Here is a 144,179-nt window from a genome sequence, read left to right on the forward strand (position 1 = left end):
GAATGGGGTCGATAAATGAGGTCACCGAAAGTGTGTCACCGTGAAAACTACAGTCAAAGTTTTGTGAGGTGACTTTAGAATTTTGGGGCTTTTTTTAAAATAAAGAATCATACAGAAAATATCAAATCCCAAATATTTGATCAGACGCAGACATTTTCCAATCTCGAGCTGTGCAGCCAACGGTTGCTCCTCTGGCTCTGATGAAGTACACAGCCGCAGATCACCCTCGTCATTTTGTGGGGGAGGATTTGGGCCTCTCATCTGCTCTGCGTGCGGTGGTAAACACTGCATGATTTATCAAAGTCTGGAAACAGCTTGTATGACTGCGGCAGGTTCCCCGCTGAGCAGGACAGCAGCTAATGCTGGATGGCGCGGTCTCCGTCTGCACGGGTGAGGTCACATCTGCGTGCCGGGAAGCCGCAGTGAAGTCACGTCTGGCTAGCTGGAAGAGACAGCAGTCTGGGAGAGACGCATCCTCACCCTCTGCTCCCCTGACTTACCATTTTCTCAATTTCTTTCGCTGTTCTGCTTCCCGCCACTGCCGAAGTGCAATAGCCCGCCCCCGACTCCTCGTTCTCATTCCTGGCGCCCGTGATGTGGCACAGAGGTGATGTAATGCAGGTCTGCTCTCATGAATGTTTGAGCTGAAATTTCACACTCTACTTCAGTCATGTGAAAGGCCAGCGTGGAGCCGAGATTGACCGAGCGTAACGAACAACAGAGGAGCGTTTGTTTGTGTGTAAAAGGCATCACGTGCGGGTGTCTCTTCCGTGTGCTGCCAGCCAAACCAGTAAAATAATATATGAAGGTGTGGAAGGCTGCAAATTCACTCGCACCGAGGAGCAATTTAGGTTCTCCCATCAACCAGAAGTGTGTGTTTTTGTCTCTCCTGAGAGGGAAACCTGGAGAAAACCAATAGGAAGAACATGTGAACTACACATGGCAAGAGAAGCTCCAGGAAGAATCAGACCAGCAGCCTTCTGGCTACTGAACCACAGCGCGCCCCCAACACAGTTCTGTATTTTTGTTTATTTGTATTATTATGATTTATTTATATATCAGTTACAATTATGGAATATGGGTGAGTGAGTGTTTCTGGAAAGGGATTAATCTAAATGAATTCTCTCGTGATGGATTAATATGTCGTATATATTAGTCAGCTGCCCTTGACACACTTTCTTACATACTAAAGTATTAATTACAGTGATGAAATCGGGTGTTTTAAAAGCAAAGCCCAACATTGCGGAGTATACAGGCAGCATGTCATTAAATTACCATAGTCGTAGTTTAAAAGGGGGGGTACGGAGCCCCAATATCCCAGAGAGAGAGATGATAATCAAGCTGATTTTGCCAGATGTGCAGGATCTCATGGAGGGGGGGGGGGGGGGGTCCCTGGCAGCGCCGTGCTTCAGGATTAATCCTTTTCATAAAACAAAATGTAATTAAAACCCTCCCCTATGCCCATTTGAAGAGAGGGAGAGAGAGCAGCGGGGTAGTGAGGCAGTTTTGATGAACAACCAGGTCCTGCCGCCACACGTGCACACGCCTTCAGCAGAGACGAGAATACTGTAGCCGGATTCAGGGAGCACGATTGATGGCTCCTGTCTCTAAAATGCAGACGGTGTGGCCGTGAGGCAGATTGGCAGCCGAGGTTCGGAGTGTCACACAGATCAGAGTCGGCGGAGATGTCCCCCCCCCCCCTTCACCGCTATTGCCGCGTTGTTTATTAGATCCCCCCCTGACAACAAACTGGCTGGTACAAATATGCTGTTGTATTGATTTCAGACAATCTCGGGGAACGCTCGGTGTATTGTGTGGCTGTTTTTTTTTGAGCCATTTTCTTTTCCTCTGATTTGAAGAGCGTGTCAGACAGAATGGAATTGCAAGGGAAGCGATAAAATGTCAAAACACAGACTGGAAGTCACATCATGACAAATTTAGCACGTCTTGCTTTAAATCATACCTTCATTTGCAGAGTTTGGGGAGTCTGAATATTCAGAGCTGTTCCGGGTTGCACTTCTGGGCATGCTTCCTGAAATCATGCCTTGCACGGCCGTGCACGAGGCTGCAGGGGCGCCCCTGGAGGGACAGCTGCTCGCTCAGGTCATGTGAACCCAAATCTCTGTTTGGAAAGAGACCAGCTTGTCTCCAGTCGCACCTCCTCAGGCCATGGGGGAGCTCCCGCTCCGGCTCCTGCCTGAGGAGGTGGCACTGTAGGACTCTGGCACCAAAGCTCTCTAACGTGCCACTAGAAAGACAAGCCTGCAGCCTCTGGAACCCTTTTCACCTTTGTTACTCACAGACGAGTGAGACTGTGCTGAGCCTCCATTCTGCTGCTATATTTAACATCAATATCAATAAGGATAAAAGGAAGTCAGTCTACAACCAGCCGTAAAACACGTGTGAGGGGACAGGAGGAGACCGTCCTGAGGACTTCAGCGCTTCCACCCATTTATCCAGCACAGCAGAGCTTTTGCACGTGCTCATATCGTCTGCTCGTAACTCCTTTAATGTAGATTTGTTGCGTTCATTGCCTTTGAAAATGCCGATGCATGTTTCTTGAACAAAAGGCAACGCATGCACACATGGACGTGGACATGCATTAACATATCAAAGCACCGGCGGAGCATCCGAGGCTTTGAAGCGTTCGGGTCAGCCCCTTTTCTCAACGTTTACCAAAGTGCTGCCGTCGCCTGAATCGAGCCGCCCTCGTTTAACTGAGCACACAATGCAAAATGTATTCTTGCAGCCAATCGATATGGATATCTCTGGACTGAACCAAGCTTTTTAGTTAGGGGGGGGGAAGGGTGTTGTAACAATTGGATGATTTTTGTGGCGGTGAGTTCAATCGATTTCATACAGGTTTGGACTTGTAGACATTCTGTCATCCTCGGGCCATCCTTGGACTGCTGCAGGTTCAGCAGGTAGAGACCATCTGTTCACTGCTGCCTTATTGATCCCTGAATACCATTAAGGCTTTTCTTTAAGGATTCCACCGCATCAGCATCCTGAAGCTGCAGCACCTTCCTTCACCCTCGCTGTCCTCTTGGACATCTACACCAGCCCTGCCACTGTGATTTATGACTTGCTGCTCATTAGGAACCAGCTTTTAATATTAATGAATAAACCCCCCCGAATTCTGAGAGTTTAAACGTGTTGCAGCTGCATCAGTGCATGAATAATAACTGTATGTACGGGGCTTCAGAGCTCGTCTGCTGTTGCCATAAAAGTGCATGTTGAGGCCATCACTGCTGTATTGTTTTTGGCTAAATGCTATCTGATACTTCTGTAGCAGCCAAAGTGGCCTAACATGCATTAGTGAAGAGATAGTTCACGATTCCTCAGACTCTATTTTTATCCCTTACTAACCTTCAGTTATCTAATTACTGTTCAGGTACAATTTGTGTTGCTCCAGCCAGCATGTTGCAGTATAATTTTGTGTCAGTTTCACGTTTTGGTTGCAGAGACGAGCTGGCATGAGAAAGGAGAGAGTAATTAACACAATCAACACTTGATTCATGCCAGAGCCGGGGCCGCCGCCGTCCCATCCAAGTCACACATTTGCACCATTAACGGCATTCAGAGCACAATTGATCTCTTACAGTCAAGTGGAATTCCATGCATTCACATTCGGTGGCTAGCTTAGTCATCCTCTGGCGCACAGTCAGGGCTTTCTGGTGTATATGTGTAAATTGGTGTCTCGGAAATAGGATCTAAGATGATATTTCTCAGTCTAATTTACACCTCAGAAACAGCAACACGTGTTTTTATACGTGTCACTGTATTTCCTATGCAGCGCCGGGTTTTTTTCCTTTTGTTTAAATCACATGTGAGACACATCGTAAGAATTTGCATGTGTTTGAGTTTTTGTGTCCTGTAATTGGTCTCCAGGGACACGTCCTGCCACCGGAGACATGTCCATAGACAGCATGGACAGCAATATTTCTATATTTAGATTATTTTTTTAAACTCTCCAAAGATAAACTGGTGTATTTCTGCTCCGTGCTGGGAGCGCCCTACTTCAATTTTTGGAATTTCAAAGTAATTTGAAAAATTTACAAGACGATTAATAATCCACTGCGCTGCCCGTGCTGGGTGTTAAATGAGTAATACATTCATTTAAAAGGCGGCGCAAAGATCCACACAGACAGATGAGCTGTTCAGAATCAGTCAAAACCTAAAACGAATGTGACCTCCAAAATTGATTTGGCCCATAAATAATTGAAACAAATGGGACAAACTACTGCCATTGATTTTTAGGATGAATGGTTTCTCACGCCCTGTTTTCTGATTCCCACACTGGCACCCCCCAAGGCTCTGTTCTCAGTCCTCTACTGCTTTTTTTTTTTTAACAATTTAACTCCCTCTGAGACATCCTCTGCTGTCTACACCTTCAGGATGATATTTGAGCCTAAATTAGAATATGTGCACCTGTGTCTCACTCATAAACCAATATTGTTCCTTTTATTAATTTATTCATTTCAACATAATTTGATAAATGTATTTCTCTCTCTTTACAGTCCATTATCAATGATCTAAAGGATCGCTAACTTTTTTTTGGTGAAATATGTGATCCAGAGCAAAGTGAAATGAAGGCTTAACGGGCGGGGGGGTGAAAAAACCACAGAGAGGTAAAGGGAGACAAGAAGTGAAACAGATCAGGTTTAAAAAAAGAGCAAGGTAGAGATAAAGCCTGGCAGGGCAGGGAATTAAGACAGGGGAGCGACGAGGAAGAAAAAAAACCATCAGACAGCAGCGGCTGGTTCAGATAGAGTCCAAAGGTAAAGCAGAGGGACACAGAGCTGATAAAAACACCAGCGAGTCCAGCTCCTATTATAATCTTACTCATCCTCTGAGATTAAGAGCAAGAGCGTTGAAATGAAAGACTCTTTTTTTCCACCCCTTTTGGTTTGGATCAAGTCATTATGTTTTCGAGCAGCAACTTCTTTGCTCATCTCAATATGGAGGAGACGACCTGAAAAGGCATCTTTTCTGCTGCAGCCGCATCTGATGCGGCTGATATTATCTCCCATCCTTGTGTGTCAGGCTAAGAGACAGTAATGATTCATATTCTTGTGTGTGAGTGAGTGTGTGTGTGTGTGTGTGTGTGTGTGTGTGTGTGTGTGTGTGTGTGTGTGTGTGTGTGTGCCTTTCACTGCGGGTTGCTCTAAATTAATATCTGTGCCTGCCTCTGTGCCTCTTCCATCATTCTTAAGGGCTTTGCTCCTTTCTGCCTCTTATATCAGGAGATGTCCAATTGGCCGGGAGCAGCGTGTGTGACCGTGTAAGCCTTGCCAGCTGCTGATTTTTATTGGCTGTTTAATGGTGCAAAACCTAAACATTCATCAGGGTCAATTAAGCGTGTGTAGTACACCGCGCCGGGATGCAGGAGAGGCATTTCGACCGAGCAGAAGGTTGTCAGAATGAACCGAGAGTTGACCCAAACCCACTTTGTTATCTGGCGATAAAGTGGACCGACATATTTTGGTGAGGGGTGCTGAGCAGTTTGTCCTCGTCCAGGTGCTGGCTGTCCCAGTGTGATCCTCTGGTTGACAAATCGGTGTATAATCCCCTAATGTTCTTAATCCTGGGGTCATATTAAAAAACTAGATGAGAAATTAATCTGCTGTCAGGTCCGTCAGGTATTTTTTTTTGTCGTTGCCAATGCTTATTTTTCAACCCAATCCTTTTGTGCAGACCAGTCGGCTCAACAATCAACCAAACACTTTGACCAAATCCCCACAGACAGACAGACAGACAGACAGGCAGGCAGGCAGGCAGGCAGGCAGACAGACAGACAGACAGACAGACAGACAGACAGACAGACAGGCAGACAGACAGACTGACTGTGTCTGCCCTTTTGTCCTTGCACTAGGGAGATTTTATTAAAGTGTGGGAGTTCAAACCCAACTACCTCTATTCTGACCTGTAATGCTTGAAAATCTAGGTGCATGCAGGCAAAGATTATACTTCATACTAATAAACAGTAAATATAAACAGTAAACAAAGACATAATCAAACTTCAGCTGTTCAGTAAGACAGTGAAAGTAACACCTGTCGTTAGGAGGGTTACCTGAAAGAAGACCCGTCAAAGGCCACACATCTATTATCAGCTGACCCCAGTCCAGGTTCTAGCCACTGGTGTAACTTCATATCCTGTCTCCATGGATACCAAGTGTGTCACTGGTGGACAGAAGTAGATGTTTTAACTTGATGGAGAAACTCGGAGGAAGAGATTTGTGGCAGGAGAGAAGCTAAAGGATAGTGACGGGAGGCCCTGCTGTCTTTGATTACTCATTGATTCACCTGTTCACCTGGAGTTCACCTGCTCACACTCACTTTCTCTGTGGTTGTGCGTGACGGTGACACAAACAAGCAGAAACTTGCAGAACACATGAAGCATGCATCGTAGGAGAGCCCGCTGGAGTCAACCTTACAAGGAGAGCTAGGAAGATGCCTTTGGTCCTCTGGTGGACTGGAAACTTGGGCACGCTCTGCAAATGTGCTCCTGCTTCCTCCCCCGCACGTGTGAAAACATCAAATGTGTTTTGTTTCAGCGTCTGCCATATCTGCCTGTGCCATGCTATGCCGTGCATGTGTGCCACTGGAACCAGGCTATTTTCATTGCTTCTGGCTGAGTGGATCTTAAAGACCCAGATTCACTGTTTCCCCTCTGTTTGTGCTCCCACTTTCATGTAGTAACAGGCACAAAAGGCAGAATTAAAGCAGCACTGCCCCTAAAACCAGACTCTTTTCTGCTGTCCTCGTCACATTTTCCAAAAGGCTACGCGGAGGAGAATCGGCTGTTTGGTTCCGTGTGTTTTTGATCATTTCCTCTAAACAACAAAGGAACTGCGTTGAGACCAATCAAGAGGAGTCACCATTTTAACCACGGGGCTACGACAGTCTTGCTTCTTCAGCTGTCCCGGTCTAACGCCGTGTGTCTAGACATCTGTCGGCCTGATGGACGGCGTATCGCTGCCACGGTTGTTAATAAAGGTGTCAGCGCTCCAATCGCTCACCTCCACCATGCCGACCTTGCCCCGCACATAAAAACATAATCTGGCGGCTGTATGTTTCAATTCTGGACAGAAAGCAACGGCAAAATAACTCCCCATACCGCCCATGTTACTGCATGTTATATAACATGCAACCGTCACTTTGGTGTGGCCACGGGAGCAAATGTTAAGTTAGCTTGAATCAGTTTTGATTATTGTTCCTCGGGGCTCTCCATTTAATATTCAGTAGTTCCTGTTTGTTTTCTCCAGCATCTGCATTTAATTACATAAATGTCTCACATTTGCATGGAATATGAGTGTAGGTATGATTTTACATGGAACTGAAGGTGTTCCTGCAGCTTTTTGAAGTGTTTCTCCACGTTTTAAAATAACTCCAACGCAGCCTTGACGCGTTGGACTGTAGCCGTCAGACCGAGGAAGGCCGAGGCGATCAATGGTTATAGATGCTTGAAATCATTTTTCTCTCGTCAGGCTCTTGGCTGACATGTTGTCCTGAAGATGCCTGATTAGATCAGCATCCTTTGAATGTGTGTACGTGTGCATGGAGGCACGAGCAAAGCTCTGCAGAAAACTGCAGGTGTAACAGTGTGACATCAAACTGGGGGACATCCTGACTTCCATTTGAAGGATTCACGCGTTTCTTCAGCAGTTTCAGCGAGTAAACGCCGGCGTATTAAGCATTTTGTAGTCAGCCATTTAAGGAGCTGATGTTTAAAAACATGAGCTCAGGGAAGACACAGCACAGTAAAGCTGACAAATGGCCCCTGTTTCTGCGGGTTTTTCTTTGCGCTTTAAATTCCGTGACTCGGGGAGAAACCCGAGTCCCCGCTGAGCTGGAGATGGATGCAATAATGCGGCTGCACGGCCAGACTCATCCAGGCAGGGGACTCGTGAGAAGACAAAGCTCATCCAAGATCACCTCCAAATATCTCATTTGACTGTGTAATTCTCTCTGGTTTTTATTCACTCTTCCCCCTTTTTAGCTTTTAATTCTGACCTCGGGAGAGGCGCCGTTTGTGAGTGCAACAACCCACAGAGGAAAGTTCACAGGGAGAAGGAGCTCGCCATCAGAGCTGAGGACACTGTGGAACCTGATGAATGCCATACAGAATGAAAATTTCCCTCGAGGCCCCTCTCACAAAGAACAAAACCCACCAATCTGCCGCATGGAAGCAGACGCAATGAGCTCCCGCAAAAGGTGTGTCCTGCAGTGTTGGAGGGTGGGTGTGGTTATCTTCCCTGCACCAAGACACTTATATATCTATACGTCTGTGCCAGGGTCAGCTGAGAAGAGCTGGAGCAGAAGCAAGTACTGCACCACACACGTTTCTGGTGTACATGAATCCCACTTTTATTTTCCACAAAAAAAAAAAAAAGAAATGTTATTTTTTCCTCCCCTGGTCCGACTAGGTTACATTTCAGTGAAAGTATAGTATAGACCGTATAGCACCAGAGCAGATCCTGATTTCTTGCCCTTTGACCAAAAAATATATATGTATGTCAATTTGTGCTATTTTCCAGTTGTGATCAGCCTTGATTGAGGGAAATTTCTTATGTCTTGTGTAGATTACAAAAAAGCTAGCATCATGTCATTTCTTTTTGTTCAGTCATTTGGAGAAAAAATATACTTTTGCCATTTAAATCACAAATACAGCAAATTAGCATAAAATAAAATAGGCAGCATTTAGCATAATCCAAGCAGGGAGTCGGCGTTCATGATGATTGTTATATATATATTTTATATTTATATGTATACATATATGTATAGATATATATATATCATGTTTATATACAAGTATGGCACTTGATTACACAAAAGCAAGAGAACACTACACAAATTAAAGCAGTGGGCGCTTTGGTGTGTCATCATAAATTAAGGAAGTCACAGACGTTAGCGTTTGCAGCAAAGTCACCAGACACTGTTCTGCAGCTATAAAGCAATGGAATGGTTACACATGTTAAGGTCAGTGGTGCAACACAGGCAACGAAAAAAAGACCATAGTAAGGATTTTGATCGATTCATATGTCCCCCTCTCTCTGATTTATATATAAATCTGGGTGTTATTCCTTTTTTGCCATATGGTGCCATTTATTTAAGATGATGCCTAAAAACAGGTGGAAAGAATGTCCTTAAAATGCCGACAGGCCAGTACATTTCAGATAAGGTTCCGGGCCTCGGGTGTTCACCTCGTAGTGCAATATATATATATATTTTTTTTACATTTTTACTCTCTTCAAGTACAGCAGCTCAGCCCACAAAGAGTAAATATGGGAACACGTTGCCATGGTCGTAATTTAGCATCTTATACACAGAGTATAAACGTCGCTCAAACGTTGCATCGTTGCATAATGAATAAGTGTGATCCAGGCTTGCGCGTTAGTCCTTCACAGACAAATAATTAAAAAAAAAAAATCTGCCCACTTTTTAAAATCATGACACGAATTAGGCGTGCGTAAAAGTCCACCACTCTGGCATCGATGTTCATTTTCTCTCTTTTTTTTTTTTTTACATGGTTAAATTCCTCACACGCGTGCGTTTCGTGCGCGCTACACGTACGCAGAGTCACTGGACTGAGTGCGCCCGAAATTGGGCACGCTCATCCTCGGCAAGTCCTTGTTTCTGATCTCATAGATGGACTTCCGCCGAGCCTGCACGCCCCGCACGGCCGTCTTGATTTTCCTCCAGCCCAGGTGATTGAGCTCCGCCAGGTTCAGCACCACGCAAAAGCCGCTGACGGCGAACATGAACACCAGGAACACTGTCTTCTCCGTGGGTCTTGAGACGTAGCACTCGACGTCTTTTATGCAGGGGTAGCGGTCGCACTCGTACACCGACGGGACGTTGAATCCGTACAGAAAGTACTGGCCCACCAAAAAGCCGATTTCCAACGCGTTTCTGAAAACCACCTGGATGATGTAAAACCTGGAGATGCCTTCCTGGCGCCTCATTTTGGACTTTGCAGTTCTCATGGCCGAATTGGGGATCTCTTTCACTTCTAAACAGTCCGGTTCGGCTTCTTTGGTGGAGTTCTCCGTGTTCTGAAGGACTCCGTTGACGATGGTGTTCTTTATCTTTTTGCTCTCATCTCGTTTGAGTGAATCTTGATCCTTATCTAGTGTCAGATAGACTGTGGAGTAGCGCCGCTCCTTCTGCTTGGCCGACTGGTGCACCGAGTACGTGATGAAACAAAGGCTCGGCGTGCACACCATGATAATCTGAAAAACCCAATATCTAATGTGTGAAATGGGGAATGCTTTGTCGTAGCACGCTTGGTTGCAGCCCGGCTGTAAGGTGTTACAAACAAACATGGTCTGCTCATCATCATAGACAGTCTCTCCAACTATCGCCACGATTAGAATCCGGAAGATGACCACCACTGTTAGTAGGATCCTAAAAAGCAAGCAAAGAAAATAAAATGTGATGTGAATGTGTTGGTAATCGGCACAAAGGTGGCGCTGATTGTGCGCTAAAGCGCAGAGTCCAATTGTGGTGATTGGTTAGATCTCGGGAGCTGTCCAGTGCTGAAACTGGACGCTGCTGAGGATGATGTCAGGGAGTTTTCTTTCATTTTCTTTCTCTTCTTGTATTGGTTTAATGGCTGAAATGGCATGTTTAAGTTCTGTCAATGGAAATATGAGATGATCCTTTGTTTTGGAGGGGGGGGGGGGATTTCTGTCTAAGCTGTTAGCGCACACGCCACCGCTCAAAACTCACCCACAGACAAGAAGTGCACAAGAGAATGAATGAAGACATGAAATGAGACGTGGCTTTTTTTTGGAGTTTACGCTGTTTTCGGAACCATCCTGGGTTGTAATGGAGGCAGCTGTCAGCTCATTTACTGACGCTGTCTCAGTAAAAGGAAAAATCTGTGAAACGACACGGGAAGAAAAATCCACAACACAGACACCAAGGACTAGGCACCATGCTACGGAAGATCCTTGAGGCACAAGACAGAAACGGGGGACTGGGCACCATGCTAAAGACGATCCTGGAGGCTGCTGAGGTTCTCCTGTTGTTCTTTTTTTGGTGATCTTACCTTCCTATCATAGTAGAGTGCTGCTGGACAGCAGCCTCCAGGAGCCTCTCTAGTATAGTCCATTCCCCCATTTCTGAGCATCCGGAGAAGACAAGACCACAATGGCACTCTGTTCAAAATCCCTCCAAAAAGAAAAAGGCGCGTTAGTTCCAGTCCCACTTCTCTCGGACTTTCACCGTTTTTCAGTGTCCAAAACGTCCGGTGTTTGGCAAAAAACGCATCCGCTGCGGGTTGCTGCCGCCGCCTCCTCTTCTCTCCGCCCGTCTACTCGCGGTCTGCTCGGTGTTGTGCTGAGCGCGCAGAGTCAGCGAGAGTCCTGCTGCGTGTGCTGAGCGCTCCCCCGGCGGTGCCACACTTTTCCTTGTCATGGGAGTCTGAAGGGCTGATTACTGTAAGCCCTCCTATTTTCGATCTTCAGATCAGGTTGATGGGTTGCGCAGTGTGCCTGGATGGAGGGAGGTTGGATTTAATGTCTTGCCAGAGTTAATCCGCCTTTAAGTAGTCCCCCCCCCCCCCCCCCCCGCGCGCTCCCTCCCTCCCTCCCCTCCCCTGCGTCACGTCCGAGCAGACAGGTCGGTGGAGCGCAGCCAGGACTACCGGGGCTTCTGATTTCTAATAGTTTTGGATCTACTTGACAGTGATGCGGACATCCGCGTCAGATTTTAACGCCCTAGCTCATTTGTTTCCGCGCTAGAAGAAAAGCCCGAACTCCTGAAAATGTCCCAGAGCGCCACAATGTCCACCCTTTTTTAACTTTTCACCAATGTGCATGATGTGAAAGGCGTGCGGGCAACACACTGAACTGTATGTGAAACGTGTTAATCCCCCCCCCCCGTCCCGTGAGCGGCGCTCCTCGCCGCAGCTGCCCGCACGGTGAGAGCTGCTGTCTCCACCTCGGGCAAAGATGATGCTCCGGGTGCGGTGGCAGATTTAAGGTAGCATCGAGGTTGCTAATCGCTTTACGAGGCCACCGGCCTGCCTGCCTGTCTGTCTGTTACTGTCTGTGTGGAGGGTTTAAAAATAGAAGCAACATATGTGACTCCGCCCTCTATATGGCTTTGAGATTTGATCAATTTATAACGCGCCATTGTGTGTCCGATAATAGATCACTGCCGCGTGACACTGTTTACGCCACCCAATAAGGTATTGTTATTGTTGTTATTATTATTATTAATTCGATCATGTGTAAAAGGTGTTTTTACTGAAAGTTTGTGCCGCTAATTCCTCCTGGGAGAAATCTTTTTCGAATTGGAATCTTTAATAATATTTATTTAAAGATCACGTGACCAAGATTAATCTGGTGGTTTCGAGACACACATGGGCCGCATTTCGGTGAAATGCTGCCGTCCACACTAAGTGGAGAGGCAGTACATTTTCAATCCATTTGCACTGGAGAAATAAAGCGAAACGATCTTCTGTAAGTTCCGAGTCTCCTTTATTTAAAAACCTATACACATCCACGTATAAATTGCACTTGAGGGTAAACAAAGACAAGAATTCGTGCTTTTGAGCCACCTCTGGGCGGAAGGGGCTTAGAAGCACTTCCTGTGGACGATGGAAGGTCCAGCCTCATCGTACTCTTGCTTGCTGATCCACATCTGTTGGAAGGTGGAGAGAGAGGCGAGGATGGAGCCGCCGATCCACACAGAGTACTTCCTCTCTGGAGGAGCGATGATCTGGGGGGGAGAGGGGAGGGGGGGCGGCACTCGTTAACGCTGACAGAAACGTTTCAGATTTACCCAGAAGGTCTCAAACATTTACCTTAATCTTCATGGTGCTGGGGGCCAGTGCGGTGATCTCCTTCTGCATCCGGTCGGCGATACCGGGGTACATGGTGGTGCCGCCCGACAGCACGTTGTTCGCGTACAGGTCTTTGCGGATGTCGATGTCGCACTTCATGATGCTGTTGTACGTGGTTTCGTGGATGCCAGCAGATTCCATGCCTGCGCAAACATGGAGCACAAGTGAGTGACACGGGCGACCCCCACGTGTCGGAACACAAACGTGACGCCGCGGTCAGCTGCTGGAACAGGTGCTGACGCGGACAGTTCCGCCGACAGCTGCGCACTCCGAGGCGCAAACGGGAACAACAAGTCCCAGTAAAGCAGGAGGTGGGAAAAATCTGGCCTCCAGTTAAAGACTGGTAAAAAAAAAACCCAAACAAACAAAAAACAACCACCCGTAATTAAGTTACTGGTTTTAAACTTAACGCAGTTTAGCGCATACGTGATTAAAAACGTGCTCACATGTGGTATTGGATCCTTAAACAGCATTTTTTAACAGTATCATCGGAGCGAAGGTGGGTGTTTTACGCACCGATAAAGGAGGGCTGGAAGAGCGTCTCTGGGCAGCGGAAACGCTCATTGCCGATGGTGATGACCTGGCCGTCAGGCAACTCGTAGCTCTTCTCCAGAGAGGAGGAGGAGGCGGCGGTGGCCATCTCGTTCTCGAAGTCCAGAGCCACGTAGCACAGCTTCTCTTTAATGTCGCGCACGATCTCACGCTCGGCTGGAGGGAGTCACAGTTCGTGCGTTATTACGCGGAACGCGGCGAGATTAAAGATTGGAAAGTATGTTGTGTTTTGTGTGAATGTTATTATGACGGCACCAGCACACCATACCGGTGGTGACGAAAGAGTATCCACGCTCAGTCAGGATCTTCATCAGGTAATCCGTGAGGTCACGACCAGCCAAGTCCAGACGCATGATGGCGTGAGGAAGAGCGTAACCCTCATAGATGGGCACGTTATGGGTCACACCGTCGCCGGAGTCCAACACAATACCTGGTGGAAAATTCACACTTTAATGAACTCATTACTCGCTGTTTATTCTTTATCAGGAGTCCGTCATACCGGTGGTACGGCCGGAAGCGTACAGCGAGAGCACGGCCTGGATGGCCACATACATGGCGGGGACATTGAAGGTCTCAAACATGATCTGGGTCATCTTCTCTCTGTTGGCCTTGGGGTTGAGGGGGGCCTCTGTCAGCAGGGTGGGGTGCTCCTCTGGCGCAACACGCAGCTCGTTGTAAAAGCTGTGGTGCCAGATCTTCTCCATGTCGTCCCAGTTGGTGATGATGCCGTGCTCGATGGGGTATTTCAGGGTCAGGATGCCTCTTTTGCTCTGGGCCTCGTCCCCGACGTAAGAGTCCTTCTGACCCATGCCAACCATGACGCCCTGATGACGGCAGTTCCCGAGGAATTAAGCAAAAGATGAAAAAGAGGGGAGGTTTACCACTAGAAGTAGACGCGCTGGTGCGGAGTTACGCGTCAACGGAGTGACTGTTTTCAGTTACTCTCTGATGTGAACAGATATTCTACCTGCCCTCAACTGAATTCAAACTCTAAAAACTGTTTACCTGGTGACGGGGGCGACCGACGATAGAGGGGAACACAGCGCGCGGCGCGTCATCGCCGGCGAAGCCAGCCTTCACCAGGCCGGAGCCGTTGTCGCACACCAGGGCGGTAGTCTCGTCGTCGTCGCACATGATGTCAGCTCTGAAAGACGGGGCAGGGGGGGCGCGTAAAGAGGTAAACCAAGTCACTTAGTGTGGATAATTAGATTCCTCCTTTGTTTGGATCGACTGATCGGAGGTATTGATTTCCCATGACGCACAAACACACACGAAGGCGCAAACACGGGAAATTATGGTTAGTGTATTGTGACGGAAGCCTTTGTAATACAGCAGGGTTAGAAGACGGGTCGTCCTTGGACAGAGACAGTGTTAGTAGTTTAAAAAAGTCTATAATCATTAACCTATCAAGACAAAAGTGACGCTCAAGCAGTCAGAAGTTATTTGCTTAGACTAAAGTCACAGTCATTCGGGTTTTATCCATCCTTTGGTGAATAATCCTTTGCTCGCCCTCTTTCAGTCATCCCTCGGTACTCACCAGATCGCCACCAGGCTCCGGAACTCGAGTGCGTAAAACCGGGGGGTGCAGAAGCGCGACGCAGGAGCAATTTATAATCCTCGGAGCGTCTGTGAGAAGGGGGCGAGCAGTGCGACCCCTCTCTCCATATTTGGTAGCCCTTTGCCCTATTGACAACAGCCACTCCATGAATGGCGTGACAAGGAACTCCGCACGGGCATTTGTGTGTGCCGCCCTTGTATGGAGGACAGGAGCGACGGACAATGACGGAGGTCCTTTTTAATCTTTACCCAAATTATCAATTAATATTGAAAAACAATGTGAGTTCTCCCCGATCTGCTTGGATTTTACAGAATTGTGATGTAAAATACAACTATTTTACTAGGATTTAAATAAGATCAAACACCCCACAGAAGGATAAAATGGAAGGGAAATTAATCTGATGGTTTCAAGACGTATAAACCACTAATCTTTCGAAATCATATAGATGTTGGACTGTTTCCTTCCGGAGGCATGTCCCAGCAGTGGACATGTCCAGCTCCACCACACCAAACGGTGACGCCACTTGTGCCACACAGCTGGTGCGGAGCAGCCGCTTTACTCCATCTCAGGTTCCGAGAGCCACATTTCACAGGGGAGAGGAACCATCGCTGCAGCCCCACCAGCCCCGTATCCCGGAGTGTAATTCATCAAAATGTTTCTTTCAGAGAAAACCTTCACATATTCATCAATCAAGATTTAAAAAACAGCAACAACAGCGCTGCTGGATTTTCCACAAAGGCTACATGCTCAGATCCCATCTGCATAAAAGCAATATTTCCATAGCTGCAATGAGCAGCATGAAGTGTCGGAGGAGCTGGATTATAGCTGGATAATATTCTGATAAATATCAGTTGTGTTTACAGAACAACACGAGTTCCCAGCAGTCTCCATATATTAGCCAGGAGTGAGAATCAGACATTTCCCTGGACAGTAATTCACTTTTGATTTCATCTGATGGCATAAAGTGGCTTTCTTAACAGAGCCAATGGTGAAAGGGTTACCCAGGGTTACCCAGGGTTACCCAGGGTTACCCAGGGTTACCCAGGGTTACCCAGGATTACCCAGGGTTACCCAGGTTACCCAGGGTTACCAGGGTTACCCAGGGTTACCCAGGATTACCCAGGGTTACCCAGGGTTACCCAGGGTTACCCAGGGTTACGCTGGAGTTATTCTCCTTGGCATGTTTCTCTTCCTCAGACACCAAACGCTGCTATAATTATCATTTTATGTAACAAAAGTCGGGCCAGCCTATTACTACAAGTATCAGAACCCGTTATAGGGAAGTGTTTCTGCTGTTGGGTGTTCAGTTCAGAAGGACAGGGAGCAGCGGGGACTCTGGTTGTGACACATGCCACATTCTTGCTTTACTCCTGCGTGGAGGAAAGAAAACGACGGAGGGAATGACATTGCCTGTTCACTGGAAGCAGAAAGGCGGCGAGCGAGCTCCGAAGGCTGGGAAATAACATTTGCTGAGAGCGGTGGATGGTCCCACCACGAGGAGGACAAGACAAAAGGGCACAGCGAGCCATGAATCATATGCTGCTGTCACCGGACCCCGAGCCATAACCCTTCACTGGGTGACTCTTTGTTTTGCTCTTATGTAATGGTCGTGGCTGTGGTCTGCTTTAAGCATCCTTCTGCCCCAGTATTCAAATCATGCTAATATTTTGTGCCCCCCCCCCCCCCCCCCCCCAATCTTGGCCTGATCGGAGACCACTGAGAGGGAAGTGTGGTGGTCAGCCATTGGTGTGAAAGGCTGGAGCGGTGATGCTGGTTTTCATTTCTGCCATCTCTCGCGGGGCTAAATCACAGCAGGCCTGGTGTCCTCCTCCTACCTGCCCCCCTGGGACGTGGTCCTCATTAGGCAACAGCAGAGGTGGGATAATAAGGACAAAAGCACCCAGAACAACACGGACATCGATTTCTGTGGGGATTTCACATCATGAAAGGAGCGCCGCCCTCTCAGTGGACCCCTGGGGGGGGGGGGGGGTCATTTGCCTGATGCAGGTTTTGCACCTGAATCAATAATGTCGGACATACATAGTGCCCTCATGTTGCACCGCTGCGTTTGAACTGGACAACAGTTACTCAATAAAAATGCTCTAAAAGCACTTTGTTCGACACGTGGCACATGTGTCCGCGCGCAGCTTCAGGGGGCTTTTACAAAGGTCAAAGCAGAAAGAAAACCTGGCTTCCTGAGATTGTTCTGCCCTCTGGTTGGTCAGAGCAACGAAGGCCGTTGGCTCATGTGAAGGTCTTCCTTTAGATGGTTAAAGCTCTGACAGCTGTGAGCGGCTCTGCAGCTCCGCTCATCAGACACTGGGTCTGTAGGTCGAGGTTCAGGGGACGTTGAGGGGTCGTTTCCAGGCTAGTCTGCACACAGAATGATCCTGCAGATGAAAAAGTGCAGTTCAGACAGATTAATTGATGCTGTAATTGCAGATTCTGATTCTTCGTCTGCTCATTAGGCCTTTTCAAATCCCATTAAAGGAATTTTACGGATTTTTAAAAAGATACTGAGAGCTTTCTCTGTGGATGAGGATGAGATATAGCTAAAGTGCTTTATTCCGATGATGGCGTTTCAAATTCTTTTTGTAAAGTCTTAGAAAACACATTGTCCATTTAGGGCTGGGAGCTCAGCAGCACCTGGTCGGATCACCGTGGTTACGGAGGAAGTTATTGCAGATGCCAATCTGGAATCTTGATGCTTGCAAACACATGTCCTGTCGGTTCCTGTAATTATTACAGGAACTGTGATTTTTGGAGTCATAACAGGCAAAACCTGTTCTGACCTTTCACCCCCCCCCCTCCCTTCTATCCAGGTCTGATTGCAGCTGGCAGGAAGAGGCCGTTTCCGTCCTCGGCCTCAGATGAAATATTCCCCAGCTCCTGTCCTGCAGCTTCCAGGCCTGTTGCGTACATTCTGCTGAGACTTATGGGAGGAAAAGCGAGACGGCTGAAATCCTCTGTCCCCAGGACGTGGGGGGGGCAGCATTCTAGTCTCATTCGACACTCCTGAATATTTCAGTGCGCCGCGCATCACTGTTTGTTTCAGATTAGAATCAGCCCCGTAAAGAGTGAGTAAAGTTCTGGCAGTCGACGGCGAAGGACAGAGGGTTAAAAAGTGCTTCGGATGGGGAAATGAAATATTTATGAAGGTGATTTGAATAATCTCCAAAATATTCGGCTCTCCAGATTTGTTGGCATGCGTGGCTCACCGAGCTTTTTGGAACATCTCCCTAAGTATTGGATCCTGAGCTATTTTGGGATGCTGACGGTGTCAAAACCTGATGGGAAAGGTTTCCCGCAAGCTTCAAAAGAGAAAACTAAAAGGTTCAGCTAAGGCTTTAGAGCCGTCGGACAGGTTTGCATATATTCCAACAGTGATTTTTGTAATTACAATGCGAAGCCCCCCCCCCCGCCCCCACCTGTCTGCTGCAGGGATACCATTTCCAGGCTAAATCTGTTCCTGGCTGAAAGGAAAATCCTCCCTTTGGGATCACGGCGCTGCTGGGAAGCGCTGCACAGTTTGCCCCCCTGCGTAAATAAAGCAAAAGCAGTTCAGTTACACGCCGGTTCCCCCTCTGCTGCCCGCCTGCGTGACCTTGTCAGTCCTCTGCATCGCACCTTTTTAATGTTCCTCAACCGTGCGATTATCCTGATGTCATCTGAGGATTTAAGAGAGATTAAAATAATAATAATCCAGCAATCGTTCATTCATGTGCACCTCTTTTCTTTCCCGAGCAGAGGTTTGAGTTCCCGTCCCTTCGTTTCATTAGACTTCTTAGCAAATATTTGCAACTTTCCCAACAAAACTTTAAAAGTTTCACTTTAAATCTTTAGGTTCAATGTCTATTTTGATGGGGATTTTGTTTAAACTCAAGTTTCTTGATGAAATCTCCAGTGTTAGTCATTTTAATTGGCCACCGTGTTGAGGAGCAAGAAGCCTTTTGAATCTTTGAGCCACTGGAGTCGCAGCAGCTCTCACATTAAACACGTTTTCATCTTTAGCCGAGTCGCCAGCCTTTAGTCAATAATCTGATTTTAGTTAAATCTGCGGTCGTGACCTGTAATTTCTAATTTTACCATGTTTATCTTTAGCTTGGATCTTTAGCTAAAAATCAAGGAGCCCATAACACATTAGCCAGAAGCTCCAGCAGGGCTCCTTTACATTGTGATGACTGTAGAGGTTTTTTTTATTATTACTTTTCTTTCTTTCTTGAGGGAAGTTTCCAAAGACCTCAGCATCCATTATTCATTCAATCGAGACTCCGAATCTTATTTCTTTGCGCATCGAATTTCAATGACAGACTGAGAGCTGCTGTCTTATTGGTGGAGACGTCTGACTTTGGCTTTGATGCTTTGATGGGTTCTCACCCGTTTCCACCTGTGAATGAGCAGCTGAACAAAATAATGAAAGGGAACCCGGAAAGTTCCCTCCGCCGTCTGCCTGCTCCTCATTACTAAAACATGAATTTTGCCGTCTGACGCGGCGCACAATAAATCAGTCCACAAGCACAGAGGGCGAGTTCAAAGCAGTTTTAATCGCATTAAGTTTCTGCACTGTCATTTACAAGTCTAAGCGTTTCTATTGTTAAATTTGCCGTTTTCACTCTTATCTTGTCTTTGCAGCGTCATCGTGGTTTGACAAACAGCCTGAGGAGGAAAGCTCATTTCCTTCCTGGAAAGCACCCCAACACATTTGAATTCCACGTCCACTGAACTAAAGGGATCCGCTTTCCAGCCTTTCCTGACCTTTGGCGTCAGCGGTTGGTCAGACGTTGCTGCTGTTGACAGATCTCAGCACAGAGGTTTGCAGTGTCTCATGTTGTTGGCGCAGGTTCGGCCCACGTTTGCACCCTCCAGGAGCAGGTCAGAGAGACGGTCCAAGCCCAGGCAGGTGGTGAGGGGGCTGAGGAGGCCGTACAGCCCCCCCAAGGTGATGCTGAGGGGCCAGCCGATGAACAGCAGGACCACCAGCCAGATGATGCACCAGAAACAGGAACCACAACTGGCCATTCTGGACTGGGAGAGAGAGAGAGACTTTAGGGATGCGAGCAACAGAGTCCACATGAGAGGTTTCTGAAGTGCCGGTGAGTTCCAGCGAGAGGTCGGGCTTCTTCAGGTGGGGGGGTGGGGGGGTCATGAGACAGCCCTTGATGGTTTGCGAGCGGCTGCCAGGATCAGGAGCTGGCGTTTATGAAGAATGAAAAACTCAAGTAGCCACTTCTGCTCGTCCAGGTCAAGAGTCGGCCTACGTGCACGGCGTTGGAGACTGAAAGTTTATCCTCACCCGCTAACGAGGCACCGTGACCTAGCGGGCAGGAATTTATCTGCCGGGTGAAGGGGAGCGGCAGAAATGCTGTGCTGCCATTCTGAGCTATAAAAGAAGCGTTTGAACTATTGTGTAAATCATAAAACTGGATCTGAGAAATGTGGGAGTGTCACCTCCTAGAGATTCCTTTAATTAGCAAAGAGCTTCAGGTTTTCTGAGAATGTGAATAGTAAAGAAAAATATATAGACACAATAAATGGTTTTCTTTGGGACTTTAGTCTAAGTCATGTGATGTAGCCTTAAAGCTCGGCTCTGTGTGTCTCCACATCTGCCTGACCATATTTCCTGTTGTGACACCACAGTGCTGGGTGGGGCAGTAGAATGCACAGTCTGCACGAGCGTGCCCCATGGTGTGTCCCGTGATTGATTAAAGGAGAAATAATACCCGACGCTTTTCCCATCATATCACCAATTCTCAAGAAGCTTAAGCTGCCTCAAACTCATCTAAGACCCTTCCAATACACAATCTGCCCCATTTAACAACAAGAAAGCTGCTGCAGCAGCTCAACATTAGAGTCACACTCAGGACCACATATTACTGCACGCCGTTAGTCTGACATGATGAGACCGTACTGTGGCAAAAGGTTAGAAGGAAGCGCTCTGCAAAGTAGCTATTAACCTAATGAGTACCTGTCGTGCCACTATAAAAGACATGTTCACCTTCAGCCGAGGAACGTCGTGGAGGAAAGGCGCTCCTGATCTCCTCCTGTGCTGCAGCTACTGCTCCCAGTGTAGCGGATTCCTGCCTGTGTGAGAGCCGGAGCCACTTCCCACCAATTAGCACCAAATTCTCTGCAACTGAATTCTGGTGAAAACTGGAGTTAACAGGAAAGCGTTGGGGGAGGGAGGACAATTGCACAATGTGGATGTTCATGTGACTCTACTTACTGTCACGGGTTGGGGAGGCCCTCATGTGTGTCACTGCTTGTAGAAGTCTTGTCCTGATTGGAGTACAAATCAGAATTCCCCACATTGTTCCAGGTAATTCTCTTGTCTCTGGAGCTTTTAGCCGCGACCCTGGTAAGTTTAGGAGCAGCTCTCACTTCTCTGACCTCACATTCCGATCCCATCCGCAGCTGGGGCACAGACACCCCTCCAGCCCCCTCAGCTCTGAACTTCACTTTGACCCGTGCTGCCCTCCTCTCAGGGGACAGAAAATGGCTGCACACTTGGCTGAACACAGAAACTGTGTCTCCTAACATCCATCATGGTTCCGGCCCTGGCATGAAGCTGCCCACCCCACCCCACCCCACCCCAACCAGCTTGAGAAGTGATATAACCACCTCCAACCTCTGGTGCACAACGAGTTCCTGGTGATCCCACAGGAGTGTTAAAAGCTTGGAACATTTAAAGTTCTGGTTTAGGGCTCTGGACCTGGCTGGTATTGCTGGTGAAAGAGCAGCGTGAGGCCGGGACGAAGCCATGAATGGTGGAGGATTTCAGCGTTTGCTGGTTGAGCGATTACTGTGTACATCCACAGGGTAAACTGAAATCCCCCAGCATGCACGCCGGCCTCTGGGCGAAGCCACTGACCTACAAATGCAGCTTAGTCCCAGCTCGTCTTGCTGGTATAGGCTGAACCAATCAGATTTCAGCTGTGCTTAAAGCAGTGGAGGGATGCAGATGAATGGACGGGAGCATCGGGACAGGGAGCTAACCAGGCTTAGCGCGTTGAGACTATTTTTATTGTGTCTGGACAGCTCGGGGTCATGCGGCCCTCGCTGGGCGTCGACAGAAGCACAAACGGTTAGAAAAACATTTGTTTATTGAAAACAGGAAAGATCAGTACAAAAAGTGGAAATCTACTTCCAAAATTGAACACATAACATTCCACTCGGTCCCCACGGTACCAGAACGGTGGGTCTCGTGTGTGGACACTACTGCTCCTGCTCGGCGCCGCTCCCCTCGCTGTCGCCGTCTTTGCCCGGGTGCTCTGGCATCTGGGTGCTTTCTGCTGCACCTTCTTCTTTTGTGCTGCCCTCAGACTCTGGCGCTCCTCCTGAAGGTTCCTGCTCCATCGGAGTTCCTTCCCCAGCATCCTCAGAGTGGGCCGGCGTCGTCTCGGCCGAGGCGTTGGCCGTGGACTGGTGCGGCGGTGGAGCCAGGTTCTGCTTTTGCTGGTAAATTTAAAAAAAAAGAGTGATTTTTGATTTCATTGTGAGGTTTTTCACTCTGATGACAGCTGAAATGTATCTATCCTTCTTAAACATATGCGGATGATACACCGTCAGTACCTGTCGGTGCTTCTGTGAGGTCTGGATCATGTGCATGTACATGTTGTACACCAGGTTGGCCATCTCAGGCATGGTCTTGATGACGTGGTCGGGCTGCGCTGCGGTGTCTCTCTGAGGAAGAGGGTAAAGTATAGAAAGCAACTTTATTTCACCGGCAGAAATATTGATCTGCTGCAGATAAACAGGATGATTGCAGTTTAGAACGACCGCCTGCTTCCTAAATGAAAGCAAATTTCTCGCTTGCTGCCTCAGTCGGCCCCTCTGAGTCGACAAAAAGGGCTGAGGAAGCGGCTTTTGTAATGCGATGATCTATGTATGCAGACAGTCTAGCGGGGGAAACTGAGAAGAGCCGGAGATTCACTCTGCTGGGCTGCTTCCGTCTAAATAGAGGGGCAGGGATCACACTTTGGCGCCTCATCAAAGTGAACGACTGCATTTATACTCTAAAACTTAACTGCGTGTGGTTTATTGCTTTAAAACACCGACTGTGAGACTGGGCGTGAAGCTTTGCGGCGAGCGTTTTCAACCAAATCTCCATTTCAGTTAATCTGCATTTGCGTGGCAGCGGCAGGGCTTTGCTGACTGACTCCTGATAAGCAGGCCCGGTCGAGGCCACATGTGCGTGCCTGAAAGAGCTGTCCCCTGCGGGGCCCTGGGCTCCAGAGTCAGAGGAAGTGTCGGAAGCTCTGGGGTATTTTTGACACCCCTGTTGCCACACACCAGTCAGTGAGACACAATGACCAGACAACTGTCGTCTCATGTTGGCCTGGTGGGATTAGGGAGATTGGCTCTGCCCTTTAACCTTTCGACGTTAATTATAGTCAGGCCTGCCTACAGACTCCTGATAACTGAACCGAGATGGTGGTCAAAGCTAAAGAAAGATCGGGGACCGTGAAGAAGTGTTTTAATCGGAAGCATTATCGCACGCGTGTGTGTGCGCTTACAGGTTTTTCCTGGCCGAAGTATTCGTGCGGTCTGATGTGCAGCTGCAGCGGTCGGGCGGTGAGCTGGTTGAAGGCGGGAGTGAGCTCGAAGCAGTTCTGAAAGAGCGAGACCCGTGCGAAGATGTACAGGCCCAGTCTTGCTCTTGACATGGCTACCACCAAACGCCTCACATCCCTGGGAAGCGGGGAGGAGACAAAAAAAAAGATCAGTTGAAAATTGGTTCACACAAAGAAGGGATTAAAAGAGTGTAGGGGAGGAAGTGTAAAATCGCAAGAAAGATGGAATTGTATGGCGGGGGGGAACAAAAAAGTGAAGAGAATGGATCAAAGAGTCAAGATTTTAAAGGAAGAAAGGCAGCGCGGTGTAGGAGGAGAGGGCTTTAGTCAAGGATTTGGTGGGGAAGCAAAAGGTGAGACACACACATGTGGAGAAATGAAAGAAAAATGAAACTGATAATCAAGGGAGAGGTGGGCGGTGGGAGACAAGTTCATTCCGCGTGAAATTCAGTGGATTTGAGGGACTGAAGCAGAAGCAGTTATTCCAGAGAGGATGGATGAGGGCTGCTGGGCTCGTTTACCTGGCGTGAAGGCCAGCCGACACTCGCGCACAGGCTCAACGACGAGTGTGATCACAGCCGGTGACCCTGAGCTCAGGACACCATCACCTATTCGTATCCACATTTACCCTCATCCAGCTGCTCAAAGCTGCCAAAAACACTAATTTGCAAAGTGGATACGAAGTGAGGTGGCAAAATCAAAGCGTTACAAGCTCTGTTTTCATCAGTGGAGCCACGCAGTCCCGCTTAAAGGGAGCAAAAAAAGGGGGGGAATAAGTCCACCTCCCCTCGTGAGCTGTTCGTGAGTATAAGAGGATTAGCCGTTGCAATATGCATGATGAGTTTCATGAATATGTAGAAGGGAGCAAAAAAAAGTGGGCTTATGGAAACTATTATGCAAGGCTATGGTAGATTTGTGCAAAATTAAGGCAAATTTAAAGCGTGATGCAAAACTCGAACCCACATTTCCACAGAGACAAACTACATGAGCTTCCACCCAATGAGCGCGGAGTCAGAGAAGAGACCGACCAATGGTGAGGCGCGCTGGCCTGAGGACATGGCACTACTGAGAGATGCCCACCTGCGCTATTCTGTGACATGGCAGGGCAACGTGGATGAGTAGCGCGCGTGTGCGTGTGTGTGTGTGTGTGTGTGTGTCTACATGTCAGAGTGTGTCTGGATCTGCGCTCCTGCATGTGACTGTCTGTGCGAATCAGCAGGGGAGCTCTCACTCGTCAGAGTGAGGGTCAACTCGTCATATGGTCAGATGCCTCCCCCGTTGTTGTCACGGCAGCGGGCTGCCTCAAAATGAGACGGGAACCGAGATAGGACGCCGCATCCCGGGTTAAGCAAAAATAGCAACTGTGTGCCCCTCCTGATGAAAAAATGCAGCGCAATATGTGCAGCTTCAGAATCAAGGCCTTCAGGGGTTGTTTTTCAGACTGCCAGAGGATGGTTGAACAAAGTTTTAAATAAATTAACAAGGCCTTATTGATCAAATAACCTCTTAGTATGGACTAGAATGATAATAAGTGCTTAAATGTGTGGAACATATGTCAGCGCCTCTAGATGGCACAACAGGCGTCACCACATGCACACTCCAGAAACTGCTCAGGTCAAAAAGGGAGAACAACAGCACATGTGCCTGTTTTCCCTCTCTGATCCTGGAGTTGATCTTTTTAACCAGTGGAAATCGGTGTCTACTCGGTTTGAGAGGACCGTTTCTGAGATGCAATGATAAAAATATCCATTGTGCGCATCTACTGCATGATGTAAAAAAAATAAACAAACAAGAAAACCAAGCAAAACATGCTATTCCAGAAGGAATTCCCACATCAATAATAGTGGACACGGTCCTCAGCACCATGTGTCACCAAAAGTGTTCTGTTTGGCTGTGGGAGTTTGCCGGGAGTCACAACACACAAAAAAGTGAAAGAAACTTCATTACTAATCAATTCGGCCAAATGAGGATGTAAAGGAGGCAAAGAGGGAGCGGAAAGATAAGGAAAGGGTTGGGGGGAGGACGTACAGTGAGTGAGCAGATAGTAATAGGACAGAGAGTGAAGAGACACTGAATGTATCATTACAATTTGGTTAAATGGCCTCTTAATGACTGTTCTAAGGCTTTTGATCAGCATGGAGCTCTATATAAGCCAGAGACACAATATCCTCTCTTAAACTAGAGACAGCTCTTTAAACTCTTCTTCAAATGCTCTTTATGCTCGCAGCGTCTTCAACTTCATTACAGGGACACGTGACAAAGAGAAAACGCGCCTCAAGAGAGTCCGGCGCCCACGTTTGTTGCGTTTGCTCACTGGAGGAAGAAAAGCTAAAGTATCTGTTGTAGAAGTATTGTTTGTATGGAAAGAAGACCTGCGGCAGGCATGTTGTGGTGGAGAGACAAGCTGTCCCGTTGTCTTTCATTCAAGTCATTACCTCAGGTGTCCCACGGCTTTGGTGCGGACCAGTGAGAGGATGATGTAATCGTTCTGTTGACCCTGGAACCTGTCGACTGTTGTCACCTGCAAAGAAGCACAAATAGGCGCGGAAACATGAAAGACATGCTGGCTAAGCTTTGGCAGGCTGGATCGGTCTCAAAGTAAACAGGCTCGTGCATTTTATACAAGTGGAGGATTTGGCTGAAATATATTTCTGCGTCTCACATGTCCCTTCTTTCTTTCTCCTAAAATGTGCTTTGAGGATGATGAATGATGGGGCCAGTGTTGTCTTGTTGTTGCCGTTATCTCTGCGGGCCACATGAGCAGCAGGGCTAATAAGGCTTAGAGGGCATTTACCGTCAGTAGCCTCTCGAGACTTACAGCAAAGGTACCGCGGAGGGGGCACCCGGCTGGAATGCTTCAGAGATTACAGTCTTTTGGGGGAGAGGGAACGTTTTCCACCAGCAGAAGGATACTCATGTATCATTTATTTTAATACCCTGCTAATCCCGTCTTGCCTAAAAGCGCTCTCGCCACCAAAGAACAGTCGTGTTCAGACAATATTGGTGCATCCCAAAGTCGGGAACATTGCGCAGTTTTAACCGAAACCTACCTGAAGGTGAAGAAATGAAGACGAGACAGAAAAGGTCAAACGCCACGTGCAAATCAAGTGCTAAAATCGCCAGATTTTGCACTGTTATGGAGGCCAACAATCATTAATGGGGCTAGAATTCTGAAAGGTCTGTTCTTGACACGCGTTACCAACATGCCACGACCCTTCAGGATTCCCCATAAACCAGCTCAACACACCGTTCTGGATCTGTCCAGCGCTCGCGTCTCCCTGTTGCTGAGCAGAACAGGTGCAGCACCAGAGGCAACAACATGGCAGTGCAGCAGCGGCACGAGCTGAAAGGAGGTTCACTTCAATGTTGGATGCACAAGTCAGATGACGGTGGTTCACACGCGTGCACAAATGTGATGAGGACATGTGATGCATAGCTCAGGGTGATCTAGTGGGCTGACTGCAGTCAAAGGGCTGATTGGACTAAGTAGAATCGATGGAACTGAGCTTCTGAAGACAGAATCCTTTTTGAAAACGGGGACTGAGACAGTGTAGGACAGGAGTGTTAAACAGGATTTTAAAAAAAAATTAACTCAATCTAGATCAATCAGGGTTTTATTAATGTTAAGTCAACCAAGAATCTGTCAGATTACTGCAAATAGCTGCCAATTTTGCCATCAAATTGCAAGTTTTGCTCTCTTTAAACAGGTGCTAGGAGCCCTGGGAGAGGACAACAGTCGGGACTCCTCTGGGACTCTTCTCATGCCTGGATACACAACAATCATTTACCCGCGAATGTTGTTGCACCCAGCTTACTGGAGACTGACCACTACTGAAGATATGTAGCTAATGAGCAACACTCCCACTTCCAATCAAAACACCTATGAAAATATCAACATTTTAATATGACCACAGCAGGTCCCCATTTAATGTGCAAATAGCTTTCCCTGATTTTCCTCAATAGTCGATGCAAATTACTTTAATTTCAATTCATCAAGCCTTAAGTACCATTTGAACATTTTTGAACAAACCTCCCGATGACATCAGGATTCTTTTTGAAATACAAAACCTTAAAGTGGGCAGTGTCCAAACATTTAATAGGTTGTAAAGAACTGGAAAAGGTCAACTGACAGCACGAGGTCATATCTACTGAAATCAAAAGCTCTTTCAATCATCTTCTCATCGGAGCCCTTATTCAACAGCAGCTCCACTCCTTCATCCATGAACTTGGGAGTGTTCGAGTTTCTGCTCGAGTTTCTTTGTGGGATGTCAGAAGCCTCCCAGAACTGCTGCTTGGATGTGAACTTCCCCCGCCCTCCGAGATCTTTTGCCCTCAGATGCACCAATGGTTCTCAGTAGGACGGAGGGCAGGGGAGGATGGGGACCACACCATAAGTTCTCTCCTTTTATGCCCACAGCAGCCAATGAGGCAGAGGAGTTCCTCGCAGCACGAGACGTTGCTTTGTCATGCATGAAGATGGTTTTGTTATGGGAAGCAAGACTCTTTTCTCTACTGCGGACAAAAATAATCAGAAACTCCTCACACCTACAGGGACCCTAAATGTGCTGACCAGCTCCCTCCCCATGAATTCAACCCAAAACGTGACTGCCACCTTCTTGCCGACGCCTCTGTCTTGTTGGGACATCCATCCACAACCCCCCCAAACCGGCAGCTTCAAATACCCGTTTGCTGCTTTGCATTAGCATGTTAGCAGCTGCTCTCTTGAACCGATGTTTGTCCGGTAGAATGGGTTTCATTGAAAACTAAAAAAAAGTAGTCTTAATGGCAGGTAAATACAATTTGCATAGTAATTTGGAACGCGGCGTATGGTGTAATTGTCCCGACCATTAAAAGCCGCATATCTTTAGCTGGTGTCGTGTTTATTCCTGAATGCGCTGCTTGCAGTCTCATTACTCAGGAAAGCTCTTGACATCTCTGCGGTTTGAGCAGCCGTGTCATGTTGTCACACACAATGCTCTCGGCTGTGGACTCGGGGCCGAGCGCCACGACCTTTCAGCTGCTCAGCATTTACCCCACAACTACCCTCTTTCTTTTTCACCCTCGTCCCTCTGCGAGTAGACTTCCTCAGCACATTTGAGCAGGCCGTCACTGCACCCACGCTGGCTGAGAATGATGTTCCGCGTCTTCACACGGCCGGACAGTTAACATGACCAAGCACATTTTTGGCAAGCTGTCGGAACATATCGGACACTTGACAAAAAAGATACGAATAGCAAAAATGCAAACTGCAGACTGCCAGTGGTGACAGCACACAGCATTGTCCATGTACACATGAGACAAACTGTGAATTATGCTGAGGCCGGTGGCTAGAAACATTTAGTGGTGCACACAGAAAACAAGTTGGAAATCTGTGCCGACTTTACAGCGTAGAAGAGACAGAGAAAAGATGAGCTAGATGGGGAAAAGCCATAGAATGAAACAGAATCCCCAATAGATCAACTCAGGACAGAGTTCCCACCCTGTTCTGCACATTCTCCCAGTAAAAACCACGAGGACTCTCATTTACGGAGGCACGCAGGGAGCAATGAGGAGACAGAGCCTGACATCCTCTCTGGGTCTCATGATCCCCTCGTAATACGATGGAGCAAAAACCCACCGTGAAGAGGAAGGAGGAAAACATGTGAAAAGATCAGCATCATGACTTTTAGTGGATGTTTCACGCTGCCAATCTGTTGTCATGGGGAGATTTTAGAATTCCTGGGCTAAAACATGCAGGTCCTGGTTTCAATGCCTGAGCGAATTATTCCCTTAACACAACCGACGTGTTATGACTAAACAACAGGAATAAAACACATATATGATATTTCTGTGGATATCTTAGGTTGGTAGTGTGTTTAAATCCATTATGTGTGCTGTCAGAGGTGAACATTTTTTTAAGTCTTCACAAACAAACTGGAGACGAGCTTTGGGAAAAGGAAAAACTGAGTCCTAATAAGTGTCAAAATCTAGATTTTATGCCTGCCATGGGACAAGATGATGCATTTTTGCACACTGCTGAGTGTACTGACCTTGTTGGGCATGTCGAACACAGGGTTGCCAGCGCAACGCTGGTTGAGGACGTCTCTGATCAGATGTTTCTGTCCGTTGTAGGTGGTGAGGATGCTGATGCGCTCCGCAGGGTAGCCCAACAGGCGCATGTACATGAACAAGGCTACAGCGTACTCTGCTTCTCCCAGGTTCTTTACAGGAATGAGAAGAAAAGAGGGTCCGATGTTATTATTCTACCCCGATATGGACAATAAAAACACGAGAGAATGGAAATCAAAAGGCTGAGTTACACTCATTCACACAGTCCTGCCTCATCTGTCTGACACCTCTGGGTCTCGCTCAATTGAATGACTAGCCAGACAAAAGGCCACTCATTAACGCACGAGTAGCGATATGATTTGGGTTGGAATAATTACTTTGGATGGAGCTCAACACCACCACCACATACCAAGCCAGTAAAAGAACAGTCCCAATCCAGCATCTGACAATTTAAATGTGTTACAAATGCTACATAACAAAAGAGTTCTTCTTCTGACTAAGTGTTAAAATACAGCAGAATAATTAATGTTATCCTTCTCCATTTTCTACAGTTACTGATCCAACAGAGTGACGACTGCACTCAAAGTCAAATCATATGAGAACAGAAATGCCTGCACTGTTTTACACCACTGTGATCAAGGCAGTCTTCAGCATGTCGGCCGTGGCAAAGACTCCGTCAAAACATATGACAAAAAAGAGCAGGGTTATGCATTATTCATGCAGGCTCAATTAGGCCTGGGTGGAGGCTTCACATCTTTGATAATCATATGGATGTGCAGCTTCATCGACCTGATCCAGCTGCACTGTAGTCAACACATCAAAAACAGGACAGCCTTTGTTCCTTTTCCCTTGTAACCTGCCTACAAATTGCATAAATTCATATTTTAACCAGAGAATCTTGGTTGGAACATTAAGTGTGGCCTACGCTACGCTTCTCTCTTATGCACATATTTAAAAGTATTTTTTTATTTACCGGTAAGCTGTTATTATTATTAATATTACTACATGAAGTAACATGGGAAATGAACAAAACACAAACAGCTTTAGTATAGGTATGAGATAAATCATGATGTTTTAGCTTTTACATCATTTAAAATGTAGTCTGTGGAGCAAAAAGCTTTAGACTAGTTGCTGTGCTGCTTGGAGTGTTTACTCTGACACACTTCCCTGTTGCCCCCCACACACACAGTCTCGTCTCAGACATGATGAAAGGCAATCTGCCTCCTGGTGTGAAGGACAAACTCAGTGGTCTGTGCTGGGCAGCCACTGCTAGCTACTGAGCAAGCAGGGTTATGAATATATCATATGGACTAGTAGCTAAATCATTAAAATGTAATACAATTTAAAAATGTATGAAGTAGTACACAACAGTGAGTTTAATGGGAGTGGAGACTAGAAAGGGATACTGTTTTCTGCTCTGGTGGAACTAAAGCGCGCCCGTGTAAACTAGTGTATAACTGTCACCGTGCACGCTTGTGTCCTGTAGTGGACGCGACGACTCACCTGGTAGAAGTAAGGGTTGGGCTCGGATTCACCCACCCCGTTAAAGTCCTCCACATTAATTAGTTGGTAGTCAAATGTCAGACCAGGATTGGGCACCTGGAACTCGGGCAGTTCCTGCACGTGAGGCAGGTTCCCCAGCTGTTTGTAGCGCCAGTTATACAGGTTACACAAGCTGAGAGAGAGAATGGTGGGAGAACAAACGGTCATTTCAGTTCATAGACAGACCATTTACAGCCTGAGTGTGGTGCTACTTCCTGCTGGGCTGACTAACCTTGCACGTGCACGGCCCTGTGCATCAAGGTCAACGGTGGGTACTCCCAGCCGAACAAACCGAGTGAACAGGGACTGCTCCATGTTGGAGTACTTCTGGAAGGCCATGTTTTTGATAACGGGCGGCAACTGGTGATGGTCGCCGATCATGATCCAACGTTTCAGCCTGCTGAAACCGTCCTCTGGATTCTGAAAAAAAAAGTTTCCCAGTAAATCCAAGAGTTGAATGTTATAAATGTGATAAACAACCTTTGCTAGGCTCATCAGCTTTGACAGTCTATTGGTCATAATGAAGGACAGGGGATGTGGAAAAATAAACAGTCCTCCATGACGTACACCTGCTGGAACACTCTGTTTTACGCCACTAGAGATGGAGGAAAAGCTCTGGCAGGGCTTGTAGATGGCACTTAATGTCCTCATTAGCACTATCACGGACAATTAGGCACAACTACCAATGACAGGCCCCATTAATATTAGTGAAGTGAGACCCATCGGTCAGCTCAACCGAGGGTCAGTTGACCCATGAGAAGGCTGACGTCAATAACTGACGCAACATTTTCAGGGTTATTCATAAAGAGGACACATCATACATGTTTACCTGGAGCAGCAGAGGAATGAACGTCTCGATCTCAAGAATCTGGGCGGCCTCTTCCATCAGGATGTTGTCGTACTAATAAAATAATAAACAAGTTCAATTCAGTTCATCTTTATTTAAACAGAATCTGATATCATCTAAATTGTCTCTAGGGCTTTTACAGAAACCTAAAGCTCGACTCCCAACAAGCAATAAGGAAAAGCTCCCTTTTAACAGGAAGAACCCTTGAGCAGGACCACAATCATATGTGGGGGACCCTCCTTCTGATGACCAGCTCGGTAAAGAGGGAGGAAAATGGTGGGAAGAATAGATAGAGGAGAGAATAGACATACAATATCCAAATATACTAATTACACAGAGGAATCAAAGCTAGAGCCGAGTGGATCAGTGGGGTCAGAGGTCAATGGACAGCTATGGGGTCAGAGATAGCTGTAGATGGATACAGAAAGAAGCAAAGTGGGAAAGAGAGAACTATACAAGAAAATGTGTTAAAGACACCATGACTGACCTACAAAATATGGGAGGGAAGTACAAAGACTTGACTGAAAGGTATATATACACCGTATTTTCGCGACTATAAGGTGCAGCGTATTAAAGGGCGCAGTCTCAGTTCAGGGTGCTGTTTCTGTATTGAACACATACATGAGATGTACTGGATTATAGGGCGCTGGCAAGGTAAAACATACCGCTACGCTAGCTTAAAACATGCACGCTAGCGTGTATTTAGTAACATACTCAAGTACATCATCTTCTGTATCCAAAATGAACGAAATGAATCCGAAATGGTTTTTGCAAAAGCCGAAAACATTTGCAGATTTTGGAACTCGGTGCACACATGAGGTGCACCGCATTATAAGGCGCCCCGTCCATTTTGGAGAAAATTTAAGACTTTAAAATGCGCCTTATGGTCGCGAAAATACGGTAACTAGTATCTTTCCTCCAACCGCGGTCATTTCACCTTAAATGCCAGCTCCACCAGGTCGTGACGTTTAAGTGCAGCGTGTGTGCACGTCATAGCGATGATTTTGGCTTCCTTCACCAGGAGATACTTGGAACGGTCAAGGCCGCTCCTCAGCAGCTCAAAGGCCCTGAACTCCTTTTAACACAAGAGATAGGGTAAAGGTCAGGAAACAGAACATGGAGCACTTATTTAGTGCAATTCTACCTTCATGCTTGACACAGTGGCTGTTAGAAAACAACGTAAATAACAAATGTACAAGATGAAATAACTGTGACGGAGGGTAGAGTCTGATCAAGAGATAAGCAACTGATACATCCATGCATGCACCCGCAGTTCAAAATGCAATTTGGTTTTCAAACTCTGTGTTGTGAAGACTTTTAATAGCTTCAAACGCCTCTTCTGTCAAATCCCCTGACAGGCATCATAACTTCAAACTACAAGACAGACATAAAAAGAGTGATTGGGACCGTACCTCCCTTTTTAATTAAATTTAATATAATAACATAATCCCTCTGCTTTTTATTCCTAACATGAAAAGCTGTCTGCTATTTCTTTAATGATATGGAGATACAGTTTGTTGTTCAAAAACTGTAGGTTGACTTGTTTAGTTTCAGCTAGAAAAGAAACTTTAAAGGCCACTTTTCCCAAATTTAATCAGTCCACTTGAGAGCACTGATATCCTGGCATGGAGTGTGTGTGTGTGTGTGTGTGTGTGTTATGGGTAAACAGGCGTTCTATTTTTAAGGTTACACAAGCTGTGTAGGGGTTAGTGAACGGAGGGGGGTGGGAGGACAGAGAGGCAGACTTGGACAGCACTGGGGTTTAAATATTTGATGTGTTACTATTTCAGCATTAATATTAACCTGATCGGGACATGCAGTATTGATGAGCTCTATTTTTAACCCCATGGCTCCAGTGGTTAAGGGGCCAAATTAAAATGGTAAGACTCGCAGACAGAAAGAAGAGAAGGAAGCCGGGTAAAGGAGGAGTAATGAGTGGCACTGCGGAGGAGCAGAGATGAGCCATTTATTATTTACTAGAATATTAATATGACAGGTCAATCCTAACTTATTTTGCATTCGAAAATGCACCCGTATGAGCAAGTTCAGCAGAGCGCTGCTGTCTGGCCTGTGCCGCAGACGGCCGTCCTTAATGGGTGTGCAGGTTTTACTGCAGCATGGGTGAGGCCGAGGGAGGAGGGAGAGGTGCTGGTGATGCAGAGATACAGAGGCCAGAGAGATAAATCAAGGTCACCACATGTGTTGCGATATTACCTCCAGCCAATAACTACTATATTGCTTTTTCCAAGATGTTCTTGGTGTTCCCATAAATCTGGAACGTTATTACTATTCTGACAGAAGATAAAGTCGATCTGTTTGAGGGAAGACCATGCATTTAGGGGTGTTATATCACTAGAGGAACATTAAAAGAGTAATCTATACGGCATAAAAGGTGCAATTAAAATATATGTAGTACCAAACATCACGAAGAATTATTGACGCAATGTAAACAATGTTTACAGCATATCAAATGCATGTGACAGAGAAATGAGCACTAACTATAGTGGTGATGGGAGTCTGATAGCCAGCTGTAATTAATCCAAAAAATTTAACACGTGCAACACTGGCAAAATCTGAGAAAACAAAAGACTGTGGAAAAAAAAAGATTCTTGCCCTCGTGGGGCTTATATTATTGAAGAGGACGTGGTTTCTGTGAGCTGCTGCATGTGCTATGTGCTGCTATGTAAACATTGATGTAAACCCCTTGAATCCAACTGTAGTGACATGAGGTCTATAAATAAAAATGCCTCGCCTTCCTCACTGGAGTAACCTCGTTACGTCTGCCGAGTGTTGCCTGGCCAGCGAGGGATCTACTGCAATGTGTGCGTGTGTCGAACATTCTCACCTCTAGCTGGGTGAATATTTTCTTAATGTGGCGGTAACAGCCCTCTGCTATGTCTATGTCCTCTTCATATGATCGGCCCTTGAAGACAGGCTGAGGGGCGTTGGAGAAGTACTTGTGGAAGGGAAAGTGCTCAGCCACAGCTTGGACCTCCACCTTCTTGCCTTGTTTAGGCCGGACTTTGCTCATATACTCTTCCCATCGAGATATGACCTGTTGAAAGAGGGTGAGAGCACAGAAAGTCAAATCTGTTTCTATGGGAGACCAATAATAATTAAATCTGCTTCCTACACAAATTACTTGTTGAGTATCTGTCTATTTGATTATTAAGACTCCCCCAGTGCAACCTTAAATACTTCACGTCTGTGTGTTGATCAGTAAGCTCACACTGTCATCACCATGGCAACAACTTCTTGGAATTTACATCTTCAAATGTCACACGACCATCACAAAACGGGCCTGGGAACATTATGACCCCCAAGTGACACAACGAGGCCTGGGTACTCTAAAATGGGGCTGAGCATGTATCTCCACATCAAATCAAGTTAACAAGATACAAAAGGTGGTGTGTGGGTGCGAGAGGGAGGAGGAGGGATAAATAAAGAAAGTAAGTAAGGCAAAGGTACAAAAACAGCCACATGAGCATCTCTGGATATGAATGCAGATTCTACAGATCAGGTAACAAACAAGTGGCGCTCAGGGGTGTTCTCTGAGTTTGACTCAGCAGTCAAGTATCTGCAACAGGATACAATACCGCCTGATGACTCCTATTATAAACTATCAGCACTTTACAACATCTCTAATTATTGAGGCATCATAGATCACTGACAGAAGAGGAAATTACCTACAGAAGCACACATGTGCAGCTGCAAAAATATGTTCTTACTTGGTAGAGGTAGAAGTGTCCAGCAGTCTCACAGGTGTAGGAAACATCTCCTGGCACATCCAAGCTCTCCTGTAATCTCCCAACCTCTTTGAGCAGCTCAAGTCTTCTGGCCAGGACGTAGTTCACCCTTCCATATCTGGAAAGACACGACACAAGATGTAGAATATCACAGAATATAGTACCGGTACGTACTACGCAAAATCCGACAAAAGAATGGGAAAAATGAATTATTGCTCTAAATAACAGAATAGAGAAGCTCTAACAGACATAATGTTATTATTTTTAGGATTGCTGACTTAATTCTGTGGAAACTACTGTTTTATTTAGTCCCCTGGCAGAGGAACAATAACTGTCCTTGACTGGACTGTATTTAAGTTCCAGCATGCATCCTGTTGTGCACTGAACAATACTGCTTAAAAGTAATTATCAAGCAGAAAAGAGGAGGATGGGAAATATGTGCGTGGGTGTGTCGAGGGGGGGTCCTGGGGTTACAGCAGAGGGGAGCACTATTTTTAGAGCCTTCACAAAAGAGCCCCAGCCGGCAGACGGCTTAAGGTAATCACAGTTCATGCTGAATAGAAGCATTTATCAAGAGGACACCGACAAGACCCCTATTTGTGGGGGTAAAATGCACTAGAATAAATAAAAAAAAAAATCCTTAGACCTGCTGCACCTGAAGGTATAGGAGGATAGCAAACTTATTCTTCCACATGAACAAAAGCTCCTTCTTTATTATATCCCACACAATACTGAATCGCAACAGAAAGCATATTGTGAAATGCAGATACGTGTTGTTAATTGATGACGCTGTAGTGTTCCGGCAGAACAGCCACCTTCCACTTTGCCATCTCCTATATGGTGTTAATTAAAATTCTCTGGCTGGTGTCAGCAGGGTGGAGGTAGTGTGGAGTCTGCATGTTGTTAAGAGGCAGGCGGGTACATATTAAATGCTGCTAGCTGGAGCACTTTTTATACCCAACTTGCTTCATAATTCAGAGCGGCCCCAAATTCGACACGCAGACCCCCCATTCGTACTGGAGTCATTCATTAAACTACCCAGCAGAGTCCTAATCAGGTCCAGTTTTAGACACACCGATACTCATTAATATTAAAGCCTTGACCCGACCCATGAAACGCCATTACGTCAAAGTCAAACCTGCGCCTGCCCGTACACATGAATATTAGAGATGCGACCCCATCTGTGAAGAGTCACACACACAAACACGCAAATCCACACATGAACAGTCAGTCAATTGAGCTGGGATACTGTTCGAGACCTCACAGGTTCCCAGGAATACCCAGCCTGCTGCATGACTGTAATACATTTCCTATAGCAGGAAGAAGGCGCTCTGTCAACAATCGGAGCCATAGAGGAATAATAATCAAAGCAGATTATAAAAATGGTTCAAACACAACAGGAAAAAACTAATATTCAAAAACACTACTCCATCAAAGGCTAAAATAAGAAGTGTCTGGTTATTTTTCACAGCAACAGTGGTGTATCTGTATCTGTGAATGTCTTGGGTGAGATAATCTCTCTTTTAGCCTCTCATGGGTGCTGTGAGTTTGCTCTTATCTTTTCCCATTTCACTACGTCTCAGTAGTAAGGACTGAGTCACTGCCTTCAGGGCATCTCACACGCACACACAATGTGGGAATGGGAATTACTCAAGCTTCCTTAACTGAATTCTGCTAGTTCCTGTCTCACTGAATTTATTTTGTGACTCGCCACCAGTGAAAAAATGGCAGCACGGTGATTTTCTCTAGCTATAATCCATTACTCTGAGGTTTGATAAATGTTACTTAATCATTTTAAAATACATCATACGACACCACAAATAAACCTAAACAGTAGTTTGGAAAAATGATAAGATCAATATTTCACTTACTGTAAATACAAGTGTTTATGGTCAAATTATAACAGAGGTAAAGGGTTTTTGAACTGAAGATGCTTCTTTATAAAAGCCTCCTGCTCCACTGCTTTTGGGAATTATTCCTAAAGTTATTCCTGTGAATAGGTATGATGTCAGCTTCTCTGGTGCACAGAGCTGGTGAGAGGGTTAATGAGACAGGAACTGCTTGAGAGTGCACAGGGCTGCAGGGAGGGATCCCTTTCACTGGTGCAAAGGCCAGAGAGGCCAACGATGCCGAGCTAAGATAAACTAGGTCCATGACTTGTCATGTGGAAATATCAAGTGCCCCCGTCACTGTGTTGGCTCATACCAACTATGCATGTGGGCAGCTTCGTGTGTCTGCGTGTGTGTTTCCTGCTTTGATCAGATTTCAGCTTCAGAGAGGTCTTCACCCATTTGTTGAGTGCTCGTCCACTCTCGCATGTGTGAATCTCAGTTTACACAGCTCACTGCTGTTTGTTTGGATTAATCCCATGGTGCATCTGTTCCCTCTCCACCTGTCCCCGGCTGTCCTCACCTGCTGAAGTCCTTCTCCGTCTCCAGCTCCTCTTCACCGTGGCCCAGACGCAGGAGGTGACGCTCATCTATGTCAAGAGCCATGATTTTCTCAAACAGCTGGTTGAGAGCCTGGTACAAACGGAAAGTGGAGTGATTAGACAGGGAAGGGCCTGGAACAAATCTGTCGGTTTTTGTCATATTTTATCTAACATTTTCTCTGTCTTTCATTTTCGTAACAGCATTTCTGTGTGTTGGATTCACCTGATTGGAGTGTGTGACTATGAGCGTCCTTTGCTCGGGAAAATTGTGATAGACGTTCGAGATGATCTGAACTGCGACGTCTGTCTTTCCTGTCCCTGGTGGTCCAACAACCTTTAGAGAGAGAACACAATGGGTCACAATCACACCCGTTATTATAGAGATAGATATAGAGTATATACTCATCACCACGCGTGTCGAGTTGCCTGACAAATAGCAGCCTTCTGATAGGATATCAAAAGGCATATACATCACTCAAAGGTCTCATTTGCAGCTGCCAACTAAATACCAGTATTATTTCCACTTTGTGAACAAGTTAGGATACTAACAAGCTTTATATTTATGGAAGAGAATATTTATTACTAGATAAATATTCATGAAACAAGTTAGTGTATCTCAGGTGAGTGCTTGCAGATAAAACTGTAAACACAACAATTATTCTTGCATAAATTAGTTCATAATCTCCTTAGTTGCCTACATGAAAGCTGAGCAGTGGAGGAGGAGGAGGCAGTGTGTGTTTGGTATGCCTGCTAATGACTGTGACCCCCCCACCCCTAAAAGAAAAGTTAGCTGGTGTGAAGAGAGGAACATAGAAAGACATGTATGCAGGGATGTTTTATCATGCTGCTGCGGCTCACTGGCTATATTTACCTCCGCTGGCTGCATAATGAATAACGCAGAGCCTGCTGGCAGCCGACGCGCCGCAACAACATGGTCTTATCGTAGTTTGAGAATGTACTTTCGCTTCTCACTTCTTCAATGTTACATAAGAAACATTAAACAAGTTCTTACCATGGTCAGTCCTGGCTGCATCCCGGCTCGGATGGCTTCAATCTGAGTCGGGGTAAACTGAATTGTGTTCCTGTAAAAAAGAATGAAAATCAATAAGTCTGCTTAACTTAGCTGCAACAACTTGACATGTGTGTAAATGTTTGTCGTCATCTTAGTTTTTAAAAGGTTCATTATAGCGTGCACTGTAGTTGCACGGATGCGGCACAAGTTTTTCAACCTTTTCTTAAAGGGCAATTATTCTGATGAAGTTCTTTTTGGTTTAATAAAAATCAAAGTGTAGACATAACGGCAGCGCAACCCTCCATGAAACTTAAATCAGACCATGGCGACACAAACAAACATATCAAATTAACGAGGCCAGAGTCAGGTATCTATAATAAGCATTTGACTGGGGTCTTCGAGTCATTTCTAGAACGGTGTTATATCATTTGGAAACTTTGGAAACACTCTGGACGTAAAACACTTGCAACATAAATTCAATGTTGCTTTTCAGCTCCAAATACTGTTTGTATTAGTCATTTTATGCTGAACACTTCACTCTCTAAGGTTCACTGAGGTCAATAGTTATAATCGTAATTTTAGCACTAGCGGGTTGAAATTCTGCTGCACATGCACATCACCTGACACTTTAATCCCAGGATATTTGCCATCATGCCTTTGCTTCAACCAGTGCTGCTTGTTTATGGGTTCTGCTCCCTCAAAATTTGCCTACGGTAACAAGAATCCTGCTCTATTGGCTGATTAGAGTCTCTATTCTAACTACACACTCAACCGGGTTTTGGACTCTGTAATCTTGTTCAGTTCTACATATTACCCACCGTTTGGGCTGGTTGTAGGGATAAGGCCCACGGTTGGGGGTGACATAAGGCTCAACAATCAAAGTCTTCTCTTCGTCTTTGGCTGAATCTCCATCATCAGCCTTTCTCTTCTTTCCTTTGTCCGTTTGGTTTGAGATTGGAAAAGTGATCCTGGTAAAAAATAGTAAATGAGGTATAAATAATGCATGTGTGCAATGACATAATGACACAACACGTTTTGAGTCTCACCTGAAAGGGGACACCTGCAGTTCAGGGTTTTCTTCTGTGACTTTAATGGTGTGATCTGGGAAACATAAACGCAGGTGGTCCAGTGACAGGAAGGTGTCGTTGAAGTCCAAAGTCGAGATCTGGTTGGGCATTTTGGAGTAGTGGGCACTACCCGGGTCACCGTAGCCGAGGATAATGTCATGCAGCCAGTCAGGGACAACACACTCGGTGTTCATCAGATTTCTGATAGTCTCTAACACAGCCTGAAACACACAGACACGTGTGGGATTTATATAAATGGAAGCCCTAAAAAACTGACTGAATGGGGCCTGTCAGGCAACAATCCCAAAAGACGAGATTCAGACGGATGAGAATAGCTTTGTGGTGGGCTGATGGGACAGCAGGTAATTTGTATATCTGTCAATTACATTTTAATGAGCTGCAACCTGTCTAATACCCAGAGAACCAAACACAGAGGAGGCAAACTTGTTAGTTTCATTTGTGTCAGATATCAAAGACGGAGAAGGATGTTTCTGAAATACCCATTAGTTCCTGCTCTTCCCAAATCCATGCTAAAAACACTACGGATCATTTGTTCTGGCAGTGAAAGACATAAATGGGTGGGCAGACTTTGAAACACAAGAACTTCAAAACTATAATACTCTCCAAACAGCAAAATAGTTGGTAGATGGTAAAATAAAGGAGGACAGACCAGATTTACTGCAGAAAACAAGTAATAAAGATCAGTTTTAAGCCAGTTACAGCAGCAGAAATCACCGATTAATGGGTTCACATTAGTGGATCTGGTCAGGACACTGTCAAAATAGGGTAATTGTCTCAGAGAACACAGCAAAAGTGCAATACTGCCATGCTGCCACTAGGACATTGTTAAAGGTGAAAGGTGGAGGAGCCATATCACATGAATATCTAGTGAGAAGAGACTCTCATTGGGATGATTTGAAAGGCCTTGTGTGGGTGGTAATTTCAGAGCTGCCCTGGCCCCAACCTTCCAGCTTCAATACCCAAGAGAGTGTAATATGTGCAATACATCAGGCTGGGGTTGTGTTGGGAACACCTGAGCTCAAGGTCTGAAGATAAAACACTCAGATACAATGTACAGGGAGAGCTGGTCTGATGTTCTGCGAGGACTGCAAACCTTGAAATTGTTCTCCTTGGGTTTACGTCTCATGATGATGTTGAACGTCTCGTACGGGTCTTCGGTGCCACTCTGAATACTGCTGGTCATGTCCTGCTGATACTGATTGGGGTCCAGCCACACACGGAATGTTCTGTTATCTCCTTTCAGCTTGGGCTTCGGTTCAGGACCTATATCAGGAGGACAAAAAAGGCCATTGTTTCTTTAACTGATAAATACAGAAGAAGCAGGTGTAATCACCTTTGAAATAAAGTCTGACACGAGGAAGGCTTGAGTATAGCTCCCATAGGATTCACGAGGAGAGCAGCGTGTGCAGTTTTCAGATACCTTGACAGATTTTTTTAAGCAGGGCACAGAGCGCGAGGTGAAAGTCAATCCCATTGGCCTCTGCCGAGAGCGTTTATCCGATGCCTGCGTGGGCGTCTGCCATTGTGCACGTGTGTATGTGGGGACTCTCAAATCCCCTTACTAAAATGAGTGTGGCGGTAAAGATACACTCTCAATACCACAGGGGCAACAATGTGAACGACTGGGCCAAGGATTTTGGAGCGCAAGCCTTTGTAGAAAAGTCAAAGGTGAAAACAAGCATTTCAAATGTAAGCGGCTTCTGACAGGACATGCTCCATAGCAGCATGTTGAGTTAGAAACCGCTGTCCTCTGCATATTTAATCCAAAGCGATGAGGAAGGATATGGAAAGGGTCAGGTGAGTACATGGAAAGATGTTTTAAAAGGGAAATGTGTCTTAGATGGGAAGGGTTGCTTTGGATGGCGGCTGAGAATATGACAGTAAACAGAGGAGGCTGCGCTGCTAAATAATAATTTGTTACTTTCAAGGAAAAGGTCAGAAATCTGACTTTGGTTTGAGAGCATTTCTTTTTTGGAACTAAACTGCAAGAATTTTACAGATTGAATTTTCATATTCTGCTCACATTTTTAAAAATTCCTATCAAAGTCCAAAGACATTCTCCTCTGTATCACTTTTACCCACACGCAGCTGATACGGCTCCTTAAGAAGGTAAGGGAAGAATAGCCAAGCCTGCTGCTGTGAAGGCCTAAGACATTGTTGATGACCTCAGGTTAATGGAATGTTTCATGAGCAGATCAGGTCTCTCCTGATCCCCTCGTGACAATACCAGTCTGACCCACTCCTGAGAATCTAATAGAAGAAAGGATGCCCCGCATGTGTGTATGTGTGTGTGTGCAGGGGTTGACGTGAGCGCACCTTCTTCAATGACGCGTCCTTTTTCATCTAGCATACCCTGCACCTCGCAGCCTCTCACGTACGCCACACCTGTCTGCTCTAAGAAGGGCTGGCGGCGGTCAAAGCGCGTGCCATAGACCAGGTTGGGCCTCACCGTGATCAGAAAGCAAACATCGTGCTTTCGCAGCCCTGCAGGCAAAAAAGGACAAGTTAGAAAGACATCTAGACACACAACACAACATGTTTTATTCTCAGAATCTCTGATAACAGGAAAATCAAGAGTCAACAGCCTCAGTGCTGGGATATAAAGTGTTTACCTTCCCACTCATGCTTGATGTGATCTTTGACATTGAGGTTAACAGTGACATCAGCTCGTACGCGGGCAGGCCAGCTCTCTCCGATGTTAGGCTTGGCGACCTCCACGATGGAAAAAGAGCTAATGTGCTGAGCCATCCTGGCCCACCCCCCAAACACGACACCGCCATACTCTGACTGCCTGCGCGTGGGGACGGACAGGAGTTAGACAAGCGCTGTGGGCTGTTGTCAAGCCTGAAATCAGCTGGATTTAGGGCAGCACGCAGCGTCACGGCTTACTTATTTACTTTGGCTGGAACAACAAACAAGTTTCAACGCTAGTTGACATAATGGGAACACTTATTGTTTCCAAATGTGGTGTACCAAATGTCACAAACTTGAATAAAATATTGTTGTGTCATACCACCAAGAGAGTAACAGATGGGGACAAGGAACTTTATTCACTGAGTTGAAGGGACAGTTTATGCTACCAGAGAAGCTTTTGAGCATGTTAGAATCCCATTTAAAGTCAAAATATGCAGATATCACGTACTGCGGTATTTAAACTTATATCTGGGTTTACCGGTCCCTTTCAAATGTAAACAAATTTTTGGCGCATATTTAGAATATGCATGAACAGATTGAGTTTTAATGCCTCTAGCTTATAAGTGGCTTTTAATTCCAGTTTGGGAATTTTAAAGACTTCAAGGGCAACAACAGACAGTAACACACGAGCATTTAAACTACCGTACAACTAAATAAATAAAAAATAAAAGACAGGATTTCGAGTGGAGGGGTGGGGTCATATCTCACCATGGTTTCATGCGGAACACAACGTCTTCGATGTCCTGTCTGATCTCGTAGGTGGACTCCAGTCGGAACAGGTTGAAGTTCCTCAGCAGGTAATCGTGGAGGGTCAGAAACTGGAGGTTCAGCTTTGCCAGTGCGAGACAGCCTGAGGAGACAGAGAAAAAGGGGGAGAAATGAATAACTGAGGATGAGGTTTTGCACTGTAGCTTCTCCAAGAATGGGAGTTTGAGAAAGGATGTGCCAACTGCCAGTAATCCGAGCGTTGCTGAGGGCGCCCCTTCACACATAAGAGGACTGTCTAAGACAGTCGCTTCAGTTCCGGACGAGTGCGAGCATGACAAGGGATAACACTGAAACCGTCTTAAATGCTCTAGTGCACATTAAGTCCCGCAGACATGGTGAGGAGTCAACATTCACACCCACCTTCGCCTGAGTAGTATTCTGTTGGGACGATGTTCTCATCCCAGATGATCTTCTCTGTTGGATAAAGAGGCATCTGATTAAGCTGTTCAATCTGTGAAATGCGGCGCTCGTGGTGGGTCACCTGTGAGTTTGGGCGAGACAGAAACAAAGAGGAGCAAGTGAGTTAATGACCGTTCTCATTACTAATGAATCAGACTATTACTGACACCGGAAATGTTGTGAGAATTGAGTTCTAATATGTCAGATCCTACTACGCTGCTGTCAGCTGCCTGATATTTTACGTAACTGTAGTAAACCTACGGCCTTTGCAGTTAGGTTGCAGACATAAATACTGAATTTGCTACAGCCCTTCTGTAATAAAGAAACTATAATTAAAATTCACAGTGTGGTCGGGCCGAGGGAATGAGAGCGGCCTCAGAATACAAATGAGCTCATGAGTTCCACCAGAGGGAGCAAAGAGTCTGAACTAGCCCAACATTAGCACGGGTGGAACAGCAGCGCTTCCCTTATGAAGAAAAATGCTTCCCCCTCACTCAGAATGTTAATGAGTGTGTTCTCAGCGGCTAGCCCAACTGTTTTGCTTCTCTGTGGAGTTCTAGTCCTGTGGCCCCATCCCATTAAACCCACACTGTCAGAGATGTTGGTTGTTGGGGGCAACCTCGGGCGCTCACAAATGAGTCTCCTGACATTGTCTCCTACAACAAACTAATCAGATAATTATGTAGCGGCTCTTCTCTACCCCTTCTCAGAGAGGAATTGGGAGGGTCGTAGTGGTTAATTATGAATAACCGCTGGGCAGCCTTGGAACCACCCACTTTGATGAAAGGGTCTGAAGCGCATGTGTGAGTGTGTATTGGGGAAACTAGTAGGACCAGGGTCCTCTAATATCCTGGAGGGCTTTTAAAATCAAAATTAGGAGGGTGAAGGAAAAGGAGCAGAGTTCACAATCAAAGTCACTTTAAGAGGTGTATTTAAAAAAAGAATGTCACTCTGTTACATGAACACATCATGCTGGTAATTGGATTAAGAGGGAAAATCAAGAGGGATGGACAGTGAAGAGGGAATACAATACGTATTCCAAGGTCAAGAGCCTCAGTTAATGAGAAACAAAACCTATTGAATGTATTACTTTTCTATAGAATTACCAGTAACCGTTTAGGAATAATCTTCCAAGTGACAATGGACTCAATTAAAAAGTCTAATGTGAGTTAATACTGTCAAGACATCTAAAAAATTGGATGAACAAAAAAACAGGAGGTGTATAGCCACAAAAAATAATCAAAATATAATTTCTAAAAGAAGCTGCGGTTGTGGAAGCTATTAAATGACAAGAGAGCATCAATTGTTTGATATTAATAATTAATGATGCAGCCTTCCACATCAATTATTAAATCACTGGAAACAAGTGAGCGCAAATCCCCACATGGCAAATTCATAAAAACCAAGATGGAACTTACCAGCAGCTCAAGGAGAAACTCATTCTCATAGGTAGTGTCCTGCCCTTCAGGCAGATCTGGCAGCAGACACAGGTAGGATGCCACCTTGTGGAGAGAATTGGGACTGCAGAGGAAGACGACAAAAGGTTAATCAAGGGGAATCTGCATGGGCAAACAATAATTTGGCCATAACTGTTATCCAGATCAAGGAAGGATGGATGACTTTCAGACCGACAAAGAGTCTTTTATGGTTTTATTTGGCAATCAAGGTTTAAAAATATCCTTTGGGGATTTTATGATATCAAATATAACATGTTTACATTCAGTCTTCTCTTTTAAATAGCAACTGCATGTGTGAAAATCTGAGAATCCTTTCACCTCATCATTGCAGCGGCACAAGGCAGTACGTCGGGGCACTCCTGCCCAGTCAGCGCTTGTGTTAATGGGCTGTGACGCACTGATGCGACAGGGTTACGAAAATCAAAGTCCATCTCTGTGTCGGAAAGCTGAGGCATACAGGCCCGTTTTAATCAGGCTGACACAATGTGGCAATAGCAGGGGTCTGGTACATGCAGAAGGGCAGAACCCGGACACATTGTGACAATTCTTGACGGCAACATGTGGCACCGACTGACTGGGAGCGTGCACACACACACACACACACACACAACACACACACACACACACACCACACACACACACACACACACACACACACACACACACACACACACAACACACACACACACACACACACACACACCACACACACACACACAACACACACACACACACACACAGATGCTTGGGCAGCGGGGGGTGGTGTTTCTGCCAAGGAGACAGTCTTTGAGGTCAGGGGATGACCTGGCATAGGTCATGTGGACATTCCTTCCTTCAGCAATAAGAGCAGAGCAACGCTCACTCTGAGTGATGGGGAGGACTGGGGCAGCTCATGACTGACAGGATTGGGTCGTACATGTACCTGGTCCACACTCGGCTCAGACTTTATGACCCTTGTTCGGCTTATGAGTAATATCAGCATTTCTGCCCACCCAAACATAACAAACCTCTTTAGGTTATCATATTAACAAATTAATGAAGCTGATGAACCTGTGAAACATGCATCCTTTCTAATGTCCGGCCCTAGCGCACGACCCCACCCTACTAATGACAGCAAATGTGACATTTGCAGAAGTGCATATTTGAACTGAGAGTGGGCTTAATTCTTGGCCTGAAATGACACCTAACATATTTTACGTAACTGAAGCGTGTGGGTGTGTTTGCATATACGTGGCGGGCTATGCAATAATGCTGTGCTTGTGTATTCGGGGGACTTAGCGGATAAATTCAGAGTGGCGGGTGACTGGGAGCTTAGCCTGTGGGTAGGGGAGCTGGAATAAACTGGCATTACCAAGACTTCTTTGGATGAAAAGTGCCTCGTTAAATCTGATCGGCATATTTGGGAGTTACCCAGGAGCTGCTATGGCGACAGCTCTGGAGCGGCGAACAATGCTGCTCCTGCTCTACTCAAAACCCTAATATTGGGAGAAAGAGCAGAGCTTCCAGAAATACACGGAGCAGTTCAGCTAAGTCGTTACCTGATTCAGCTCAGCTCGGCTCAAAAAGCGTCTGGCTGACTTAAAGAGTTTGGCAATGTGGGATTTAAGCATTTCTAATCCAGTGCAGAAGTGACGGGCATACAAACACTGATGAATGAAGAGCATTTCTGATGCTTCAACGTAGCACCAGTGTGTTGCACTGCTCTGGTGCTGTGTTGCAACAGGAACTATTTAAAGCTGAAACATTTAAAGCTGAAAAAAGTGATAAATGACCAGTGAAACGATGTTTTTGGATTTGTCTTCACATATACCCAAATTTTAAACACATGTGCATGCACACTTGCACACAGGCCCGCACGAACTGAGGATGCTTTATTTGGCTCTTTGGCCAGCTAATAGGATCTGACAAACACAGCTGTTCAAAGAGTTTATTCTCAAGCCAGTGCAAATCGATTAAATTAATGAGCCGTGCTGTACTCTCTGGCTGGTAACAGCTGCCTGTTCGAGGGCTCACTAGCTGCCATTTAGCGGGGAAGTCAGGCATTAACAGCCGTGCTGATGCCGTGCTAAAACGTGAACTCCAGTTAAAGTACAGACACGCACCCTGCACCAATTCTGCAAGTTCTGATGGTCGGAAAAAACTGAACATGAACAAGTTGTGAATGTTCGACCGTTGACGTCCTGTTTGTGCGCCTCAGAATTTCGTGATTGATTCTAAATGCTTTGAATTACCTGAGATTGCCGAAGATTTTGTTCAAGGATTCTCTGGTGTCGACGGCTGCGACATTAGAGAGGGCGAAGTCTTGCAGGTCTGGGAAATGAACAAAAGCAGCTCTCTGCAAAACAGTGAGGGCAGCAATCAGTGATGGCTGTTGTGAAGAGAGGTGCAGTGACATATACGCCATATTGAGTGCTGTGGTCCTATAATATGATTATAAATGACACTGGGATGAGGGCTGCACTGCAACCAATCCATACATATTAAGAGGCTCACTTCCACCACAGCAGAGATGTGCTAGTCTGATTCTTCGTACCTGCAGCGAGGTGATCTTCTCATAGTGTATGGTGGTCATCTCTTTCTGTGTCAGGGCATTTCCTGTCTGGTCATTGATTTCAAATCCTGTGTAGAACTTCAGCATATCCAGCAACTACAAACGAGGAGTTTTAGATCTCATAAATGACCTTCTAGTATCCGCAGAGTGCAGGCTTCCAGCCCTTATAAATGAACATTTTCTGGACCGTACCTGGCAGAAGAGATGCCCCTCCTCCTCCTCTCTGTGGACCAGGCCGGAGAGATGGCATCTGACCACCATGTGAGAGTCATCCAACATGGTGTTGAACCAGCGCCTGGTGGGCAACAGAGCCTGGAAACCAATAAGACAGCAAAGGGTTCAACAGCCAGCTTACAAATGTGTTCAGTGAAGAATATGAGGTGGGAAAATGACAAATTCTGAAGCTGAAGCCTTTAATGTCGTGTTATCTCACAAACAGGAAACCAAACAAAGACCTATTACGCCATTCAGCAAAAACTCTTCAGTGCTACGGGAGATACCATGACAGTGGGAGAGCAGGTATCTCTCCAACATCTGCCATCTTTGGTCCAAATACAACCCTGACAGTCAGTGCAGAGTAGGCATGAACACAGGGGATCTGTTTTCTCTGCATTCATTTTCAGCCTGTCATTAGAAGGAGGAAGTATGGATTTCAGGCAACTGAGGTTTTGTAAAAGGATAGTGCTGGAGGACAAAAGATGTCTCTGGAGACTCTCAGCTGGCCGGCGAGAAGCCGCTGCCAGGAACTGCAAGGCCGGCCTGTCAGCAAACAGCCAGACGAAATCTATTGAGTTCAGCTGCTCGTAACAGGAGATGTGCACAGGCAGCAGGAGCAGCAACCTAATGTGGAACAGTGTCTTTGCAGTCGAATGTTACATCCCTAAAGCACGCAATTTTTATATTCAGTAATGAAATATTTTAACTAAGATAAATGTTCATAAAAACCTTATTTGCAATACACTTTATAATCACTCTGAAAATGCCAAGTGTTGCACTAAAAAGGAGAAACTGAAAGGACTCATCCAGTTCAGAGTAATACAGCTCAATCTTATGCTACATTTCAAAGAAAGGACTATAATGTCGATAGAAAATCCCAGTTCACGTGGCTTACCTCCAGATCGATCACAAGTTCAATGAATCTCTCACAATAATGCACTTGCTCCATGTTTACGGGCCCTGTGCAAATAAAAGGAGATCATTGGAGTTCAAACATCACTTCCTGGCCCACAAATACCCATTGATGGTTCACTGAGAAGGTGGTTATGAAGTCATCAACCCGCTCCTGACGACAGCAAACGCTAGTGGACAACTCTGAGGTGGCACACTGAGCGGCACGACCAGATGCTGCGCTGCCACAGAAGCATGCTGGGATGCGTCCATGCGCTTGTGTGCGGCCTACTTAAAGCCGAGGCATGCAGCAGGCCATAAGAGTGATGTGGATCCTGCTGTGGTTCAGGCTGTAATCTACTCTGTCAGGTTTGAATCCCACCTTAGCACAAATACACATGTTCTGTTTTTAGCATTCAGGTGGGGGGCTCCATGTCAGCCTGCATTACAGCACAGCCGGTGCCTGTGGCTGTATGGCAGCTGGAGTGCACGCTCCTTTGGCTACTGCACCACTTACACAGAAAGGGGGGAACCATCACTATAGTGTGTGTATAAAAGACCGAAGTCTAACGGACGTTTCTGCTCAAAGATCTCCTTGTTGAGGTTTACACAAAAATGTGTGGTTTTCTTATTTACCTGATGGAGGAATGGACACGAGAACCCCGAAAAACTTTTTAATGAGCGATGACAGGAAGGTTCTTTCTTTTCTTGCCCTGCAAGAGACATAAAGGTAAAACATAGGATACAATAGTTTAGAGATGAGCTCAGGTTTGGGCAGGCAAGCAAAAGTTGGGAAGAAAAAAGAATTACGTCTCAGCTGTTTCAGCATCCATTTTATCATATTTCTTCTTGATTAGATTCCAAAACTTCTGCAGCTTTGGAACCTTTTTCAGCTCTTGTTGAAGTCTTGACTGCAAATAACACAGAAACAGATAAGTAAATGACAGATTTCACAGCAGATTTTCCATCATAGAGACAAAGACTGGCTCTCCTCTGACACTAAACCCCATCCCTCATTATGCACCAATCTAAAAGCAATGAATTGATATCTTACTGGTAGAAGGCACATCCACATAGGCAGAGAGATGAGCTGCTGCACCTGCTCTCTTATTAGATCTACCTCCTGGGAGGACAAAGAGTGAGACAAAGACAGCAGTTTAAAAATGTACTGTAGATGACAGGTTTTGATTAAATATCAGATCAAATTAAAGTTATGAAACGTCAAAGTTCGGAGATTATTAGACAATGCAGTGGGCTATCACAGCAGATTTTAAAAGGGACAGCTGCTGTGATCCCCTGTGGGTTTATGCAGCAGTAAAGGATCTCAAGTTTATGGGAGGTAACGCAGGCTCCAGTTGAAAGCCTAACACTGACATCTAGTGGACATTGCTGGTATTGTAAACATTTTGGTTTATTACAGTTTTGTAGTTTTGACTTGTCTTTAGACATACGTCAGAATCCGTTACTTTAACTGTTTGCATAAAATCATTTTTCTTTTCCCAAGCTACATTTGATCTGAACACAATAACGCTTACATTTGTAATATAGTATAAATGTTAAGTTTACATTAGACTTGATAGTTTTTATTATATACACAGATTCCTAGATTTCTAGAGTGACATCTTTACAATGGAACATACCAAACTGTTGAAGCAATGATCCAGGAAAACCAGCAGGACAGTTTGCTCTTTTAAGGTGAAGCCAGCTTCACTGTCTGCTAATACAGCTTCCCTCACACATTTGAAGAAGAACGGGAAATGGTCAGGCTCTTTCTTGAACACCTGAATCCCATCAAAGAAACAAAACAACGATGATGGTGGTGGTGGTGACAGCATGGCCGTAAAAAAAGCACTTGATCTAAAGTTAAGAGCTTTACCTCCCAAGCTGGGACATTCTCTCTGAACTTTTCATTGACGATGCAACAAATGGACATTAAGAAGGCGTGACTGGACACTTCAGGAGTATAGTTCACCCACAGGTAGTTCTCAAGGTACTGGCTGAAAGATGAAAAGAAAAAGACAGATTACAGCTATGAAAAAGCTCTACGTCAGTTCACTTCCATCTACCTTTGATATTGTATAGTTTTTAAAGCATAACAGCCTGTGGGTGAAACTGCGTGGTCAATGTTCAAATTCTATTCTTGTACAAAAACACACATTTCCCCATTACATTAAAACCATGCTTAATGTAGAAGTAAGAAGATGAAAAATACTGTTAAACAACCCACCTGAATTCAAGCAGCATAATTTTTCTGATGGAAAATCTGAAAAAATACAGATAAAATAGATAATAGATTGAAATAAACTAAATAAACTTTAAATGAAAGTGAAATTGCTACTTTAACTCTAAAATTGTTCGGACACAAATGTCTTACTTGGACTGCACAATCTCTGTTTCGTAAATATCTCCCATCACCTAAAAGACCAAGGAAGGAAAAATCAAAAACAAAACAAACCAGCAAATGGTGTTAAAATATTTTAAGATTCATGCAAATGCAGTTTAATACGGTTTAATACTCTCAACAGCTAATTTTGCACTTTATAGCATCCCATATCTCATATGAGGTTGGGATTGAACGTTATCCTTATAACGTTCTAATCGTATTTGTATTTATTTATTCTGTTTCTATACTTTGTAAATACAAAACCTTGTCTACAGTTATATTAAACCACGTTAGGCTGCTACTACAATTCCATTTCCCTACGGGGATGAATAAAGTACATCTTGAATCTTGATTGACTCCAGCACCTTCCCTGTGTGAAGGGCTAAGGAGGTAAAAAAAACAAACCAACAAATATTTGAGCCACTACTTACATGTAAAACATTGAACTCACCTTAAGATCGAATGGTAGCTTATTTGTTGCATGAGGAGCCCAGTATTTATTAGCCAACTACAAGATGAACAAAAATACATTAGTTGTGTATATATTACAGATAATCTTTCAATCTATCTAAATACAAATGGCCATTAAATATATGGCACAGCTGGTCATAACAGGGTGATTAACACAAGATGCAAGGATCACACTGTTTTGAAAGGTAATAAAGACAAACATAAATAATATAAGTAATGTGGTAGTGGATTACCTGTGTGACATATTCTGCATTAATCTGCGCCACAGATGGAGCCGCAACCTTTTTAGTGGGGGTTTCTTTCTCCGTGTTCATCATCTTTCACCTTCAGTCAATACACCGGAGGCCTTGAAAATAACGATATCATTTATTGTAGGAAAGCAAATATAGAGTAGGTCAAGTTAGCTAGTTCCGAGTTGTTGGCCCAAAGTAACGGAAAGAAAAGACAGCTGAATTTGAAAGATCAAAAGGTTGGGTGGCAAAAAGTAAAATATATACGACCACAATGTACATAAATACAAATATAAAAGTGTATTAGCTGTAAAATATAACATTACTCCAAGCCTCATGGACGCTACGCCAACAGCAGCAGCAGTGTTAGCCTTGCGGCTAAGATACTTCGTAGCCGCCAACATAGAACTATATTGTTATCAATACATTATAACAACGTTCTCATATTATATGTAAGTAAAAATAAGGAAAAAACCTTTTAAAAAGTATTTCAGCTTGTTTGAAGAATAGATCATCCATACACACGAACAAACGCGCTGTTTTCGAGCAACTTCCTGAGTGGGTCCGTCCTCTATATCGTTCCCAAGCCGAAAAAGCAGACTTTTTAGTTCCTACCAGGAACATTACGAAGAAAGTGGAAATAATTGTAAATAATTTATAATGGTATTACTGTTAGTTACATGTGATTAAAATGCATCATTGACATGTTTTAACATGTGATACAAAATTACCGTTTTTTCCCGAAACATTTTAAACATGCGCCTTTATCACAGGCATTGTTGATATGTCAAGAGTTTTTGTTCTATTCTTATAACTATCATGAAAAAGGGCTGTCACAAAATCTAAAAAGGTAAATTAATTTCTTTGACAAAATGCAATAATCAATAAAAACACAAGCCATTTTAGTCAATGAAGTGATTTTATTAATTGTGATTGCATTTTTTGTAAAAAAAAAAATATTTCTGAAGAACAGGCGCCATATATTTATGACGACAGTTCCCATACAGTTGCTTTGGGAAAAAAAAGATTACAGCAAAAGCGGTTGAAGCATTCTCAGGTTTTAAATTAACCCCTATTTCTAAGATTGTTTAAAAAAAACATGATAATGATGTGACCGCAATATTTTATTGGATCGCTCCCAAATTGCGCTGATTGAAACGATATTTCCCAACCACAAGAGGGCAGCAAACACCGTTACATAAACCTCATGGAGGCTGGTGAAGAATAAACACCAAGTTTCCATAAACCAGTGATATGATCACAAAGACGCGCTTCAACAACACATGAAAGGAAATAGGAAATAGAATAGTAGATATCCAAAAAATATTCAATACAAATATATTCAAATATAAAATTAAAAGATATTCAAAAAAAAGAACACAAAACAACGCTGAGTCAACTCTCTTGTAGCTGGAATGGGTTGAAACTCACTCACTCTCTCTCTCTCTCTCTCTCTCTCACACACACACACACACACACACACACACACTCAGTCTGTTTAGCCTGAAGGAAGAAACTCGCAGTAAAAGTCCACGTGCAAGGCCACAATGACAAGGGCCGCAGGCTGGTACACTGTGCACAAAGGACAATGTTAGCCACAACAGACAGTTAGTTTGCAATGTGGTCACAAGTCAGCTTTGTAAAATAAAAAAAATGTACATTTGACAAAACACATGAGAACTAAATGTCACCCTGTCCGGACTCATTTTGTGAGGAAGTGCAGGGAAGACGGGAGGAAAGTTCTCCGCCACAGGCCACCACTTTGACAATGTTGAGGGTGCAGTCATATCCTTACATCTCCGTCAGTGGCTGCATGAACAGGCCCGGCTCAGACAGTTTGTTATGATTACAGTGAAGAGCTACAAGTCTATAATGTAAAATGAAATTTGGGGACACAAGTGCCTGTTTTTATTAAACATGACTCCCTGTCAAGAGAGGAAAAACACACGTGTGGATTGAATTTAAGATTTAAGTTTAATACATTTCATTCTTTCATGATCCGTTGATACTGCCGTTGATCATACTGACTTTTTTGTTTGTTTTTTAAAAAAAAGGAAATTTACTATTGCTTTCTTAATCAAGTCAAAGACACACTGCTTTGCCCTTTAGAACACCCAATGCGGTAAATTCAGGTAACTTTGCTATTCAGACGTTCATAAATAATTTCTTGTTTGTGTTCTTGAACCCCCCCCCACTAAAAATCCTCAGGCTCCATTGTCTGTGCTGTTTTTGATAGCAACTATCTAAACAATGCTGGCACGGGTGCAGATCAATAGCCCCTCAGCTCCTCCCTCCATAGAAACTACCATGAGGAGCTCGTTCCAGCCCCCATCAGCAGTATGGTTCATAATCTTTGAGAAGAGGAATGTTCCAGGAGTAGTGGTTAATAGTGTTATTATCTTCACCACATCATCCCAGTGTGTCCGCTCACACACACACACACACACACACACGCTTGCCCTGCAGCTGTGTGTTGTAGCGTCCCTCTCCTATTAACCAGACTGCCTTCCAATCAATAGAAAACATAAAAAGGCTTAATCTTTTCAGGTGCTCTGTGCTGATTGCCTATTACACAATAATAACATGCGCAGCGTGCGTCCCGCGGAGTGTGAGGTGCTGAGACATCCAGAGGATGGTAAATCTACGGTTTTACAGCTGAGCAGATGGTCTCAGTGGTGGCAGCGGGGGCCTTTGTGAGGGGTCTTATCTGGGGGGCTAAGAGAAATTCCATCAGAAGTAGTGGGGCATCAGGGGATACCACATGGCACGAGATGCTCCGCTGGGGAGGCCGCGGTCACCCGTCTTCTGGTATGTGGCCTTGGTTCCATGAGAAAAACCAGCAACTGCTGAAGTAACAAGAGCGCGAGTGAGTCATCGCCTCGACGTCCAAGATAGGACATGAAAACTGTTTATTGGTTTAAAACAATAATGAGCACTTTTACAGTTTTCTTTAATTTAAACCATTGATACGTCTTTGCAAATGGGGGCTGTGACGAGTGCGTTCCTGAAAATTCCAGAGAAGATGTCCTGATTCCTGTTGTCCACGCTGGCTGTCCTACAAACTGAGCCAGCAGGACAGGTGGAGGATCTGAGAGTCCGGCAAATCCAGGACTGGGACCAGGGCCACGGCAGGACAGGACTCTCCCAAAGTGCTTTTTAAACTGGCTTCAAGTCCTGGAAAGAGGAGATAGGGGAGGGAGAGGGGAGGGAGATTGTACAAATGATTGGAATTCTCAAAATCTTGGCAGATTGAGACTGCAGTCCTTCCCCGTGGTGCAGACAATATGGTGATCAGGACTGAATCCAGATCTCTTCCAAACAGACAGATTCAGACTGGATCCACAGTTTAGATTTGAAAAAACCAAGGTGTGATATTGTGTGAGTGTGTGGTCAAAGACAGCCGCGGGGCGGCCGACACGTGAGAGCCGGCCGAGCATCTCAGCCCAGTCCTGATGACAGCCTGTCTGCTGAGCAGCGGCCCTCTGGGATGCTGCCCCTTCCCTTCCCAGCTCTGTGCACTAATTGGTCACAAGTGTTCCTGCCTCATGTTGCTGTCTTGCCTCGTTTCTCTGATGCTGAGTGTGACGTGGGCGTGGTCACTGGGATCTGGAAGGGTTGTAATGAAATCATACATCTGGGGAGGTGCATTGTTTCCTGTCTGGAATATCATGTCAGGGTCAGGTATATTTGCTGCAAATCCCCATTCCTGCTCTCCTGGGAGGAACCGAGGCTGGCCTGACAAAAATGAAGAAGAAGAGCTCTACACGAGACAGACTACAATAGGATGTTGAATGAGAGGTGGCGCCCTCTGGTGGAAGACGTGCGTAACTTCCATGCTATTAGCAGTAGATAAAAGCCACAAATTCATTTTCAGACATAAAATGAGCCTAAATTAATCTAATACTTTATGTCCTTTAAATAACATCTACTAGTTGCAAACCATCATTATTAGTTATGTGAACTTCTAAAAGAAAAATAGGGACAAGGTTAGACAATCGGCTCTATTTAATCAGTCGCTTTCCCTTACAGTGCACTCAGCATGCTAAAAAGTCTTAAAAAGAACTCAAACCCTTTAATTAGCAATATGCACTAGGGCTTAAAATGCCCCCACTGGCTTTTTGGAGACCATTAAAAGACTAAATATGTGCTATCAGAGCACATGGGGCACCTTGGGATGCAGAATCCTCTAGAGATGGTTAGCTGACAACCGAACAAGCTAAAGAGATCACAGATAAGGGAGGCTTTCATTTAAAGGAGAAATATAGCCTTCATCCTGCCTTACACACTGGTCGGCTCCATGTCGATACGTTTTAATCTTTTTTCTAACACGAACCACAGGCGCAATGTGTCTTTGAGAAAGTCAGTGTGTGTTTCAGCGCTCAGAAACATAAATGATAGATGTGAGGTGGTGGAAGTCACATCATCAAGTTCCAACCATGGTTTTTGCCATTTAGACATCCATGGGCCGATGCAAACGGCCGTCACGTTATCAATGGAGTGGAAGTAAACCACATACCCAGGAGGAACAGCCGCTCCTACAATTCACAGAGGAGAAGCAGCTGGGCTGCTGTCGAAGGACAACCGAAGCACGCTAACGTGCTAAACACCATTTTTATTTACAACTGGCACGTAGACATAAGTGAGTCTGTGAAAGATGGTGAGGAGGAGTCTCAGAGCTGTTACTCGTGCGTGTTTGTTTGCTGCACTGTCAAAATGGTCATATTATACAGTAAATGAGATGCTAATTAGCAAATGTTGTCTCGAGAAAATTGTTCACTTAGTCCAAGGAGACCAAACAAAGCTGCTGCAGGAAAAAACAACAGAGCTTAAAGGAGAGCGAGACAACTTTCATTAGACTCATCTTCATCCTCATCATCATCACCACCATAAAGACACCTTAAAGCTAATGCTAATAATTCCTCAAATCTGCCTCTAAACTGGGGATAATTTTCTAATGCAAAGCATATTTATTGGCCCAGAGACAAACGTTCATGCAGTTCAAAAGGCTCTCTCAATTGATTTGGTTTTTAAAAAATTCCAAAACCACCTTACTTTGTTTCTACCTGTGTTTGTCTCTGTTGCCCCCCCAGTTAGCGGCGCAGGGGCCCGGCCTTGTGGGGATCTCTCGATCGTAACTAACAAGTTTAGACAAGATGTTTAAAGGTTTCATTTGGAGCATATGTCCCGTCTATCAGCTGTGAATCCTAACGCGAGTAACCGAAGGGAAGGGGAAGGGCGGCGGGTGTGGGGGGGTCGAGGAGTCCCATTTTTCTCCAGTGTTGTCTGTCTGCTCATTGACAGCAGCGCTTGCGAGGCTGCGACTGCTAGCGCCAGAGGTGTTACTTTTCCTCCTTTGACTTTTTGGATTCATCATCCAATGAGCGCAGGATGTGACCCATAAAAACACCGGCGGGCGAGCCTGCAGCGGCGCGCTCCGCGTGGGGAGGGAGGCAAGGAATCTCAGCCCAGCGATGAGTCAGTAAATGGTTTAAGGGGACCAGTCGGCAGCCTGTAATCAAAGAAACAGGCTGTGGAGTTTTAAGGGTGAAGCAGCCGACCGTGCTGCAGCAGCTTCGCAATGAGATCTTTCCAGGCATTCGTTTTTTTAATCAAGTTTTCATCGCTTCGCTTTTCCGCTGCGGATGACGACAGAAGGAATAAATGACACGCATCATATATCAGGGGGGATTGTTGAATACCAATTATATAAACAAACAGCGCCGGTCGGGCTCGCGTGTATCCGAAACAGATCGACTTATTTCCCATCCATCACTGGTACCAGTCATCTCAAACCCTCAGAAAAGGATGATTTATGTCAGAGCTAAAAATGACAGGAAGATGGCCGCTTTGGCGCCCGTTCAAAAATGTTAATTGACTGCTTCGGCGATGAGTTGACAAGTGAGCCGGCGTGATCGATGTGCTCGTCGCCCTTTTCCCTCGGAGGGAACGTCTCCCAGGATAAAACAAATCCCGCTCTGCGTTTGCCTTGGCGAGGGCCCCGGAATCCCGGGAGCGGCAGACGGTGTCGTATGAAAGTGTAATGATGACAAAAGAGGCGGCGGCAGCCCGAGTTACTGTACACACTGCAGACACAACAAATGACTTCCAATAATTAAACACAGGAAGGAGGCGCGCGGCTCCGGAGAGGCTGCTTCCTCCAGAAGACCGTACGCCGTTTACTTAACGTCAGCTCAAACTTCGAGAAGAGCGCGCGAGAGAGATGAGCTGTCACTTTGTTTCCATTAGGACGGCGATGGAGAGCTGAGCCTGTGAGCGTGCTGAATCTCCCAACAGCTTATTTGGGATAAATCCCCATTAATGACTGGGAAATGTAATCAATAAAGGCCCCTATCTGCTGTGTTAAGTGGCATTCTGCCCCTGACGTACCTGCGACGACCAGCCGGGCCGCTGCGTGCGTGCACTTATAGAACGCCCTGGCGCACAGCGGCACCAACGCTCCGTTCATCGTCCCCGTGGCTTTCTTGAATGTGGCGGCGATGGCCTCGGTTGCATCCCTCGCGGTGGCGAGCTCCAGGCCGTCGACAGGCCGAGCCAGGGAGAGCGAGAGCGAGGCGCCGCAAGCGCCGGCGGACGTCACGCTGTGCCAGTCTATAGATCCGCACGGCACCTCCGTGGTCAGGTGACAGGAAGTGCTTCTGGAGTCGTCCTGAACAGCAGTCACGTGAAACTCCACAGCAGCACCTTTGGGTAACGCGGGTACCACAACCACCAGTAGGGGCGCCGGTCCGCTCCGGGGCTCCCATGACGGCCCCTGGAACGCAGACAAAGGGCACTGGTCAACAAATAATACACAATTAAAGGAACCCCTCCCCCCGCCCTGTTGAGAGACGCGCCGCGCTGTGCTTATTGCGACGCACGTCGCAACGTTCTGCAAAATAGCACCAAGACGAGCTTTTTGAGGCCCGACAGGGCGTCAAATGGGAGGACGTTGGGAGTAATGATAGTTTACACGCTACCCAGAAGAGGGGAAAAAATCCATACTGCTTTAAGTCTCCATAACGTGCAAATGCGTCTGCTAACATGACGGCTCCCGCTGATGACTCCTCACCTCTCCGGGAAGATCGCTCCTGACCCGTAATGGTGGCGCCGCCGCCGCACGCATTTTGGTGGAATAAAGCGGCCTCAATTGTAGAAAGAGACGCGGGAGCCTCTGTGTTTTTATTCTCCTCTGGTCCAAAGGCCATTAGCACTAGCAAAATGTCTTTGGGCAGTGCTACAACGTGGCCCTCTAATCATACTTGGCTGTGGCTTCATCTGCTAATGGGGGAGAAATGAGTGTTTTATACAACCGCCATTTCAGCTGGAGTCGATAGGGCAAAAACACTTAACCCCCTTTTCAATTTGCTGGATCAATTTTCATCCACTTACACCCCACTCCGTAAGTGCAGAATAATAACGGGTTACTCACATTTTATTTTGATATTCCCTCACAAAAAAGAGAGAAATCATCGACGAGGGCCGACTATGGCCTCTTTGTCCCTTCAACAGATGAGCTGTCATGACCCAATCAGCCAGATTCACTGAAGCGGCACTTACCTCCAGATTAAACTTCAGCAAACACTTAATTGTACATCAACAGCTAGCCTCACGCTGCGGCGAGTGTCCTGAATGGGCAGATGTGCACTAAAAAGGGGGGGGGGGGGGGGGGGGGAGCTTAAGATCTCTCCACTCGGTAAATTCTGAAGCGAGCCGCGCCTGCGGTGGTCGACAATAAGAATCAGAAGAGCGGAGAACAACAGCCGCGTCAGCACGCGAGCTGTTAGCGTGTCAGACAAAGTGACAACACACATACGTGTCCCGCGCTTTGATAAATGTTATATTAGCACTTCTGGCGCTGGGATAGGTATTCTCGGGGGGGGGGGGGGGGGGGGGGGCTTCTGCATGTGTCAATAGTGATTGAACGTGGGAGGGAAAGCAGGGGGCGAGCAGAGAAGTGACAGGAGGAGGGAGGCCTGCTCAGCCAGGCTTAAAGGCCACCCTGAAGGCCCTGGGTGCTGGGGGGTGCTGCACCCTACTGGCTGCCTGCGAGGACATGAGGGGGTCTTCGGCGCCGCTGCTCCAGCCTCTGGCAGGACTTTCAAGTCGCGGTGCAGTGGCTGACTTTTTGTCAGAGCTGTCGGAGTGGGTTACATCAAGGCCCGATTCGTTCTCTATCACCAGAATCTGCACCGGCCGGAGAGCTAACGCAGGGGTTGTGTGTGTGTGTGTGCACGCCGCCGGAGCCTCAGCGCCTCCGCTCGCTGGGTAGGTCGTAGTTAAACACATCCAGAAGTCTGCCCGGCTCTCTAGACTGTGTGAATGCGTGTGTGTGTGTGTGTGTGTGTGTGTGTGTGGGGGAGACCTGCTTCTTCATGTGTTTGTTTTCCTTCCACTCCCTAGCCCCCATCCCTGTGCCTGGAGCGTGCGCCAGGGGTCGGAGGGCCGAGAGGCGTGAAAGTTGAACGGTAAACACGGTAATAAGGAAGTGGTGTAAAGGCGGCGAGCAGCGGGGAGCTGATGGGACTGCGCCGCTTAGCCAGTTCCCCTACATTTCCTGCCCAGCGGGTCGCCTTCAGCATGTGGCTCCGTGTTTCAGCACTCGCTGTCAGCTCGCCGCGGTATCGCCTCCCTCGCGCCGCTTTTCCGATGCATTCACCCCCAGAAGGCATCGGACTGCTGTGCTAATGAATCGCAGCCTGTAGTTTGAAGGTTTGTGCCTCTTAAGTTGATACAAATGGACAATTCTTGACTTGAATATCTCCCTCAAAGCCCTCAAAGCTCGCACAGCCCCCCTCACCTGCTGCGCTCTGATGTGCGGGAGAACCGTTTCACACTGGCGGCGACTCGAGCCTGCTTCCAATTAACCCTCGGAGCTCCTTCACACGCCCAATTAGATAAATTACCAATAAGGAAAACACAGCAATGCAGCCTGGTGGCTAACAGGCACACAGGTGTCCTCAGGCCTGCCGGTCGGAAATAAGCTCCAAAACTCCAGATTAAGAACAGCATGCAAACTAATTGGGATGCGATGCAATAGGAATGAAACATTGAGGTTTTCCCAAATTGATTTATCACCTTTTTTAATGCTGTTTAGCATCAAGCACTTTATTAATCCGTTTTTATGAAACAAGACCTTTCTGCAGGGTTAAATTAGGACCTCTCCGAGGCATTTTCTCCTCCACCGGAGGTCTCGCTGGCTCCCGGATCTGCACTCCGATTCAAATTTTTTAATCATGTGACGATTAAGACAGATGGGATGTGTCAAAGGAAGAGCCAGGGGATCTCCCAGCAGAGTTTCCCATCGCTGTGATTCCCCCCACTCGCCTCGTTGTGGCTGCTTGGCGTATAAATACATTTGACGTGAACTGGAGGGGAAAGACTGACCAGGCGGCGGAGGTCGCGGCGATAAGAACGCCCTCGCAGGAAATGAGGGAGCACGGGGTCAGGGCAGTGACCCAGAGCTCTGTCCTGGGGGGGATCATTTATTCACAGATTTAACCTGGGCGTCCTTAGAAATTAACATAAAACACAGCCTTGATATCAGAAAAGACCTAAAACACTCCTCAAAGATTCCTGGACAGATTGTGTTTACCGCTTTTAAGCTGACGTCTCCGTCAGAGTCAAGCCACATGTTGGAGGTGGGCCGCCTGACGCTCTCCCCCAGGCCCAATTCCCAGGGTCCCGCAGATTACTGTGGGAGGAGAGGGGCTGCCAGGGGAGCCCGCTGCCCCTCTTTAGCAGCGCGGAGCGAGAGGTTGTAAGCTGCAAGTGCTGGAATGGCAGGAGGGATGGAGGGAGCTGGCAGAGAGGTGGTGGTGACGGGGGGGGGGATAAGCTGCTCTGAGAGTTGAACCGAGCTCCAAAATGGTGCGTGGGGGCAAAGGATTAGGGAAGCTCTGAGGAAGACATCTGCTTCTGTGCCAGGCTCCGTGTTATCAAAGACGCCGGCGTTTCCCACATCATCAACATTTCATGAGCGCGCACGCTGGTAAATATCAGTCGCAGCGGCTCAGGTCTCGGGGGGGCAGGGCAGGGAGGGGCAAGGAACTTTCCCTTATTTCACGACTGTAGAACTAAATTCTGAAAGGCCTCTCTGCAAAAGTTAAAGGCTCCCGTTTCCTTTTTTCACTTATTAATCAGCCGCTGGTTCTGGCTGTCTTCTGATCCATTAATGATGCGTTCACTCTATGTAGGACTAGGCACGAACGATCAATATTTCCCCTGCATCTATAATAAAACAAGCCACCACAGCCAGCGTATATCTTATACTTTTAGAAACACAAAGAGGCTGACCTTCTCCTCTTCCTCGGCCCTCAGCGCGCTCTCCAGGCCTCCCTGATGACGCCGATGTCCCGCTTCCTGGTGGCGTAGCAGTGGGCCTGGACAACGTTCGCTAGGGTGGAGCTAGCGATCACGGCCTGCAGGACCTTCCTCACATGGCTGAGGGTCAAAAGAGTCTGGGTCCTGGCGCCGGCCTCCACCAGCTGCATGGTGCAGGGAACCAGGCCGATCTGGCCCGAGCAGAAAACAGACTGATCCACCTGGAGAAAAGGACGGGGAGAAACAAGCGGACGTCAGCGCCGACCCACCGATGCTGCGGGGATGTGTGTATTCCACCACCCTCTATCGTTAGCATGTCAAGATTAGCTTGTTTAAAATGAACCAAAACAGCTGCCCCACAATCAGCTGAATAAGAAGGTTTCATTAGAAGATCCTTGACCTGAAGGCGTCTCTATTCAGCGTCTCTATTCGCGCTATCAGACATTAGGTCGGTTTCATAAACAAGGCACGAGTTCAAAACCCACCTACGATGTTCAGAAATCAAATTAACGTTCATTCTAAACGTGTGCTGCATTAATTAACACGGCACAACATCCCCCCCCCCAGCATCTTATCGCCAAAATTCACTTCACAAGCAGATATTATGTGAAAATACTGTGACAGCAGCTTTATTTATAAGCACGTTTAACCATGTGATAATAAGCTCAATTCTCCGTTAAACACCCAAGATGGAGTTAAGCTTCATGTATAATGAAACAGAGGGAAAAATCTATCCTTTTAATGCAGAGAGATGAGTGCGGATGAGAGGCGGCATTAAAGGGGTCGTGTCTTCGGAGACCTTCCCCGTTAGTTCACCGGTGTTTGGGCTTTAATGTCATTACTGCGGGATATTAGCTGCTGGTCAATGCAAATAGCCGCGGATGTCTTGTTGATAATTGCTGGTCTTTGCAGGGACTTTGGGGCGCGTGCAGCTCCCCAGGGAGGATCAACAAAACCTCAATCAATAGATACACGCTCTGAAACTAAAGGCCCAGTCCCATTTCTCTTTTTTCAGTCCTGCCCACTCACCTACTCCTTGGCCTTGCAACACGGGGTAGAGGTTTGAAATCTACCCCTACGTAACGGGACACCCTATTGCAGCGCCCCCAGGGCTCGACGTAAACAGGAACCACATGCTTTTGCTAAAGAATCCGATTTGCAAAATTAACTGCTACAATAACAGGCAAGAGCCTCTTACATTGCTGTTATTTTTAAGAAAACCTACCAGGGTGGGAAAAGGTATTAGTTTCTCAATCTAAACCAGCTGAACTGAGCTCCTTCTTCTGTCCGTTGGCTCGGATTGATGGCGGTGACACAAATTCTCCAAAGGATGAAAACCGAGAGCGAAATATTTCAGCCCCGCAGAAAGATGCGTGTCTTTCTTGCCGCACAATGAGATGCTAGCCGCGGCGCTGTTTAGCTAGAGGGCAAACACGGCCACGGTTATTTCCATAATCAGATGGGTCTGCCATGATCTCCTGCTTCTAGGTTCACTTGTCAGCTGTGATGAATCTTCGGCCTCCCTCTCCGTGGCTCCAAATTACTGGGATGGTCCCGGAGACAGGAGACGGGCGGAGGACTGGGAGAAGTGGGGTGCATGCAAGTGAGAAGGAAGGAAAAGGAGGAGGAGACGAGGCCCTCCGCGCTGGATTGAGAAGCCGGGATTCCCACATATGAACAACAAATTTCCACTGGCATTCCATTTATCATCCATCACACCCAGGCCGACAGTGAAGGGCTGCATCAGGTTGGATGTGCGGCCAGTGCTTCCTGACAGGCCCGTCTCACCGAAAGAGCACGTTCCATTTTAAATTCATAAAGGCCGCTTCCCATTTGTCTATTTGAATATCAAAAGGGGCCGGCATGGGACCCCTAGTCTGTTAAATCGCCTCCACCAGGCAGGTGTGTGGTGATCAATTATTAAGCAGCTCGCGCTGGTTATTCTTGGTGGGAGGTGAAATTGGGGAATTTGGGGGTTTTGCGATGTGGCGGTGGTGGTTGGGGGGGGGGCAGATTTTTTTCCTGTGACGAACCTGGTTGGGGTGGTGGTGGTGTGTGTGTGGGGTGGGGGGCTAGACAGAGAGGGAATACGATTTACATAAAATTAACAGTTCAAAAGAGTGAGTTCACACACCAATCAAACTTGTTAATTGACTGTCAATGGCGTGTCCCTGAATATACAACACAGCTACATAATTCATCTTAGGCCTTGACAGCAAAGACAGTCCAATTTGCATGGGCGTTCTAAACGTGATCAACAACCACAATGCCGCATGCATTTTTAATAGACCGGAGATGGGAAGCTTTAATATTTATGAGGGTCAAACAATTGCGTACGACATTAAACTTTCTATAACAAGCTAGGTATTTTTCTAATGCTCACCTCTTGCTCTGCCAACGGGAGGAAAAGCTGCAAACGAACACTTCTTGATCAGGTTTTCCTGTTAAATACGCATCTCATCCGTTCACACGACCTGTGGGAAACACACCCTGGTCCGGGCCGATGATCCCGCGTGAACGTTCGCTGTGGCCCAATCGATGGCCCCGACGAGTTCAGCGCCACATGAAAAAGGTCAGCATCCCCAGAGAAACGCGGTGTTGTATCATATATGTAAATGCTGCCTTCGATTTGATCCCTCAAGGTGTCTCCTTTCCAGTTAGAGTGTCTGAGGTGTTTCTGCAGAGGTCTGGCAGGGATGACCAGACAGCGCCGCTCTGTAAGCACATGTGCTGGAGCCCTCTGGGCCCCCGTCGTGTAAAAAAAAAAGCACGCTTGTGTGTTATTAGCAGGGCGCATGGACGGTATAGATGAACTGGGCTGGTGTGGATAAAATGACCCGGTATTGACGAACAGTCAGGTTTCCCCCTCCTGGTTCCAAGGACGGAGAGGAGGAAAAGCGCTCTCGCGCTCCTATCAGATATGCTAATGGTCACATTTCCCCCCATTGAGACCTCATGCATAATTTAAGAAGGAAAATGATAATACAAAATGTGTAAAATAGGCCAGATTAGTATGGTGTAACTTTTCCATTGTGCGAGGACACGTGTAACCAAAATAAAAGGGTAATGGCGGCGCCGTAGGAGCTACAGGGCGGATAATTAGATACACACTCTATTATTAGCGATATGTTGTTAATTGTCTTCATCCGTGCCGCCTGAACACGGTATAACGGAGCCACTGTGCAAACTTAGTGTGAAACTCTGTCAGGAGTAGTTTCTTAAAGTTTTCGCATGCGTTTACAGCAGATTTCAGCGGATGCGCTTGCAAAATAATTCCAATTTATAGTGCAGCTGCTCCACATTTAAAACTTCAAGGAACCTTTTCAATATATGTGACAAATTCCTAAAATTCCGTCCCTCGCTCCTCTTTGCTAACGCTCTCCCTTTCGTGAATATTTTAAGGGCGGAAAATAGCTCAAAACATGAGGATCAAGACGCCGAGGTTGAAGTTATGTTGGATGTATTTAAGTGCATACATTATGTCTGCTTTTTTTTTGGGGGGGGGGGGGGGGGGGTTGATATGCAGCGACTGTTTAATCCTTGCGTGGTGGATGGCAGTTTGTCAGGGATGTGTGCCGTGATTTCATCTCCGACTGGCTTCAAGTCTGTGGGGCTCTTTCAGCATTAGCGCATTCAAAGCGAATCACGTCTGGGAGTGGGAAATGATAAGAGATGGGCTCATGTTGTGCTGCGCCCCGAGGAAATCCTGCCTCTTCTGACACCTCATTTCTACAAATACGAACCTTTCAGGAGAACCGCAGCCGGCCTGCCCTCCGCTGAATCTTTTCCTCGCGTTAGGATTCTCATTTAAGGCTACACAGGGAGGGAGGGGGGGAGGGAGGGAGATATTTGCCTTCTCTCTCTCCCCCCATCCCACCATTTCTTTTTTGTGCTTCCTGTTTGTGCTCCAGTTTGAGTCTAACCCCTGTACGCTCAACTGTCACACAACATCAGTGTTACTTACACGGCGACATAAATAGCGGGATGAAAAGCACAAAGAGAGGAAAGTGGACGGAATTTCTGAATATAAGGCGTTTATTTTCAACGTAAAAAAAAGGGAAAGTGTGTGTAAATGGCAGAGTTGGGTAAAAAACGCACGGCTGTAATTAGCCGTTGTTGTCGCCGTGTGTTGGTCCAGTCTGAACTGGGGACTCTGGCCTCCCCCCTCCCCCCACCTTCTGCGTATTTTTTCTCTCCCCCTGTTGTTTCTCCACGTCAGCCCTCGACATGCCCACGCCGCAGACACTGAACCGTGTGGAAGTGTAACACTGTCACGTCAGCTCCGGTCAGCTTTATTGTGGTCAGGAGCCGCGGCGCGCTACTATAACCAAGGTCAGGGGGGGCCTGACTGCTGGATGCTGAGGGAGACACATCTGAATGCCAACGTGCATGAGCGTCCAAACAAATGAATAAATAAATAAGCACTTCCTTTCCGGACGACAAATGTCTGAAGCATTTTTCCAGCAGAAGCCTCCTCAGCTCTCGGGTGACGCGACGGTCCCAGTAATGGTGTTAAAACAATGGAAACGGATCCCAGCAAATAAAACCCCACTCAGAGCTGATGTGAATCAAAGTGTCTGCTGCTGGAGAGCCCTCTGCCACACCAGAGCTCGCCCGTGGACGGAGAGTGATGGAAGGGCACGCGTTTTCACCGCGTTAGGCAAAATGCCCCGCTGCCTTCAACTGTCCCGACCTCGCGGTTTTTGACAAATTGGTTGTGAGGCTTTTACGACTGATGCACATATCGCAAAAATCATTTCTGCCAAGCTTCCTCTGTGACCTGCCCGTGGGACATGACAAGCCCCCTTCCACGCATCGCTCTATCAAACCAAATATTTCCAGGACAATGCAAATTATGACAAATTCCATCATCCTGCATTATGCGCTTTCCTGCTAATCTCCCTAATTCGAGGGAATCGGGGAGGGTCTCATGGTTTCAGCTGAGGGGCATGTTGTCTGATTGAATGATGCTGAAACCGCAACCCTCAACCTCCCTCATTTCTCCCTTCCCAGCTGCGACCACCTCGTCTCTTCTGTCTTTTCATATTTTGACTAAGTCTCTTGGTCTGGTGAGTACAGGAGCACTAACAACCTGGACCACAAAACAAGTATGTCAGAGCAGAATGCTGCAGAGAAATCCTCCTGTAACTGTCAAAAATGAAGAAGATCCATGTGTGGACGACAGCGTGCCATTGCAATATGCAGGAAAATGTAAAATGTCTCCACTACACGAGGGGAAGCAACTCTAACAGTGACCCAGAGACGAGACGCTGCAGGTTCACGGAGAGGAAAAAAGAAGAAAAAAAAAATCTTCCTGCATCTGCAAACTGTCTGCACGATCTTGCTGCTTATCTGTTGCTTGTGGCTCAGCATTCACAACAAGAAGCTGAAAGAGAGACCCGAGAGAGAGAGAAAAATGTGATTTAAGGATGAGATCGAACACGTGCAGTTCCTCCTCCCGTCAACAGATGGCAGTATGGCTGCATTAAAAGGAAAGCGCGCATCAACGCAGCCATTCACGCAAACTCCAGTCAGTCCGGGGCCAGAGCAGCTTAAGAGCATCCGAGGCTCCTTAGAATCACCGATTTTACTTTTTCTTGGCCAAATATCTGCATGAACCTAAATTAGTTCTCCCAGTGGACAGACCGCTGGAAAAATGCGGAAATATGGAAGCTAGAAAACAAAATTCTTTAAATTACAATATATGCCGTGAGTAAATAAATTGGAATTAGTATCAGTGAATGCAGAATATGTTGTTGTAATATGTGTATTATGTGTCAAAAATCTCTAGTGAATACATAAACTTCATGCTTTTTTTTGGCTACTGTAAATGGTTCCACAATAATAAAATGAAATAAATTGCTAAGAAATTGCACCAAAAATTGAGCTCCGTAATTTGGAAGTGTATGTAGTCTGTTTAATAGTGAATGCAGTTTTATCCTGAGCATCTGGGCTATAACACACTGGCTACACCTGTGGGGCTCCATCTCTACTTACCTAATAAATCTATAATATTAATATAATAAATGTGTTGTACAAGTGCTGATATGTCCTGGGGGGGGAGAGTGTTATTCCCACGCGGCCAGTTTTACCTTAGCGAATCTCGCATTGACGGTGATGCCGTTTGAAAATGAACGACGGGTCCAGAGTTACCACTTGCAAGAATTGCACCATATGTAATTAATGTCAAAAGCAGCAGCCCGAAAGGAGACTGGAACCCTAACGGGCCCTTTCAGACATGTTTGAGGAGTGATCGCTTCATAAATAGCTGTCAATTGAGAGGGGATAGAATGACACAGAATAATATATACACATAGAAACAAATGTTAGGTATAAATAAGCCAATAAAAGACTAAAAGGCTAAATCTAGGTTAGCTTTCTAAAGCTGTATCAAACAGATTTATTGCTGCTTAGGATGATTTTTAAGTTGGGGGGTCAACGTTTGTTGTCATTTACATCCGCGGGAACCTGCAATGTTCTGTCCGCTTCCGCCACGTGTGAATCTTCCACAGCCTGCGTCTTCCAAACCCTCCTTATCTTATTGTGTCTGCACGCGTGCGTGTGTGCGGGTGTGTGCACGTGGGCCCTGTCAGCTATGCCTCCTCGTCACTGCGGGGGGAAGAAACACACCCGGGCAGGTCTGAATATAGTGGCTAGTTACCATAGTAATGGAATGGTCATACGTCTCTCCTCCGTCAGACAGTGATGAGAGCGGACAGGACATGCCGCTATGCTTTTTATCTGTGCGTTCCCTATTCACTTATTTCATCCTGCAAATAAAGCGCCACGCCGCGCCGACCCCTCCTATTCCCCAATTCAAATGAACGGGTTCACTGGGAAGTAAATAGTTAGAGATGAGGTCGTTCGTGAGCGCAGGACAACAAATAACGCCGTATTTTGACTGAGGGCTGGTGATTGGGATTGTTCGGAAGTGGAGGGATCTGTGGGTGACATTTTTCAGATGCCTTCTTGATGTCTGCGAACAAATCATTCCTCGGTTGCTCATCAGCAGTGACAAAGTGAGAAGCAAACAAGTCTCCCCCCCCCACACCCCCCACACACACACCAGCAAGGGAATCTCAAATTTGAAGAATCGAAAATTAATAAAAAAAGTATTTCTATTCCTGGGTCTCACACACACACACACAACACACACACACACACCCCACACACACATGCACACACACACACACACACACAGAAAACATCATCTGTGCTAGTGTGAATGGAGCCATTTGCAAATGACTAAGTCTGTGTAGTATCAAACACACAATATGTCTCCATGTTTGCCATGTTTACACCTATCGTATCTGGGTAAATAGTTTGTGTATCTCCATTTTAAGGTTGTGGCAATGGTCCCCGTCATCCCATGGCTGCCCGGGAGCAGCCAGGCACCAATAATACATGAAGAGCGGCTCAAAGGCAATTAGGATCAGTTGTCAAGGCCGGTCCCATTAATGAGAGCGCGCGTGTGGCACAGGCCGGGTCAGGGGCACAGCGGCGAACGTGGACACCCGTGGAGCGGATGCGCCCTGACAGATCCGGTCCTTCGCCTGTCCTCGCCTGGTACAGGCCGACACCAGCCCGTTCCCAGCCAGTGTGGCGACGGCAATGCCGAGCCACAGACTCCTGAAAATGACCGGCGCCATGGCGGGTCTGGAAAATAAAGAAATCTGAACGCCAAAAACCTGCCCCCGCTTCAGAGAGGAGCCTGATTTGACACATGTGTACGTGCAGCGGCGAGGCCAGCTGAGATCATCAGTGCTCACCATTCTGCATCGGAGACAGCCTGGACAAATAGTCAAACATGTTGTGAGTACACAAAGCTGCATGTTAGCCATCATGTGTCAACATGTTTATTTGCAGGTGGTTCGAGTTAGAGGTGTGTGTGCCCGCTTGCTAATTTTGTTTGCCTTTGCGTCTTTATCTGTTTGCGCATCGCTGGCTGCAGTTGGATCCTCCACATCGGCGCTGTCAGTCACCGCGGCGTCACCTATGGCGCCTTTTCATGGCGGAACCAGTTTGTCTTGTCACAGAGCCAGGGCCAATTACAACAGGCAGTCAGGTGCACGCGCATCGCGGGAAGCGGCGCCGCCCGCTTACAGGGTTTGATCAGCATGTTTCCTGAGAGTCCGGTTCAAACGGAGGGGCTTGACCCAAGCGTCTGTGTGGGGTGGGCAAACCCCGGCGACGTTCGGAGACGGGAGCCGGATCGATCCCTGGCCGTCAGTCAAATCCTTCCTGACCGAAGGCGTGAACCCGCGTGTGCCATCAGGGAACCGAGGGGAAGGAAACAATCGGGGCTGTTCCGTGTGTGTGCATGTGTGTGTGTCATCACGCAAAAACCACAAATCCAGGTGAAGATCCTGCGAGCTAGGAGCAAGTCTCTACGTGCAGCGATGTCGTAGCCCGCGATTTCGCGGCTGCACAAACCGCTGAGCCTTCAAGTCCCCGCTTTCATCAACTCCATTACTCCCCAACTGGCCTCACCCCTTCCCTCCCTGCCTCATCTCCCCTCCTCCTTGGGCAAAAGTGATCATTTGTTCTTTTATTAAACTTGATAACATCCCTTGCGTTGTCGGGGCGCGCACGCAAGGGGGCCGCCCCTACTGTTCTAGCCCGCAGCATTTTGTATTATTGGCGCATTATTTCACGCATGCCCTCCTCTTTTATCAAGCACTTCTGAAGTAATGTTAATAGACTAGAAAATTGAGACATTTATGAAGTATGGGCCGTGTTTATGAAAAAATCCATAAAGTATGACAGGGGAGAGGTGAGATAAAAGCAAGATTTTAATAGATTATGGCAAACAGGGGAGAGGCGTCAGATGCTGACAGCGCCTCCTTTGAGATGCCTCTCATTTTATGGGATTCATTTTGTTATATTAGAAATGAAGTTAAATGTCCTAATTAATCTGTTCACGCTGCATGAATGCCTCCCTGAACTAATTAGCTTTTTGGCTAATTACTCTTCCTTGGTAATTGAGGTGGATGCATCCTCTAGATGGAGGTGAGGGAAGTTCTTGGGAAAAAGATGCAGCGTTTGTGTGAGGTCGGCTGAACTGCGGATGTCGGCTCTTCTACAGGAGAGACATGTTGCGAGGGACAGAAATAAACTATCAAACTAGGGCGCTGACCCTCACTTCAGTGTCATTTTTTGGTTCCTCGTTCAGCTGTCACCCTCTTGATTATCCCCAATGAACCTGGACTCCTACCAATGATCAATGCATTGCCTAGTATTTGGAAACTTCATGTGCAGTTAAGATTCCTAATATATGTGTATTTTATGATGTGATAACCTCGGCCCAGAAGCTCCCCACAGTCCTTTAACTACCATTCATAAATATAATCCAGTGATATATAGGAGAGAGGCACTCTCTTCTGCACCCTTTTCGTGGGTGGCCAAACCTCACTATGACTTCGAGTGACCTTTGAACCTTTCATCAAGTAGGTTAGACAAAATTCATCTAATTGTTTTGAGACATTAAGTTGCCCATAAGTAGATTATACACATCCTACCACTCTCCGTAGTGCGCTCTTCCTTTTTGATGCTAATCGGCGCAGTCAGCTCCCTCCTGACGCCTCGCAGTCCACTTTGACAATTTCCAAAATCCAATGCAAATCCTGTCGTGGGCCTGCGCAAGAAGGCCTCCTACAATATTGACTGTCACTCACAATTAGGGGAATGAGGGAAGGGGTTAGTGATCACTAGCAACCTGAGGCTAGCGCAGCCAGCTCCCAAAACACAGCTTGGACAATCTGATCAGTGAGTATAATTTCCTGGCAAATATCCCAGGGGTGCGCCACTTACCCTAACAGGAGAGAGATGATGTTTAACAGCCATTCAAGTGATAGTCCTTCTATTCAGACCTGTTCGGGCTATTGTGGCTGACGGCGTAAATGCTTCTGAATGTGATTGAAAAGGCAGAATTGATCTACTCTAAACAATAGTGGGGGGGAATCATATGATGTGATTCTGGTAAATAAGTACTCACTTTTTTTTTTTTTTTAACTGAGAGAACAAAACATCACACTGTTTTTTTAAAAAAAACAGCTTTTTTCTTTCTTGGTGTTATGTTAATGACGCATAAGAGTTTAAAAGCTCCATCTAAAAAACAAGCACATGCAGCCATAACTAATTTTTATCTAAAAGCTTGCTATTAGTCCTGTCTTTGTTTAGCATGAAAATGCTACAAATGGATGTCTGAGAGCAGCCTTTGTTTTTAATGAATTGGCTGAGGTAAAATGGGCCAGATCTTTATTTGATTATGCAAATTTTGTCTAAAACAAAGCAACATTTGAATTAGACCAGATAAAGACAGATGTGACCGTGCTAAATAAATTACCCCAGAAGTAACATATACAGTATTGTAATAAGTGCAACCTTTGAAAATATGTACAATAGGTGCACAGAATATTTCTGAATTACATCACTGCCTTTGTACCTGGAGGCTTTTACCTAATATTCCAGCACATCATGCATTTGCAAATGATCCACCATCGGGACCCCTGTGTCGACATCATAAAGGTTAACTAATTCTTTAAATCAAGTCGGATCTGAATCTGACAGCTTGCCAGCCCGACTCGACATGCAGACAGCTTGTTGCTTCTCAGAGCTGAAGACGTGACGAGCCAGGCAGATAGCCGAAGAGACGGATGGAATTTGAAAGTCCAGCGTCCGTCAAATGCCAGTCTCTAATGCCGTTTCCCTCCACTGTTACCAGCAGCACCCATAACAGCGACTGTGGTCCTGTCCTGAAAGAGCCATGTGGACGTCACATCCTGTCAGTAGCCATGTGCTATTTCTCAAACCGCTGGACACTTGTCAAAAGAGGATGTGGGTCCCCACAGATCCGGTTTAAAGCCGTAGCTGAGCATGCAGAGCATATAAAAAAAATAAATTAAATAAAAATCAAGCGATGCAGAATAATGGATTGTCATTTGTCATCCATTTGCTTAATGAAATTATCCCTGAGAAAATCATCTCTGCTGCTCAGAAGTGCTGACAGTCTCCTCTAATTAAAATCACTGCGTCATCCTTTCATCGTTTCAGGCCACCCAAGAACCTTTGTTGTAATCGCTAATTCTGCTCAGCACTGAAAGTGGGAAGCTTCGTGTTGCGCGCAGAAAGCAAGTCACAGTTGTGTAGACACATCCTCGCCGCATGGCAAGAGTTGCCCGAAGAGAGCCGTCATTAAAAAAGAGCCGCCGCCGCCGCCGCCAGCGCAGGCGGGGGCGACGCGGTACGCTCGTCACAGCGGGGCAGTAATTGTACCAATATGTAAAAAGATTTAGTTGTTCTGAAGAGTTGTTAATACATTTTTGATCAAATGAAATCAGTGTAGCGTGGAGGAAGAGCAGCCGCGCGCGTGCGCATGGGGTGGTGGTGCTGGGGGGGGGGGGGTGGCGCCGAGGCTGTACGAACTGTCTCAGCGCCGCTCTAAGACAGCAAACGCCTCTCGTTGTTTGCCTCAAATTGCTTCGGATATGAGCGATCATTAGAGGGATGAGAGACGAGAAGGGGGCAGCGGCGTGTGCTCGCAGCTGACTTCAATTTCATGTCTCAATGAGACTCCATTGAGGAAATCAAACACTGCTGGCATGTCAAAAGCAAACCTGACTCTGTAGGTTGCATCTCAGGAATCCAGACGGCGCAAGTCTCCCTGAGCTTTTGGTGACACACTGGTGAGATATGCCGTCGAGCTCGCAACGGACGGCTAATCCACACATGTTCTCACTCATAGCTGGATTTGGCTGCAGGATCAAGGACAGTGTGGAGGAGATGGACGCTATCCTTGTTGACAGTACCTTGACAAGTGTAATCCCATATAATACACAATGGTTAAACAAAACACCAAGCCAGCCGTGCAACCGCAGCCCACACTTCCTCCGCTGTGCCTTTGAATCCGACATTCTTTCTGGGTTTGAAAGAATATAAAAGAAGTTCAATTTGTAGCTTTACAAACAAATGCAAAAAATGCATCCCCACTGCCCACAAAAGTAGAAAGACATATTTACATGCAAAAGTAGCAATGAGAACAAACTATCACACAGAGCGGCCATCATAACGATCCGTACGCATGCATCCATACATAAACAGAGAGAACAGACGGGCCGATGCTGGAACCGAAGCCCACTGCTTTGTAAAAGTCAAGCATAGCCAGATATTCCCAGAATCAGCGGTGAGATCGATCATTCTTCAAATGGATCCTTTGTAGGCCTCCATTAATCCAGAATTTATCGCCTTAAAGCCACACTGAGCAACAATGACAGAGGGCGTTTACACAACACTGAAGTGAAAGTGATCAAAAGCTGAGCATTAGCATTAGCATTAGCAGAATGTTCAGGGCATTGTCACGGAGACCAAGTTCAAACTGTGAACCTGCTGAGGCTTTCGACCACTTTGGCCGCTTTGTCGCCGTTCTTACCCTGACGGCCTGGCTGTAGGGCCCGATGTTGGCAGGGGCCCAGTGGGACATGCTCTGCACATGCAGGGCTCCCCTTTCATGGAAGCAGCCTTCCTCAGGAGGTTCAGTCCAGGCTTGGAGCAGACAATCCATCTGGAGCAACTGGCCTGCTGGTAGAGGAGCCTGGACACACACCCTGCAGACACAAACCATGGCGACACAATGCTTACTACAATACGGACAAATTGGGTTCGAAAATGAGTTTGGAAGGTGACTCCCTTTACCTGGCTGGAGGGTTCACACCGAAGTGTTTCTTATAGACTGCATTGAGCGGAACAAAATCTCCCATTGACTTCACGTAGAGATGAACCAGGATGATATCCTGCAGTTTCCAGCCTCTGTGATCCAACTCGCCTGTGCACAGACAATATATCATGTGGTCAACAAGCAAATCAGTCAAATCCAAGCACACATTTAAGCGGAGGTATCTTGGCCAGATTTTGTAAGAAAGTTTTAAAAATTGCATGAAGCGATACGCTCCAAACAGAATCCAAATTTGCTGTTTACACACATGCACGCTTGGAGGTCCGTGCCCAAGCAGGACTGGAAATCCCCGAACAAATGTTTGTGAGTGCTAACCGGTTCCATTCGGATGATTATTTATGACTCAGGTTTGTGTGCTTCTCATATCAGCGTGTGCTCTTATAGTTCCAGTTTCAATGTCACACGTATTTAAACTCCCCTAAAGCAGCGATTGTTCTGGTCCACGTCTACAAAGCGTGGCCGAACAACGCACGCGGACACGGCGCGGCGCGGCTTTAGAAGTGGAAGCCGTTCTGCAGCCCTGCAATCGTTTGAAAGGGCTTCAAGTTTGTTTTTCCCTTTGCCAGCCTTTCCTCAGACTGCTTCACCCTCGCACAAAAAAGGTTTTTCATTAAATATTAACTTGTTTAATATTGTCTCAGCACTCTCAAGGCTCTTCAGCTGAGCACCGCGATAAACATTAAATATGCTTTTCATCTTCAGCTCCTCTTTCTCCATCAAAAATGAGAAACAACATGCAGAGATACTGTAAAAGCGCACGCTTTTAAACTTCTGCAGGGCAGGAATGATAGCCCGAGCTACGCGGCGGTGCTGTCTGTGGGTGTGTCTGGATAGAAACTTGTTTAATTTGAAGGGCCTGTCCTCGTTTGGTGGCCGACTCACTGCATCGTTCTTGTAACAGACGGAGGTTTGACACGTGGGGGGTTTCTGCTGAGCTGACACACTTATGAATAAGGAACAACTCTTCCAGCTCTACCGCACCTCCTCATGTCTTTAGCAAACACAACAAGGAGGAATGAAAGACACCCATAGGAGAAAAGGGGCTTTTCTTTACTGAATATGGAAGATTTTGTAGGGGAGTACAATCAGATCTGCAGAATGCGAGCTGCTTCGATCAGCCTCTATCATCTCCTCTTGATCAAATCAAGATAGGCTTGGAAAAAAAGGAGCTGATTCAAGGTTAGTTTAATCTTCTCTCTCTCTCTCGCCTCATTTCAGAGTGGCATTAAGAGAGTTTTCTAACAAACCACTGTGTTTTTATGAGCTTAGAAGATCTTCAAAAGCCCACTTGCTGTTCCTCAGTACTTTTTCTTACTTTGCAGCTGCATAAAGGCTGCAAACGCCTGGCCCTCAATCCCGGGCTCTTGACTATGAAAGCCGCTGATACCGGAAATCCACTGAAAGCCTCTGGAGCTTCTGGGCGAGAAGGCCGGGAGAAGACCTGAAGGAAGAATGTAAACATGTAGAGAACAAAGGTTAGCATGGGCCACTATGGATTTGGCTCCTTAAAGGCTCAACACAGGGCTTTATCAAACATTTAAAATAGCTTGCATTCTTTTTTATCATCAGAGCATTTGAGAGGTAATTAATGCACATGTGATTTATGTCATGCGAGGAATGACTGCAGAGACTGTCGTGCATGTGCTGCAATGACAGTTCTTGTCAAACAGTCACTCAAAAATATTAGCATCACCGTGCAGGCTGCATGACACACACTCAAAGAGCACACACAGCTCACAGATATCATCTGACACCCACATAAATACACAGTCAAGCATGCATGTCTGCATGTGCATGTTTCACCATAAATGAATCTCACTGTGGCCCGGCTGACAACTAAGGTCACATTTTGATGTAAATTCTTGCTTGTTGTCTTCAGCTTGATCAGCATATTCCACCTCCTCAGTCATCTTGTCAATGGCGCTCTGGCAAGGACAACTACCATGGGGCAAAGCGCTCGCCACCACACCCTGCAATAAAGCACCACAGGGAATACATCAGGCCAAATGCCCACCGAAGAGAGCACAGCCTTTCTCAAAGACAGACAAAATGTTGTATAATTAGCCAGCATTTTCTGAGCACCCCACTTAGCGGGCTGTGTGTGTGCACGTGTCACTCTTTGATGACAAGGGCTCAGGCACACATATCTTCAAGGTGAATGAATACGAAACAACATGCTAACATATTCGCGGTTCGGGCGGACAGAAAGTGGTGTCTTCTGATACTGTAGATTCAATCACACGGGCTGTCAGTCAAAACTCACGCCTGGATGGCTGAGACGTGTTTGTGTTTTCAGCTGTTTTATGTTGTTTACTTAAACTTTGTCTCCTCAGTTTCTTCTTTAAAAAAAGAAAACTTCCTTAAATAACAAGTCTTTACCATTCTCCAAGGCGTACACATTACCTGCCAAATCCTGCTGGGGTGTCGCACATTTGAATACATATTTCATATTTCCTCAAGCCTCCCTTGCCATGCCCGACACTCACTCACCCCCCCTCATCTGCTGTCAACTGCATTAGGCCATATGATAATCAAATTAATTATACTTCAGCCCCTCTCTTCTAGCCAGCATGAAAAATAGCTTGACTAGCATTAACGGAGGGCAAATGATGGTGGTCCATCCCCACCCCCTGAGCTTGGTGCAGTCTCCTCTAGTGCTGGTGTCACCGCGGATCTGTCACCCTGACGAGAAGAGCTTCAGAAGGCTCAACCGGGGCAGGTTCTCCCCTGGTTGCCCACCCCCTCCTCCTCTCGCTGCCTGCCTCATAGGCCCTGGATCTCCCTGCTCTACTCTCAGCAACCTAGGGGGGGCTACAGGGGCTGTGGGAGCGTGTGCGTGTGTGTCTGTCTGCGTGATGGGGGAGGAAGCTGCAGTGTGTGGAGTGCACAAAAAAAAATATAGCTGTAGGGAGTGAGACTGCAGGGTCACAGAGGTTGCGGGATGGGGGTATGTTTTCCATCCATAACGGTCCCAGCCCCCACCGAATGCAGAAAGAGACACACAAACACAGGGCTGCGAGGATGAAAACAACATCAAATATACACATTATTGTGTAATGAGTAAAGAGGCACACACGCTCAGCCCGGGGATACACTATATTGTGATCCAGGAGTGCGAACAGCACTTCCTGTCGGCAGAAATTCATCAGCCAGGAGGTGTCACTTTAAAAAGATCATTTGAACTGAAGTAATTAAAAGCAGATGTAAAATAAGGTTTCACAGTTTTGGGACAAATCTTACATTTGGCTGTTTGTGTGCGGTAACATGATTCGAAGCCAAATTCAGCTCTCTTTCTCATAAAACAAAGGCCAATTTCAAATGTCTCCTCACAACCCCCCCGTCTGTGTCCACTTAGCCGGCTCTACCTGAATGCAAAGTGTCTTAATGCGAACGGACATGTTTATGAAGCTGGGCCTCGTTTCAGGCTGCAGCGAATATTGCAGACGTCAAAGTAGGCCATGTGGGGCCAGAGGAGAGGGATGTAAAGATAGACTGAGAGAAATGAAGGATGGAGGCCCTCTGGATTTGTGCTGAAACTCTGTCCTGCAGTTCTTCTTTACAGGACCATCACTAATTAAAAGCTTTTGTCCGAGTGTGTATCTCCTTTAGCGTGATATTTAATCAAACGTTGCTGCAGCCACTTCCAGCTGGGATTCAGAGTTGAGCAGCGGTGAAATCAAAAGGACAGATTCCTTTACAAAAGTGGACTTACTCCATCTTTGCTCTCGGTGTGCATCTCAGTGAAGCGCAGGTAGCCAACTGGAGCAAAGGCATCTGCCGAGTGGATCACCGTCTCTGCCGCATCACTGCCCGTGCACACACACACACACATGCGCACACATAAGAAAAAAAAACGTTGACTTTACAGTAATTGTTGTGACACATCTTTGGAAGTTTACATTACATGAACTCACATAACTATCTTCTTTTTGAAGAGAGGGCAGTCAAGGGTGAAGGTTTCATATTCACCTCCCTCCCCACAAACGTGAACTCCGTACTTCTGGGAGAGCTAATCAGTGAAACAAAACACTGTATTAAATTACCTTTAAACAAATAAACCTTTGAAAGACAATTCTACTCACAAGATATAACACAAGACATCCATTACCCAAGACTCTGATCATTAGAGAATTGTGTTATCATTGACAAAACCATAGCGCGGCGCGCATCAGGTGTGTGTTGTGTGTGTCCATATATACCAGTTAAGGAATGAAAAGTGTGGCAGAACATCTACCAGTCTGAGACCTGTTTCAGATAGGGCTCCATTTCAGCTAGAGGTTTTCCCAAGTGCTTTCCTGGATCCAGGCCTGCCATCCACGTGGGGAATGTAGACACAAACACACACATGCAAACACAAACGCCATTTCACACAGACAAATGTATGATGGGATAGGAAAAAAGAGAGGAAAAGAAAGAGAGAGAGAGAGACTGATCAGCAACAGTGCTCCGTGATTGAAGATGACAGGCTGGGAGGGTTACAGGCAGCTGCACATGTAAACCTGCACCCTGGATCTATTTGTTTGACTTTGCAAGTAGTGTACACAGATCTCTCCGGGTAAGGGCAACAGTTTTCAATTGCTGGCCACAGGACCCCCTCCCAACACCCACTCCCCCCTCCCCCAGTGCCCGCTGCCTCCTCATCTAGTTCCCTTCGAGAATATAAACTCTGGAAAGAGAGCTTGTTTATTTGCCTTTTCCCTCCCCTCCTTCCCCTGAAATGGTGCATGGAAGTGACTCACAGGCATGGAAGAGAAAATAGGGAGCGGGGTGGGGGGGTGGGGGGTGGTAGGCGGGAGAGGAGCTGTGTATACCCACTGGTGCCATGCTCCTAAAACACAATCTAACTGTCGCTCCTCTGATGAAAACAAACGCAACCACACAGCTACACTTAATAATCTTTGGCATATACATTTGTAGATCCCAAAAATAGAAGAGTCAAATAAGAAGGTTGATTTCCCTTTCCCTGCACATCATAACCATCATTAAGCTACAGGTGATATATAAGGAGTGATACACAGCTGAGAAATGAAGGGATTAAAAAAAAATGCTGATGGCCCCGAATCATTTCCAGAAAAATCCAATAAAGGTCTTCTTTTCTGATACTGTCACATGGTCGTGCTCGTCCACACACCCACGTGTTTAATTAAGGGAACAAAGTTAATCGCAATGTGAGAATCTCTCCCCTCTTGTGGCCTGACACCCTCAAAGGTTAATGAGTCATCCGCGGGCCCCGTGGGGAGCAATGGATGAAGACGAGAGGGATGGTAGAGGAGGAACCGCTGCGTCCCATCCGGGGTTCATCTTAATCGCAGCTGTGTCTCTTCTCCCAGGGCCCCGGCGGTCAGGCACGCTGGGGGAGAGATGGAAGGACCTCCGACAAGGGAGGAGAGAGGGTGGAGGGAGCGAATGAACAAGCCCTTATCCTCTGCCCAGGGGATCCGTGTTCTTAATTAGTGTGAGAATATCTAATCTCAGCATCCTCTCATCTTAACCCTGGCACAAAGGTAATAAGGAAAGGGGGAAAGCATTAAAATGCAATCCCATTTAATTCTCCTTTTAATTAGTCATGCCTTTTTAACAAATTTTAATAATTGGCTCCAAATTGCTGAGGGGACGCCATGTTTTATAATGTGTTCATTAACTTCCCTGCTCCTAAATAATAAATGATACATGATTTGATATTTACAAGGAGGGAAGAAGGTGATGGAAATCTAAGAGGACAGAAGCAAGTGATACATTGATAAAAAAAGATGGCACCAGTGTGGAGGCATTCCTCGCAAGACCACTTAGCACTTGTATGAGTGTTTTCTTAATTGATGTTTCCGAAGATTGCTGAGACCATTTGGAAATGAGGTTGGATGGAACAAGGTCCCAAGAAGGAAGAGGGAAGTCTGAGCGAGCCATTAGAGACACGACTCATTTACATCATCTGCACATCTCTGTCGTCTCTGAACCTGTTCAACAACTTGACCTAAACCCAATTACCAAACCTCATTATGCCACATTAAACCAAAATACACCTGCTAGAAGCTGCCATTATTCTGCCACCAGAGACGGCAGGACCGCACTTTGGAAAGAGAGGAGCCTTCTAAAGAGAGATTGATAGAAGCTGCTCTCATTTAAAAGGCCTTTTTATGTTGTGTTATCCTGTAAAACTCCAATTAAATACTCTGAACTTTAAAAGAATGGAGACTTCTAATGAGAAAGAGAACAGAAAATAAAAGTTGTCAACTCTAAGTGTCTCTAAAGTGGTGCAAAACTTTATTAGACATGCAAATTAACAGTAAAAATGAGAAAGAAAATGCCAAATATCTAATAACATTTTATTCACGATGCGCCATAAGCAGAGTCTCATCTACGTCTATGGTACTCAGCTTAATTCTACTTTATTTATAAAGCATTTGTTTTAGTCAAGACTGTCTCTAAGATCAGAAAATTCCAGATTTTAACAGGAAGAAACCTTAAGCAGATCCAGGCTCACCCCCACTGATGGACAGCTAAAGGGGGAGAAGAACTTCTACAAGTCAATTGCATAATTCCCAGGGTCCAATTTCACACTTATTCCTTGATTTGATTGGTCCTTTTTTTCCCCATACAGGTGTTAACTCATTCAGAGCAACATCCGGAAGTTACCTATTCAGTTGAAACAGCGTGTAGTTTGGAGGGGGGAAAAAAAAGGAAAAAAACGAGCCTAATGCTAAATTAAAACGCAGAGATTCTAGATAGTCTGAGCTGAGCTGAGCCGTACGCGGTATCAAAGGCGTCTGCGGCTGTCTTAAGGTCTGCCACACGAGCGGACGGCGTGACTCTAATCCCTGCCTTCAGTGAGAAAAGACAGATAAAACTGGATTTACGACAATTTAGCTTTTAAATGGATGAACTAAGCATCTCCTCCCTGATAGGTGAGCTGCAACAGCCATCTAAACAATCCTCACCAAAAGAAAAGGTGTCCTAATCTTTGTGGAGAGAAAATGCGGCGCGGGGAGAGCATATAAAAGAGGACAGTGTTTGCTCCATACAAAGGATGGTAAGATTAAAGTTCAGATTCCAAAACTCAGCATCCGGAAACATAATAGGCAGCAGGAATTGGGCCACACTCTCGGAAAACCTTCTCGGTCCAGCAATAATGACGAACCAGCGGCGCAGGGTATAATTAAATGCTATACACTGTTGAGCCCTAACCATATATTGGACCAAACCATCTGAATATGAACTCTCATTTAAGAATATCTTGTATTCAATTGACTGTTCTTAGATGGGTGGGCTGATCAGGGCGACGCAAATCTGTGATAACGTTAGCAGAGAGGTGACGGCGGTGTGAAGGGTAAAAGATCGCGCGGCGATAAAAGGGTCCCTTGATTTCACACATGCCAATTATCTCTGGAGCTGAGGACCAATTAGCCGCTGAACCTGTGCCCCCTTGCACACCTGCGCTAATCAATCAATTAACTAATTAGATGAATATTTCATGCTAGCTTTTCGGAATAGCCAATTACCGCAGAGAGCAGAGGATGTATGATATTATAAGGAGGCGGCTTTGCGGAGGGGGAGAACGTGCGTCTCCCCTCTGAGGGAAGCGCTTTTGTCGCTAATTAGAACATTTTGTGACATTCGCGGGCTCAGACTCCGATCGTTGAACTTCCGTCGCTACCTTCAATTTGGCATCTTCAAAGACCAAAATCCGCTTTCTCCTTTGTGGTTTCGGGCTTCCTTCAGCACGCAAATGAACGCTTGGAGAGAATTCGCTGAGAGGATCATCCTGCATTTGGACAGCTGTCTTTTCTCCACGGGGATTTGTCATCAAGGAATATATCCTTCTTTAAAAAAGAAAGCTTTTCTTTTCTTTATCCATCCTCTACTAATTTCCACCTGTCTTTCTGAGTGACTAATGGAAGACTATTAATGGTGAATGGATTTCACACCATTAAGAGCCCACCCAAACCCGTCCTGAAGTAAGGCAAGCTATCATGAGCTGCTCAGGCTGTCCATTTAGACGCACTCAACCTCTGACCCGTGAGACTTCTTTTTCATTATCCCTGAGGTCTGCACAGGTAAACTCCCTAAGTCTCTTGTTTACACACACAAACCAACACCAAAGGCCACCAGGTTCGCCTCTCTGCCACCCAATCCCCTCCTAACAGCACTCCTCGCTGCTCAGACCTGCTCCCGCCAAAGCTGCAATTATGGGAGTGTGGCCTAAAACGCCGCCGGCGCGAGCACCGCATTCAATCCCCTCCTTTCTAATTACCACCGCCTGGAGACAGGTGAGGAGTCAGGACCGATAAGATCTTTTCTTTTTACCTGTAGCCCAAAACACACGTGCATGCACAGACACACACATGCAGGACTGGGACAGAAGCACTCAAAGAGGCACCCAGGGTGATTCTCCTTTTTAATTACAATCCTTCAAAAATGTCAGGAATTTGCTTGTAGACAATAAAATGAAAACTTGGCGGTTGGAGTCAGGTTACACAGGTGACAGAGGGCTTTACGGTGCTGCTTTTGAAGACAGCTCATGGTAAACACATTGATTAATTTCACAGTCAGGCTCCGATCTTATCTTGTTACATGTGTAACAGAGAGATGTGGATTTGACTGAAAGAATTATCGGCTCGCATTAAAAAAACTGGGCCTCTGACATCATCGCTAATCTGATGAGCATCTGACAATTTACAATATTTATTGCCAAAACGTACTTTATCTTCGCGTCGTTAAAATGATAAATGAGCCCGGCCAATAAAGAACTGCAGATAAATGGATTCAGGAGAGCAGTTCACAGGGGCTTGTTTGAGCAGCGCTGACAGATATGCAAAATATCTGGACTCAGGGTCATCAGTCAGCCACGGACCCCCTTTTTAAGTGATTGCGACCCAAGGTGACAACAAGCACTTTAACAGTGCGTAAACAACTTCTCGGTGATGATCTATCACTGCAACAGTGAAAAGAACCAGTTGCAGCGGTAATTATCATTCATCGGGGGATCTGTCAGAAAAAGGATCAGGCTGCACTGTCAGGGAGATCCAGGGAGGAACCGTAACATCGTGCATCTGAGGGAAGAAAAAGAAAACTTTTTCTTCTTTTTACTTTCGCCTGTTGTGCGGTAATCTGATCTTCCTGGCCCCGGGCTCCAAAACAGACAGGTAGAGCGGAGGTGACACGGCATTAACCCCCTTCCCTCAGCGCCGAAGCAGTTGAAACACGTAAATGAGCGATTTTCATCTTCGCTTCACGGACCAAGGGTTCCGAGTTATGCACAGGCAGAAGAGAGCGGCGACATGTGCCACTTATTGACAGGCTGCATAAATGTGCAGGGCAATCACCCGTCATTATTCCTGAACTGCCAAGCCTGCACACTTTACACCTCCTACTTCTGCGTGTCTTATCTTTTCATATTGTTCCCAGCATCAATGCGTTTGCCACTGGCACAAGCCTCAACACCGCCGCTAAGCTGCAGATTGATGATTAGGGCATTAGTCTGCTCCTCTCTCTCCCCCCCTCTCTCTGATTATACCTTCCTTTCTCCTCCTATCGCTCACTTATCCAAATTCTTTCCCTTCGACATGGCACCTGCACAGACGCTAACAAAAGAACAAACGGGCGTCGGAATGACTCTTTTGATGATGTCAAAGTTAAAAAAGAAAAGAAAAGAAGTGCTCACCAAAGGCAGCAACTTTGATGAGGACAGCATGTAGGTTAGAGGATATCATCTCAGCGAGCAGAGACTCCTGATCTCGGCGCCACAGGTAGGCAAGGGGCCGCAAGCCCAGCCGTAAACATCTGGGGATGAGCATAAAGTGTCAAATGGAAAGATAATATTATATTGAGGAAACCGAAGCGTGCTTCACTGGAAGATGAGACACTGCATAACATACATACTTGCATACATGCAGTGATGAACTAAGGAATGTACAGTCTATAGGACAGGAGAAGCCTGCGTGCGTTAGGTGAAGATGACTGATGGCACGGGTTATGAATAAGAACAGAGCTTTTGTGAGGCAGTGAGGGTTCCGATGTTGAAAATGAGAACAAAGAGAGAGGAGGGAAGGAAGGAGCAAACAAAGACGCAGAGAGTGGTGCAGCTCTAACCAAAAGGCATGACAACTGTCAGGCTCTGAGTAAAATCAAATCAAAGGGAATCTGCATAAAATGCCATAAACAAAACACACTACACGGAAACACAAAAACAGAAGACGCACGTTTGCTTGTACTAGGCCGCAGAGTAGATGCCATTTAAGCTGAGAGTGTGTTTATGTGTCTGACTTACACGTTTTCGACACGGACCCTTTGGTAATCAGACAAGATGGCCCCCACAGACACCGCCTCGACACCCTCCTTCTCCTGAGGAAATAGAAAATATGGAGGAAACACAACCACATCAAGTACAAAACGCACCGTATGAAAAAGTACAATGGCACACATGAGACTAAAACAGATAAAGAGTTCAAAATCCTGGCGGCGCTCTCTCCTCATTGGAACACAGTTGTGTGGGGATGTTTACATTCTGGACCCTCGAGGCCTTTATGATGTGGCCCATATCCCTGGAGGTCTGCGTACGCGTGAGTGCGAGAGTGAGGACACAACTGCAGGCGGTTTCCTGGTCTTGATCGGCAACCGAGTGCGAGAGGGAGGGGGGTGGGGGGGTCATTTCTGGCCACAGCTTCCATCCTCAACACGCCCGGCTGGGAGACGGAACCGCGGTGACAAGCTGAAGTATCAGTGGAGCGCCGTATCTGTGAGTGGCGTGTATCTTTAATATGACTGAGGGCTAATCTAATTGCTTTTCATATCGCATTCATATTTCTGAAATTGTCAGGCGACTGTGCGCTCCAGAGACGCCGACACAGCCTTGAGATGAGTACGGTCTCCTCTTATGGAAGAAACAGGGTGACATGCACAAACAAACACGGCCATGTGCACGCATGTGCACACACACACACACATGCAACCCTTCCCTTCGCTTCCTGCCGCTCCCCTGCAGACACACACCTGCAGATTCATTAGAACATTACACGGGCTGTAATTAGAACAAGAGGCAAGGGTAGAGGGATGTGCCAGTCTCCAGTAAATTACCTTGTAGCCATTATCAATTTCCCTGGCTACTGGTCCTTAAGATAACCCACCCCAACCCGTCTCCCCCACCCCCGCGTGGTCCCTTCCTGCAATTTTTCTCTGCCTGATAAACATGCTGATTAAAGCGAACAGCGTGTAAACCTTTGATACTTTCCTAAATGAAATCCATGCCCTGCCTGGGGCCTGAAGCTGCTCCACATTGGGCCTCTCTCACACACACACACACACACATACACACACACATACACACATACACACATACAATGTAGGCGTGGAGGTAATCAGATAAAGAATGTGCTGTGTGTCTGCGTGTGTTGTCTATGCTGAGGAAGAGGATGTGAGGTGTAAAGCTGAAGATAAACACAGAAAGACACAAACATCCAGCTAGAATTGACCTCTCCGACATGAACTTTACCACGGGATGTAAACTGGAGATTCAGCGCTCAGGTTTTAATATCTCTCCAATGCACCCGACGTTGGAATATACATTAGAGGCAATTCCGCCACCCAGTGACAGTAATTAAGCAAGACTGATAACATTTCAGCGTAGCAGAGAGCGAAGGAGGCTGCAGGCGGTGTCATGTAATTCCAGGTAAGCCTCAGGGCCGACACTGTTCTAATGCAATGATAACCTTTTCTCTAAATACAACTGTCACTTCCTAAAGAGGCGTAATAGGAGGTAAGGAGCGGGATGAGGAGAGACAGAGAGAGAGGGAAAAAAATGTTGGAACAGTGGAGTACATCAACACCAATCTGGGTTAGCGTTACATTTTCCCGGGAATGGACTCGGGCTGACAGAGTTACAGAGCATCAGAGGAGCAGCAAACGAGATGCCTTTCTGTCTCTCGACATTACCTCCCCTGAATTTTTTCCCGCGGACACTGGAGCCTGTGAGGTTTGAGTCGGCAGCCAGCAATTAAATCGCCTCTCTTTTCACATGCTCTCGTTACATGACATCATGCAGGTAAAGTCGCCACTAATGACAACACAAGACCAATTTCCCCCCTCCGCGTTTTCTTGTTTCGAATGCGCCGTGCGGCCTCTAGTGAGCCGACCTTTTGGCAAACAGTGATGAATAATGATTATTTTTGGAAGCGGCCATGTTTTTGTCGCTATTAATGCTAACTCCAGGAGACAGCGAGGAAGGCTAGCGCGGCTCTGAATGTAATTTAGAACATTTCTGACACACTTTCTCATTTGCTGTGGGAACATGATGAATTACTGACAAAAAATTGTATATGTATGTGCAAATCCAGACTGATGGATTCCAGCAGAACTCCCTTCATGTGTATTTCATGATGTTATAAAAATAGAAACTGTATGTAAAATGTATCATAACAGTTTATAGTTGGAATATCTGTAATGACACGGTGCTTATTAAATAAATAATGATAAAAATCTTTATGAGAACCATCTGGCTAAATGATGTTTGGACTACATTAAAAGTGGAATATGGGTTATAAAGGAGCATGAAAATAAAAAGGGAGAGGTCATCTATGCTGTGACACGGGGAGGCATTACTTTGGTCATTAGTGTTGGCACAAAACAGGAATAAAGAGCTCCCTTCCTTGACTCTGTATTGCCTTTTTTATGTTTAATGACCCAAGCTCATTAAAAGAAGCTTCACCTGATCCAGGACTTGAGGCTTTGCATTAACTCGTGCCCCAAGTGGGAACGTGGCACGTGCAACAGTGCAGCCCCCTAGCTGCCCATATATAGACAGGCTAAACAAAGGCCTAGCCTAGCTTACCCTGTCCTTTCCAGCAGGCAGAAAGGCAATTAATGAGGATCTATGGCCCAGAGCAATAGAAGCCCTCTGTCCCCCCAGCCATGTCCATCAGGGTACTTAGCCCCACGCAGTCATTAACTTCTGTTACTAATTGTCAAATTCATTAAACTAATCCATCGCCAGCATCCGGATGTCTCTGGTGGAAAAGATGTAGAGCGCTGAGTTATTAAGATGTCAGCTGTGGGGGAGATTAAGGCCAGCAGACATGTTTCACAAAGAAACGATACGGCTATTAAACTCCGTATCAAGGTAGCCTGTGATATACTTTGTAATTATATGTACGCTGCCAGTCAGTTTGGACACACCTTCTCATTAAATTTGACTACTTTCTACATTGTAACATTATAGATATGAAAATATGAACACAAGACAAGGAATAATATTATAATGCCACATAACTCTGAAGATGTTTTAGATTTTAGATTTCTCAAAGTTTGATGACAGCTTTGCCAACCCTTCACCCTCCCTCCATGACGTTAATGTGGAAGTCATCTGAAATGGTTTTCATTTTACTGGGGTGCCTTGTAAAGGTTAATTTGCAGAAGTCAGCTCGGTACGCCTTATTTGACAACTGTTAGTAACCATATTGAGGCAAGAACCAACTGGCTAAGCAAAGAGAAACGAGAGTCCATCGTTATTTTAAGAAACTAGTCCGAAAAATTACAAACACTTTAAATGTTGCCCCCGACACATTGAAGCGCTACAACAAAACTAGGTCACATGAGGGCCGCCCCCTGAAAGGAGGACCAAGAGTCCGCTCTGTTTTTCCATATCACCAGGATCAGAAATTGCGAGTGGCCAGCATCTTAGATGGGCCCAGATAAATGCAACATGATCTAGGAGCAGACACGTCTACATCGTTGAGATGGTTTGGGTAGAGAGGAACAAAGAGTGAAAGGACCAACAAGTGCTCAGCATCTCTGGGAACCTTCGAGACTGTTTCAGGAAACAACCTTATGAAGCTTATCGAGAGAAAGCCAAGAGGGGTTTTTGACGACTACTTAGTTCCATATGTGTTCAGTCGTGGTTTTGCTGCCTTTGGCAAGGATCTGCAATGTAAATGGACAGGAAAATAAAGAAAAACCATTAAATGAAATGTGTCCAAACTTTTGACTGACAGTGGACATTCATCTTAAGTGGCAAGGAGTGCTGCAAATGTATTATACAGTCACAACAGGGCCTTTACTCACAATACGTATCAAAGACACAATTGTGACAATCATAGACTAAAGAATTCAGCATGAGAATGTGGCTCTTCCATCCGCCAAACACTCGGGCTGGCCATTCAACACTGAAAGCCATTAACAGCAACCAAGGCAATTAGAAAGCCATAAAATATTAAAAATTCTATATTCATATGGAATTCATCAGAACCCTCATTAGCTCTTTCTCAATGGCTGTCACAATGAGGTCTTAATTATACACCCTTAACAATACAAAGCTCCATTCTGCAAAATGGTGGGTTTCTGACATGTCTGTCCCAGCCTCTTCTGAAAAGCTAAAGCTAGCGGTGGCAGATTTGAGGAAAAAAACTCATTTCCATAACAGCCTTTTCTTTTTTGTTTAAACTCTGTGACCAAAGTTGGGGTTACGCACTTTTTTTTAATTCTACCACCTCCTCTTTGTGGTGTGTTTATGTGTGATAGATGGAGAAAGCAACCAGGGCAGAGTGCAAAAATTAATTAAAGTGGTTTCAATAACAGCTTGCTCAAGGGTACAGGGGTACGACCACGAGCTTTGCGCTGCCACACCCACAACGTCGTATCAACGGCACCTCTCACCCCATTGCTTCTTATCCCTTCCCCCCTCTCTTCAACACTGATTCTTCTCACTGTGGCCCCTCTTCATCTCTATTCCTGGATCCATCATGTAAGTGACTCGATGCAACACGGTTTTAATGTTCTCTCCATTAGATCAGCGCTGGGCCTCTTGCAGCGTAATGGGATTGTTCTCCCCTCGTCCCCTACATGGTAGGAACACAAAAAGGGGGGCCTTGGACGATGTTGTAGAAAGCTGGAGTAGATGTAGTGCAGGGGATGGGGGCCAGCGAGGGTCAAGTGATTCTGTTTAATGTAATGTGGACAGAGTCCTGGGGCGTGTTGCGCTGTCCTGACAACTCAGACATGCCAAACTGACAGGAAGCGGGATGTGAGCTTAGTGGGAGGAGACACTGGCTCTTTGTCTTAAATCAGTTTTCTCATTACCATTCAGCGCAGACATCCTCCAAGGTGACTTCATCAAAGAGAGCCTGGTTATGGCAGAAGTTTGCAGAGGCTACAGGATACAGTTTCTGGCACATTTATGCCGCGCCCACTGCGCACGGTGGGGCAGAGCACATTCAACTGCTGCAACAGTGGACGTGCAGGTTTAGGACCATGTCTGCAAAACCACCCAAAACCTCGTTTAAAATGCTTCCAAGCCATATCCTTAACTCAATAGGTGGCTCTGTCTGGAGGAACTGTTGAGAGACAAACTCTTCCTTTGTGCTGGTGGATGGCTCCCAGTGATGACTCAACCGTGCTGAGCGTCAGAATATCAACCACCAACTCTTGGTCCAGCGATGCAGGTCAGGGGAGAAGAATGGGGAGGGAAGTGTGGAAGAGGAAGACGGTTTCGCCTCTGCTGGGACAACGACGGTACGAGCAGTCAACAAAGGAAGTGACACAGGACATTGCGCCATCGGTGTGATGAGTGAGAGGTGCTTATCATCCCGCAGCAATGTGACAAGTGACGGGTCAGGCTGTGCACATTCCTGCCAAGAAATGGATTAAAAGTAGGAAAAGGTCAACCTGTTATAATCCAATGCTACATTAGAGCAGCTCTATCGGCTAGAGTTAGGTTTAGGGTTCAGGTGTACGGTTAAAACACACGCACATGCACGCACACTAGCCTCGCATAGTGATTCATCTACAAAGACAGAGCTGTTTTCAGTGATTGAGCCCGAGCATAAATATGCCACGCCGCACAGCTGGAAAATGTAGAAACTCATCGGGGTTAAAACGTAGTGAGATTAACATTTCACAAGTTTCCTTTCGGATATATATGGTTACATAAACATAGGCACGGCCAGTCCTCAGGCAGGGAGGGAGATCGCCCTCGCCAAGGCAAGCACAAAGCCCTGGTTTCAGCGGGTCGAGGACAAGGAGGCTTTCCATATCTTCAAGGATGGAAAACTAAATGTGGAGAAACAGCAGGGAGACATAAGGTCATTTATCGCTCTCCATGAATACATGCAATTCAGCCAACCAAAGCTCTTCCCAAATCTGAAATGTTGATAGCTTTTTCAACATGAAAATATATGGTCATCTTTATTTTTGGTCACGGGCAATCAACTTTTTAAATGAGCTCCCAAAACACCCCCCCGATAATTCTTCAAACCACTATTCCAAGAGAATATCAAGGGGACACACAAATCTCACAGCTCCGTCTCTCCATCTTACACACACACAGCAAAATGTAAATGTGTTTTTTCTTCGGAGGTCAGGTTCCAGGCTCTTGGCATCCTGGCCCCCATCCTCTAGATATCATGCACCACCACTTCACCGATCTCTGACCGACTTCCAACCCGTCTCTCCCCAGAGAGAGACCAGGGGAAAATATAGCAATGACGCTGACTTAACCTACTCTCCAGACCCCAGACGGTGTTTTTTCTATGACTGATTATGACTTTAGCTGCAGGAGGTGATGGGGCCTGCCACAAATATTTCTACAAGGGAACAGCTCACAAAGCAAAACAAAGCATAAAAACCCTCTTCATTTTGGAGTAGATGAATGGTGAGGAGTTAAAAGACTTGGCTAAGCTGTCTCAGCCAGCGCTGGAACTGACGCGCAGCTCCCATTTATGAGTTTAATGGTTTTTATTCCACATCAGACCTTCTCTGCGAAGCCCTTTGCGTGTGTGACGGACTTGTTCTTTGCAACTGCACACAAAGCTGTAAAGCACAAATGAATGGTTGCAAATAAAATAGAGGAATTAGCTTATTTGCTGACTATTGCTTAATTTAATTGTATAATTGACATTAAAGATGTAACTGTGCTGATAAAAACAAAGCAGCTATAGTAGCAAAACATCTGAAATGTTTCCGAAAAAAAGCAAGAAAGCATGCAAGTAAGACTGAGAAGCCTTATTCAGACAGCTAGGCTTTCGAAAGGATCCATTTTTCACTTACTTTTTAATATGGACAATCAAACAAATGCGAAATTATAGTCACAGGTTTTCTGTTATGGTGTATTTAGAACACAGAGAGCGTATTATTCCATATAGCACATGCAAATAACCAGTTGCATTTACAATTAGATATTTATCCTGCATCAAAATAAAACATCAGAAGAAAAAAAACAACCATAAATACACGCATTCTTCACTGGAACAATATTTAACCAAGCATTGGTAGAGGCTCATGCCCTTGGCGAGGCAAGATAAGGCTATCAGCTTCCATCATCGCTAAACAAGATTGAGTAAAGTACATTAGGCAGAAAAATACAAACAAATTACAAAGGCTTGGGGCAAGGCTCTTTATCTAATGTTTGTGGGGACTGTTAGCGTCAGTTGGAGGGAAATGGGCCTGCATCTAATAGATCCTGTCCCACCACTTCCACATGGCCTGCTGAACAATGCACAGTGCCATTATCAGAGTGTTAATGCTATCCTTCCTAGTGCAAAACAAGCCCACAATCTCTACTCCACCACCATCGTGTTGCCGACAAAATACATACAAGCATTCGCAGACCAAAGGAAAAGATAACAATGGGCATTGCACAGCATTCACTGGGCAGAGACAGGTGTTTCAATGCTGCCGTGTGATGATACTTGTACTCGGTACAAGTTATTTTCCACCACTTATGAGCTAATTCCTAATTATCCAATTTTGAGGTTTCTCTGTACAACAAACCGGCTCCAACAAGCTCAAATTAGCTTTGTTATTGATCTGATCTCACTAAACCCTTGCTGTGACCCCAGAGGTCATGATTTATGTATTAGGCAGCTTTTTAAAGAAATCCATTTTCCTGTTGAGCCCCCGATGACCATCTAATGCTGCACGCACCAGTAATCAGAGAAGGGCTGTGTGTTTGATTCCGACCACCTCTCCCCTCCCTTCGCAGCTCACAACCGTCCTCACAGAGTTGTCTCACAACACCTTGGCTCTCTAATCAATACCAGCTACTGGTTCAACAGGAGATCCCTCCGCCTCCCTGCTTGCCACCATCTGCCCTCCTCCTCCTCCTCCTCCTCCTCATCTTCCTCCCCTCCCATCTTTTCGCTCTTCTCCCTGCTTTCCTCACAGCAGGATACACCTCCGTCAGGGCGCTCGTGCTAGGCTTCTGAAGGCTCCGGATGAAAGCGCGACAACAACACAACCGAGACCAAGGTGGACAAGAAGGGAAGGTGGAAGGATGAAGAATGAAAAAAGTACATTCAGACACGTGGGGGTACTGTGGTCTCAGAGGGGCCCCCATAGTTGTCAATAATAGACAAGCGGTAAAGACGGAGGATGAGGGAGGAGTGTGTGTCTGATAAAGGTCAAAAGAAAGTGAATTTGGGGAATGAGTTTCAGCAGAAGGGATACTTCAATGAAAAAAAATGTGCTTTTAGATAACAAATTTACAATAAAGGTCTCAGGCAAACCATCCATCATCCATTAACCTTTGCAGCAGGAGGTCCCAGAGCCCAAGTCCTGGTTCACTGGGTTGGCTGGCTAAGAGATTTCAGGAACCGTATTGCTTAAAAAAAAAATACAACGTAAAATTAAAATACTCGGAAGCGGTTTAGGTCTCTGAAAAGTCAAATGCATTACAGGACAGGAAATTAGATTTGAATGTAACATTTCCATCATTCCCACGGTTGGGCCTGCATATGACAGAGATGTCACACAGTGGCTAATTAGAGCTGATGGGAAGAACTGCACAGAAGCACAGATATCGTCTATTGTTCCTCATCACTCTAATGAGCCTGAGAGCCTAAATGTCTTTGTCTTCATTCATCAGTTCAAAGGTAGAAGAGATGCAGCAACAGAGTCACCACCTTCTCAAATATCAGCCATGGCTCCATGAAGCTACCCAACCTCACTGGCAGAGAGGTGGTTAGTTTAAAAAAAATGTCCGTGTGGTCGGAAGGTTTCCATCCTTAAATTCTAATGCGCCAAACAAAAAAAGTTGCAGATCAGATTGGCGTGCTGATTTCGCCTTACAGTTCAAAGAAGTAAAGCGGGGCGAAAACGAAAACGAGAGGCAGAGGTGAGTGTGGAGAACAGAGATAGGCGCGTTATCTTGTAATAGAGGCCTGATTTGACCTGACCTTGAACGCACAAATGTGCACGGGCGCGCGCACACAAGCAGGGTCACGGGGCATAAAGAGCCACTGTGTCAGGTCACAGAGCACAGAGAGAAGGATAAAGGACTTGAGGGATGTGATATGACTAATATGAGGGGTTTTGCGGGCCTTTGGGGGAACTGCCATTACAGCCGCGGGTGACTGACACTGCTGATCTGTATCACACATCAGAGTAGATCACAGCACAGGAGAGCAGACAAACCGCACACATGAAGTCCAGACACATGAGTGAAGACCCAGCTTCCACAGAATCTACCCAAACGAGAACATTTACGCAAAGTAGCCCGAGGATTGCCAACAACAACTCAAACAAAGACGTTTGATTCATGTACGCGCATTCTAGCCGGCAGAGGACCAAAGCATGTCATCAGCCGTATGGAAACGCACATTTATGGCGTCAGATGTCCATAAGTATAAAATCCCCCTTCCTGCTGTTGACAAAACTGTTATTCCTCTGCCTCGGAGAGCGGGTTCAAAGATCAGCAACGAGCAGGATCGAATGGAGAACGCAGCGGCTTGCAAATCTATCAGGTTTCAGACTTCAAAGAATCGCAGCCAGTGATGAGAGCAAAGGAGCCAATGATAGGCTCGCATTGTCATCCTGCCACTATCACCACTGCCAGAGGAAGGAAGGCTCATTTTTTTCTTTCTTATAATTGGGTCTTCCCCCTCAGCCCCCCCGACCCCCCCGCACCCTATCAACAATGCTTCTGAAGAATATGATCTCTTTCTTTGAGGCTTTTGAATGGCTCCAAACGTTTTTCTAGAGGCCAAATACTGGAGAGCCTCTCCAGTCTGTCAGCTTCTGAGAGTGATCCGTAGATGGCACTGTTGGCTCACGCTACAGAGCTGGAGCCGGCTCTGCACAAGAGAGAGGAGAGACGAAAATACATCAACTTCCAAAGTGAGAAGAAAATTCTTTCATCTTAGCTCGTGTGTCATTCGCCAAAAATAATCTTGTAAGTTCTAATTAATTCAAACTGCTAGGAAGAATCTTTCAAAATATCACACTTTACAAACAGAACAGGTTTTTAAAAAATGCAAAACCTGTTCTTTTTCAGTAAGAGTGGTTTAACGGCTCATTATCAAATGCTTTCTTTTTTTTGGGGGGGGGGTGTTATTGCTTGCTCTTTCATTTCCTTAACCACTCAACAACACCACACACTTTATTACATAGTAAAATCCTACTAAACCAAGCGTAAAAGTTAGCTATATAACTGAAACCACAATTCATGGCTGTCAAATGCTCAGACTTAACCGCGTGTTTCAAAAGTTCAGGAGTCTACGACCATTCACCATGTGCTGATGTGTAAAATGGGAATGCTACAGAAAGAAAAAAGCAACGACAGAGCTTTGACTCTAATGGTTGACATATTTCATTAAGAGAGAGAGGAAGCCTGTTGTTTATGGTGCAGGTCTGTTGATGACGACGAGAGGGGGAAACCAGTCTCAGAGTTTCAGATCTGCTGGCCGCGAAGGCCCCACGGGAGACTGACTGATGAGGTCGGACCAGAGAAGCCCTCAAAAAAGAAAAACTTGCAGCCCTTTGCAATTAGGAACATGACCAGGGGCAGAGTTGTACATTTCATCACTTGCCAAAGAGATACTCACTATTTCACTGTTAACACTGATTAGAAATTTGGCTTTGTGAGGACATTCAGGAGATACTCATGAGCATGAGCTTTGGCATGCAAACCCTGCTCCTTCCACAGAAGACGACAAAGAAAGTCAGACAGAGGGTGCATAATGCCCTGAGGCGGGCTGACTGGCTCTTGCCACACAGCCGGTGTGCGGACACGCAGGGGCCCTGGAGCAGCCCTCAGCTCTGGATGAACATGTCTCCACACAGACCTACAGGAAAATCCGAGACGAGTCGAAGCACACTCACTCTCTCTCCCTCTTTCCATTTACACCACGTCCAGCCAACTCAACAACAAACTCCTATCCTCCATCCCATAAGAGGCTCTTAAATTTTGATGCTGCAAGCTAAAATGAGAGTTTGTGTGCAAGGGGGGAGCAGAGGGGTAAAAAAAAAAAAGCATTACAGAGAATCAATCCCACACTGTTTGTACTGACAGCAGGGCGGGACACTGTTGCCATTGATGTGTGTCCAGGTAGTTTCCTCATGGCTGCAGGCGGTCAGGTAAGCAGCCGGTGGCAGCGGTGTGTTAAACACGCGTGCAGTTGTCTCGGACCTGTCAGTCAGCCACCCTGCACCACATCAGACCACCAAGGTCTCATACATAATTTGGCATCGAATGAATATTTTCTCAACATCCTGACTAAAGTGGTGTTTGATTAAATATTAATTTGGTGATTAATTTTTGCATTTGATATTCTGTCACGTGTGTAAGGAGAAAAAAAATGCCTGTGAAGCCAGTTGTTGAAGGGCACCTCACTTTAACTTCACACATCAAACATTCATAAACTGGTAGAATGGACACACAATTTCCCAGAGTGAGATAAAAGAGAAAACACACGCCGCTTTGAAAGTGAAATCGAGACACACTCAATTTGACAGACTAAAAGCACTAACATAGCTTTTTAATTTCCTGAGCAGCTTGGCTGCGCTTTGCAATCATCTTTGAGGACCTCTCGCTGGGCCAGATGAAGGCAGACAAGCAGAATCTCTCGAACCGGTTCTGATGGGAAACGAAGTAACTCAGAATCTGCGTAGAATGAGCTGCAAAATTCTCAAGGGTCTGACCTATGTCATGAACCCTTGCTGGGATAAAAAGTTTAGCAGCGCTGAGTAAAAAGCACTCAAGCATATGTCAGTGGCGGCACAGAGTCAAAATGATGACTGCTTGAGCGTAAACACACAATGAAGCACTGCAACAGGGAGTTTACATAGTTACGGTGTATTGTAATTCTATCCAGAATAAGATTGAATCTCTTTTTTACCATGGTGTAATGTCTGTGCAACAATAACATTCAGTAAAACAATGGCAAGCAGATATTATTCTTATGCGACTATGTAAACCTTACAGCACACATACCTTGACAAGGTGCAGGAGGTCATACAGGTCTTCCACCTCATCGCCATCTGTTTTAGTGTAATTCTTGCTGGTGTCTAGGCTGGAGCCCTGGATAATACGTCTGTATAAGGGCAGATCCATAGCTTCAGCATACAGATCTATGGCCTGGTGGCCCACTGTTTGGTACATGTAGCTGTCCAACTCATCTGTAACATGAAGGACGAGATGAAAAAACTAGATATAATAGAAACAATCGGCAGGTCTGGAAAACCTTGATTTCAAAAGCACAAAGAAAACCATGCTTAATGTAAAAATAAATGAATAATAATATTAAAATAGCAGTAATTTTATACTTTCAATTTTACCATGTCTATATTGATTTATATATAAAATTGGAACAGCATATTAATGTTTAAATGTTTTAATTTCCAGCTGTAATGAAGGACAGAGCAATAGAAATGTGTAATCAAAATAATTATAGAATATATTTCCAATATATTTTGTGGATGGGTTTTATTTTGCACCAAATTTTTGTCAAACTGAAATAATTGCAAACTGATTTTTTGAAGTTCAGGCAAACTGCTGAGCTTCAATGCTAAACTCAAAAAGCCAAACATGAGCAGGAGTTTAATCCCACTGTACATGGTGGCATTTTATTGGGGAATTTTTCAGTTATGTGAAAGGCATGTAAAGTAAATTGCCACAGAGAAAAAGTTCTTAATTCATTGTTCAGCAGAAGTGCAGGTGGCTGGCCCACATTGGGGCTAGTGTCAGTCGTAGATCATAAAAAGCCCAGCAGTACCTTTTCCTCACCTGTGTTTGCAGGACGGAGATTAGCCAGTGCTACAATCTGGTGACCAGCAGCCACACACTGCATCATGTTGTAGCAGCTGTCTTTGCCGCCACTAAAAGACAACGGGAGAAACAGGCAAGGTAAATAAACATGACTTGTTCATTCAAAAAGCAGACTTATGCATTATCAGGGAGATGTAGTGGTGTCATCCTAATAGGCAGAGGTAGATAGTTGTACATTAAATAATCTTTAACAATACTGTTGAGGTATTGAGGTAAAACAGGAAAAATGACAGACATATACCTTATCCAGTGGATTATTTTAGTATTCCTACAGCACAGCATCATAGATTTTTGTAGCTACCAAGAAAAACATTCGAGTTTGTGCCAATGTGTGAACTGTGACACGGATACTACAGATCAGCGCGATTACCTTATCAACGCGACTACTTTCATCTTCTTAATGTTCCTCTAGAGTCAAATGGGAACCAGTTCAGTACTCTATAATGGTCCACAACTAGACACTGTGCTTAGCAACCGGTTCCATGTACGCATGTAAGAGCACTACACTTCCGGGTTGTCAAAGGACCACGGTAAATAGCAAGTCGTCCAAAAATATGCCTGATAGAAAATCAGAGCCGATATGCTCTCCCGCTCTCGCTATCTCGCTCTTCCTCTCTGGGATTTAAATGCTATTTATATTAGATGTTTGCGTTGTAATTTTGGTTTTAAGAAATAAAATATTACAAGTGTGACATGATTTCAATTTTCAATAAAATATACTGAAAATATTATTCGAAGTACTGGTGATGCACTCTGCATTGTTTGGTAATTGTGTTGAAAAAACTACCCGTTGAAGGGTATGGTGTGCAAATAACTGCAATAATGATGCTGGCACACACCTATTGCCTTGTGTGTCTCAGGAGAGAACCCAAAGTCCATGCAGTGGTATTCACACAGTTTGACTTTTTCCTCTGAGGGAGCCCCAGTTTGCTCAGAGGAAAGTCTTTGATGCTCTTTACTCTCTGTTGCTGTGCCAGAACATAGTAATTGCACGGCTTTTTTGTGTGTGTGTTTCCCTCACCTTCCACCCCTAAGCAGGCTAAAGGCAATGGATTTTGTTTGACTGTACAAAATGGGGTGAGACATGTTTTCATCCCAGTGCTTTTTTTGGTTGATGTTTTTTGTCATGTTCATCCTGAACATAAAATGTACCACACTACAAACACCATTTGCATCGTGGAATACTCTGGGTATACAAACTGAGAACAAGAACTGCTTTTGAATGGGTAATATACTATTCAATGTAATTTTATATAAGGCATAATCTCCACTACAAAAATGTGTTACTTGGTGTTTGAGAGCACATTTCCCAAAAACTTGGTCTCTGGTGTGTTTTCCTTTTGCTTTATAAACAGTATTTAATCATACCAATGTGTTGCATAGCTTGATTCATTTGTCCAAGTGGATACTATAAATAATTTATGTACTGTAAACATGAAAGCAGTATGATTTATTAAGGTATACTGCAGTTGTAATAGTTATATTTAGTCCCTGTGGGGCAGGATAATCAGAAAACAATCCCTTCAGCATGAAAGGACAAACTTCATTTGATTCGGATGAGTAATACTGAAAGAAAAATTCCTTTAATGCTTTACAAAGCACCATGTGTGTACTAACTCCAACTGAAGTTTTGACAGACAGGATAAGACTGATTTAAACTGGGTCACTTCAATTTTAATATTACCCAGACAAATAAAGAGGTGGGCGGCTCTGGATTTATTTGCGGTTGCATTTTGCTGACATAAAAAGCAGTTTATGTCCTTATTGTTGATGCAGCAGGGATTAAAAAAAAAAGAAAAAAAAGGGTGTTGATGGATAGCCAGCCGCAGATACAGCCAATAGATGGGAATATGAGACGCATAAATATAAAGCATGGCGGCGGGAATGAAATGACACCCTTGGCCTTTTCTTAAAGTAGCATGTGCATACGATACGACAGGTGATTTACACGGACACACAAACTAATTTTTGCCACACAAGGACACGAAAACTTTGGATGCGATGAGAAACTCGAAGGCCTCAAATCACAAGACCGTAAATTGATTGTCAGAACGGGGCGGCCAAGGTTACGTGCTGAGTGGCCAGACCGCAAACACACATCCACGCTTGTAGACTCTTAAACAATGTGACAACCCAAGTACTACACTGCTCAGTGACACACTCTTTTAATAATAAAACTTTATCTCCACAATTAATCTGCATGTTTATGATGCTCAATAAATTTTCTTGCTATCAGCGCAGGAATTTAGCTGGATCATGTCACGATCAACAACAAAGCCGCTGTTTAAATTTTTAGGAACTGTGTGGTTGCAACGGGAATCTTGTCTGCAGGGATCTTGGATTATCATTTAAAGAGATGCTCAACATTAATTACAGGACATTTTTGCTGAGCAGCAGGCTTTATTTTAGTGGTCGTAATTTCTTCCTTTCTCAGTGAACACTGGTCACATCACAGAAAATGTTCTTTCACAGCTCAAACCAGTGTTATTACTCTGATTTAATGCAGAACTCAAGTTGGATTTCGACTAATTTGGTTTTAAGTTTTGTCCTAGCCAGAAACATGAAGCAGACGATGCAGTGCCAAATTAAAGCATCTTTTCTTCCAGTTCTTTTTTTCTGGACCTCACAGTATGAATCAACATCTGAATCTACTAGAGTTTCTCTCTATAAATGAAGCTATAGTGTAGCTAGCTACACATGTAATGACAAGTTAATTATAGGTGAAGTTTGATGAGGGCTGATGACAGCCAAATGTTATCTCAGCGAAGTGATACGTTTGTGGGAAATGATTGAAGACAGTCCTGTGGATCCTTAACTTTATTTCCTCTCTGGTGTTGCCTCCATCAGGGGCTCATTTTCCAAAGAACTATCAACATAATGATACCTCTTTAGGGTCTAACCACATCCAAATCAGTTAGTAAACAACCCAAACGGGGATCTGTACACATTTTTACAGACAATTAACCGTTATCACGAGGGGCCCAAATGGATTAGTGGGCTCGTTAATGTCTGAGGCTAATCGGTCCTTGATTGTAAATGTGAGAGAATGTGAAATAAAGTCGTGGTTTGATCCAAATTGTGTTTGATCATGGCACCGTCTTTAACAACAGCCCCAGCCCTGCAAACAGTAATTGAGGGTTTTATTTTTTTCTTTCTAAATCCCCCAAAGAGAATCTGGCTTTTCAGCATCATCCCATTTGCTTTTAAACACCCAAACGCATTCGAATTAAAGGAAATTGGTTCCCCTCATCAGCTGCTGCTCTTTTGTGAAAGCCCTGAGATCATTTTTCCCCCCGGATAATCACAACTTGGCCTTTAAAATAATCTTTGATCAGCCTTTTGAGATTATTTTCAGCGCTACTTGTATTTGCATTTAATCTGCCTACCCAGCATCCCGAACCCAGCCAAGGGTTTGAATTGCATTTGATGAATGTCCCTGTTCATTTTGGGCAATAAGGCCTAGACCCAGGAATAAAACACTATCAAGATACTTTACAGGATCGATTAAGACCTGATTTATGCACAGTTAGCATCTGTACCTTCTGAAAATGGCAATGCTGGTGTGCTAAGGTACGGAAGAGATGTTACACATTTATGGATCTCAATTCTGTATAAGATGTAAATGCAAAGAAAGAGTATACTTTTAATCAGTCCTTGTATGGTAGTTAGTTTATCTGTGAACACCACCTACAGGTTGGAACCGATGTCACTCTGTATAGGCGAGGAAAAGCAAACAGTTACGTGAACAAAAAAATGTCAATGCATGTAATAAAGATCAAGCCATTACACAAAAAGTGTTGATGAGAGTTCTTTACTACAAACATTAAAACCTCTCACTAAAAACTGGTGATCTCAACATGATTTTGCTCCTGAGATAGATGAAAAAGATATCATTCAGCCACTGGGGACTATGATCAGCTTTAACATTACCAGTTCATGTAAAATATAATCCTCCTGACTCTAGAGCAAGAACACATATTCAAGGATGCCAAATGGACTGTGAATGTATATTATATATATATCACTTGTCAGCTGACTTAAATTTAGCTTAAAACCATACAATTTAACATCTGGAGATATAAAACATGCATAACATTCTTAAGTGAGTATGAAATCAGGATTTTTAAGATAAATAATCAACTAATCTAACACTGCAGGCAAAGAAAACCCCCATTCCAAAACAAATAAAAATCAACCAAGTCTTTAAGTACATGTGTAATTTCCCAAATATTTCTCCTTGATTAGGAATTCCCCACGGCGTGCTCGGCTCATGTTGTGGTTTCAGTGGCTGAGCCTTGCGACGCTCCAGCAAAAAGGCTGTGGTCCATCAAAGAATGCCAGCCTTTTCAAGTAATAAAAGGGTTAATGCCAGCTACTGAAACTGCAGTCAACTGTCTTGCTTCCAAAAATTACCAATAATTCCTCCAACTGGACCATTAATCTCATATTTAGAGAGAAATACATATTACCCAGCATGCTTGAATATATGATGACTGTTTTTTTTCCTTCACTCATTAAAGTACTTGTTGATTTGGTGAATAAATATTGTAACCAGGCTCTGCAAAACAGTGACTAATGTTAGTGAAAATACTTTCTAACCTGTAAATGATCTAGAGGGATGCTGTGATTAGTTTGTCTGCGCTCTGATATACAATCCAGGGATGGTTTCCCTCTCAGCTGACAAACACAATCCTAATCCAGGAAATAGCCCACAATCCCAATATTGGAGTTGACATCAGAGGTAGCCACAGAGGCGATTCCCACACACCCCTCCCTTGGCTTCAAAGGCCTTTTTGGGCCTGTTACAGGTTTCCCCCATGATGAAGTGTGACACTCCACAAACACAAAAGCCCCAGCCCTCTTGTGGGTCCGCGTTGCTTTTCTTGGATCGCCCCAGACTGACCAGTGCCAAGTAAACTTGGCGGTCGTCAGAACGGGCCTTATATCTCCGAAGGACGTGTGGTGTCTGTGTTATTGTTGTGCGCGCGTGTGTGGTAATGTGTTACGTGTAGGGAGAAGGCCTGTCACGGTCACAGGGCCCCGTCTGTGTGCGGGTGTGATTTCACCTCTGAAATTATGTAACATTCACCCCTAATCAAAAACACCACACAGTTGGACTTGCTAGTTTGTCCAAAATAACGCTTTATTTCACCTTCGCAGCTGAAGGACTTGAAGGCCACAGTAGCAGAATATTAATGCAGTATTTTTAGTACAGAGCCGAACCTCAATTATCATAGTTCTGCAGCCTATTTCCTTTCATTTGTTTCATCCGCTTATCCTTGTTTTAGTCTGTACCCTCACCTTCCATCCGTCCACCACCCTCAATGGTTAGCTTTCCTTCTTTTTCCCCGCGGAAAAACGTCACCTGTACTGAATGGCTGGCCCCAGTTCAGCCAGACCAGCAAACTCCCTGCCAGAGCACAGAGAGCTTCGGTCTGCCATTTGTCTTGTGTTTTTTTTTTTTTGTTGGAGTTGGAGATATTTGTCCAGCACACTGTCCAATGTCAACACCACCTTGAAATTCCATGCTGCTACACAAAGTGGGCTTCCTTAGGGAGGATTAGGATTGATGCAGGCTTTGAGATGAACTGTTGAATTGCACGGGTGCAAAAAAAAGGGACTGACCAGTGAAGGCATCATGTATATCAATGACAACCAGGGAACCTTACGAGAGGACATATTTTAAGATATCTTAAGACAAAAACTTTTTCTTTGCACAGCAACATAATGCTTACAGAGGGTTAACCAATTTAAAGGTGTGCCAGAACTTTTGGAAGCATATCCTCAGATCGTCCTCAGACAAGCCATAAATAATCAACAAGAACCAAGGCCTCCTACCAACACTGACACCGGCATTACCAGATGAGAAACTGTCGGCAAGATAGGAGGCAGCCTCAAGTTTACGGTGTAGAACCTGTTGATCTTGAGCTATGGATTGTCCCATTTCTAGAGTGAGCCCCATCTCCTCCTCCTTGAATTTCCACAGTGATTCTGCCATAAGAAGCACATCAGTGGCCTCTAGCCTTATTTTATGGGGTGAATTCCATACACCCGGCCCAATATTCCTAGTTACTGGAGTCTGGTGATTAAAGTGTATAGAAAAAGGGGGCAGCACCACTAAAAGGGGATGATTTAGTGAGCTGTCGACCCGTTTCAGACGGGGCAACAAGTTCAAGTCCCCACAGGAGGGTTGTAATGGAAATGAAACAAGGGTCAAGATGGTGTTGGGGAGCAAAGGTTATGGGCTTGAGGGTTGAGGAGGAGTTGGATGTGTCAGTAGAATAGGGTCATCCGGAGGCTAGTAATTCTAAACATGATTTTTCATTTTTCAAGTATTGCTGCTGTAAAAAGCTTTAACATATGTCTTATATGCTGTGATATCATATCCAGACTTTTCACCTGTGACTAAAAACACCAAATATGCCTTTTGTTTTGTTGAAACTGTAGAATTACTTTATTTAAGAATTTCAGAGCAAATGATCTAAAAAGTTTATCTTCGTCTTGGTTTTTCCACTCTTCATCTTATGTTAAGCTAAGGTAATTGGATACAGCCACCAAAATTGACAGGGGAATAAATATGGGCAAGTCTTCCAGGCTTTAGCACATGTTGAGAAGCACTGTTTGAAGCAGTTAACAGACTCAAAAGGAAGGTTTACGGAGTCCCTGACCCTCAACTAACCTCGTCCTGACCTTTTTAAAAAAACTACAGCCCCATCATTTCCACTCTCACAGGATTCATCTGCTTGAAGGGCTCCACGCCTCTCATCTCTGTGAGTAGGGTTTGATGCCTTCAAGTACCAGCCAGCTATAAAAGACACATCCTGATGGGCCTTCCTCAGTTCTGTTGAACAGCTGCCCCCACACCCGCCGCCGCTGCCGCCGTTCCCCCCCCCCCCCCCCATCCTGACCCTGGCCACCACACCCACCCTCAGCCTGTGCGTGGCCCTTGGCTAACCCATCCTGCGGAAGGGTCAGGGTTAGGGCAGCAGACTCCCAGCCAAATGGAAGGTTGCCCAGAGGAGCTGATGCCAGAGAGACACAAGAGACCCAGGGACCCTTCTGATGTTCCTCAGATTTTCCAAAGAGGGAGAGGCTGCAGTGTTTACAGAATCTTTAATTCACGGAGGGAAGGAGTGATGCACGGCTGACGTATGACGAAGGAACAGAACAGTGTATAAATAAGTGTCACGAAAATAGAAGTATGCATGTCTCTCAGAGACTAAGGAGGAAACTTAAAAAAAGGAACTGTGGGGTTCAAACCTGTTGTTTTCCCGAGCATTGTGTTTGTATTATTGCTATTCCTCAACATCTGAAGATGAACAGACACCAAAAGTGACTTTTATTTACGCTTAAAAGCTAGGAGACAAAATAAACTAAAGGGGAAAACACACGACACATGCAAGAGAAACGATCCCGTATGGAACATGATGGAGCGTTTCACCAACAGTCTCCGCATAAGAGAACATTCCATTAATTTCAATTTGTCAAAATGATTCCACCTAAGGCTGTGGGATTCTCAGCTGTTGCTTTCTACTGGAGGAAGTCTCATGCGGCTCCGAACTCAGTCTCAAGTGCTTTGCTGCAGCAGGACGGGCCCGTCAGCAGATGACTTGTGTGCAAATCTTTGACCTTATCAAATCGTCCACTTCTGGTTTGACATCAGTTCCTGCGGATATGCAATATCCACTCAGTTGTTGTTGTTTTTTAACACTCTCATTTCCTAGTGGCTCCGGACAAACACAATGGGTGTAATTCTGTTGGGCAGTTTATTTTACTGGAAAGACAACAACGGCATGGACAACACGGCTCAGGTAATACCAGCGGGGTCAAGTTGCTGAGAGGGTTTCCTCGGAATAACAAATGCCGCCTGCTTATGACCGTCTGATGGCTTCATTTTTCACTTGGCCTAACTTGCTAATTTTTACTGCTCAACGTCCTCCACTCAGGCTGCGTCGCTAAGTCATAAGTGCGCTGCTGCTGGCTGATATATGGGTCTGCGCCATGATGTCAGCGAAAAAACACTTTCAATAATTGCTATGATTAATATTCTCAACCCTCCAACACCTCCCCTTCTCCGTCCTGCCGCATATCTGCAGCTGCGGAATCATCTATCAGTCTGCTCTCGAACTGCTTAAATCCCGCGAGTGATGCATGGCACCTCGCCAAACTTCCAAACTATTTACATCCATTCAGATCATGAGACGCTGAGGTGCCTCCAATGACCAGTTCCAGCCAAAGGGAAAGAGGAAGGGAGACAATTGGAGCTTTTTTATATGCACAGGAATTATTATACTTCAATAATAATAGTGTAATAATAGCAACATGTTGGTTTTCTCAAAGGTACAGATGATGCTGTTTACGAAACAAAGAATGAAAGGTGGGCATTTGATGTTTAACTGATGTCCTTCAGCTGATGGCTCTGCACGGCTGGAATGTGTGTGTCGAAGTCTCACAGGATGGGTTTCCTCTTGACTTGCACTCTGATTGTTTAGGAGGAAAAAGGTGAAACAGATACGTGTAAACAGTGGAGGTCTTTCAGAAGTCTGGACAGACGCAGGAGGCCCCGGGACAGTAGCTGACCCGTCACGTTAACAGTACACACCCCGAGGAGCCGGCTCTGCCGTATTCTGTCTGGTGGCGTCAGAAAAAATAAACTGTCACTTCCTGGATGCTGATAGACAAATTTATAGAGCAGTGGGAAACATTCCTCATGCAGGACGGCTTTGAGAGCTTCCCAGTGTACTTTCCACGGCACCACAGATAACCCAGAGTAACAAGAGTCTCGAAAGCCAATGAAAAGGAATGCTTTCAATAGAGAAAGGTTTGGTATTTATGGGGATCAAATAAAACCCCTTTCATCCTGCACATTGGAAAAACAAAGCGAAGCAGCTCTGAAATAATGTTTGAGCTCGATATAAACAGTCAAACTCTGTTTTACATTTAAACTCGTGCCGATCGGATTTACTGCGAAACACTAGAATGCAGACTTTACATTTTATATTTGAAATAAAAAAGTAAACACCGCCTCCATTTTGACAATTTACAGCGCACGTGAAAGCTTGTCGGTGCTAATCGGGAGGATGGAATCCAGTGATTTCTTCATAAATTCACCAGTATCTCTACTCTTACATCCTAATCTGTTTCCTTTGACTCTTGCTGCCGGATGTGTTGCTTCACTGTCCCTATTAAATATGTCGATTATATTAAAGGAACATCGCTGGGATTGCTTCCTGTGCGAACTTGAATTTTAGACAATGCTTTTGAGTCTGGCAAATTAATAGCAGTCAATTAGGCATTTATTATTAACCTCCTATGGCTCACTGTCAATTATCTGTCCCATTAACTCTGTAATACTGTACGCTCTATATGTGTTTAACACCGAGCAGATCCGGCACGGCTCATATTTAATCTGCAAGTATGAAAAAGCATGGAAATGATGACTTTTATTGCCAATTCAATTTAATTAGATTTAATGAAATTGTTACAGTCGCTTATACGTCTTTCTGGCCTCTTTGATGATTTATAGTAACAATAACAGACGTGCAGATTAGTCATTAAATCCTCACACTTGTCCTTCTGTCTCATACAGCCGACTGTCTTTGGTTTGCTGCAATAATGATCACATTAAAGGTAATATGACTGTCCACCTCAGAGGCTCTGGTGGATTAGTAACATGGAAACCAACCAGGAGGAAACCTGCAAAGTCTTGTATGAATAAAATATGATATTTCAGAAAATGACACGTGGCGAAAAGCATCACAGAAAACATAATTACCACCACATGGAACCGTCGCGCACTTCTAATGATACCCAGCCGTTCCCTCCATGTTGCTACCGTGCCTGCATTACGTGGTTCCTGCTGTGTCCCTCCTGACGCTCATCAGCAAACCGCTGCGCTTGTAACAGGAAATCATTCTGCCGCCGCACACACTGAGCCCTATTTACACAAACGCCCTGAAAACACTTAAGGCAGGATATTTGATTGTGAGAAGCCTTTTCCATGTTGTTTTTCCAGAGCTGGCCATCTCCCTGGGTTAAGCCGTAAAGAAATAAAACACAGGATTAATAGTGCTACTTGCAACAATAATAATAATAGGAATAAAAAAAGGCCTTGCCTGTCATCAGAGAATGGTTTTAAATGTTTGGTCGGTCTTTGATGCCATTGTTTTTGTCTACAATGCAGTCATGTGTTATGTCTACCGTGCTGCGACGCAGTGCATCCAGTGCATGGGCTCAGGAAACAGATCACATTGTTAGCTGCAAGCAGCAGTTACAATAGAGCTCGAAACACAATGAAATTGGGAGAGCACATTATACGAAAACCCAATTCTACTTAGGGTGTGGAAGGAAACCATTAAAACCAAAGAAATGCCAAATATGGTGCAGTTCCTGACATAAAGAGCAGGGCTGCGAAGGCGAGACGCCCCTGCCTGCTCACATTTGGGTCCCCGATCAGTATCTGGACATCCTCTCAGCATAAACAGAGCTGAGACATCCTTGTCCAGCCCCACACCAGCCATCTTTGCCTGGTCCCTGAAAGATTTACGATGCAGGGACGTGGGACAATTAGACTAAGGGAAACACAAAAGCCAGGAGCTCTGCAGCTGGAGATTTACGCTTTTACAAAGGTGCTGTTTTGGAAATTGAAAGTGTAATTGGTAAATGTTGACATTGCGATTTAGATGAGAAGTCTCTCAAGTGGAAAATGTCAGGTTAATTGAGGTGTAACCTAACTGCTGTCTTCATTCCACCCAGTACTGATTCTGGTATTAATATATGCAGAGTGTGTGTGTTTGGCTGTTGGATGTATATGGTAGATAGCGTCTCAAATAGATTGCCTTTATTTTGATTCCATGTTACTGAATTGCAGTTAAAATTGTACCTTTTAATATGAATATATTTTTAATTGATTACTACTTCCATAATAATACTTCTGACATTTATTTGGCAAGGCCAAAAAAAAAACCTTCTACGGATAACAAATAAATAACAATTGAGGCATGTGAAGATAAAATAAGGATATATGTTGGATATGAGAGGCTGTAAAGAAATAATTAATGCATTTATTACAAAAACAGAAAGCAAAGGAACATCCTTGGGAATGTTGTGTATAGTGACTTGGATTCATTTTGTCTCACCTCATTAGACAGACCAGTTAATGTTATTGCTACCATTGCAATACAATAATGAATACTGGTGAAATGTTCACTCACTTTTTAAACTCTGCTACCTGCTACCTGTTCCTTGACCTCGGCCTAGCATTTTGGAGATTAATAATTGCTCCAAGAAAATAACAAATCGTGGGTGATGAAAAGGAACAAGAATTCCGTCTTAATGCCGCATAACATGAGCAGACACGGCCCTGCTCGGTTCACCAGCCAGAACTCGTTTTAGGTCAAAGCCGTCATGACATTAAGGACACCCTTCAGTAATAGTCCTAAACCATAATTCCTCTGAATGTGTTCAAACGTGTCAATCACAACCAGGAAGTGTTAGATCTGCACATGATCATTAGATTTTTGCACATAACATATTGCTCAGTGATTCTCCTCCTGATTGTCCATGTTTAATGGCAGCCTCCATCTGCCAGCGCCGTGAGTCTGCAGGCTAACGGCCCATGGTGCCCCCCATTAGGGCCTGTTGGCGCAGGCCCCGGGCACATTTTGCTTCTGGAAGTGTGATTATTGAGGCCTGATTACGACGTCTGTAGTCACAATAACAAACTAACCGTCGGCGGACATTTGGCAGTCGCCCCGCGAAGGCAAACGGCGGGAGAATTAATGACGCTTTAAACTCGCACAGTTTTTTAGTGATGATAATCTCGATTCGGGGTAATTTGCAGCAATTGGCGGCATATGGTTTGGGTTTGCAGTTGATGTCCACTAACGGATATGAAATGTTGGTGGACTGGGAGCAATATGGCAGCGCATAAGCGAGTCTGCTCGAGCTCACCATCTGAACACAAATTATTGATAAACAGGCTTGTAGCAACGTATTAAAAGGTACCTACATTGTTACCCTTTAGTCCGTTTAAAAGAATGATTTCCAATGAGGTGCAGGGAATAAAGAAGAACCTTATTGTATAATGCAACAATCCTGTCTGTCTGTAATTAGAAATAACAGGATAAAGAGCTCATGCTCTTCAAAAGTTCATCAAAGCAGCAGTTCATCTGACCGGTTGGAGTCTTTCACAGGATATCTATGGGGTGGTTGAAGCAGGTCGCTGTGGAGATGGGAACAGAAGAGAGAGCCTGCTGCTTAGTGTTTGACACACACCTGAAAGGCCCCGTGTTGTCTTTCTGTAGTTGTGCCTGTGGTGGTCTCCAACTGCCAGCTTATTTTTGAGGGGTACTCATTGCCTCATCCCTGCCTCCAGGCAAAACTCCAACTCCGGCTATGCCTCCTCTCTTTCTTTCCAGCCCCCCCCCTCCTCTTGCTCATCAGCTTCCTCTTTTGCCCCGACTGCTTTTGCTCACTCCGTTCTTCTGTCTGTTTCTCCATTCCAAGCGCCCCCTCAGGGCAGCAGGTTTGAGTAGAAGTCTATTGCAGTGATCAGAGCTGATAACCTGTATTCCGGACAGGCGTGCCACATGGGGCCACACCTTGCCCGAGGATAGGTCCATCCGTGCTGGGGGCAACAGAGGTACAGCGGCCAGGGGGCTGAGGCTGCAGGCTAGGTCTGGAGCTGGGTGATGGAAGCCTCAACTGAAGCCAGAGCAGGGGGGTAATGGACTGGATGATGGGACGGCAGCTGCATGAGCCTGAAGGCCAAGCTAGGCAGAAGGGGTCGCAGAGTGGGGCGAGGGCTAGAGATGTGGAGTGAGGAGGTGAGGAAAAGTCAGGGTTAGTGACAGGGGTCTGCGAGGTCCAGCTGAGGCTCTACTGATCCACGGTCGAGTGGAGCTGACAGGTGAGAAAACAACAGCACCTTTAATGATGGCAGCCAAGGTAGGGGCTGAGTGGATGTTACTCTGGCATGCACATGCACGGTTTGATGGAACGGTGTAGAGGGGATGGAGCGAGCGTGCAAAGCTGTGGAGAGAGTGATGGAATCTACTGTTACTGGCTGCTGGGTGCAAAGTTACTGTTTACAGCATCACGGCTGCTCAAGTAGCAATAAGAAGCCTCTACACAGCCACATCTGCGGCACGGCTAACATGCTATAGTGTTAGCACAATGAAATGCACCCCCCTTATTTTCACCTCAAGAATGTCATAAAAATCTTTTCCAAACTAATCAAGAAATAGACATGAGTTGTTGTATGCTAATATCAATGCTACTCTTGGAAATATGCCTTGAACTTTAAAAAGAATAAGCAGTAAAAAAGTGAAACAAAATTGCCCAATGCAGAAGGATTTTTAATTTAACGACCTATACTATCTTATCCAAAGGCCGTCTTTCATTCAAAATTACTAAAAGGAGCCTGGCTTGAGGCTGTTAGCATATCAGAGTTGTGGGAAATTAGAAAGCACATTTTAAAGTGAGGTGGGCTGAATTCTGCAGGGACAGACCACCGCTGTTTGCATCCACTTAGGTGGCTCCACAGTGGCTGACAGAAAAACCATATGTCCCACCTCTGCAGCATTTTTAAAAATGGCAACATCTGTCACTTTAGTGAAGACCCACACGCTGGATTTTTCAGCTGGGAGAACTATGGCCAAGTGCTCGCTGCAATCACATTCGTGCATGATGGGATAAATGTGCATGTTTGTTGTTGTTGGAGCAGAAATTTGTTGCAAGGCTTCATCTGCTTGACTGCCCGCTTGTCCGTGCTGCCCTGATTCCATCACCTTCTGTGGGTCTGGGGCAGACGGTAGAGAGGTGGGGGTCAGTTGAGGGAGGGAGGTATGATGGCGAGTGTACACAAAAAGTCACCCCGAATCTGCCAGCTGATTAATCAAGGCCGATTTGGCGGCGAGCACAGCCTACCCGCTCCTTCCTGACTAGTCCGAGTGTATTTATTTAGAGTAACCCGTGGCCAGTCACGCCTGACCTCAAACTATCAGGAGCAGCCACAGTTGCGCCCAAGCATAAACAAAAAATGCATAATGAAGGTAGGAGGACAGAGCGTGGGGTGGCGTTGGGCTGGCGAAGGAGGGAGAGACGGGGGGCAGAGGGGAGTGGAAGGAGGGCAGAGATAGGGATCTGAGCTCCGCAGCAGAGCTCATGCGTCCAGACATGGCCATAAAGCAGCCGTCTGTGTCCTGGTGTTTACCTCTCAACTGACATGGGAAGGGAAACCATTGACCTCTGTCAGAGCAGCCAGGGTCCATCCATCTTCCTGGCTGAAGGTATTTGGGGGGGGGGGGGGTGTCAAATAGCTGATGGTGGACTTAATTGCTCCACAACCAAAGAGAGATTAGCTTGGAAATTAGAGGAAATGTTTGCAGTAATAATGAGTTTGGTCAGACAATCACACCGCAGCCACAGTTTGCAGCCAATTTGAGATTCTCTTCCTTTTTTGTTTCGTGGTTTCTGTCCACAATGGAGGTTAAAAGCACCACGCTTGATCAATTTCATCATCTTTGCTGTGATGTAAGTAGCAGGGCGAGCAGGAGAACACAAACAAACAAACAAAGATTGAGCCTCTATAGAGGATTATTGATCGGACATGAAGGTTAGCCAGGAGTCTGGGAAGGTTGGCTCCCAGCGCTCCCTCGAGAGGCCCAGCCGTCTTTAAAAACACAGGAAAGAACAGGAACACGGTCCTCTCGGTTGAGAGGAAGGGAACAAGTAGAACACAGTCCCAGTAATGCCGAGGATCCATCTTTTGATCATTCGACCGATCATTTAGAGAAGGGGTCGAAATGGGAATGATATGCAGCCATCGCAACTTGATGTTATGCTGATTCTATAGGCACATTAATCCAAAACCAAGCACCAAATAATACCAAGCGATTTGAATTTTTCGGTCGTCTAAGGGCAGAGGGAGATAAAGTCGACTGTTCCATCACGCCACCTGTTTGCCAACCTTGCTGCCCTACAACCTGCCTGACATGTAAGGCTCACCCAGGAAAGGCAGAGTGGTGTTTGAGGCGAGCAGGAGGAAGCTGGCAGCACACCAGCTGGTCACCAGAGGGGAAAAAAGAGAGGGAAGCAAGAACACAACACATTCTGATACGTCAGGTGGCATCTGCTCGACTGGAGAGGGAAGAGGCCCCAGGATTTTAGAAAGATTCAATGTTCCTTGAATCCTTCAAATAATATTTAAAAAAATGAACTTGTGGATGTTTTTAAACAGGGCTTTAACTTGGTGTGAAGAGGCTCGACTATGGAGGCCAGAGCGATGGTGGATCAGGGCAAGAGAAAACGTGATATTTGCCATCCATAGGCGTTATTATGCTCCAAATGTTGCTTTAGTTGCTCCTGTCTAAGATCTGAAACATATGGATTAATACGCATTTCCCCTTTCATTAAAGTTAATGTCATATTTAAGAAAATAATGATGCTTAAAAACCGGCACATTTCATATCAGAGGATACAAAAATGATGATTAACCTTGTCTCAGAAAGCGTCACACATAATTATTATGCACACGCTGCACGCAAAAGAAGAACTCCTCATCAAAGTTAATACCCGTGACAGCTTTTCATTTTTAGTTGACAAGATTAAAAAAGAAAGGAGAAAAAAGAGAAAAACCCAAAACACATGACCTCCCGACTTTTTAACAGTTTGGAAGCCAGCTTGACAGACGCTCCGTTCCCCTTCCCCACGTCTCAAGACGAGTAGAAAAGAAGAAGCATGAAACATGTATTATTAATTTCAAAATGTGGATAGCCAATGCTCCGAGTGCAAAGGGAAAACAGGCGGGCGGCTGTGCCAGCTAACCTTGAGCTCGCTGACGTCTCTGAAAATGTGCAGCTCGTTTTTGGATTTTTTTTTTCTTCTTTTTCCTGTGGGGTGTCAGTGGCTCTGTCACAGGCGTGAGGAGACGATGCTAAGTAAAGAAGGACACATGTGGCTCTGTGGGGCGGGGAGGGGGGAGAGGGCTGGTCTGTGTAAAGTCACTCACAGAGTTCCTGTCACGGTTAAGTAGACAGGTGCTTACTGTTAACACCCCACTAATATCTTTATGCATATTTATGACTCTCCCTCCCTTTTAATACGGTGCTCGTTAATGTCACAGCTGCCAAATATTGACTAGGAGTTTCTTTTAAAAAAGCGCATAAATAAAACAGCTTTTAAAGATTCTGACCTGCTTAAATACATCCCTTTCCCCGTCTCTTTGATCAGGGAAGCTTTTCATTATTCAAGCCGCTACGCTTCTTTAGACTGTGCCACCTCCATCCACTACAAATATGCAATATATCTTTATTTAGAGGAGCTAACTACTCCTTCCTTTACTGTACCTACACTTAATCCCCCCCCTCCCCATTCCCCCTGTCTCAGCGTGGTCAGAGACATCTAAGTGCACTCATTAAAAGGAAAAGTTGGGAGTGGTTTAAGACTTGCTGCTGGGACTCATCAACCAGAAAGAGGGAAATGGCTTCATACTCTCAGAGGATTTGTGCGCTGATTACTGCCTAATTCTGACTCCTGCTCTGTGACAAAGCCTTTCTTTTCCCATGAAATTTTTCCAAGGCACGGGGGGGGGGTGCTGCACATAAGAGTTACGGAACTGGACAAGATCCTCAGATGCCATAAACGGTATAAATCTGGTTGGGGTAAATTATTTTTTGGATTGTTCACAACCTCAAATTTGGACTTTGAGCAAGTAAGCACTGAAGCCCGTAACTCTTATGTGCAAAATTATTAAAACTCTGGAACCGTTGTTATTGAAAAAGAAGCTTTTCAAACTGACTCCTTCCCTCATTTTTGGATACAGGTGATACCCCCATTTTGGAAGGTCATTTCCTGATGATTTTTACATTGAGCACCTTTAAGGATAAAGACTTTCTCACTATTTTATGTTGTATATAATCTCAAAGGTACAATACCAGTGATCACTAATGCAATTATTGTGAGCTATATTGGCAAAATATCCATATTCAAATGACACAATCCATCATTTCGGGGTGGGTGATGGCCCTGTCTCTCAGGGTAAACAAAGACTCCCCACAGAGCCGAGGGGAGTGGGGGTCAGAGGTCAAGCCTGACACAGGAATGCATGGCGTGACAGGCTTAGGACACTTGGACTTCTTGTCCAATGAACAGATGTTAGCAGCAGCGTGATTATCGCCACGGCAGCCAAGGAACGGGAGCACCGGCCCTTGGATGGATGCCGGTAATTACCCAGGCTCCCCTGGGAAGGAGATGACACATGCCCGCCACTCTTGGAGATCACAGGGGCATAATTAAAGCTGCAGTAACAGTTGTTAATAGAGCAGCAAATAAAGGTAGCAGGGGAAAGAAGGGGAAGAGAAAGCAAGGGAGGGAAGGAAGCATGGGGGGTGGATAATGGGGGATTGTCTGTCCTTTGTCGCACTGTGACCTTCCTGTATGGAGATATATTGAAATGGAGCTTATTCCTAGGACAAAACAGACAAGAAATGATGTAATCAGGTGCAAAACGTAAGGTTTTAACAATTTTATGCGGGGGGTTGATCACTAGTGCAACAAATGAGAAATATATCATTCAAAATTCACTTTTAACTCAGACTTGAACTTTAAAACGTCTCGCTACATGAACAATTTGAATGTCCAGGGACTATATATATATATAGCTATTCTGTACCTACAACAGAAATGTCGCAAAAGTCACCCCACAAAGACCTCCGCTGGTGTTATATCAGCTAGAAATCTCTTTAAGTGCAGGCAAAGTGTTTGCTTGTGACAGGTATGTTTTTGTCTTGCTTGGCAGCGTGTGATGCAGAGAGTGCCCACGCAGAGCTCTTAAAAGCACCATACAAGGCCCCAAGTGTCAGAACACATCACCACAGCCTTTTAGAGCCACAAAACCCTCTGACAGCACCAAAATGGCTTCTATTGCTTTTTTTTGTGCTCCAGTCGGCGTCTTACAAATGACCACATTCAACCCCTGTGTGGCACTTGACAGGCCTATGGATTCCTCTTCCTGAAAAGCCCGATGCAAAGAACAACACATTACGCCGAGCTGCATTTGCTGCCGCGTTCGGTGAGTGCTTTTTTGACTTCATATGAGCAACTTAAATGGTCCTCAGCTTGAAAAAACTTTTGAAAAAGGATCTTTTTAAACTGCTTTTGGCGACGCAGAGCAGCAAACACGGGGACGTACGAAGCAAAAAAGGTGCGGTCATATTTATTTATAAGCCAGCGGCTGAATTCTGGATTATTCTCTGTACTGATATCCAGGAAGGGTCCTCAGAGATTAAATGTCAAGCTAAAGGCAACAATAACTTTGCATGATTTTTTCCTTAATTACACAAAAGCTTTTCAAAGCAGCAACAAATGAAACCTTATAGGTAAGTGATGCCAAACTGGATGTTTGTTGCTACTCTGAACCTCTAGAGATCTCTGCAAGAGACAAAATAGCAGAAGTGAGGAGGATCGGATGACTGCGGTGATAATGTGTGAGTTTGCCCCTCACGTCTGTCTTCCATAACAGCCGCTGCTCCCAGAGAGAATTAAACACGCCGAGCTTGACACAGAATACCCACCCAGATAAATGGCGCGTCCTGGCAGTACATGTTTTTAGGATTAACTCACTGACCCAAAAAAGTGAGGTCTGCTTAGAAAAAAAAGACCACCGGGGGCAGAGGAAGACAGGCAGCCATCTCCTCAGCTGTTGCAGGCTACAGCTGCTTTTTTAAATACAACAAAAGGTGCCTTTAATTCATAAAACAGGCCAAACAAACCATCTAAATGACCCAATATGTTCAATAAATACATGTCTGATGCAGATTGACTCCATTATGCACGTCCAGCATGTCTGCTGGGACCAGAGTGTCCACGACACGGCCGCCACGCAGCCATGAAACATCCACTGCGGCAACGGTTAAAACGCTACTTCTGTCCGTTTAATAAAAAAGCAGCGTGTATTTCCCAGTCATGTGGGCTGATTACGTCCTTTTGTGTGCTCTGTTGCTGATGTCAGCGTGCATATCTCTCGTGCTTTCCCACTCTTGTCTTAGCATTCACGCATCACACATCGCAAATGTCCGCATGCTCTCCATTTCTTTGAATGTTGTGTTGTCAGTGTTTCATGACTTATTCACTCATCTTAACCCACCGTGGACATCAATATTTAATAGAGGTGGAAGCCACGTTTTCCCATGGCCTCAGAATGGATATGGTGTGCATGCACAACACGCACAGTGTGCGAATGCATATTTCAGCGCCGTTTCTGCAGTCGTATCTGCACATGAAGCTTTGCTGGAGCCGAGTTTGGAGTCATCTGACAGCACAAGTTACATGCATAGTTTGGATTTTGCAAGGGGGGGGAAGCCATTCGCAGCATATTTGTATGCATTGTTGAAGTAAAACTGAGGAAGAACTTCTCAAGGTCTGATCTTGTCTTTTTAAAGGGATGATTTTGCTTCACATAATTCAGCTCTCTTACGTGCGGCACAATCAGCGTTTGGTCGAATGCTGCTTTTGCCAGCAAATCGTCCGTTGTGACCTCGTGCATTTAAAGGGCAACGGCGACCGCTTTAACGTGTTGCGATACTTCATTAGCTAAAGACCGGATCGGTCCTACGGCTGTATCAATTCCACGCTAAACTCTCACCAAATCGAATCCAGGCCGGAATTCTCCCTGCTGCTCTGTGTCGTATCGCTTTGGCAGGTCGCATCTAAACTGATTTGGCAACCTTTTGTCTTCTATAATCTGCTCCAATCAATAGAAATATTCACCCACGAAGTGGAATGTGGGGCCTGGATCAATGTAAATATTGATCAATAAGTGGTATTGGACGCGTTAGGAGGTCAACCAATCCTAGTAGGGTCGTGGCTAATCAGGTTATGCTGCCCGCAGGCTGCTAAATGGGGCTAAGTGATGTTTAAGAAGTGGCAAAAGTGCTTCCTTTTGTGCCAGTAAAACTCCCACAGGGAAAAACAGAGAAAACGTAGGAAAAGTAGGAACTAGTGACAATATATATGTATATTTTTTAATGTGATGTATGGAAAGGAATGATTTTCATAAAGACAATTGCATTGATTCATTTTTTTTAACTGGCTACTTTTTCCTACTCAGAACATCAACTTCTTTAATTTGTTAAAAAAAGCCAATAAAAGTAGGATCACAACATGCCAGGAAAAGAAAAGATGGAAAAAGTATCCTCATTTCTAAAGTAGGCTTGCAAAATTTGTCCACAAGAATGGCTGGTGAGATGGAGTTTGATTATCCCCTCCGTCTGTGAAGGAATGATAGTAACCAGCGCAGGGCGCTCGCTGAAAACTCTGACATTTTGTTGAAACATTGATTATTCCATCAGCCCTGACCTTTCATATTATGGAACAAGATTTAAGCCGAGAGAACAAAGCGTCCTAAATGTGACAGGTTGCATACTGCAGTGACAAATGAGACATGACCAAAGTATTGACACACACACACACACACACACACACACCACACACACACACACACACACACACACACCACACACACACACACACACACACACACACACACACACACACACACACACTACAATACAATACAAGCTAATTAGGTCAGGTTCGCTGTTCCCCTCTGTGTTTTAGCATATTGCTAAGTTTATTCATCACCTTCCTGTTCAGCTGAATCTCTGTCTTCCCTTTTCTCTTTGTATCTGTTTCTTTTCCACTCTCTCTAGGATGTATGTCCTGACACCTGACCAAGGTCAAGGATGCACCAAGGGAACACATGAGGAGAATGAATGCGCTCCCACCAGAGACACGCAAAAGGAATGATAGCATCCCATATTCTGTGCATTTAAAAGACTTTAAGTTAAAAAAGTGGGGGCGAAAACTGCAGATACACAGACAGGCCAGTGTGGGAGAGAAGGAAAACAAGAAAATGGTGAGTCGTGGCAGAGTCGGGGCAATAGGTGACCTTTTCAGAGAAAGCCCCTCATGCAGTCTTGAACCAAGGTACACTTTTATTTATAGAAGGTATTTATAGAAGCGATTTTCCCGAGGTTATCCTGAGCAAAATGCCAGTTCTCATTACCAGCCGGGTCCTTCCTGTGCCTCATTTTACGGCTGGATGAGCCCAGGCAGCAGGGGGACCCAGCATGGAGCCCAGGGTCACCTATTAAATCTTGGTGTCCAAGAGAGCACCGTCATGCATTTCTTGTTCTACACTGGGTGGGGCTGTGGAGCAGCAAGGATAGGGTAAGTCAAGGGGCGTCAGGGTGTGTGTACTCCTGTGTGTGTGTGTGTGTGTGTGTTTGCTCTTGTGTGTGGAGTAATTTATTAGGGCAGCATGTCATTATCAGTCGATTTTGCCATTTTTAAGGACCCGTTGTGATGATTAGAAACCAGTTTCTCTACATTTATTTTTTTTAAAAACAAAAAAACACAATTTATATCGTTAAAACATTTTAATTGGAATGGAGCGCGTGACTGCCTGCATGATTGAGTCCTTCGCCTTACTGGGAGGCCCTGGACCCCAGCGTGGGACCATCACAGCCCAGGAACCTGCAGACTTTGGACATCAATGCAAAGACAAATCCAGATAGGTACAGATAGTGAGGACATAAAAAACCTGAACATATCAATAACAAAGTGTCCTCTGCTAATGCTTCACAATGCGAACAAAGTGCTTCTTACAATAAACATTTCCACAATGGATGGCCCTGCCAACATGCTAAAAACTCTTGATGGGCTCTTCCATAACTTCGAGGATAATGAGGTAGAAATCCAACACACCCGCACATTTTTCCGCACCTCTGCGAAGAGCAGCCCTGCAGAAGTGCAGTATGGTACAGGAACAATGAAAAGTCTGGGGAATTGCAGCCTGCTCCCACAGCGCCCCAACAGTGCCCCTCCACATCCCCCATCAACAGAACTTCTGCTCCTATTTTCCTTCCTGAGTAAATCCAGGAGATCCAGCAGCTAAGGGGTGTGATGGGCTACAGCCCACACGTCCTTTAAGCTGCCTTTCAATCTTGTATCTCATTCGCAGTAGCTCATTTTCAAGCTATTTTCTATTTTGCTGAGGTATCCTTCAACCTTCTTCATCCACTCTGCAGCCGCCGGCAGCTAGTTTGGTGCAAAGTTCTGAGATTGTCAGGTGAGAGACAATTAGACCAGGTCTTGACAGGCTGCAGTAATGACTTCCAGCGTAGAGGAGAAGCTGCACGAACAAACACACCGAATAAACTCCTACCGAGTGTGTGAGACTAAAATGGGATGAAGGTTGGGGGGAAACAAAATGACCTGCATCAAACATCGATTTCAAAGCTTGTTGTAGCTTACAGAAGATGTCTAATCAGAACATTTCCTCCTCCTGAGGGAAAACAAAAAGTCTAGAATTTCAGTTTTCCTGTCTTTCCGGTTTTGACACCATCTCCATTTTGCTTCTCCAGCCTCATCATCCCATCAGCAGGAGCAGACTGGTGTTTGTCGACTGTTTCCCCCTTTAACAGCCTCACAGCGCCTGATTGGCTCAGAAGCTCCACTTTTGGGCTGTTATCCTCTTGCTTCCACAGAGCTGTGAAACAGTGAAAGGAACTGTAGGGGTTTACTTGGCACAGTCCGGTTTTGCTCCCATCACCCCCCCCTCCCCCCCCCACCCCTTCTCTTCTTTAATGCAGTAATAGTGGGTGCTTAATTTTTGTATGAACTTTTGCTGAAAAGATTCTAATTGTCCTTTGACCTTCCACTCTCTGGACATAATTGTTGAGCTCTTAAAGCAAAACCACTTCACAAATGCAGTATTACTCATCCTAAACTCATCCAAAGCCCGTCTTGCACTCATTCCTGGAAAAGGTCAAGGGTAAAAGCACGTTGATGTTCTCCCTGAATTATAACAACATTTTCCCCAGCCATCCGCAACGGCTTCACCCACTGGCTGATGGCCCCTAAAGGTGAGACCCCCCCAACCTCCCCCACCTCCATACGCCCCAGCCACAGCCACCTTTCCACAGACACATAATTCCAGACATTCCGCCGTTTGGAGTGAGGGAGTAAGGTCTGTCCCCCAGGGCTGTTTGCCTGCCTGTCTGACATCATAGACTGCGGCATCTTCTGATCCGCCGGCACAGAGAGACGATCTGACAGGCTTAATTTACAATGTCAGGCCTTTCAAAACCATTTCCCCCTCACACTGACAGCAATCCCGCATTTATAAATTAGCAGAAACATTAACCTTTAAACTGATTATAACGTGTTCCGAGGGAAGCAAATTAACTTCCATTTGTTAATGTCATATTTTGGGTTCAGACTGTAGCAGAGAAAGATGGAGTGAGATGATAACGCGATGCATTGTCTGTCCATAAGACAAACAAACAACAAAAGATAGGATTCGATGGGGGGGACGCGGCGTTGTTTTGAGCCACTAGCTCAGCAGGTGAAGCTCTGTAATTGCAGTCGTGCACTCATCACGTGCAGCACAAAGGTCCTGCTGGCTTCAGAAAACACAATGCTCTCATTTTAGAAGTGACTGGAGCTGCGGACGCAAGTAAAGGAACCTTGAAATATATACAGAGTATAAAAAACCCCAAAAGCAGACAAAATAAAATAAAATGTAGTCTGCTATAGTGATTAAGATAAAACCAACAAACCCTTGCTGATGGGTTACATCAGTGCCCTTACTAACTTCTGCCTATCAAACCCACAACCCTTTTCTGGCTTTGGCATGTAACAGCTTGTCACGAAGAACTGTTGCAATAATATTTATGGCCATTACCCTAATTAGAGGAAAGCACACAGATGGTGTTGTTTCACAAACTCATGAGCTGAGAATCAAAATGTCATCACTGCCAGAATTAGTGACGGTCTGAGGAGCGAGAGCCCTGAAAAGCCGCAGCCTTTTCGCGCCCTGCCTTCATCTTCCGAACTTTCTCCCTCCCCTCAAGTGCAACTGACGCTGAAATGGTCCTTCTCTGCTTGATGAAAAAGACGGGGGTCTTTAGCGGTGAAACAATGGTACTTGAGCGCCATATGCTGCGTTTAAATGCTTGTAAAGACAGCTGCGAGGCCTGAGCGTTCCTGGATGCGGGCCAGCTCCCCGAAGAAGGCTTCCACCGGTTGGAAAATGTTTCCAGCGAAAGCAGGAAGGAGCCACTTTTCACGGAGCAGCTTCCAGATGCAGGACAGAGGATGAGATCAGTGCGTTTGGGTGTTTCGCTGTATTTTTCCACGTATGCACTGTTGCTCTACCATGTTCCTATTAACCACCAAACATGTCAGAGCCAAGTTAAATGGGCAAAAAAATGATCTATTAGAATGTGTTTTCGAGTGTATGACTCTTCATGCACGCAACACTGTTTGAAAGATTTGATTTTCCTTTATTTTAATTCAAAAGTTGCCCTTTTTTACTTTACAAGGCGGAGATTTCTTTTTTTTAATTCTCCTCCTGCCGTAGCAGGTGAAAGGTGGCTGTGCAGCTGCACTGCTTCTGACTCTGACTTTATTATTTAACCCCATAGAAACTGTCAATCAAATCCTGCTGCTTCACAGACTCGCCCAAGGGTAGAGCGCCACGGCACCTCCTCGACAATGTTACATTGTTCACTACATATAGCGTATCTACTACAATGAGGCAGAGGATTCAATAAGGAAACCATAAGGTAAGACGATCCCCTTTGTTGGGAAGAATGCTGCGGATTTTATATGGCTGAGGTGAGCTTTTATGTGATGCGTGAACATGGTTATGACGAGGTGAGAAGTTTCCAATAACTGCATTTTGCCCTGAGCGGGGATTAAGCTGAATCTATGCCCAGTGCTGGAATCTCAGATTACAAATCTGGATCCTGCCAAAGGGTGGGCTTAACTCCTCTTTGTCATTTTAGGAGTAATCTCCTCACATAATACCTGTTTTTGCAGTGATTTCTATGTCTTCAACATAAATATGAGCTTCTTAGTCAACGTGGTGCAGAGGCTTCCTCGATGTTCCGGCTTTGATAGAGCTCAAGAACTCGCCGAGCGCCCGTAATTCCCCCTTATCCTGTTTGGAAAGGATTTGCTTATGTTTGTTAGACAATAAAAGCAATGGGTGAGGTAGAGCTACCACCTATGAAGAGAAGGCCCCGGGACTGGAAGCTGCTGCAGGTAGGCAGAAAGAGAATGAGATATATTCAAAGGGAAGCAGGTTGGCATCGGATGCACTCCTCAGAGCTTTAATAAAACGCGTTCAGTTAGCCCCCGACTCATTACTATACTATGAGTATTGACTTTGGCCTGCAGTCATGACCAGATAAAATGGTGTAGAGGCTTGTCCTAAGTGATTACTCCGAATTACAAATCTGTCTGCGCGTAACCCAATACTGCCCCTCTGCAGAGCACTTCACAAACAACGCTTGCACGCATACACACACTCAGCCATTCTGAGCACCCTTTCCTATGGGTGGGTGTTTTAAAGCGTGCATGGACATGAGGGCTTCATGCACACCTTATGACACTGGAATGAACACACACTCTGCAAAAACAAGGAGGCCAAGGAGAGAGGGGGTCTATTCATCAACTAATGATTGCAAGAACACACACACACACACACACACACACACACACGCACGCACTCACTTCTACCTCGCAGTCACACTCAGTCACCCAGTGTTGGTATACTGTCTGGTCCTGACAGCTGAGTTTTAATTGGCCAGGGTGGTGCAGCATGGGCCGCTGTCACGCGGCTGGCAGTTTGAGGGGTTGTGGGACAGGCCCCACCGCGGGGGCTGTCAAACGGCCTGCAGTCTCCGCGGGAACCCCCACCGTGGGTGTCCCGCCTCATTTAGGAGCGCGCAGACAAAGCGCCAATTAAGGAGGGCTTTAAACAATCAAACAGAGTTCCTCGGGGCCCGCAGACACTCGGCGGGACACTAAGAAAGACCGATAGAGACACGCGCGCCTGCCCATGCTTGATGCATGCAGATATGCAGGCGGACAGAGACAGAAAGGTAAAAATAGACCGATCATGACTCGTCGTGAAGACATAATTAATGCCTGTTCACAGGGCTGCAACTGAAGCTGCGCGCAGGCATTCCTCTGAATTAAAGTGGCGAATCAAACGTGCAGGACAACACCGCACTAGATCTCCACTAAAATCCTCGAACTATAAAACAGCAGTTTCATATGGGGGAAGATGTTTCCTGCCAAAGCTATTTGGAATTGCGTCTTTGTGTCAACACATTTAAAATGGGAAAAAAATGCATAACTTCAAAACTGAAAAAAACAAAACAGAAGAGAAAAAGAAAACCTTGAGCATCTGCTGGTGTGTGCCTGCCTCTAGTTCTGCGGAAGGAAGTGACACAGACTAATATTCCCCACTAAACTGATGAACCCTGCATTTTTAAGAGCAAAGCCGTGTTTTTTAATGTATATCTCTGTCACTCCCCTCCTTTTGCCCTGTCTTCTGCTATGAGCTTCCATATGCCACTTCCATATGGCCCTGCACCCTCTCCTGACAAACCCGTGGCGAAGGCCCATCCATCATTCCAGGGAGTGCACTCACTTGTTATCAGCTCAGGCGGGCGATGGAGAACACAGGGAACACAGAAAACAGAACCAGGCTGGGAATCAACAGAATTCAGCCAAATTACCCATGTCCTGTTAGAACTACGTCGCCATTCCTCTGTCGGATATGTTCCCCCCTGTTTTCCTTTAAATGTGATTGTAATAACATATTTCACAATCTGAATTGAAGTACAGCCTTAGCTGCAGTGCTGAGGGAGAATGGAACTATAATACAAGTTGTCCTGGAGGGGGAGATGCAGGCATGCAATCGAGCCGGAGCGCCGGGGAAACACAACCCCAGTGGATGGTGAGGCAGAGATCAGCACCTCGGCTGAAATGAAAGATATGCTGGAGGAGAAAACAACAGAAATGTCCAATAATAATGATAATTATAATGGCATTGATAATGAATAAAGAAAAAGGCTGCAGACATATTACAACAGTATCAAAAAATGGCCCAAGAAAAATAGATAACTCTCACACGACACTAAAATAAACAGCATCCTTAAGAACAGATGTAGCGTGAATTTATGATGTTTATCAGGGTGCGTATAAACATGGACCGTAGACGGTTTACATTTCGATTAGTGAGCATGTTCTGTGCTCTCTGAGTACCAGAGGACAAATATGTTTACAAGTATAAGTGGGAAGAAATGGAAAACTGCCCGTCTACTATGTATTAATAAAAAAAAAAAAAAATCCATAAAACCAGTTCTGTAACAGTCATTGGAGCATCTGCACATGCAGGATATTTTTAAAAAGCCCAGAGTCAACACAGCATACAAGCCCGGGCAGTATTTCCTTACACAAGTCAAGTAGGGCTATCAGCCTGCTGAACGCGTATTTGTCTGAACAGAGTGAAATCAATTCAGGAAAATGATAAACCAAATACATCTGGAGCGGGGCGGCCTCGGCGGCCACAGGTGTAATGGCACCGAGGCGCTGATAGAAATCAGTAAACACTCCCAGCATGTGAATGAAAAGCAGCTCTGGGAGCAGCTACACACCGAAGGAGAGGAAGGGGAACTTGTCTTTGGTGTCTGCCGGTGTAAAGACACCCCCCCCCCCTGAACTTGGGACAAGTGAGCAAAGGTGAGATCCAGCGAGAAGGTGAGGAAGACGGCGCGGCTGAGGGTGAGCGCGACAAGGACGCCCGTAGAAGGGGAAGCAGCGTGGCCATTTTGTGGTATCAGTGGTGCCAGACATTCTATCTGGAGGGACATGTTGCCTCCGTATGCCACAGTGGTCACGCTAGTAGTCGGTGGGGGAGAAGAGGATGAGTAATTTTAAACCCCATTAACAATCGCCATATTTATTTATGAGGCTGGCTTTGGCTCGGTATGTATCGTTGCCCACACTTCCTTACTCACAACGAGTTCGGAGGACAGATGATCCGTGTCTGAGGCTTCCTGGGAGGAAGAGGAGCCTCACTTTCTTGTAGCCACTCTGATATGATGAATTATTGAGAGGGTGTAAGAGTAAGGAGCAACTTAAATGTAATATGTGGCCTTGTTATTGGCGCCCACCTTTTGTAACCTTTCACTTTTAATTAACACTGTGGGATAATGCGTGTGTGCCTGTGTGTGTGGGGTGTCTATGCAGATCTTGTGGCGATAGGAAAGGTGTGTGTGTTTGCGTGCGAGCTCGCCAGCCGTGATTGTATTTCCGTGCCCTTGTGTTCATGAGAAATCGCCGTCAATAGCGCCGCATTTGCGCCGCATTTCCTGGACTTTGCCGAGGAGAGAGAGAGAGATGATCAAATTGTGGATTCATTTTCACATCTCCACGGAGCATGGTTCCAATCCAACACTTTGAGTTCAAATATCTCAGCAGCACCCTTTGAATCAAAGAAAGAGAAGAAGAAAAAAAAAGCCCACTGCAGCTGCGTGCTCATCACTTCATTGCTGTTTGCTGTTCTTGATCAAATCCTCTGATTTTGTCCATGTGTCTAAGTGCTGCCAGTATGGCCGGCCCCATTTTGTGTGTGCGCTCCTCAGGGCAGGGGATCCTCTCTGCCCCCGCGATAACTTCAAAAAGCCCACAGACACGCGGCGTGCAAGTGACGGGTAGGTGAACGGGAGGCCATCCGATGTAAATAAACACTGCTGCGTTTTGCCATCAAAGGGCCTGATCCATTGTTGTGGTCAGCCCTGTCTCGCATGTGTCATGTTGGATGATGTGGCAGGCGATTTGCTGGCTGTTTTGATGCTTTTCATGACCTCTTAAAGCATTGTGGGGAGGGGGATTGTGACTGTGTGTGTGTGTGTGTGTATGTGTGTGTGCGCGCATGTGTGTGAGTGACGGTTTTCAACCACATTACTGGACCTCCATCAATCAAAGTCAAGTGTCAAAACAGACAATATGGTGATGCTGCATCAGAGGATTTTTATCTCCAGAGCAACAGAGAAACATCCCAGGAATGGAAAAAGGGACCGGCTCTGCCAATGTTCACTGCATAAATCTGAAAATGGGAAGGGTGGGGGTGTTCGATTCTAAACAAATGTTAAATAAAGTGAAAAAGATAAATAATAGCTGCTAGATCTCTTCTGCATCCTGGCTCTGGAAACGCGCCTCAGCTCTCCAGGCTAACATTCGAAGGGTTTGTACTGTATTGTAAGCAATTTTTTTCCCTCATTGCCCGCTTCCACTTGTTTCTGGGCGCCATCGGCGACCATCATATTAAAACACCTTTGTTTAATGTTTTCCCCTCCCGAAACGGCCTCTTTTTCAAAAGAACCAAAGACGTGTCATCTTTTTCACACGATCGGCCTGGACCTGCAGGAGAGCAGCCTGCCCCTGCCCAACTGGTTTGCTGCGAGAGTGATGGGGGGAAAGGCAGAGGTGGGGGAGTAGCTGAGAGCACCACTCAAAAAGGGGAAATAAGCAGGGGGCATTTCTCATCCTTGTTCCAACCGTGTTAGCTGTGAAGTTTTGTGTATGTTTGAGGGTGCAAGAGAGAGAGAGAGAGAGAGAGAGAGAGATTGAGAGGCAGGGAGAGAGAGGAGAGCCAGGTTTAGGATATTTCTCCTCAGTCCTCAGAGCGAAGGCATTTCCATAGCAGGTGGTCCGGCTCAGCCGCCATCTGGAGGCCTTGATGGCCAGATAACCTTGGCTATTTACAAACCCCAAACTTTGTTTAGACAAACCTTCTAAAAGCCATGTGATGCCAAGAAAAACGTCAGGCTCACTTTTGGTTTTAACCGTCGAGACCTGGGAAAAGTGAAAGCCGCGCTGGATTTCCCCAAAAGCCACGCAGAGCATACTCCGGTTGGGACTACGTAAATAAATAGCGAATTAGACCGAGATTGTTACAGTTGCTGCTCAGACATTTTGCGTACCAGAAGTCAGATTCCATTGAGTGGGAACGCATGAGCCTGCATACTAAATGGCTTCCTATTATGTCCCTTCCGAATAGTAAAAACAAGCAGTTCATTTGGATTCTGGGAATATTTAAGCTATGCACTGGGTAGTGTGGGAAGTGTATCGACTGTCGGAAAGACAAAAACTGCTTTAGATTACCTGGATTTTGTTTCGGATTTCTTCAGAAAGACCACAAATCTATCCGAATGACTATTTCCCAGGTCAGCTCGGTGTAATAAATATCCTTTTTAACAAGCTATGCTTGCAGGTGAGAGGCTGCTTCAGGAGTTTTGTAGGAATCTGGGTCATTTACAATGCAGATGCACCTGCATGGCTCTCTTTGAATCTTGTTTGAACACCACCTTCCCCGGTGCGGCTCCTCAGCAATCGGAAGTGTAATCCAAGGCGACGGCATTAAAGCCATTTCCGCTAAGTGAAATATGTGTCCCGTCAGTGTGGCTCATTCATTATTTATCCGTATGTTCACATCTGAAACAAACCTGGAAAAACAAAACAAAGATGTTTATGGCCCTTTGGGTTGGAGGAGCACTGGCTGGTGTCATTGAGGGGATGTGCTGCATGCTGATTTATTCCGAATATTATTAACCTTTCCCTTGCTGGAAGGCTCCGCTCACCTCCGCGTGAGAGACAAAGGCAGAGCGGCGTATGATTAAAAAGTGCATCAGGGATTGGGTTGCTTTGCGTTTGTTCAGGTCAATATGTTCTGTCAAGTTCAAAGCGGAGAGCATGTGGTTTTTCCACTGTCCTGTGAGTAATTATGAATGCTAAAATAAAGGCCCTGCGATACTGTGAATGATTTCCAGATGTTTCTGGTGCGCTAATGCATTTGCTTCAGCAATAAAAACTGTTTTGATTATGTTTTCATGTTCGGAATAGCTTAAGCTATATTTGCAACTGGAACAAAAAGCATATGAAGAGCTCCGAGGCAAATGACGGGAGGGCGGGAATCCTGGAAAATGGCACCGGTGACGGGGTTTTAGTACGAAGAAGGGAAGAGATCAAGAGAAAAGATGGACTGCAGCTCCCGGTGTGCAGGCGGAACGGAATTTATCACCGTGTTCCAGGGCTCTGCGAAGAAATTAAGTGATAAGAAAATCAATTCCATACTCCTGGATCCATATAAATGTTGCAAATGCTTAGAATTTCCAGTGTGCAAAGAATGCAGGGTGCAGCACAGGGCTGAAAGTGTGTATGTGTCTGAGTGTGTGTGTGTGTGTGTGTGTGTGTGTTGGGGGAAGCTAGGGGGTCGACGGGCGTGGAAGAGAGGGTCATCAATCATGTCTGGGTGACACACAATGAAATCTGACCGCAGCCCAAGATGTTTTAATACGGCATCCATTAGAGCCCTCAAATAAATTGCAATTTGGAAAACAGAACATAATACCAGCCAAGTTTTCCTCATCCATCTTGCAGTGTGTCATGTAATGTAATTGCGTTGTTAATTTATCCAAGAATTTCCTTGGTACACCATTTCATCCACGTGGGTTAATTTCCCTGTAGAGTATATTTTCTCCCTTTTCCTCAGCTAGCCCTCCCCTGCCTAGCTAGCAGGGCCAGAGTAATGTTTCTGCTTAGCATGGCATTAGTCGAAGGGCTAATCAAAGCCCTGAAGTCCGTGACACTTTATCAATGCCTGGCTGCTTTGGCTGCGAGCCGAGCGACCTCGCTGTTGCCCGGATTCAATCAAGGGGCCACGCTGCCTGTCATTACGTCTCAGTGACAGCGGGATCATTCAAAAAAAAAAGAAATGACTGTGGATTACATCGATATTATTGACAAAGTTTGGGGGCATTTGAATGTGGGCAGCGGCCACGTGAGGAGGTATAGATCGAGGCATTACTGCTGCGAGAAGATAAAAACAAAAGACGTAGGAGCGCCAACAACCTAGAAAGATAAAAACATCAGATGCTTTTGAAATGTGAGGTTTGTTTGTTATTACAGATCTTCACTGACGTTGGCCACAGTTTTGAGCAAAGAGCAAAGGACCTGAACACAACAGGAAAACTCTAAAGGTTATCTTCAGTCCTGAAATGGGGAAATCCAGACTGAGAATTGGCACGTTTTGACAGCCTCGCTGTGTGTTGTGATTTCCACAACTGTTGACCTCGTGAGGGAAAAGTCTCCTCTGGTGGTTGACAAAAAAGTGTGTTTCTTTCCTCCTGTCACCTGACGAGAATCTCCGGGAGGGGGGCCGATGAGGGTTGGAATGGCCCTGCAGGGGGAAACACTGGAGGTGAATCGGATACTTTGGTCTCTCCAGAAAGTGTCTTCCCTCACATCAGGCTCACAAGTATAGACAGAGAACGAAGAGGTGAGCGAGGAGCCCGACGTGATCAAAGGATGACAGGTGAGCGAGAGGAGGAGAGTCAACCAAAACAAAGGCTCCTTCTAAAGTTCCCTTGTACTGGGTTTCACGCTTGTTGAGAGAGAAGGAAAGACGTGGACTCCACCCCTGAGCCAACTCCGATTCACCAGTAGACCAAAGTCTGACGACTCTAACGTGCCCTTTTCATGAATGCATGGTTCTATTGAAGTTATTGAAAATTCAGGATGGAGAAGAAAATATTTTATCTCAGGGAAGAGACGCCAAAAAGAAGTTCCATGGCTCAAATTGGTCAAATTCTTGTTTCTTGAACTGATGACCCATCCTGAGTGTTTGTGTTGGGATAGGCCAACACCCCGTGTGAGCCTATTGCAGGAAAAGGTAATGTACATGTGCATTTGTAATTTTGCTACAAAAATGAAAATAGAGTGAAGCAATGATGGAATGGCTGCTGTTTCATTTGCAATGAAAGTGCATCAAACTGGGAGTTTGATGTTATATGGGGGGAAGGGGGGGGGGGGGGGCAGTGGATCAACAGCCAGGGTTTCTTTGCTTTATTCCATTTAAATCATCAGCAGGAGGCATTAATTCATTATTAACTCTTAAATTTGGTTAAAGTTTTGCTAGTTTGCTAGTCAAAATAGGACTCAAATGGCCACACCCACATTAGCTTACGTCAGTGATTCATTCGGTCTTCTATGTCCAGGATACGCAGTGTTGTAACTCTGCAGAAAAGATCAAATTACTATGTTACGCTGGGATGATTCCATGATAATTAGGATAACTGCTAACTTCCCTGGGAGCACGGTAGCAAATGTATAGTGTAACATAGCATTAGCCTATATCTGCGCTCCATTATGCTATATCCTAAAGCTGGTCTGGTGATCCCACTGAAGTACTGGTCCAAATGTTCCACAGATCTCTCATTAGAATGTTGTGGTTTACAGACAGTCACTCTCACGGCTGAGGCACAGAAAGCAGGACAAACTCTTTGAAGAAGCCATCACAACGTTCCAAACCTCAAAACCCAGGCTGTGGAAAGACATTTATTTTCAGGGGTTTTTGTGATGTATAATCTGATGTCATTCTACGGATTTGGCCCAAGACTACATCTAAATCTCAGTCCCCCTGAGTGGAGCAGCCAGTTTGCAATTCAACAGCATGGTGACACTCAATTTCTTTTTCTTGTTTTGTAGTCAACAAAGCAATTTCACAGTGAAGAGAGCTTCGGAGTTTGGTTTTGTTTGCTGGACTAGTTCCGAACACATACGGTCTAACCCAATCGATCAAATAACTTAATACCCCGCCTCCCTCTCCCCAAACACTTTGTTTCCTTTTCTTCAATATACAGTGCAAAATAAATTACGCCTCAGGAGGAAGAAGACAGTGAAGAGGTGTTTGCTGCCTCAACTTCCACCATGTGATACGTGGGGCAGCGTTTCCACAAAAACCTTGGGAACTTTGAATTGTGTACTACATCTATTTCCTCCATACAGGGTGTCAGGGCCAACACTGCTGAAGATGACAGAAAGGGCAAACAAGGACTCGAATGTCCATCAACACTCCTGACAGGTGAAATAAAAGGTTGACAGGTTGGAAATCGAGCTTCTCCCCAAAAGGCACGGCTTCCTCTGGATTTATAGAACGCTAAGAAATAAATTAGTAATAACATTTTGAGCAGCGCAGAAACCTCTGGCTATCAAGGTTGAAGAGTCTGTAAAGGTTCAACAGTGAAAGCTTGATCCGCACACAGGAACCCAGTCTACATCCGTTTCCTGTGTGTTCCTGTGGATTTAAGTTCTCGGTAATGTAGCTAGTAGCAGTTAGCTGCTCAGGCAGAAGGAGAAGCCAGGTGAGGTTGAAGCTGTTTTCAACCCTTTGAGTCTTCTTCTAACAGTGTCATGAAATGACTGTAAACTTGAGATAAAACATGCTGTCCTAACATCTGTTTTCCAGCCCCCCCCTCCCCCTTAACTCATCTGCCGAGTCTTTTGTAATGCGGCATTCTGGAGAAATTTCGCGGCCTTCCCACAATGCCACACAAACCACAGATTTAACCCTCGGTCTTTCACGACCCCTTAAATCTTTCTATTGGGATTCTACACGCTGGTAAAATGGTTATGACCTATTTATCTGTTTTATGGACTCCCTGGCCAGTTCAGATGGTCAAAAATCAATGTCATTTTTGACTGAAATCAATCGAATTTACTGGGGTGTAATCTGAACGCGCTACAGAGGACGGCTGGCGGGGAATGGTGGCGTAGAAAAAACACTGTGTCAATACTTGCTACGGTTATGCTTTGGATTGAAATCATTGCATTTGTATTACTGCTTTCGTTACTCTGAGTTTGTCCGTGTCCTTGCTGGCATCTTTTGCAGGCCTCCAACAAGGTGATATTGTCTTTTTTATATGACAAGACAAGGCATCGTCGATCATTTTGCCCTGAAAGCCACATCATAGTAATCCCCCTCTTCCTCTCCCTGTTGCTGCACTGTCTAATGATGCACAGATTGACACTCTGGCCCCTCCCCCCTTCCTTCCCCCTTTCTCCGAGTGTCCCTCTGCTCCCGCCTGTTCCCTCAGATGCCTCCCAGCCTCAGAGAATACCAGATTAATGAGAGAGATTTATCTTTTCTGGTAATACACCAGACATTGTGTTTTCTCCATGCATGTCCTAAATGCATCCAGGAGTTTCCTGCAACACGGAGTCCAATTGATCAATGGTGCAACATTCACGCTTGCGCTCCAATTTCCCTGTAGAGGAATAAATAAACAAATAATAGTATTTTGTTTTTTCAACTGATGTGTTCTCTCTTTTGGATTTCAAATACATAAATAAATAAATACTCTCTCTCTACTTTCTAATTATGTAAAATGCAAGAACTCTGAGTGGGGGGGGGTCCATTATTTGTCAGTCTACGTGCAATCTATATCATTAAAAAGCAGCTTAACATATGTGAACTCATCAAGAAACAATCAAAAACAACCTGAAGCCACTCATATACATGGAAAGACAATTTCACTGTCCTTAGGAGAGTAGTAAAGGAAGGGCTAAGAGTCAATAATGACTTACATGTCCTTATTTGGTCTGGTCAATGCATCTGCCCTCACTGGAAAATTGTTTGGCTGCACTGCCTGGAGGGAGATGTAAATTAGTCAAGATTTTACGTTATTGTCACGTCGATGCCGACGGGAAAACAGCCTCTTGTGCGAATTGTTTCTAATTTTTTGTGGTAGCATCTAAAAATAATCGCCAACAGAAGATGAGACCACGTTTTAAAGTTTCCAAGGATGTCACCTTACTGATAAATTGCTTCTTAAAACTAAAGAGATGCACAGGTTTGTCTGTTAGGCAACAACTCCGCAGCATCTGTTTGAACAGTCGGCTGCTAAAAACGAGCGGACGCACACCGTAATTATCGGGGCATGGCTCACGCCCTCTCCTCCCCGTCTGGGTGGCAACCCGGGGAAAAATACACCCTGGAGAATGGTGGGTGTTCTAACAGGTGAGGAACCAGCTTTCAGCACGATGGATCGAGTTTCTGAAGAAACCTGCCGAGAGTGCGTCGATGACTGTTATGCCACACCTTAAAACCGCGTGTGTGCTTGAGCGTGTGTGTGTTTGAGTGTGTGTGTCCAATCACAAATGAGACACAAATGTACCCCCAGAGTCCCCAACCACCCACCGTGAATGGCAAGTATCTGGGAAATTTGCAGTGGGAGTGATTTGCTCGCATTTAAACTTCCTAAAAATTTTCAAGGGTAAAATATTTGCTGGTATTTTGCTGCCACAGTGGTGAGGGGCGGATGTTTGGTTTCTTTAATTACGGATTAAAAAAAACCTTTTCGAGGTCAAAACAATGGGATTATAACCAAAATACACACGGGATACCGTTGGAAATGTTCTTGAAGCCTGAATCCTTCCAGATGTACCGCGGTCTGCGGAGGGCATGGATGTGGATTCCTTTCTTTCATTCACACCCTGAAGGCTCAGAGTGAAGGGCCCCGTTCGTGCTGCAACACTTTTCCGATGTTTGAACGTGATGAGGGAAAACCAAGCTAATCCTCCAGAACCCGCTGGATTCTGGGATCCAAATGAAAGAGCGCACCCGTCGTACGACTCTGGGCAACGTTAGCATCTGTCTCGACTTGAAATGGTGAAGCGACTTAAGAATACCCACATCCCCCACCCCCGCTTCTTTCCACACATGCACGGCCATCAGCAGGTTAATTAACTGTGAAAGCTGCTCACTTGAAACCTTAAATCACTCATTCAGCGTTCTGTCACGAGCCGCCAGCTTAGCCGCGCTGACGAGGGGTTCCGCCTTGTTTACCCAACACTGCAGACGGCGGCGGCAGAGGTGGTGGGCACGGGAGGAGGGGGGTTTACAGTAGGTGGTGTGGGGACGTACCGCGGGGGAGGGGGCATCGAAGTTGGACGGTGAGTGTCGGCGAGCAAACGTCGGCCGCTATCTCTGCAGACGTGAGACGTCATCGGTGGATTCCGACTGCGAATAATAACAGGTGGATTCAATATGGAGGTCTTGGGTACTTTGGAGATGAACCAAAGCCACCCACCTCTTCCACATGCACGCCCACGTGCCTCTTTCTTTGTGCTGTGTTAAATGCTGCACCGCTACGCTGTATATGTTAAACCCGTGTTCATTTCGCTTCATTCCAAAGCGAAGGTGGCATATGGGTCTTGGGTGACATCCATCAACCGATCCCAAAGCTCAGACCCTTCTCACTCTTAAGACCTTGTGTGTGTGTTTTTTCTGCCTCCATAGGTCATCCATAATTTCCAACTGTGTTTGCTTTGGGAGAACTCTGCCGGTATTCCCTCATTAATCAAAAGGCTGAGGCAGGATATGCCCCTTCATCTAGAGCGAGACCCAATAAAAAGGTTGCGCTCGTGTCTGCTCATTTCTCCTTTAACAGTTTGGACATCTCAGAGGCGCTGCTTCATTTTGTTCACACTGCAGGGGTATTGACCAGTAATGGCCCTCTTGGGAGGACGGCACTAATATGTAGAAGCTTTCAGCAACAGCAAATATCAAGCCCAGACTTGAATTGGCTCAAATTATCCATTTGTGTATTCAAAAACCACAAAAAACAGGCAATCCTAGACAGGTTTTAGTTTTGAATGCTTGATATTCTCTTGTGTTTTCTCGCCGCTGACCCGTAAACAACGTGACCGACGGATATTTTATGAGCGGTCCCTTTATCCTCACTCCATAAATGCTCCTTCCAAAATGTTACCATCGCATCCATTAATCACTGCAGATCCAAATAATCTCATCAACTCTTTTTTTTTACAACGTAATATACGCTCATCAGCATTCTTTGTTTAACATTTATGTTTATTGATAAATGAAGATAGCTTTAAATAATTCAGAGCAAACATTAGCTGTGAGCAAAGAGATTAATAATAGATGGGGTGTGCGAAGGGCTGGGCCACTCTGGGAATAGATAATATTAGCTTAATGCAGGCCTGTGTGAACAGGGGAAGTGTAATGGACCCGCTGCCTTTAACTGATGATGGTTATTGTGGCCTGAAAGTTGCAAAAAAGGGGGGGAAAAAGGGAGTCCGAGTCGTGCGGAGGGGGAGGGAGGTTGCGGCGTGGTCATAGATTTAACTCATAGGAGCTGACAGTGCAAATTGTGGTTTTAATAGCAGGAGGTTTACACATTCTACAGAGAGGCCCTAATGGCCAGGCTTGTGCTTGGCGCAAAGGGAGAAAAATGACCCTGTGCTATTAAAATGAAACTCGAGAAGGTCCTCGCTTTTAGTTTGCCGATTTCCTTTTTTTCCCTCCCTCCCTCTCCAGTTGAACTGCATCTCTCCATCACTCATTTTGATCCCCTCCTGTCCATTTCCTGTTCAGCCTCTCACGCCCGTCTGCCCACACACCCTCGGCGCAGCAGCGCCACAGACGATCCGCTGTGGTGACCCGGTGTGTGGCAGCCCGGCTCATTTTACGCACAAGCACGGAGGACACCGTGGGGTCAGTCAGACTTTCAAACTGGAATTGGAAACATCCATGGCAACAACGACGTGGCGATATTATTTCTTGTACACAAAAGCAGAAAGCAGCAACATAAGATATTACTCACATGCTCTTATGGTAATGGCTGCGTGCTGCCTGCAGGTCAGCCTGCAACAAAAGGGCCTCATTTACTCTCCAAGGGATACTGTTCTGCTTGTGCCAGACGAGTGTAAGAAAAAAAGAAAGGGAAAGAAAAAAGATGCAGGGGGATAATGTGTATCAAAGGCAGAGGAGGACCCCTTCATTCTATATTGCTATCACAGCAGCATATTAGCATCTAAACAAAAGAAGCAGAATCCCCTGCAGCGCGGCAGCGTTTCAAGTGGTCACTCACAGCCTTATTTATTTCTCCATCCGACACACATTTTTATGCTGAGCAGCAGAAAATCAGTGTGCAATACCCTCCCCTCCCCTGCTCTCCCCAGAAAATCCTCTTGTCTCTTCAGCACAAAACTGTGAAAGTTGCTGCTGCTTCTACCCCCCCCACCCCCTCCCTCTATTGTTTGACTTTATCGGCGAGCTATGACAGCTGTCATCGCTGCTCGGCAGGCCTCAGATCTGCATTTCAAGGTTTGCAGGTTCGCGGGGTTCTGCATGGGCAGACAACGCGGGCAGCTCTTTCTGAAGGCCGCTCCCGATGAGCTCCCCTCATAAACAATAGGTCGGACCCGCGTGAACGGCGGAGCCGGAACTCCTCGTGCCTCAGACCCTGTCAGTAGTGCTGAGCTACACATTAATAACCTCCAGGGAAGCTTTGCTGTTACAGTGATGCTACATAAAATTCACCTGACCTTAACAGTTATTCTCTATTAATTTTCCACTCACAGTAGCTCAGATTGGCTCTTCTGGGAGAACTGGGAGCCACGCTGGAAGTTCTGCTCCAGTTCAGTTTTTAACTGCTTATCCGGGTCAAAGGCAGCAATCAGGAAGTCGTCCAGACATTCTAGGGCTGGATGGGAAATGTAGTCCCACCACCATGTCTATGATGGAACGTCCTCCCAGCTGGGCACACCAGGCACCAAACACAAAACATACACAGCATAGCAAAATACACCATGTCTGCACGACTGTTTTTCCACTTTTTCACCGTGACGCAATATATTTTTTCTGCCAAATTCCGAGACCCTGCAAGTCTCAAGGATGCACTCTTGCTGTAGACTTGACAGACAGACTTGTTTTTGGGTTGACCCTCACTTCGCTCTGCCAACGTTGCCACTGTCAGTGATAAGAAAGCCTTTGAAAAGTGTTTGACTGGGCAGCCAGTGACCCGCCTCCCGCCTCTCAGCTTCAGGACGGGTGCACTAAAGCTGACTCTGCGTTCTAACTTTGACAGTACTTTGAAAAATAATGGTTAACAATGCTCCAAAAAGGAGGCAACCGTTCCCTCGCATTCGGAAGTGGAGCTTTTTTTGATGGGTTACGAGTTGATGGATGTGGACCAGGCAAGCTGGATTGATCCTGATAGTGCAGGGCTGCTAACACTGAAAGCACATGACACCATCGCACATTTCCCCATATTCCAGGGTTAATACTCGCCTAAAAAAGCAGGAGAGGTCTGCTTGATCTCAGCGTCGTCTTTAGGTTGATTAGGCTCTGACCTCTGGGCATGAGGAGCCCTGTGCACATGTAACCAGGCTCATTTACTCAGCGCTCTAAGCCGGCTTTGCTCCCTAATTCACAGGCTCGGTTTGTTTGAACCCTCCTCTTCCCGTCAGAGCGCGCTAGGTCTGCGGCCGCACACAACTTCAACTCCCTGACTCATCTGGGTAGCTGCAGGCCAAGTGGCAGACTGATAATAGACCAAAGGTACAAAGGCACACATTTCTCAATACATGCATGAAGGGAAAGTGCCGAGTCGTTATGGTAGCCTGGGATGGCCCCAGTCCCACCACTTTCTCTGATGTGTGTGTACAAGGGTGACATGTTATTGTCCTCGTGCTCGGCCTAAAGCAAAACGTCTTTGTGGCTGCTTCTGAATGCATAAACCCCTCTTGTCTGGACCTCAAAACAGGAGAGGGCAATTACAGGCAAAGTATATCCCGAAGTCAAATTTTTGCTTTCTTCAGTTTTATTTTAAAGTATCATCTCCTTAACTTTAACGTTTTACATTAGCACGGATGCAGTTTCAAGTAGCAAAAAAGTCGGGCTGTCTTTTTTCCTGGCAATAGTAGCACGGCGTGACACGGTCCACACTCCAGAGTCTCTCAGAACAAACCTCAGAGTTGTTATGATAGTTTCCCCATTCTTCTGTGACAAAGTAAAGGGGAGCCTTTTGCGCAGTAGAGAGCGCTAATAATGTCTGCGAAAGGCACGCGGCACAGCGTTCTAGGATGGCAGGGACGTGCTCAGAGCGGCACACTTGTCACAGCCCATCATGCGAATACGCCTCTGAACACACAGCCGTGAATTATTTCTTCAAAATCCAGAATCCCCCCCCCACCACCACCACCACACACCCCTCGCAGTATCTTCACAAAAGTCCTTGCAACTATTTCAACACTTGCAGAAACACAAAGCAACGGCGGAATAGCTGAATTGTCTCTTTGTTTAACTGAAAGTTGGGAAAACTGGACTCAGAACTTTTGAAAAAAGAGCCTTTCTTCTGAAAGGGTGGGCAGCCTCTGAAAGGAATTGTGGGTTAGCTTATCTAATTGTAAACCAGCAGAGAGGAGTGCGGACACCCATCATACCCGTGTCAAAACACAGACGCCTGTGATTTTGCACTGCTGTTCGCGGAGGTTTGTTTACGTTTCGACGGGCCTTTTAACCGGATTGAGGGGACAATTGTGGCAATTACTCCAGGAGAGGTGCTGCACAGCTGGAGAAACAAGGCAACCGAGCAGGTTTTATCACACTCAACCCTCGTAATCATTACCTCATTCTTACTTTTACGCTTCACGTTAGAAGGTTGCACGGCTGAACTTTTCAAACTCAGCTTTTAGCTGAAATCGACCCACTAATTAGCAATTAAAGGTGCCATATGTAACGTGCTTGACTGTTTATTTTTTCCCAGATTGTAAGCTGGCTTCTCTACTGAGTGTAAGAGCTAATTTACCCCCAAATCCATTTTTTCCTGATTTCCTGAAGTTGAGTTAAGATTGATAAATTCCAAAAAATAGCACAAAACTATAGGCAGTTGCTTTGAGCACTCCACTGTTGAAAAAAATCCAATTAGTTGAAATATAAATAACCCCAGACCCATTATTTTCAGGTCTTACAGGTGATCATTTTTATACAAAAGGAAAACAAAGCAAAAAATATTGCAGCCAGGATTGGACTGGACACAGATGCTCAATTTAAACTCCATTTTATAGCTTACGATGCTAAAGAAAAGGGAGAAAATGCTTGTCACAGACCCCACAAGCTGCTTTTAATAGACCTCTGTGTCAGCATCTTGTGTGGTTTTTCACAAATATGAAGGAGACACATCCGTCTGCTTCCAGTGGAACGTCCTCACTTGCCAGGTGTCACTGCTTGCACCAGGGGTCAAAAAACTGAAGGAAGGAAGAACCAGTTTTGTTTTTCAGCACAGGCCAGAAACTGCTGATGGATGCACTTCCGAAGTCTTCCCATCCACACACCGAATGTTGGGGGGAAAAAAGAAAAATATGTGATTGTATGCTAATGGATTCGCTCGTGGCCACCCATTATCTGCTCAGCAGACTGAATGATTAAAAACAACCTCAGATCACTTGTGTTTGGGGGGAAAAAAGAATGTTCTAACAGCATTTTTACATTTCCTCCCCCCCACATTTAATACCACAAGGCATTAGTGTCAAGTCATGAGTGAGAATGATCTCTGGTTGGTTTTTGTGGCTTCGTGCATTAAAACACGATGCGTCTCCTCACTTGGCCGTAAATGCCTGCGGACCTCTTAACGTGAGAACCAAATGCCCCGCTGGCTTGGATTAATGGATTTGCTCGGACGACAGGCATCCAGCACTCATGAATTGATCTGATGTCCGAGGACACCGAATAAGAGATGATTTACACAATTGAGACATCAATGAAACACAAACCACAACACAGGAGATGGAGAGAGTCAATCCCTGCACAAGCGCCAAAGGAAAAAAACCAAAATCTCATGTTCTGCTTGAGTGAATCTCTACCGATACCTGTTGAGGAATTTGCACGCGCATTTAGATCTTTTGCACTCACTGTGCAACTGTACTATTTTTAAAACGGTTCACCTGCGCGAGAATCCGTCACTGAACAAAGTGATCAGATTACATTTAATCTGTTTGTTCGGAATCTGCTCTCCTCTGCCATAAATTAAAACCATCTGAAAGCATCTGGAGTGCATTTCATTTTCCCTTGATTCATGCGCTGTAATATGACCCCTCCTGGGTTCCCTCCATGGCGCAGGACGGTGAAGAGCGTGAGCCAAGAGCGTCAGGAGATTAAAAACTCTACCCGGCGACTGGACTCAGGGTGTGGGCATCAGATATTATCGTAGAGGCTGTAATGAAAGTGTAAACAAAAACCCAGCAATGGAGGAATGGCCGCATGTAAAAATCTCAACCCTCGCCATTGTCTTTGGCGTTTTCCAACAAAAGAGGTGCCTCGAGCCTGGCGCCCTGCAAGTTATTAACAGCTGACTGAGTTACAGACTTCAAAACTTTTGAGTTGGGCTCCAACTCCTCCATTGTTGGACAGCACGCCCATAAAAAAGAAAAGAAAAAAAAGCTGAATAAACAAGGCATTCTGTGTCTGGGAGGGATACAGTGAATGCACCATGGTGCAAATTTCAAAATAATAAAACCATCAAAATATTCTGCTCATTTCCTGCTGAGAGAACCACTAGAGAGGGCAGCCGATGGCGGGCACGGGCCCACACCTCTGTGTCCGTGTGCTGATAGATCGGCCGTCTTTTTTAGCTGTTTTGCAGATCTGAACGAGTCTGCCTGCCGGACAGCTGCGCTGGCACAGACCTGTATCGTCGCTGCCAAGTTAGAGAGGCTTTCTTTTTTTTTTTTTAACCTCGCTGCTCCCAGAGCACTGCTAGCCGCTTTCCGTCAGCCTCTTCCCCGCCGCGCTCCAGTGACAAAGCACACGTCGGGCTTTAACAGCTCACTTTGCGCCGGCTTGGCAGGCTCTGCCCTGGCTTTTTGTTACTGGCTGGGTCACCGGGTGTTAATCCTGCGGAGAAGTCCGCTACGGTGCAACTGGAAAAGCCCAAATCAATCCAGAACTTGTGGTCTTCCCGTAACTTATTGTGTTGTTCTGTTGTAGTTTAAGTCAGACAGACAGCTCACATTAAACACACACCTGCAGACCCTTCGAAGCAGACTTCTGATGTATTGCTGCTGGAACAACCTTGAATTAAGCTGCACTTTTAGGTGCAGTAATTGAAGAGAGGCGTAATATATGATTAGCATTTGTGCTGTGGCACCAGGCTGCATTAATAAGAGATGATGAAAAATCAATAGCAGTCATGCAGTCATCCACTATGCAGGATGAAATATTAACTAGTTTGAAAACTGACCGGAGGAGAGGCTTTTTCCTCCAGTGGTAAAGGCCCGATACAGTTACTGGTAATAAACACCTGCAAGCATTTCCAGTGCTAGCTGGGGAAATATCATATTTGTCAGGGTGGAAGAAGACACACATTACAACCTTCAATCTAATGAAGTCAGCCTGTGCTCTTGTGTCTCTTTTCCAGGTGAGAAAAAACAAAGTGGTCGTAAACTTTGAGGTATCGAAGTCCAGCAGTTGGAAGCCTGCACTGATCCGAAGGCCCCGGTCTTAAAAAAAAAAAAGTCCAGCGCACCACAGCTCTGTGCAAACATCTGTCAGTGTCTTATTGTATAGTTTCAGCCCAATGAAGTCACTTTGATCAGTACTAAGTGCTTCGAGTGAGAATGCAAAATCTGTTTCCAAGGCATGTTATGATTGGCGATATGAAAAGCATCAGTCCGAAACATGATGTCATTAACCAGATTCTCCATACATTCCCCTTTTTTTCTCCACAGTCATCCACACAGCCGGGCCATCCTTTCTTTATTGTCTGCGAATGGATTCCCAGTGGAAGGATCAACATGGATTTCACAAACAATTTATCCTAAATTGCAGGAAAATTGGCTGCAGATCTTAGAGCGAAGACAGAAGAGGGGAGGAAAAAAGAGGAACGAAGTTAAGATGATCCACAAGGCATTTATTCACTAAGGCTCTCAGTGTCATTCCGCAGGGTTCTTCCCTTTCAAAATAACCCACTGCCACCCCCCACCCCCCTTAAACCCCCCTCGGCTAGCTCCCAGCTTTCATTCGCCGTTTCAAATGTATTAATGGGCCGGAACCTTCCTGGATGATCTTGGCCCTTTCCCTAATGAAAACGCTCTGTGCCGAGATCCCAGTGCAGCAATCAGGCTCTGGCCTCCGGAGCACGAGGGCCATGTAGCAAGCAGAGCAGGAAGAGCCGCAGCGTGACCCCACACTGTGTCCTTCAGTCACCTCTTGTTGCACCGGTCCCCCTCTGGCCTGGGCCTCTCCTCCTCCACAACGGCCTCAGTGATGCTGGCCAGTTTGATCTGCTAGGAACATAATTCTCCAGTTTACTGGCGTCATCTGAATCGTGTGCTAACCCTTCACTTTTTAACTGCAGCAGGAAAAAATAAGCAGAGGAGGCATCACTTTAAGAAAGCTAACAGTGATAAGACAGGAGGACAAATCCTGCCTCGTGTCCACTCCTGGTACCGCCTGTTCCTCAAACCTTCATTTGGTCTGCTCCTTTGGTCCGAGCCGTTTGTCTCCTTTGGTCTGCCCCATCTGTGCCCCCAGGGTCCAGCCTTCAGCCTCGAGGTAAACCCAGCCAGATGTCCCGACCCAGGGTTCTTTTCGGCTGCATGGGAAGAAGGGCAATAAACTGTCACCTGTGAATCATCTGTTTGAGCTTGTCGGCCTGTCCTGACAGTCCTGTGGTTTTGATCCCTGTTGGAGAACAATTTTAATGCTTCTGCACCCTGTCCACTGGACAACCTATGCTCACACTCGGCTCCTCCTCCAGTGTTTGCTAATTACCATTTCCGAGATTATGTCCACGAACACTAACTAGATTATGAGGTCGGGTTAGGGTTCGTTTCTCATAGATAATATGGTTCCAGACCAGACCTTCTCAGGATGTTAAAACTCCATTTCCAGCATTTTCCTACAAGCAAACAGGCTCCAAATTTGATCTCAGTCTTTAAAAGAGACTATTCCTAGCAAACACTTGATGTCTTGGGTGTGTAATAATCTAATGGCAGGGTGATGTCACTCAAACTCAATGGCATACAGTAAACTCTGAGGACCATTTTCTCAAATCATGAAAAATGCCTCTCTTCAGTTTATGCGGGACACATTTATGTGTGAGCACTTCTTCAGGGCAATTTATCTGAGAACAAAGGAAAAGCTAGCCTTCACATGTGCTAGTGGAGCGTGTGACAACTACACTATGGTCGGCATTTGTTTTTCTTGGGCACTTTCATTCGGTTTCTCTGACCTTGGGGCAGCAAGGACTGGCGGGCAATTATCTGGTGTCTCAAATAGTTAAGTCAG

General features: G+C 45.6%; 4 protein-coding genes and 2 long non-coding RNA genes across 8 annotated transcripts; 1 reads left to right on the forward strand and 5 right to left on the reverse strand.

The window, feature by feature from the left end:
- Nucleotides 1-8,345: 8,345 nt before the first annotated feature.
- gjd2b (gap junction protein delta 2b) lies at nt 8,346-11,531 on the reverse strand. The gene is made up of 2 exons (XM_057059383.1): nt 11,057-11,531; nt 8,346-10,410 (listed from the first exon to the last, which is right to left on the reverse strand). The coding sequence occupies exons 1-2, from the start codon at nt 11,125-11,127 to the stop codon at nt 9,567-9,569; spliced, it is 915 nt and encodes a 304-aa protein (XP_056915363.1). The 5' UTR covers nt 11,128-11,531; the 3' UTR covers nt 8,346-9,566.
- Nucleotides 11,532-12,469: 938 nt separating this feature from the next.
- Nucleotides 12,470-15,103, reverse strand: LOC130539647 (actin, alpha skeletal muscle B). The gene is made up of 7 exons (XM_057058126.1): nt 14,946-15,103; nt 14,414-14,552; nt 13,908-14,232; nt 13,677-13,838; nt 13,373-13,564; nt 12,818-12,999; nt 12,470-12,732 (listed from the first exon to the last, which is right to left on the reverse strand). Exons 2-7 carry the CDS (start codon nt 14,540-14,542, stop codon nt 12,589-12,591), a joined length of 1,134 nt encoding a protein of 377 aa, XP_056914106.1. The 5' UTR covers nt 14,543-14,552; nt 14,946-15,103; the 3' UTR covers nt 12,470-12,588.
- On the forward strand, nt 12,879-13,628 carry LOC130539648 (uncharacterized). Its single transcript, XR_008954188.1, has 2 exons — nt 12,879-13,020; nt 13,340-13,628. It is a non-coding gene; the product is annotated as an uncharacterized LOC130539648 (long non-coding RNA).
- Nucleotides 15,104-19,490: 4,387 nt separating the features above from the next.
- On the reverse strand, nt 19,491-52,908 carry aqr (aquarius intron-binding spliceosomal factor). Of its 3 annotated transcripts, none has more exons than XM_057058124.1 (37): nt 52,786-52,908; nt 52,314-52,426; nt 52,061-52,117; nt 51,601-51,641; nt 51,454-51,489; nt 51,103-51,223; nt 50,867-51,007; nt 50,281-50,349; nt 50,037-50,137; nt 49,863-49,939; nt 49,231-49,295; nt 48,312-48,431; nt 48,102-48,215; nt 47,800-47,903; nt 45,530-45,632; nt 44,073-44,193; nt 43,653-43,794; nt 42,863-43,041; nt 42,567-42,734; nt 41,344-41,513; nt 40,209-40,450; nt 39,981-40,130; nt 39,163-39,232; nt 38,374-38,484; nt 38,132-38,241; nt 35,702-35,837; nt 34,819-35,028; nt 32,911-33,048; nt 31,956-32,027; nt 31,359-31,546; nt 31,088-31,259; nt 29,566-29,736; nt 25,972-26,057; nt 23,480-23,654; nt 22,536-22,646; nt 20,962-22,418; nt 19,491-19,986 (listed from the first exon to the last, which is right to left on the reverse strand). In XM_057058124.1, exons 2-36 carry the CDS (start codon nt 52,395-52,397, stop codon nt 22,179-22,181), a joined length of 4,395 nt encoding a protein of 1,464 aa, XP_056914104.1. In that variant the 5' UTR covers nt 52,398-52,426; nt 52,786-52,908; the 3' UTR covers nt 19,491-19,986; nt 20,962-22,178. The 3 variants fall into 3 exon arrangements, with proteins under 3 accessions (XP_056914104.1, XP_056914102.1, XP_056914103.1); XM_057058122.1 differs by having other exon boundaries at nt 19,491-19,991; XM_057058123.1 differs by having other exon boundaries at nt 19,491-19,991; nt 20,932-22,418.
- Nucleotides 52,909-54,359: 1,451 nt separating this feature from the next.
- On the reverse strand, nt 54,360-98,915 carry dph6 (diphthamine biosynthesis 6). Its single transcript, XM_057058125.1, is given in 16 exon segments — nt 54,360-55,484; nt 58,698-59,082; nt 62,604-62,635; nt 62,638-62,851; nt 75,058-75,232; nt 75,321-75,450; nt 76,676-76,801; nt 77,180-77,330; nt 79,073-79,166; nt 79,275-79,369; nt 79,606-79,667; nt 85,019-85,137; nt 85,625-85,698; nt 97,550-97,734; nt 98,342-98,433; nt 98,754-98,915. Coding segments are annotated over 16 exon segments (2,076 nt in total). The 5' UTR covers nt 98,777-98,915; the 3' UTR covers nt 54,360-55,365.
- A 6,778-nt stretch (nt 98,916-105,693) lies between these two features.
- LOC130540148 (uncharacterized) lies at nt 105,694-108,299 on the reverse strand. The gene is made up of 2 exons (XR_008954317.1): nt 108,159-108,299; nt 105,694-106,863 (listed from the first exon to the last, which is right to left on the reverse strand). It is a non-coding gene; the product is annotated as an uncharacterized LOC130540148 (long non-coding RNA).
- Between the last annotated feature and the right edge of the window lie 35,880 nt (nt 108,300-144,179).

This window comes from Takifugu flavidus, chromosome 16 (assembly GCF_003711565.1).
Source record: "Takifugu flavidus isolate HTHZ2018 chromosome 16, ASM371156v2, whole genome shotgun sequence".
In the NCBI taxonomy this organism is placed as follows: domain Eukaryota; kingdom Metazoa; phylum Chordata; class Actinopteri; order Tetraodontiformes; family Tetraodontidae; genus Takifugu; species Takifugu flavidus.

Coding starts and splice junctions, on each gene's coding strand:
- gjd2b (XM_057059383.1), bottom strand. CDS start 11,127: ATGGGGGAATGGACTATACTAGAGAGGCTCCTGGAGGCTGCTGTCCAG. Junction 10,411..11,056: donor CACTCTACTATGATAGGAAG/GTAAGATCACCA, acceptor CTTGCTTTTTAG/GATCCTACTAACAGTGGTGG.
- LOC130539647 (XM_057058126.1), bottom strand. CDS start 14,542: ATGTGCGACGACGACGAGACTACCGCCCTGGTGTGCGACAACGGCTCC. Junction 14,233..14,413: donor TCGGTCGCCCCCGTCACCAG/GTAAACAGTTTT, acceptor TGCCGTCATCAG/GGCGTCATGGTTGGCATGGG. Junction 13,839..13,907: donor CGCTTCCGGCCGTACCACCG/GTATGACGGACT, acceptor ATTTTCCACCAG/GTATTGTGTTGGACTCCGGC.
- aqr (XM_057058124.1), bottom strand. CDS start 52,397: ATGATGAACACGGAGAAAGAAACCCCCACTAAAAAGGTTGCGGCTCCA. Junction 41,514..42,566: donor AGGACGCGTCATTGAAGAAG/GTGCGCTCACGT, acceptor CTCCTGATATAG/GTCCTGAACCGAAGCCCAAG. Junction 22,419..22,535: donor CCTCACAGAAGCACCGACAG/GTACTGACGGTG, acceptor TAAATTTACCAG/CAAAAGCAGAACCTGGCTCC.